Here is a 143,606-nt window from a genome sequence, read left to right on the forward strand (position 1 = left end):
TCTACCAAGACCCCTAGATCCTTTTCACATGTTGTACTGGCAAGCCGGGTCACCACCACCATCACCAAATTTCATTTGATTTAAAAAGGGGAAAGTTCCTTAAAATGAGGAGTAGGTGTAACTTATTTTATCAGGGCAAATGGCCATTATTCAACCAACTATTTGGGTTAAACGGGTTTACTTCCTGATTGGCCAGGCAGCTCTTCTGAGCATGCTCAATGCTCTAAGGCTGCGCCTGCACAGGGTTAGCTGTGGTTTTGACTATCATTGGAAACAACCCAACGGACATGCTCTAAGTAGGAATAGCAGGAGTCACATATGGCTCCACATGTTGAACCCCTGTGTATTATTTTTTGGAACTCCCAATAAATAATCCGTAGTCCTGGTGAAAATCAGTTTGGCTTCTTCAATAAATTCTGAGATCTCTTCTTTGAGCTGTTTTCAGGAGTGACTCTCCCCCACCCCCGTGTGGAATGCTCTCCCGAAGGAGGCATGTCTGGCATAATCTTTACCTGTTTTTTGGTGCCAGGCAGAAACATTTGGCTTCTTAAGGGTGGCACTGTGACCTGTTTCAGTGGGGAGGGATATGAGAAGCTGTATTTTTACCTTAAATTGGATCTTCCAGGTTCTTTTTAATGTACTCCACTTTGGGTCACCCTATGAGAAAAGCACACATGATGGTGATAGTTTAATTAAATTTATTCATTGCTTGTTAGGAGAGAAGAGATCTCCAAGTGACCTGCTAATGCCTGCATTGTGGGAATTTAGACTAGGTGACCCATTGTGTCCCAACTTTACGGTTCTATGATTTCATGATTATTTTAACAGCATATGATTAAGGGGTGGGGGAGCCTATTTCATTTGTTGGACGCATGGCCATGGGTAAGTAGTTTCAGAGCCAATTACAGGCAGAACCCTTCCTCTACAGAGATGAGTTGTGCAAGGGCAAAAGATGAGAGGAAGGGAGCTGACTGGCAGTGCCACCCCTTGGGTCTGTTGTAATTAAGAAGCTGGCAGGTGAGGTGAAGGTTGATTGAGGTTATGGGGCACTGTGCCTCATTCATCCTGAGACATTAGCCCATTCCTGCCCATAGCATTGGATACAGCCCAAGGAAAACAATGAGCAGTCCCCAGCTCCCCATCTACTACACTGACCTTCCTGATGCAAATCGAAAAGATGTTCAGGGGAGGAAAGTTACTGATAAGCAAATCAATGTAGGGAGGGTAGAAAGCCACTTCTGCAGCAGTGAGGCCTTAACCTCTCTTCTTTCTACAAATAGGGTCTGCTGCTTCAGACAGGTATGCAGGAAAACGTGCCATCGTTCAGTGAAGCCACATAAGACAAGGATCCAGTGCGACAGAGTAGTCCACATTGCGTATCTTCCTCCTTGGCACCTCAACCCAGAATGCAGAATCCCAGATTGATCTAAAAATCAGTTCCTTTGGATCCCAACCATCCACATATCTGAGGACCTTGATGCTTATGGATTCGGTTCAGTTCCAGGGTTTTTTTTGGGGGGGGGATGTGGTGGGCAGGTGTTCTTAATTTCATGCACAAGTCCACTCTGCCCCCCATCCCAAAAGGCTCTGGAAGGGGTGGAATTGGAGCCCATTTCAGGGAAAGAACATGCATAGCTATAACCAGATAACATGAACCTACACATTACAATAGTGGTGGAAAGAGGAGCTTAACAGAATCTGTATGACATCAAGCAATCTACACACTCCTTACTGTACAATCCTACATAGGAAACTATCCTTAATATAACTGCAAATAATGAAACATTCTTTGTTTTAATTTCTGTTGTGTAACCAATGATCAAAATATTGATTGATTGATTACAAGAATGATGGAAAAGGCTGTTAATAACTTTGATGTTTTCATTTCTTTTCGGCCTTGGCACTCTTTGCTATAATCACATATAACACAAGTGTAATGCAATTTCTAATGAATAAGCAATCTAAAGTATAATTTCTAAAGTATAAGCAAAGTAATTTAATTTCTAAAGTATAAGCAATCTATTGTGGCAAGAGGAGAAAATCTTTTTAAAAACTTCGATTGATGTTTTGTTTTCACATAATTAATAAAGAGGGCATTGCACGGCACTTCACTCCTTTGTATATTTTTTCTTAAATGTGTCATTTCTGTCCTTGAATTGTGATCATGCCTCCTGCTCGCCTGGCAGAGAGATGTGTGATTGCGGAAAATGTCAGAGGTTTGCAGCAGAGTTCATTCAGTGTGTAATTTAAGGGTTAACTCTGTTATGAGTAAAGTCAGCAAACCGAGATGGTGGTGGTGGAGGCATTTCATTCCTTAGGCCAGCCTATCCAGACATTTTAAATGCTTTTTAAAAATTCTTTTCAACTGGTTTCTAATGAATACAAACACACACACACACACACACACACACACACACACACACACACCCTTAGAGGTTTTACTGCAATCAAGAGCTATTGAAATTTTGTTGAATAAAAAAGGAAACAAACCAGGTATGATCTTCATAGAGGTAGCACATGGTCTGCTTGGCTGCTTAGTACAAAGGGAATTTTTCCACTGTATGTTTGCTTGCGTGTCTCGTTCCCCAGTGCAAGTGCTGGCTTAAGAATGACCACAATCTCTATGTCTCTTTCTCCTCAAATTAAACACGGCTTTTGTTCTGTTTGCTCAGTAAATTAGGAAATGTTATTTTCCATTGGCAGAGTTTTAATTAATGATGTGCCAAAACCCACCATCTGATTTCTAGAACCTGTTTCTTCCCCTGAGAAAGAGGCATCAATTCTCCCGCACACAAGAAATTCTTTAGAATTAATTCATAAGGACTTCATTTTTATGAACAACAGCACACCAGCAGATAAGCAATTTTTTATTACATAGTTGGCAGGTACTGCCTTTCCCTGTACTGACAAGGAAAAAACTTAGCTGAGGATGTGATGAGGGGTTTTGAGGATGAGCAAGAAGTTGGAGAGGCATTAGTTGGCAACACCAGGCGAAAGGATTCCTCTCAGATGACCCGCGAACACCTTTTGCCATATTAACAGATTTGCTCTTTGCTAGGCCATCCAGGCTGGTTTTCATAAGCTAGCCCAGGGATTCCTTGTCTGACACAGTTCTGCAGTTTGTACTTTCATCCATATCCCAGTTCACCAAAATCCTACCATTTATCAGTTTCTAGGGTTTAGGGGGTTCTCCCCAAATATATAGAAATATGTGCCTGAATATGCAGCATCCCCTGAATTGACTTGATGCTTTGCAAGGGTCACCAACCGACCTGAAAAGACCTGACCCAGAAGTATTCTGAGCAGTAAAGTCTAGCTGCTCATTCACCAAGGAATTGGTCCATTCTAGGGAGTCCTCAACCCTGAGGCCCCCTTTCTCCCTGAAAGCAAGGGAGCTATCCTTGTGGGAGTGGGACAAAGCTAGAACACTCCTGGAGGCCTCATCCACCAGCCTCTCTGCCTCCCATTAGTCACCTTGGCCTCAAGGGAAATGATACAGAATAATAGCTAAAGGAGCTGAAAGCCAAGACCAAAAAACCAAATGAAAAGATATATGAACCTTTTCCTCAGTTTTGCCTTTTAGTCTGCTCTCATTTTAACTCGCTCCTACCGTTATTTCTCTCCTTCGAATCCTTTCTTTCCCTTTGTCAAATAAAGCATTTTTCTTTCTTCCCTGCACTGCCCATTACTCTATTTCCTGAATTGTCTGCATAGGTGCCAACTATGCAAGGTTCTGGCTGCCTGGGCACCCACAAATTTTAAATGAAGGGGACACCCCCAACATTCTATTGCATGGTGTGTACATGGTCCACAGGGTGTGCAATTGATGTCAGCACACTGCGGGACGTGCCAACATCACTCACGCACGGACGCATGACACAGTAACGTCACCTTGCCCCAGGCACCCACTGTTGTGGGGGCAAGGCGACGCGCCTGTTTGTCTCCATTTGTGCCTTCAATACTTCACCTTTAATAAACTCCCTTCTCTTTTAGTATTTCTGACTATCTGATCTTGTTCAGAGCACAGTTGAGACAAGCCTAGTTAGCTCAGTTGGCTAGAGCGTGGTGCTGGTAATGCCAAGGTTGCAGGTTCGATCCCCGTATATGAGACAGCTGCATATTCCTGCTTTGCAGTGGGTTGGACGAGATGATCCTCAGGGTTCCTTCCAACTCAACAATTCTGTGATTCTACTCAAGAATACATGGATAGAAATGCACCCTGTGTGTGCTCAGAAGGGCTCTTTTAAAGCCTGCAAAAGACATGGTGCCTCCAATAGGTAGGTGCAGGGGGAGTGATGTCTGGGGACCACAGCCGGAAGGGTACCCAGACTTGGAGATTTCATGTTCTTTCTTTCAGAAGCCCATCTGTGTTCCCACTGGAAATGAAGTTATGAAGCAGAACCCCCACCCCTCTAGTGCATTGTTCTCGTCCTCAATTTGTAACCCTTTGAATAACCACAATCTGCCTTTTGTTTTTTACTAGCAAGAAGTACAGATCTTTCCTGGGGTGCGTTTGTCTGCAATCAGGTGGCTCCCTAGAAATGATCTTCTGCAATAAGTGTGGGTGGGTCTAAGAGGATTCCCTGACCCCAAATAACAAATGCAAAATGTAACAACTGTTCAGTGAGGCTTAGGCAAGAAGAAGAAGAGTTTGAACTTTATATCCCGCCTTTCACTCCCCTTAAGGAGTCTCAAAGCGGCTAACAATGTCCTTTCCCTTCCTCTCCCACAACAAACACTCTGTGAGGTGAGTGAGGCTGAGAGACTTCATAGAAGTGTGACTAGCCCAAGGTCACCCAGCGGCTGCATGTGGAGGAGTGGGGAAGCGAACCCAGTTCACCAGATTACGAGTCCACCGCTTTTAATCACTATACCAGAAGCTAAAGACTGGGCACTCAGTGAGAACTCACAGTATATTTAGATTAATGTAAAAATGTATACATGTCTAGTTTGAACTCTCTTTGTGGCTTTAACAGATGTGTGTGTCTGGGAGAAATTCAACAGGTTAGGCTTTTCTTCTAGGAGATTCCATTCTGGAGAAAAGCTTCACTACCAGGTATCAAACTATCAGTGTGTACATAAAAGGGTATATCTTGGGGCCTGACAATGCACCTAAAAGGGGGACACAACTTTGAATATGACATGAGGCATATGCATTTTTATTTTTTATTTTTTTGCAGAGCTTTTTCCTCTTTTCAGAGTATGTTGGAAGGTGCAGTATGTGGGTGCACCTCTGGATAAACATCTTGTAGGTTCACATTCAAGACACCAAATGACAGGCTTGAAGACCACAATTTATTTGCAATTGCTGAATTTTGACAGGTTCCTTGAGACAACTGGGGTGACTGCCCATGAAATCAGGGTTCAGGGCTAATGGAAGACAGGGGTGGAGTGGAGGTATCAAGCAGTGGAGGTGTGCCTTTGAGATCTTTTGGGGAACCTGCTGAGCATCTGGGTTGATTGCAATCTGCTTCTCAGTTTTCTTCAGCCATAGCCGCCTCTGCATCTGTGAGGAGAAAGTAGAGGGCATGTGATTCATTACTCTGAAAGATCAGCCCTCAGGAAGGCAGGAACTACACAATTAGAGAACTGAGAGAGACTTTGGAAGTCATTGAGTCCAGTCCCTTTCATTACAAGCATCCCCAACTTGTGGCTTTCTAAAGAAAGTAGGGGCATTCTTGCTCTCTCAATCCCAGACACAAATCTGTTGGGATTGGGTCCATTGTCCCCCTGTTTTTACCATCAGGAATTGCCTCCTAACGTTCTACCAAAATCTACTTTCCTGCAACTTAAGCCACAAGACCCACTCTTCTCCTCTGGGGCAGCAAAAGATGATTCTTTGCCATCTTCCAATTGAGAGCCTTCCATGGATGTAAAGAGTGTTCTCCTCTCCTCTCCCCCTTCACTCTTCTATTCTCTAGGCTGAACCAACTATGTGTTGTATCCAATGTTAGTGCCAGTTCAAGTAGGCCCATTGAAATTAAAGAGCATGCCTAACATAGGTCCATTAATTCCAATGGCTCTAATCAGAATATAACTATATGACTATAACCTTTCCTCTGAGGGCATGCTTCTCGGGTCTCTGCTCATCCTTATTGACCTCCCCCCAACTCATCCTGAGTCCTCTATTGATTGCCTTCTCATCTTCCTAGAGCAGCATTCACCCTGTTTAATACTTGAGCAAATGATAGACATTCAGCAAGTCAGTAACTTCCCATGATGGATACTTCTTTGTTAGCAAAGTTACACCTGCTGAATTCTTGTCTGCTTGAATTAAAGGAACAGGAGCACCTGGCATGAACAGAACAGCCAAAACAGAAAGCCATCTTGACCAGGAAGTTGCCATCCTAGGTGTTCTCTCTCACTGCCCAAATCACGTTTGATAAGAACAATTCTGCTGAAGCCCATAGAAAGGGTTGAAGCATGCAGTTGGCCTTAGTTGATGTTTAATGCCTGAAAAACTTTTCCCTGCTCTCCCATGTGCCCTCAAGACAAGATGTTAGCGAACCATGATAAGACCATAAATGGTGCGGATCTCATTTCTCAGTGAAGAAGGACTTTTAAATATTTCATAGGAGGAAAAGGGAAAGCTGCCAAAGCATAGAGAGTATCCAAAAGGTTCATCATCCTTTTCCCCCATCCCCCGGAATCTTCCGGTCCATACCAACCTCTTTTGCTTACATAACTTCCTGTGGGTTTCCAATTTTTGTCGTAACAAATACATTCCATTTTTCCCGCACTAGAAATAGAAAGAGATGGAACTTCACAAATCGCCACTATCTCCCTTTCCTTAGCTTTAAAACCAGGAGAGCCTCTCTACCATTTCCCTGTTTAGGAATTTCTAGAAGGCCAACTGGGTGCCCATTTATGTGTTCCTGAGACTCCACCCTCTTTGAAGTGCTCCTTGTGGGACTCTGGCCTTCCTTTGTTTCGGATTTTATGATCTGCTACACACCAGTCTGCCATGCCTCTCCAGGTACAAGGATGTCCTCACCAAGCATCTGAAAGGATTTCCTTTCCCTTTCATACTTACGTCCCCTCTGTACGCAACCTTGGGCCCTTGGACAGCTCATGAGTGCCAGAACAGACAGCAAGATCACAACTTGGCCAACAGTCAGAGGTGTTGTAGCATCCAAAGGGTACCAGGTTAGGAGCATGGAGCACACTAATAACATTAATCATAATGATAATAATAGAGAATGGAGAATAGCTTCCTGCTTTCAGCACACCTATGTGATGAACACAGATTATTCCCGGAGCTTCAAAAATCCCCACTATCTGCCTTTCTTTAGCTTTTAAACCAGGGGAGCCTCTGTACCCTTTCCCTGCTGAGAAATTTCCAGAAGGCCAACTGGGTGCCCATTCTTGTGTCCCTGAACCTCCACCTTCTTTGAACTGCTCCTTGTGGGACTCTGACCTTCCTTTCTTTAGGATTTTATGATCTGCTACACACCAGTCTGCCATGCCTCTCCAGGTACAAAGATGTCCTCACCAAGCATCTGAAAGGATTTCCTTTCCCTTTCATACTTACGCATTTGGTGTACACCTCTGACGACCGCAGCCTCCAGCCATTGCACAGCTCATGAGTGCCAGAACAGACACCAAGATCACAAGATTCTTCATGATGAATGGAGAGGGAACTGGCTTTGAATCAACTGAAAGGAGAAGCGGGAGGAACTTGCAATTATATTTTTAGTGAACTCCAGAAAACATACAGTAAGCACAAAGCAATAGAGTCCATGAGAGCAATATCTGCAACAACATTTAGAGTCATATTACAATGAGCAGCATGTAGGCTATTTAGGAATGCCCTCCACTGTGCAGCTGGACCCATTGGAAGTTGTAGACAATGTCCATTCTTGTTCACGTAAGATGACCAACATGCTGTGTCAGATTTGTCTTTAGAAACTTACTCCTCAATCCACCAAATTCGGATAAATTAATCTTTCTGAGAATGCCATGTCCCATGTTTTGTCCAGCCTGCCAACCTTTCATCGAAAATCCAGTTGACTTCCATTGGCTGTCTATCTCTAGTAGTGTCATTGCCCCCCCCCAAGAGCTTTCAGGCCAGAGGGGAAACATTAGGGAACCCACCCACCCCTTTTTATTCTTTTATACTTAGAGAGTTTCTCAGTATACTCCTAAACAGGCAGCATCCCCTGAACAGGCCTGATGCTGTGCAACAGTCACCAACTGACCTTAAAATACCTGGGCTGGATTGCCTCTCTTCAGATCTGAGCTCCAGGAAGAGTCAAAGCAACGTCTTATCTGCCGAAGTAACACACTAAGGGGTTGGCAAAAAGGATATCCCTTGTTTCTGGAGAGAATCCCAATCCTAATTGCTGCTGAAAACAGGAAACATTAGGGAACCCACCCTCCTTTTGAATGTTTTTATTAAAGATTGCCTTGGGTTAGTACATACATTGTTTCATAAATTTTTCTTTAGAGACTTTAACGTATAAAGTATAAGGTTGGGGGAGAAGAGCAGGGGGGAGAGATGGGGGGTTAGTGAACTTTCATTCTTTTACATAGTGCATGCACAAGGTTTCGGGTCAGTGCCACGTGGGTAGGTTCTCTTCCTTTTTTCATTTATTAGTTTTTGTTGGCTCTGAGAGGCATTGGGGGGCCTAGGGCATGGTTGATGGCCCCCTTCTTTAAAGAAGAGACAGTGGTACCTTGGTTTAAGAACAGTTTAGTTTATGAATAACTTGGATTGGGAACGCTGCAAACCCAGAGTAGGTGTTTTGGTTTGTGAACTTTTCCTTGATTTAAGAACATGTTCCACATCCTGTTGAGTGTGTTCCATTTGTAAATTGAGTCCCCCGCTGCTATGGGAAAGCATGCCTTGGTTTAAGAACGCTTTGGTTTAAGAACGGACTTCTGGAAAGGATTAAGTTCATAAACCAAGGTACCACTGTACTCACCCTCTTCTGGTGAATTCTCAGACAGGCATGCAGACAGAAATTGACTTGGCACTTCCCAAAGCGAAAGGGACCATCTAAAACTATTCATTCAAGAGTATCAATAAAGGTAAACTTTAAAAAAGCATACATAACATATTTAAATAGAAAGATGTTTAAATAATAGAATGTGTTAACAACTCCTTTAAACACTATTATTTATACATAAAGTTACATGATAAAAACATTTTCAGTATAGAAGAAAGGGCACTAATAAACACATTGAGCATTTGAAAAGTGCCGTAAAACCCAGCACTCCACTCAGGAGATTCTGGCCCAAATTTCTCGTCCCTCAGAGCATTTTTGTCTGCAGTTTCTTTTTTCCAGGCATTTCTGGGGAACAGCCAGGACAGCACTGGGTTGAATCTAACTGCTGCAGGTCAAAAGAAAATGGGATTCTTACCAAGCTAGTGGTCTTTCACTCTTTCTCCAGGGATGGAAAGAAATTCACTTTCAGAGAAGTCAAGAGATGTGTAGAGCAGTGGAACCCACCTTTGGCTGGTTTAAATAGTCAAATGATCAGTATCTTAATCTTAATCAAGATTAAGATGCTCATTGACATTTGGAACTCACACACTCGTTCCGCCAGGGACAAGCCGTTACAGGGCACAGGGAGTTATTTCCCCAAAGCACTTCACATTTCTCATCACCTCGTTGGTTCTCCAATGAGAAGAGATGTTAAGTCATGGATCTCTGTCCTTAAGTACAAGGTGGGGATTAATATTCCCCCACCAATTTATGATAGTTCAAATGCAGCATGAGGCACCCCTGATCTGAAGTGTGAGATTGGTGGGGAAGTGTGAGGATGATGTCAGGAGGTTATCAGCTGGTGGTTGGGACTTCCAAGTCCTGGATTGGGGAGTTTCCCCTGCCCCTTTCCAAAAGCCCTTTGCTTCTCATTGAAGCTCAGCACTTGAGGCTTCCAAAGGGCCACCGATCAGCTGATAGTTGGTGCTCCAGAGACCCCTTTTGCCCTCACCCAGGCACCTTTGCACTTGCCCATACCTGACCTCAGATAGGATGTCAGGTGATTGGGAAGCTTGCCCAGAATTGTCTGATGGGCGAAATGGGGAGGTCTGTTAGGCCTCCTTGAGGCTGAAGGTTCATCATCCTTGCCCTGGCACAATAATGTTTAGAAAAGAAACACATGTCAAAATACCCTGCAAAGTTTAACGTGAAGAAGTGGGAAAGAGGAAGATGTGGGAACACTCTGCAAAAAAATATTAAGAAGGAATGCAGGATGAATGCTCCTTGTCATGTAACATCAACACAACATGCACATCAAATATGCTTAATAAAGGCCAGGTATGCCCAATCTCTGTGTGAACTTTGTTGGAGGAAATTGGGAAGAAGCCTCACTGAATGTTTCACCTGGAGGAGACCTCCCATCAAATTGTGATTGACAGGTACCAAGGAGTCCATGTGGTGGCAAGAAGCTGTTTCCTCCAAGCCCTGCTTGTGGGCTTCCTGTCGGCATCTAAGCGATCCCTTTTGGGAATCAGAGCCTGGACTGGTTGGAGCCATTGACGGATTAAGCAGTGCATTTTATGTCACTCAAGGCAAGTGAAGGGGAGCATGGAGGATAGCATAGATAAGCTGAAATATACATTCCAGTTTATCAATATTCTTCATTAACTGTGTTGCCCAGAACTAGACACCGTGCAAGAGATCAACTTCATCGCCCTCCTCTGCACACATTCCAGCTTATCAGTATTTTTCCTGAACTTCTTGAACTAAACACAGTGATCTAAGTGTGGTCTGAACAAGGAAAAATAGAGCTGTAGCACAAGATACTCTAGGATCAATCAAGCATGTGTGTGTGTGTGTGTGTGTGTGTGTGTGTGTGTGTGTATCCCCAAATAGAAGCAAATAGATAATATCAAGTCAACATAAAACATCTCCCCTCCTCTCATAACAGAACAGGACAGCAGGAGCATTAGCACCATATATACGGAAATCATACATGAATGAAAGGCAAAAATAAATGCACACAGGAATAAATGTCTGATTCAGATATCTGAAGATGCACATCAATGAGCAGCTGTTCAGAACCTTTGATTCTCCAGCTGATCAAAAACTCTGGAAGTATAGCCAGAGATAAGAGTGAGTGAGTCCGAGAGACAGGAAGTCTGACATGTGGGAGTTAACTTTTCTTGGTGAGGAATGCATTGAGGTTTTCTCCATACGAAATAATGGAAATCACTGGGCAGCTTGTTTTATAAACTGTTTCTCAGGAGCAGATTACATTCACATAGTAGGACTTGCATGTACAAGTACAGAAATAGGAGCTGGACCTCAGCCGAAGACCAGGAGAGGATGATGGAAGCCAAATTGTCTTGGTGGTTTCCAATACAGATTCTTATCTATGTGATTCAGAAGTCTCTAAAGTAAAGTCCCACTATATAGCGTTAAAGGATAATGACCTTTCTTCACCCCACAGCAAATAACAGTCTGTGGGTAATCTTTTCTAAGACTGCAATGTTCCTAATGTTCTTATACCATGTTTGCAAGGATAGATTGTCCAAAAGTTCCTATTGTTGTAGTACTGTTTGCCTGACAGCAGCCAGTAAGGATGCTAGAAGTTCCTTTGAATGGAAGCCCTTGTCTGAGTCCAGAAATAAAGGTAGTATTGATTGATCTAACAGATACCTGGTTATCATGTTGCACTGTTATATCAAAGCATCACTGTAAGCCAAAGACAGAATAGTAAATAAGGAGCTGTCCTCTTAAATTAAGATATATAATACATAATTCCCTCCATTGTTTCAAATCCAGGATTGTGATGCAGCACTACAAATCTTCCAATGCAATGGCTGTCTTAGATTTTTAATATCTATAAGAAGACCTAATTCCCTCCATTGTTTCAGCACGTCCAGGAAATGAATATTCCTCTTAAATCCTATGTCAGACAGTGTATCCGTGCCAGAGGCATGATTTTTAGTCTTAGCCACATACCCATTGATGAGGCTGTGGATTTTGTGTAGATAAGGACAGGACTGCAGGGACTTCCGGGACTTCCGGGTTAGCGCCTCCGGCAATGGCTGAATTCCTCTGATCAGGAGGAACTTGCTCCGTGGAGTTTAGGGTCTGGCTGCCATGGCGAAGGCGGAGACCCACTAAAAACCACAGGCGGGAGAAGCCTGTGGACGTGGGATTCGGCTGGCACCTTTTGCGCCTCCCCTACTCGCGGGGAAACCCGGTTTCGGGGATCCGGAGCGACGTGGGGTGAGTGGCGCGGTGCTTTGAATCGACTGCTTTTTTCATGGAGTGAAGCCGCATTGCTGTTGCCAGAGAGCGCTGACTTTTTCCTGTGGACAATTTGATCTTGAAACAACTACCCATGAGTAGAACGGAAAATTGGATTTTTAAACGTCTTAATTTGGCATCGAACGGGGGAGGTTTTAAACAGGAAGTCCGCCTCCCCTTTTTGTAAATAGACTAAAGCAAAGAGGTTGCAAGCTAAAGTCTTGGAAAGTCTTTTGTAAAGAATTAAATTTCCAAATTGCTAAAATTGTTAAACCCCCCTTGGAAGCAGGAGAAGAGGGGGGAAATTTTAGATCGTCTAAGCCTGCAGGAGAGAGAGCGAAGAAAGATAAATTATCACTGTTTTGAACCTGGAAACGAGCTGCCAATAAAAGTGACATTTTGGGAAAGTTCATTGATTGTGAATAAAACCTATGTGGACAGATAGCTAAACAAGAGAAATATATTGTTTCCATTGTTTCCTTCTGCGCTCAAAAAGGAGCAAAGGTAACTGAAAATTGAAACTAATTTTATTGCTGGATCTGCGTTTAAAAGGACTGATACAAATAGAAATTGTTTCCTCTAGAGGGAGTCTTTGAAACTGTTACAGGAGTGGATCTAGGGAATTTCCCAGCTGCAGAGATAAAAGACCGTGAGAATCAGGGATTGACCTTGAACAGGTAAGAATGTCGACAGAAGAAGCCTTAGTGACTGCATTTTGTAAGATAAGTGCTTTATTGGATCAGCTTCATAAGAAGACAGATGTTATGATTATTAAAATTGATAATCTGGAACAAAATGTGACTGACTTGGGACAAAAAGTGAACATCTATACAGAAACTACGACATGGCAAGTTGTGGAGAAGGCGAGGGAGGAAGTGGTTGTTGAACCTCAAGTAATACAAGTGGAGAGAGCCCCAGCCTTACAGAGGCAATTTGATGAATATAAGTTGTTGCCTCCTGTCAGGGGTTCAGGGAGAGAGACGCAGAGTGAGGGGGAAGGATTCCAGACTGACGAGGAAGAGGATGACAATGACCCAAGATTGTCCATGAGTCCGTCCAGTGAATCGGAGGACTCCCAAAAGGGAGCCCCTCTGGTCAAGCCAAGGGGAGCTAGAGGGGGAAGCAGTCAGGAGCAGGGAAAGGAAGGGGGAACCCCCAGTGGGAGTTGGAGAGCGAAACCGGCTGCTCCGCTGGAACGGAGTGAGGGGGGAGGAGTGACCAGTGTGTCAGAAGGAGCAGAACAGGAAGCAGAGAGGGGAAGGAGATCAGGGCAAAACGTCCTGCCGGAAGGGGAGGAAAGTAGTATTGAGGGCAGTGTAACTGTCGAAAGGAAGGTCAGGAGCAACGTAAGCGCGCCAAGTTCAAAATGGGAGGCGCGCGGAAATGAAGAGAGTCCTGGGGAGGAGCCTGGTCCCAAAGCCCGAAGGAGGGGGGAGGAGGCGGCAGAGGATTCAGCCTCTGGAGAGTACCGAAGGGAGAGAACACAGGGGGGCAGAAAGACCCTGCGGAAAAGGAAAGAGAGAAAGAGGTGGACCAGTACAAGCCTCTTAAACTGGTGTCGAGGCGGGAGTGAGTCAGAGGGGACTTCAGCGGTCTAAGGGTAACAGACGTAGGGTCACGGACCTCGGATGTAAAGCTACTAATGTTCTTCAATAAAAGCTTTTGTACATAAGCTGGAGTGGACTTTGGTCTCTTGTGAGCTGGGACCACGGGTGACTCTGACAGCTCCTATGACTGAATTTAGAGAAAGTCAGATTTTGAGGATCGGAGCCTTGCTTGGACTGGAGAAGGAAAGATGGACAAATCCCCTTATACAGGGATGTTCTGGCTTTTGGGATTTGGATTTGGGTCAGGAGGAGATCAGAGTTGTGGGGGCCTCCAGCTTTGGAGGGATTTTGAAACATGTCCTGAAATATCTTTTGGACTTTAATTTTGACTATGGAGAATGGGCTGACCTGTCGAGAAGGAATAAAGACATTGTTAGGTTGGAGCTTCCCCGAGATCTACTCCTCAGCGCCAAAGGAAGGAAATTAAGAACAAGATCAGCAGAAGATAAAGTAAAGCGTATGTATAAATATGAAGAAGATCCACAGAAGGGACATGGAAAAGAGTTAAGAGCCTCGGACAGAAGATCACCAGGTTGATGGACCATATGGAATTGACAGAAAGGACTGGCAGAATCCGAGACCAGGGAGAAGAGATGGTGGAAGAAGATTGGAAAAAAAGTTTAAAAGTTTTTTATAGAAATATTGTAAAATTAATGAGTGTTAGAAAAATGTTGGAATGAAATTACATGGCTTTAGTAGAAATGATATAAGGAGTTACCGTATTTTTCGCCCTATGGGACACACTTTTTCCCCTCCAAAAATGAAGGGGAAATGTGTGTGCGTCCTATGGGGCGAATGCAGGCTTTCGCTGAAGCCTGGAGAGCGAGAGGCGTCGGTGCGCACCGACGTCTCTCGCTCTCCAGGCTCCAGGAAGCTATCCGCAAGCCTTGCACGCCTAGGGGGAGTTCCCCCGGGCGCGCAAGGCTTGCGGGCGGCAGCCGGCAGCACGGAGCATGGGGCGCCCTTCGGGGGACGCCCCATGCTTCGCGATGGTGTCGGCAAGCCTTGCGCACCCCCGGGCACACATGGCTTGCGGGCGGCAGCCGGCAGCATGGAGCACAGGGCGCCCTTCGGAGGACGCCCCATGCTCCGCGCTGGTGTTGGCAAGCCTTGCGCACCTGGGGGATCTCCCCCCAGGAGCACAAGGCTTGCGGGCGGCAGCACGGAGCACGGGGCGCCCTTCGCAAGCCTTGCACACCCGGGGGATTTCCCCCCGGGCACGCAAAGTTTGCGGGCGGCAGCCGGCAACGCGGAGCATGGGGCGCCCTTCGGAGGACGCCCCATGCTTCGTGCAGGTGGCGGCAAGCCTGCGGGCGGCAGCCTGCAGCGCGGAGCACGGGGCGCCCTCCGGAGGACGTCCCGTGCTCCGCGCAGGTGTCCGCAAGCCTTGCGCACCCGGGGGATCTCCCCCCGGGAGCGCAAGGCTTGCGGGCGGCAGCCTGCAGCGCGGAGCACGGGGCGCCCTCCCAAGGACGCCCCATGCTTCGCGCAGGTGTCGGCAAGCCTTGCGCACTGGAGGGCGGGTGGGGCGCCCTGAAGCACAGTGCCCCTCGCGCCAGGCAGACATCGGCCAGCCCCACAAGCTCGGGGGACAGCGGGGAGGCGCAGCACCGCCATCCCACTGTTCCCCGACCTGGTTTTGGGGGGGAAATAAAGGGGGGGGAATTTCCTTTATTTCTCCCCCCAAAATGTAGGTGCGTCCTATGGGACGGAGCGTCCTATGGGACGAAAAATACGGTAAGTACAAATATGTTTTATGGTATTAATGGTAAGATAAGGTTAAAATAAATTAAGATAAGAATGGATTTGCTGAAATAATTAATAATTAGAATACAAAAAAGGGAGGTTTGAGGAGGTTGATGAAACAAGTAAATAAAAGACAAAGAAATGGAAAAATTGGATGTATTTTCAACTGTTTTTGCTTTTATTTTTTGATTTGGATGTATTGTTTTTTGTTTTTGTTTTTGTGTCTTGTAATTGTCAGGGAACTGCCATCGGAGCACGAGGCGGTGCTAGAGCTCCCCAACGGCCACCCCCTCAAGATAAAGGCGCTGGACTCAGGCAGTTCCTGCAACTTTCTTAGCAAGGAATTTGCGTTAGAGCACCAGCTAGGCAGTCCCTTGCAAGTCATGACCATCGATGGGAGGGAACTCCTGGGAGGGGAGGTAACACACCAGACCCCCCCCCCCATGAGAATGAGAATTGCCAGGCACACTGAGATTATTGCCTTTCACATAGCCACCCTGGCGGGACCGCCAATCATACTGGGAATGAGCTGGCTGGCGCTACATGATCTGTTAGTGGGATGGCACCAGCGGATGGTCTCATTCGGGTCAGCTCACTGTTTGGAACACTGCCATGGAGGGGAAACCCCGAGGATGGCAATAGCCAGAGTGGCAGGGATGGCGGTGGGAGAGGAGGGGCAGGTACCACCGCAGTACGCTGACTTGCAAGATGTGTTCAGTGAGAAGGAAGCGGATAGACTGCCCCCGCATAGGCCCTTTGACTGTCAAATCAACCTACTCCCGGGAGCCTAGCTGCCAGTGGGCAAACTGTACGCCATGTCGGACAGGGAGATGAAGGAATTGAGGGAATTTATAGACAAGAACCTAAAAAGAGGTTTCATAAGGGAATCAAGGGCGGTGGGGGCTTGTCCAGTGTTCTTTGTGGACAAGAGGGACACAAATAAGCCCAGGCTTGTAGTGGACTTTCGGGCCATTAATTCGGTGTCGGAACCTGTGACCTTCCCCATGCCCAGGATTGACGACATTTTGATCAGGGTGAGGAAGGGAAAGATTTTCACCAAGCTGGACCTAAGGGGAGCGTACAATCTGATCAGGATGAGAGAGGGAGATGAATGGAAGACCACCATGTTCACCCCTCTGGGGGCTTTCGAGTACCTCGTTATGCCCTTTGGATTACAAGCGGGTTCGGCGTGTTTTCAATCTTTCATGCATCACGTTTTGGGACCCTTGCTGTACAAGAACTGTGTGGCCTTTCTAGATGACGTGCTGATTTATTCGGAGGACGAGGAACAACACGTCAGAGATGTCCGGGAAGTGCTAAAGAGGTTACAGGCACACCAGCTGTGGGTCAAACTGGAGAAGTGCCAGTTCCACACCCGAGAGGTCAAGTTCCTGGGGTACCGGTTGTCAGACAAGGGCCTAGCTATGGATCCAGGCAAGGTACAAGCGGTACTGGAATGGAAGACACCCAAGACCCGGAAGGACGTGCAGAGGTTTCTGGCGTTTGGAAACTTCTATCGGAAGTTCATCAAAAACTTTGCCCACTTAACTGCACCCATCACAGATTGCCTCAGTAGCAAGAAGAAGTTCATCTGGACGGAAGAGGCGCAGCAGTCTTTTGAAAGGCTAAAGAAGGTGTTTGCTTCGGAAGAGCAGCTCTTGCACGTGGATCTGCAGAAGCCAATGAGGCTGGAGACCGATGCATCGGACAGAGCGGTGGGGGCCGTACTGCTTCAGCCGGGGGGGAACCAGTCCGACTGGAGACCGTGTGCCTTTTTCTCCAGGAAGTTGAGCAAGTCGGAGCAGAACTACACGGTGTATGACCGGGAGCTGCTGGCTATCTATGAAGCGTTTCGACGCTGGAGACATTTGCTAATAGGGGCACAGCACAAGATCCAGGTGTGCACGGACCATAAGAACCTGGAATACTGGAGAACGGCAAGAGTACTCAACCAGAGACAGGTGCGGTGGGCTCAGGAGTTTTCCAAGTTCCATTTTGAGATTCGTTACATAGCGGGGGAGGAAAACATCAGAGCAGATGCCCTCTCCCGGAAGCCAGAGTATCTGGAAGGAGAGGGAGCGCCGGAAGAACGACATGTGATACCCGAGGACCGATGGGTGTGTGGGGGAGTGTTGGTAGGGCGACGGGAGCTTGCAGAGGGGACGGCAGACAACGAGTACGCCCAGAACAAGATCAGGGAGCTCAGGGGGGCAGGAGGAAACCCAGGGGGGTTTGAGGAAAAGGATGGGGCACTGTATTACAGGGGGGCGTTGTATATACCAGAGGGGGACTTGAGAAGTAGAGTACTCAAACAATTACACGACAGCACCACGGCGGGCCATTTTGGTCAACACAAAACCATGTTGCTAGTCACCAGGCAGTTCTGGTGGCAAAAGGTGAGGGAAGATGTACGAGAATATATAAGGGGGTGCGACCGCTGCCAGCGAGCCAAAGGGGAGAGGGCGGCACCAGCGGGGTTACTGGAACCATTACCCACACCAGAAAGACCATGGGAGGCAGTGTCCATAGATTTTATGACCGATTTGCCCAAGTCAAGGGGCAAAACGGCCGTCATGGTAGTAGTCGACTTGTTAACTAAGATGTGCCATTTCATCGCTTGCTCACATGAGGTGACGGCGGAGGAAACCGCCAAGCTGTTTGTGGAACACATTTTCAGGCTGCATGGCGCCCCCTTGAGGGTTTTATCAGACAGAGGAAAACAATTCACTTCCAGGTTCTGGAGGAAGCTCATGAGCCTACTACACGTCGAGGTCAATTTCTCGACGGCCCGGCATCCGGAGACCAACGGGCAGGCGGAAAGAGCGAACAGTATACTCCAACAATACCTACGGTGCTACGTCAGCGAGAGGGAGAATGACTGGGTAGAGAAATTAGCTTTGGCAGAATTTGCATACAATAACGCGGAGCATGTGTCCACAGGGATGAGCCCGTTCATGGCCAATTATGGGTGTCACCCCAGGGCTTTCCCAGGGGGAGGGGAGGAGAGATGGAGTGTGCCAGCGGCTGAAAGGTTTGTGGAAGAGATGGAAGCCCTGCACCAACAGCTTAAGATGAACTTGGAGAGGGCTAAGGAAGTGTACAAAAGGCAGGCAGATAGGAGTCGGAGGGAAGGGGAGGCCATAAGGGTTGGGGACCGGGTGTGGTTGTCAACCCAAGGGTTACCGTTCAAGGGAGGTTGCAAGAAATTAAGGCCAAAGCGATTGGGACCCTTCGAGGTAACACAGCAGGTGAACCCGGTGGCCTTTAGGCTCAAATTGCCTGACAACATGAAACTACACCCAGTATTCCATAGGTCATTACTCTCACCATACAGGGAAGGGCGGGAATTTCAGGGGCGAGAGGGAGAGGTTCCCGCACCCCCACAGGTAGAAGAGAGGGAGTGTAGCAGTCACGCAGCGGAGATACTAGATTCAAGGTGGAAGGGAAGACAGGTGGAGTATCTGGTGGTGTGGGAGGAGGAGCCCGAGTCGGAAAATGCATGGGTGCCAGCGGAAGCCATCAAGGATGAGTTTCTCCTGGAAGAGTTTCACCGTAGATTCCCAAGAAAGCCCAGACCTTTAGCGAGGTTCTGGGAGGAGCAATTTGGCACCACAGATGACGAAGAGGATTTTGCGGGGTTTCCGGCCTCTGAGGGAGAGGGAGGAGAAGTATCCGAGGGAATGGAATCAGATTGGGAAGATTCTCCAGTGGGAAGAGATAGTAGGAGGTGGAGAGCAATGTTCGAGTCTTTAGAAGATGGGGAAGGTTCCTTCCGGGGGTTCCCAGAATCACCGGCCAAAGAAAGGGGACATACCGGGGGTGAGGGGGGTCCTGGAGGGGAGGTGGATGTCAGGGAACTGCCATCGGAGCACGAGGCGGTAGCAGGGCTCCCAGATGCAGGGGAGGGAACCAGCAGGGAGAGAGGGAGAACTTCCGCTGAGGAAAGAGAGGAGGAGGAGGGGGCGTCGGAGGGAAGGCTCAGGGACGCTTCCAGCGAGGGCAGCGGAGAGAGCTCAGGACCTCCCATTGGGACGCCCACTCTGCGCAGAAAGTTGTCGCGCAGGGAATCTAGGTGGAGACTCACTGTCAAGGAGCTTTTATGTTGGAAGAAATTCAGGAAACGCTCACTGACGGATTCTGCCAGTGATTAAGACAGCCACAAAGTGAGGGCTGTCCGGTTAGGGAAAGTTTTAAGCCAACTACTCTGCTTGGAGCAGGTTTGCGCTTACGCACAAGCAACCCCTTATCCCTTAACAGTAATGTATTGATTTGTTTTGTTTAATTTTGTTTAATTTTTTCCCCTTTCTTCTTCTTTCTGTAATCTTTAAACTTTTAATAAATATCATTTAAAAAAAAAAGGACAGGACTGCAGGATGTGTTTCAGGGGCTGTGTGTCTATGCATTCAGGCTATGCTATCAGATCCTTCAAGTGTCCCAATTTAATCAGGACATCCTGAATTGACAGAAGCTGCTCTGGCTTCTAATCCCAATCCGGGGTGCCCTGATTTTCCCAAAGACCGCTCTAAGCTGCGCTGCATCTCAAAATGCAGCATGGGCTGGAGCAATCTTCCTGGAGGCTGCTCTAGGCTATGGGAAAGGAAGAGGTCAGCAGCAGGGAGGCGGCGAGTGACGGAGATGGGTGGTGGTGGTGGGGTGCCCTGAATTTTTCTCACAAAATGTTGAATGGTGTATGCTAACAACAACCAAGAAATACATCAATGGGTCCAATATACATTCCTTGGGGGGGCTTTCTCCAATGTGCACATTCATATTTGTGAGATGGGTGATGGAGAAGAAAATGATTGGGGAGCTGTGCATTATGCAATTCTGACATGGATATAGGAAACAGTCAGGATATAGGAAACAAAGGAACAGTCAAGAAAGAGAACAGAAGACCACACAGCCTTGGCAAGGTGCGCCCTGTTCTCCACGTCTGCACAAGATGACTAATTGCCTTCCCCAATGGCACTTGGTCTTAGTCCAGAAAGAGGTTGCATCACCCAATAGAGCTGAAGAAGGGCTATATAAAGAAAGCAGAGAGCACCATCCTGGGCACAGCAGAGACCAAAGGCAACTCTTCCTCGCCTCTATTCTTTTGTGCATCATGAAGTCGTGTCTCATTCTGCTAGCTGCAATGCTGCTGGTTTTGGCACTGAGTGGTTCAGATGGTGAAGATAAACTGGGCCATGTAGTAAGTAATGTTAAATGTTTGTGGGTGTCTGTATGTAGGATGGTATGTGGGTGTAAATTGGCTCCTTGCTGTATAGGGCGAAGATGTGTTCTGTTGTTTGTTCTAAAATGAAACAAATGGGTTGTGAGTAGAAGATGAGAGCCTGGGTTGTTTCCAATGGTGGTCCTACTCAGAGCAGACCCATTGAAATTAATGGGTGTGACTAACAGGCCCAGGGGGGGAAACAACCCAAATTGTGCATGAGTTGAACTTAGTACAACGTTCTGAAGTAAAAAAGGGGAGGGAGGGAGGGAGGAGAAAATGCATTGTGTCTGATGTTGGTCCTACACATTAGAACATATGAAGAACCAATGACTCATCTAACCTAGCATCCTGTTCTTCCCATAAAGCAGGAGCCAGGCACAAGAGCAGTCTCCTGTTCTGCAGTTTCCATCAATTGGGTTAGGGCTGCCATATTCCCAAAAGTGAAAGTTGCCATGCGGAGTTCCCAGAAATTTTAGTCAATTTGGCAAAATCCACCCGGATGTCATTTTGCCAGTCTAATTCCCTGGAAAACTTGGATATGTGGCAGTCCTAATTTGGATGCATTTCAGCCTCTGACTGTGGCCGTAGAGCAGAGTCATCCTGACTAGCAGCCATCAGAGTAGACTCACTACAGTTAATGAGCATGGTTAACTTAGAACCTTTAATTTCCATGGGTTTCCTCTGAGCAGGACTTAGCTAGATTGCAACTCTTTGTCTAATGCTTCAGTTACAAGAGCTGGTTAATTTGTAACTCAGAAATCCTGGCAGGCGGGGGGGGGGGGAAATAAAGGGAGCCAAAGTATCATCTAGTCCTGTCCCCTTCAATGCAGGAATCACAGCTCCCAAATCCCTAGCAGATGGCCATCCAACCTCTTCTTAAAAACCTCCAAGGAAGGTGAGTCCACCACCTTCTGAGGTTGTCCATTCTATTCTCAAACAGCTCTGACTATTAGGAAGCTCTTCCTGGCGTTTAATTGGAATCTCCTTTCTTGCCTTTGGAATCCACCGGTTCGAGTCCCACTCGCTGGAGCAGCAGAAAACAAGACTGCTCCTTCTTCCATGTGACATCCTGTCAAGAGGTCCATCCCACACAATGTCAGAATCAGGACAGCACCCTCCAATTGGCAGGCGTCTCCTCTATTGTCATTTCTGTGCCCGCTACAGATGTTCTACATTTGATAAGCATTCTAAAAACTTTGTCTCTCTTGGATTTTCCATTGCTTTCATGGGTGTGCTATTGCTCTTTTAAAACTGCTTTTATGTTTCATATATATGGTATTATATTGTAAGTCACTTTGGGAAGTGCTTCACTAATAATAGTAGTAAAGGTAAGGTAAAGGGACCCCTGACCATTAATAATAATATAATAATAATTTATTATTTATACCCCGCCCATCTGGCTGGGCTTCCCCAGACACTCTGGGAGGCTTCCAAAAAAATATTAGAATACTATAATACATCAAACATTAAAAGCTTCCCTAAACAATCGTGGATGACTCTGGGGTTGCAGCGCTCATCTCACTTTATTGGCCTAGGGAGCCGGTGTACAGCTTCCGGGTCATGTGGCCAGCATGACTAAGCTGCTTCTGGAAAACCAGATTGGCATACGGAAACATTGTTTACCTTCCCACCGGAGCGGTACCTATTTATCTACAGTGGTACCTCAGGTTACATACGCTTCAGGTTACAGACTCCGCTAACCCAGAAATATTACCTCGGGTTAAGAACTTTGCTTCAGGATGAGAACAGAAATCGTGCGGTGGCAGCAGCGCAGCGGCAGCAGGAGGCCCCATTAGCTAAAGTGGTACCTCAGGTTAAGAACAGTTTCAGGTTAAGAACGGATCTCCAGAATGAATTAAGTTTTTAACCCAAGGTACCACTGTACTTCTCCTAGCAGTTCGAAAGCAATAAACTTCATCTCTTCTTTTGACATTGTGTGCCTCCAAGAGACCTCCATCTCTTCTTTTCACATTGTGTGCCTCCAAGAGACCTGGTCCCAACAAAGTATCGCTCTCCCAAATTATTGTTCCTTTAGCTCCTGTGCTCGCAAACTAGCTAACAGGGGTCGCCCTCAAGTTGGCCTCGCCTGTCTTATTTCAACCAGCTTATCCCTCACTATCTGCGAGGAACTTAAATCTTCCCCTTACTTTCTCACTATAAAGATCCACCTTCCAAAGACCAAAAGCCCATGGTTGATAACTACAGTATACCTGCCCCCAGCAATTAATGATTCCGACCGTAATGAAAGGTGGTCTGAACTTTCGTCTTGGCTCCATGATCTTCAAACAACTAACCCAGGACTTCCTCAAATCCTCTTAGGTGACTTTAATGCAAGAATAGGTCCCAACGACGATGCTATATTATCTCCCGCAGCACTCCTGGACAATCCCCTGCAGCCCCCCTGGGGAAACAGATGCTCTCTTGATTTCATAACAAATGCGTCGGGGAGGCTGATGGCCCAATTGGCCATCGAAAACGATCTCTGCATCGCAAATGGCAACGTTACTCCCTTGTCCTCGCAGCAGTTAACATGCATCTCTTCCCGGGGAGCCAGTGTTGTCGACTACATTCTATTGACGCCGGAGCTATTCTCAATCTCTACAAAAATGGAAGTGGCCGAATATTTTGGTGGTGACCACCTTCCATTGACTCTAATGTTGAACCTAATAGAGCCATTTTCAGTCCCCTCAAACTATAGTTCCACGGCACAAAGCCACCCTGTATACAAAACAAAGAAATGGACAAGCCTCAGCTTCTCTCTTGCCCTGGACATACAAAAATCATTTGATATGCCTGCAGTTCTCTCTGACTCAATTCTGCCCGCTGACCAATACTGGAAATTAATTGATGCTTTTTCAACAACTTACATAACCACCACCTCGCCTACCCACCAACGCTTCTTCTCTGAATCACCTTGGTTTGACAAGGAATGTAAAGCCCTAAGAAGGCAAATTAGGAAAATGGTCAGAATCATCAAATTTTCCAACGACCCCCAAACCCGTGCAGAGCTTTTAGATATTAAAAGGATATACAGAAACAAGATTCATTGCAAGAAACAGCAACACATCCTTGAGGCTTGGTCCACTCTTCGTTCGGCTGTAGAGAGGCATGACTCCTTTTGGCGCTTAGTTAGGCCTTCGGCACCATTCAATTCAGCTACCCTAATTTCCGCTGACGAATGGATTGCCTATTATTCAGCCAGTTTCGCTTCTCCAAATCATCTTACAGATCACCTTCAATCCCCGTTGGACCTCTGTTCCTGTTCTCTTAGTCCCATCTCCTCAGTAAACTTTACCTCAACCCGCATCTTCAACATCATAATGTCCATGCGAAGGAATAAGGCCCCCGGCCCAGACATGGTCCCGTTGGACCTTTTCCTGACTGATCCTCTTTGGTGGAGTGAACAGCTGACTCCTATATTCACCGCTATCTCCTCCGCCCTAGACATCCCCGACTCCTGGAGAGAAGCTACAATAGTTCCGATTTTCAAAGGTGGCCAGCCAAACATCCCTAGGAACTATCGCCCCATCAGTTTACTATCTATTCCGGGGAAAATATTTGCCGCTGTTTTACTGGAAGAACTTTCATGGGTCCACGAGAGGAACATTCTACCGCCAGAACAGATTGGCTTCCGAAAGTCAGCATCAACCATGGACCACTGTCTAACTCTCTATCACCTTGCCAGTAAATACACTGCACCAAGGCAAGGCCACCTGTTTGCCGCTTTCATGGACCTGGAGGCCGCCTTTGATTCCATTCCTAGGCAGAGATTATGGTCCAAACTTGCCCATCTGGGAATTGATCCGCACCTCCTCTCCCATATTATTTCCCTTTATTCAAACACCACAGCTCGCGTCCGAATTGGTCCCAACGGCTCCCTTACCACTCCATTCCCAACGGCCAGGGGCGTCCAACAAGGTTGTCTCTTGGCCCCTTTACTGTTTAATCTTTATCTTCATGATGCCCTTTCCCCTTTGAAGCTAGCAACTAAGTATCCTCCTCACTTAGCTGGCCACCCCGTTGCTTCCCTTTTCTATGCAGATGATGCCGTCATCTTACCCAGAACAGCCGAGGACCTAGCAAATGCAGTTAATGCATTTATCGCCTACTGTAAGGCGGAAGCTCTTAATATTAATTATAAAAAATCGAAAGTCCTCCACTTCACTCGTTCCCGCAAACTCAAGCTGGAGCCGCTTAAGATCACAGGTAGCTACTTAGAAAAGGTAAAAGCCTTTAAATATCTACGCTTAATATTTACTTATAATCTCTCCTGGACCACCCATCTACAATCTGCCTCTCTTGCTGCAACCACGACCTCTAATGCCATTGTCCGATTTTATCACCAGAAGGGCGGCAAACACCTTCCAGCAGCAATTCAAATATTTAATGCCAAAGTTGTCCCTAAATTATTATATGGCTGCGAAGTATGGACTACAGCAATATCAGGTAACTTGGATCGCCCACTTCACATGTTTCTGAGATCTCTTTCCGGCATCCCGAGATGTGTGTCAGGTGCAGCCCTACGACTTGAGTTCGCCCAGCCCTCAATTGAAAAACGAGCATGGAGTCGAGCCATTTCCTATAGCTCCCACCTATTAGCATCAGATGCTCGAATTAGAGGTGGTTTCTCCAATCTGATCCTAAGAGATATTCATAATTCTCCTTGGAAAACTACAATTAACCTCAAATTCCGCTCTCTTCTTAACTTGAACCGCAAAACTGTTTTTAACTTAGAGTGTATTAGCCCGGCGGCCCTTCCTCCAATCAAAAAGAAGCTACAGCAACTCGACTTCTCTAACACAGCTTCCCATGCAAGAGGGCCGTGTTCAGGCTTAGCCCTAGCTATTCCACCCCCTGAAGGGATCCCTCTATACTGCTTCACAATTCCTTCGGAGGCTAAGCGAAGGGCCTTTGCCTGTGCCTGTCTCAACTGTTTTCCTACAGCAGTTTTGTCGGGTCGTTACTCCAGAGTTTCCATCGCAAATAGAACATGCACCTGCAATGAAACGGCTCTGGAGACTATGGAACATGTAATGCTCTTCTGTCCCAACTGGACAGATGAAAGATCTCGGTTTCTAACTCCTCTCGTGAACAAGCTTCATCTCCCAATCCAGCCTTGGATAGTGTCCCTTCTTCTGCAGGATTCTGATTGTTGGATTACTGAGATGACAGCTAACTTCCTGCTTAGTGTGATGAAGAGGAAAGCGGCACCAACTTCTTCTTTAATACCACAGATGTAGCCGATACACCGCACAATTGAACCTGTTTTTGTATTCTCTGTCACTCGATGTTCTAAATCCCCTATTACTTTTGTTATCCCCATTTTTTCAAAGTATTCGCCCAGGACGACATCCACTCTTATCTTCCCACCCCCATTTTATGTTGTTATTTCTATGTATATTATGCTATGGCCATACGGCTAATGCAATAAAATCGATTGTAATTAAAAAAAAAAAAAGGCAAAGTGCAAGTAGATAAATAGGTACCGCTCCGACGGGAAAGTAAACAGCGTTTCCGTGCGCTGCTCTGTTTCACCAAAAGCAACTTAGTCATGCTGGCCACATGACCTGGAAGCTGTACGCCAGCTCCCTCGGCCAATAATGCGAGATGAGCGCCGCAACCCCAGAGTCGGTCACAACTGGACCTAACGGTCAGGGGTCCCTTTACCTAAAAATCTTTTAACTAACAAGTAACATTGTAGAGGGAAGCGGGTGGCGCTTTGGGTTAAACCACAGAGCCTAGGACTTGCCGATCAGAAGGTCTTTGAATCCCCGTGATGGGGTGAGCTCCCATTGCTCAGTTCCTGCTCCTGCCCACCTAGCAGTTTGAAAGCACGTCAAAGTGCAAGTAGATAAATAGGTACCGCTCCAGCGGGAAGGTAAACGGCGTTTCCATGTGCTGCTCTGGTTCACCAGAAGCGGCTTAGTCATGCTGGCCACATGACCCGGAAGCTGTATGCCGGCTCCTCGGCCAATAAAGTGAGATGAGAGTCGCAACCCCAGAGTCAGTCACAACTGGACCTAACGGTCAGGGGTCCCTTTACCTTTACCTAACATTGTAGAATGACATATCTACTATTGTTCTAATAGGCAAAAATAATGTTAAATAGGTCAGTGTAGATCCATCCTTGGATACATTTCTCTTCCTCTCCCTCTCTCTGACCAGGGCAATGACAAAAACGTCTTCAAGCGCAAAGTAGTCTATATGAAAGACAGGATCAAGTCTGCGGCCAAAGCAGAAATCCTAGGAAAAGCTATCAAAAGCAGTTTGTTTCCTTATGACTCCGATGATGATGATGATGATGGTGAGGACCTAGACAACCTTATTATAGAAGTTAGAAGAAGTAATACTAAATGTACTCTCTCCCTCTCTCTCTCTCTCTCTCTCTCTCTCTGTGTGTGTGTGTGTGTGTGCGCGCGCGCGCAATCTTATTTTTATTTTATCAGGGCAAATGGCCACTATCCAGCCAAACTATTTGGGCTAAACAGGTTTACTTCCTCATTGGCCATGCAGCTCTTCTGAGCATGCTCAACGCTCTAAGGCCACACCTGCACACCGTTAGCTATCCTATGGGTATGATTATCAATGAATACAACCCAACGGACAATCTCTGAGTAGGAATAGCAAGAAACATATATCATATATGGTTTCACATGTTTCACCCCCGTGTATTATTTTTTGGAACTCCCAATAAATCATCCATGGTCCTGGTAAAAATCAGTTTGGCTTTTTCTAATATTTTTTTGAGATCTCTTGCTTGGGCTTTTTCTGGGGTGACTCTCCCCCACCCCCATGTGTGGAATGCTCTCCCCAGGGAGGCATGTTTGGCATAATCTTTACCTGTTTTTTTGATGCCAGGCAAAAACATTTGGCTTCTTAAGGGTGGCATTGTGACCTGTTTCAGTGGGGAGGGATCTGGGAAGCTGTATTTTTTGTTTAAATTGGATCTTCCAGATTGTTTTTAATGTACGCCACTTTGGGTCACCCTGCAAGAAAAACAAATACCGCATTTTTCACCCTATAGGACGCACTTTTTCCCCTCCAAAAATGAAGGGGAAATCTGGGTGCGTCCTATGGGGTGAATGCAGGCTTTCGCTGAAGCTTGGAGAGTGAGAGGGGTCGGTGCGCACCGACCCCTCTCACTCTCCAGGCTTCAGGAACACATCCGCAACTTAAGCAACCCTGCGGGAGTTCCCGCAGGGCTGTCTAGGCTGCGGATAGCAGCTTGCTTCCCGGAGCGCCGGGCGCCCGGAAAGCAGAGCGCCCGGCACTTTGGGAACACATACGCAGCCTAGGCAGCCCTGCGGGACGTCCCACAGGGCTCCCCACGCTGCGGATAGCAGCCTGCCGCCCAGCGCGATGGGCGCCCTGAAGCAGAGCGCCCCGCCCGCCGGACAGACATCGGCCAGCCCCACAAGCTCGGGGGACAGCAAGGAGGCGCAGTGCCGACATCCCGCTGTTCCTCGACCTGGTTCGGTTTCCCCGACCTGGTTTTGGGGGGGAAATAAAGGGAATTTTTTTCCCTTTATTCCCCCCCCCCAAAAAAAAACTAGGTGCGTCCTATGGGACAAAAAATACGGTAAGACATGACCATTGTGGTTTAATTAAATTTATTAATTGCTTGTTAGAGGAAAAAAGAGATCTCCAAGTGACTTGCTACATGCCTGCATTGCAGGAACTTAGACTAGATAACCCATTGGATCCCCACTGTACGGTTCTATGATTTCATGAACAGCATGTGGTTAAGGTGTGTGTGTCTGTGTGTGTGGTGCCTATTTCATTTGTTGGACCCATGGCCATGAGTAAGTAGCTCCAGAGCCAATTGTAGGCGGAGCCCTTCCTCTACACAGATGCAAGGGCAAAAGATCGGAGGAAGGGAGAGGACTGGCAGTGCCATCCCTTGGGTCAGTTAAAATTAAGAAGCTGGCAGGTGAGGGTAAGGTTGATTGAGGTTATGGGGCACTGTGCCTCATTCGTCCTAAGGCATTAGCCCATTCCTGTGCATAGCTTTGGGTACAGCCCAAAGCAGTCCCTTCCCCCCATCTACTCCTCTGACCTTCGCAATGCAATTCAATTTTTAAAATACTTCTTTATTATTTTGCACAATACTTAAATTATCATCACATATACCATAAATGAAATCAAATTCTAAATAAAAAGAAAAAGGGAAATGGAAAAGGGGGAAAGGAAAAAAAGGAAAGAAATGGGAAATGGGGAAATGGGAAAAAATGAAAACAAAGCATTTTCATTCCATATTATGTCCATATTTTGGGATTATGTAAATCCCTTGACTTCCTTCCATTCCCTCCCCTGGTTCTTTTGTAATTTTTTATATTATACATGTCTATAATTTTCTTATCATTAATTTTTCTGATTTTGTACAAGCGTTTTCTAAAACCCTACTATTGTATTTATTTTCTTACAATGCTTTAGTAAATATGCAATAAACATTTTTTATAATTGTTGTCTTCTTGATTTCGTAGTCTTCCAGTTAATCTAGCCCCTTCAGCATATTCCATTAATTTACGTTGCCTGTCTTCTTTAGTTGGGGCTTGTTCTTCTTTCCACTGTTGGGCTATCAATGTCCGTGCTGCTGTTCCTGCATACATAAACAAACATTTGTGTTCTTTTGGTATATCCATTCCAATTATATCTATTAAGAAAGCTTCCGGGGGCTTTTACGAAGGTTATTTTTAACATTTTTTTCAACTCATAAATCATTTCCCCCAAACTTATCATAATCTTACATTTACACTACATATGGAAGAATGAACCTTCTATTTCTTTACACTTCCAACACTTATTATCTTTTGTTTTGTACATTTTTGATAATTTAACTGGAGTTGAATACCATATATACATCATTTCACCATACATGCAGTAAATTTTATATCATTTTTCCATAGTCTTTTCCAGTCCTCCATTTGTATATTATGTCCCATGTCTTTTGCCCATTTTATCATTACACATTTGACCTCCTCATCCTTTGTTTCCCATTCCAACAAAATAATCTGCATTTTTATAGTAATTTATATTCACTATCTAGTATTTCTCTGTTGAATCTTGAAATTTTGTATGTAAATCCTTTCTTTTTATCATTTTAAAATATTTAATTTAATTGAAAATACTGTAGCCAGTCTGTTACCTTTTCTTTTAATCATTATATTCTTTTAATTTTAATTTATTGTCCAATTCCGTTAAAAGCTCTCAAAATGTTACCCAATTGGATTTTATATTTACTTTTCTCAATGCTATTGCTTCCAGTGGCAAAAGCCACCATGGTGTTTTTTGTTTTAATAAATCTTTATATTTTTCCCAAACTTTGAAAATCCCCTTTCTCATTATATGATTCTGGAAGCTTCTACGTACCTTGGCCTTCTGACACCACAAGTATGCATGCCAACCAAATCTGTTGTTGTGTCCTTCTAAATCTAATAAGTCTATATTCTTCAATGTTATCCAATCCCGTATCTAGCACAAACAAGAGGCTTTATAGTACAATTTTATATCTGGTAGCGAGACGCCTCCTCTTTCTTTTAGATGTGTTAATAATTTATATTTTATTCTTGGCTTCTTGACCCTCCAGATAAATCTTGTAATATCTCTCTGCCACTCTTTAAAACAGTTTACATTACTTATTACCAGGACTGATTGAAATAGAAATAACATTTTTGCCAACAGTGGCGTAGCGTGGGGGGTGCAGGGGGGGCCGGCCGCACCGGGCGCAACATCTGGGGTTAGGGCAAATCCACGGGTTAGGGGGCGCAAATCCACGGGTTAGGGGGCGCAAATTACTTGCCTTGCCCCGGGTGCTGACAACCCACGCTACGCCACTGTTTGCCAATACATTCATCTTTATTGCTGCTATCCTACCTAATAGGGATAGATTCATAGATTCTAGTTTCTTTTTATTTCTTTCATATTTTTTCATAATTATATTTAAATATATTAATATTTTTTGCTGTTAACCATATTCCCAAATATTTCACTTTTTTATATATATTTATATCTGTCACCAGCTGTAACTTTTTTTTATCTTGTTCTAGCATATTTTTTTACTAGGAGCTTTGGTTTATTTTTATTTAATTTAAAGTCTGTTATCTGTCCAACGTTTTGTATTTTTTCTATTTCCTTTACTAATGAATTGGTTGGGTCTTCCACCGTGATCACTAAATCATCTGCAAATGCCTTTAATTTATATGACTTATTTCCTACCGTTATTCCTCTAATCTCATCATCTACTCTTATATCTCTCACCACTACTTCTAGAATTAAAATAAACAACAGGGGCAGCAAGGGACATCCCTGTCTTGTTCCATTTAGTAATTTTATACTTTTCTGCAATTACATTATTAATTATTAATCTTGCTTGTTGCTCTGAATATATGACTTCTATTCTTTTAAATGTTTCTCCAAAATCCATTTCTTTCAGAACCTTTAACATAAAGGTACAGGAAATATTATCTCTTTTTTTTCCTTATAAATTTTTATTGGTTTTCCATTAATTATACATATATACAGTCTGGATTACATAAGTTACATATAACATAGCTGTTACAAGAATCATATATATAATACACAGTTATTTTAGGCTCCACCGAGCCTCAGACTTCCCTTCACTTCGTTGGTAAGTATCAGATCATTTCTAAAGTTACGTGTTTTATCTCCTTTATATATTTGCCAAACACTGTTAGAGTTGTTCTAACCCTGCCAAAGTCATCGAAGTTCTATACTTATCTCTTATATACGTCAGATATTTGTTCCAATTTTCATGAAACTTCTGGTCATCCTGGTCTCTTAGTCTTCCTGTTATTCTAGCTAGTTCAGCATAATTTATCATCTTGGTCTGCCAGTCATTTATAGTAGGTATTAATTCCATTTTCCAACTTTGGGCTAACATAGTTCTAGTGGCCGTTGTGGCATATAGAAACAGATTTTTATCCTCTTTTTTTGATTTCCTTGCCAACTATTCCTAGCAGGAAAGCTTCAGGCTTTTTGGGAAAAGTATACTTAAAAAAATTTTTAAGTTCGTTTTAAATCAGTTCCCAAAAGCCTTTTACTTTACTGCATGTCCACCACATATGATACCATTCTATCAAAGGTACAGGAAATATTATCAAATGCTTTTTCTGCATCTACAAACATCAATGCCACCTGTTTCTCATTCCTTACTTCCAGGTATTCAATAATATCAATTACATTCTGACATAGGAAGAAAAATGGGGTCTCATCAAGAAATTCAGCTTCTTAGGGAAGACTGGACCTTCAGAAAGAGCACATTTTTGAGGCTCAAACCGGTCGGGAAATAAACAGAGACCAGGCCAGGCTATACGGAAAGCAAATCGGCTATAAGCCTGATCTTTATTTTTAAAAAACAGGACTGTTGGCAACAGTGTTCACACTCACATAACAGGTGACAGAGAGAACCCAGAACAAAAGGTGATTCTTACTATTATACCCTTTAATTTCTATACAGATTTATGGTAATCACAAACAGAAGACGTCAGAAGAGGCACAGTGAGGGGATTAGAACAGGTAAGTGGTGTGTCGGAAGGGGGTAGAAACTTGGTAATGGTGGTGTCATTATTTGTGAATGTTGTAAACAAAAGGCTTGGGCTGGTTCCTGCTTCCCAGCAATACTGTTAATGGTCAGGTTTTTCCTTTATTTACAGGAAAACTGCGGAGCTGTCGGGCTTCTCGATAAGGAAATTGAAGACAGGGTTTGGGAGTTACTTATTTGTACGGGTGTGATGCCCTAGTCTACATTTCTTTATTTGAATAAAAACATCTAGATTTGTGTATTTGTGTGTGTGTTCATTGCAGACTCAGTAGATGGCACTGGATGGTAGTCTGACAGTCTGTAAGCAGCAGGAAGCCAATTTTCCAATTCGGGTACAAAGTTTGATACAAAGTTATAAAAAACATAGTACATAACGATACAAATTTATATAAAAGCATAAAAATCACTAAGCAATAGGGAAATCGATACAGAGATTGAACTATGTTTAACTACACTCAAAGAGATAACATACACAAAAGTAGCAGTTTTAAAGATACAGCTACACAGAGTCACATAGCAGATAGTAAAGGCAATAGGCATAAGGGCATAGTTTGGTCTGTATATAAATTTATTTAGGGGACCCTGCTCTGGTAGTTGATTCTCTTATAACACATTCCTTATATTATCTTTCATTTGTCTTCCTGGTAGAAATCCTGTTTGATCTTGATTAATTATTTCTAATAATATATTTTTCATTCTATTAGCTAATATATTTGCATACAATTTATAATCAGCTCGGAAGAATATATTTGCATACAATTTCCTTCCAGCTCGGAGGAATCTGTCTACATCGGCAGGGAGTATCCGATCAAAGTGGTCCAATACTAGACCCGAGGACAGTCGAGGGGCCTCCAGTTCAGCTGCTGTATCCAAATTGGCAGGGAGGTCATGGCGGAGCAGCAAGACTTTCTCCACAAGAAAGCTTGCAAATGCCTCACAGCTATGGGCCAAATTCATATTTAAATTTGGCAGTTCCTCTAGGGTTGTTAGAGACCTAATTATTCTAAAAAGTTGCGCCGGGCGAGAGCTAGTGGATGCAATGGAAGCTGAGAAGTAAAACTTCTTTGGAGCTTTCACTGCCATCTCATAGGCTTTCATAAGCATCCTATAAGATGTCCTTGAGGCTCCATCATGAGCACATCACCATTCTCGTTCTAGCCATCTGAGGTCCTGCTTCATTTTCCGGAGCTCCTCAGTAAACCAGGGGGCCCGGTTTCGGTGGCGTCGCAGAGGGTGCTTAGGTGCAATCTCATTGATGGCCACCAAGAGCTGGTTATTCCAGTTCTTGACAAGCTCATTTAGTGAGCCACCAGGGGGAGCAGGGTCCCATAAGGCCTGATGAAATCCATCAGGATCCACCAGCCTTTGCAGGCCAGACCAAATAGGCTCGCCACCCAAGCGGGTTGGGGGCGGGAAGTCAATCCTGGCTTTCAGAGCGTAGTGATTAGACCATGGCACTTCCACAAGTGAGGACATGATCACATCTATACCCGCAGCAAAAATCAAATCCAGCGTGTGGCCTGCTTGGTGTGTGGGACCCAAAAGAAACTGGGAGAGCCCTAATGTCACCATGGAAGACACCAGGTCCAGAGCCCGTGAGGAAGGGGTGGCATCAGTATGGATGATGAAGTCCCCCAAAACCAGTAGGTTAGGGAACTCCAAGGCCCAGCCTGTCACCACACCCAACAGGCCTGACAGGGTGGCTGCTGGTGTGCTAGGTGGTTGGTACAGCAGCCAGACAGCCAAGCTCTCCTTGGTGCCCCACACTAGGCCAACACATTCAATGCCGGAGATTGATGGTGATGGAAGAGCCCTGAAAGAGCAATCCTTCCGGATTAACAATGCTACCCATCCCCCCGTCCCCGACCCACAGTCCACGACAGGTGGAGGACGGAGAAACCCAGGGGTGCTATCTCATGCAGTGTGACTACTTTGCCTTCAAGCACCCAGGCCTCCATCACACAAGCCAGGCAACCCCAAGCAAGATAAAAAAAAGTCTCTCATGGTGGCGGTTTTATTGCCTCTAGACCGGGCATTGCACAACACCAGTGATGGAGGTGGATAATCCCTGCTCACCCCGTCCCTCGGGATGGGGCATAGATTCGAAGGGGTTTGAGCATCAACACATCTCAAAATCCTTTGCCTGTAGTATCTACCCCCACCACCATACCTCCCTTGCCCTTCAACAGTAGTGATCCCAAACCCCATGTTGGCCTCCTCTATAAAGGAATGATATCCCCTCACTAACAAGTTGTCCCTGGACCAGGTCTCCTGAATCAGAAGGGTACAATGTTGAGATACAAAATCCGCAGGACAAACATCCCCAATAGGTGCAGCCCATCCCGCCGCACCCCAGGCAAGGAGGGTGGCCCCACAGTGGCCCACTAGCTGTCAATTCCTCCCTCCCTCATGGGATGGCTGAGGGGCTGTTAACTGAAGCTGCAGCAACTGCAGCTAGCAGCTGCCTCTGTAGCAGAGACCTCCGAATTCCAAAAACAGACAGCAGTGGATAAGTTCGCAAAAAAACCAACAACACACAAGCTAGGGGTGCTGAGAGGAGATGAAGGCAGTGCTGAGGGGTTTGTGGAAAAGAGTGGCTCTATGTCCCAGAGGGGAAATTACGAGCCAAGGTCTGAGGTTAGTGCCATGACAACCCCACAACCCCACAGTCTGGCATTTCAGGCTGCATAGGATGCTATACCAGGTGATGAGGCAGTTTTGGTGGCTGAGGGTGAAAGAGGAGACAAAGGAGTATGTACGAGTCTGTTAGTGGGTGAAGAGGCCCAGGGAAGCACCTGCAGGATTTCTCCAACCACTACCGACCCCACATGGACCATGGGAGACAATAGCTATGGATTTCATCACTGATCTACCAGAGTCACAGCGGCAGACAGTGATGTGGCTGGTGGTAGACCTGTTCTCAAAGATGGCACACTTGGTGCCATGCAAGAAGCTGCCAATAGCACAGGAGACAGCACAGCTCTTTGTGGATCATGTGTTCAAACTGCAAGGATTACCCTTGAGGGTAATCTCAGATTGACCAGCTCAGTTTACCTGGCAATTTTGGAAGAAGGTCGTCCAGCTGCTAGAGGCAGAGGTGTGCCTCACCTTGGCAAGGCACCCACAGACAAACAGGGAATCAGAAAGGACGAATGCCATGTTGAAGCAATACTTCAGGTGCTATGTGAATTATCAAAAAGATGACTGGGTGTCCAAGTTACCCGTGGCGGAGTTTGTGTACAACAATGCCCTTCATGCGTCTTGACAGCAAACTCGCTTTTTGCCAGTCACAGGTGCCTTTCCATCACAGGTAGACAGTCTTTCAGTGCAAGCTGTGGAAGAGTTCGTTGAAAAGATGGCAGCTATGCAGAGTTGGTTAAAGGAGCAATTGGACTTGACTAAAGAGTCATACAAGAAAGGGGCAGATAAGCATAGCAACCAGGTAGAGAGATAAAGGTGTGGTTGTCCACAAGAGATTTGCCCCAGAAAGGTAGATGCAGGCAGTTGGATCCTCAGCATGTGGGGCCCTTTGAAGTAATAGAACAGATCAATCTGGTGATGTTCCAGCTTAGGTTACCAGCTTCCATGAAAATACACCCTGTGTTCCACAGAGCACTGTTATCACCAGAACTTTCTGCACACCTTTACCAGAACCCTAGGGAAGCTGTAGTGGTGGAGGGAGAAGAGAAGTTCAAAGTGGTGCAGATTTTGGACTCTTGCTGGAGGAGGAGGAAGCTTACAGTATCTGATAGAGTGGAAGGGTTATGGACCAGGAGCTAGTTCCTGGGAATTTGCAGAGCACATCCATGCTCCAGAACTATAGAGGGAATTTCACCACAGTCACCCCAACAAACCTAGACCCAGAGGGTGGGGTGGGGGGGAGTGTGAGGAGAATCAGAACTTACAGGGTTAAACAGTTCTGTGTGACGTCTCACATTCTGAGGCGTGGTTATGTTCACATACGGGAATCTTTCTTTGTGTGTGTTTTTCCTTTCGTTTTTGGCTGAGAGACGAAAGGATGTCTGCTCTCTCACCGTGCTGATTTATGATGTTTTTCTTCTCATTAAAAGGCTGTTGGAGATTAGCAAGAAGCCTGTATTCAGTCTGATTTATTATCCACACACAAGGCAACACTTTCTGCCGCTACAAAACTCTGCTAAGGACTTTGCTAAGAGAGCTCAAGTTTTTTCTATCGGCACAGGCATCCATTGGCACAGGGGAAGTGTGCTGGGCGCCATCTTATCTCACAGGTTATGAGAGCTAGCCAAGCTTTGGAAGCTGTTGCCACGTCGTGCCTGTGTGTGTGGGAGAAGCCAGCTAGAGCTCCTGCCTAACATTTGAGGCAGCGAAGCTTGCTGGGGAGGATCTCATCTTCAGGACTGGGTGCCAAGAGGAGCTGCTGTTACGTGAGTAGGTTCAGCCCCGGGGGAGAAGATGGCAGATGGCCAGGAGTCCTACTCAGTCCCCTTCGAAAAATTAGATGGGAGAAACTGGAAGGAGTGGTCAAGGAAGCTGAAGGCCTGGCTGGTAGCCAAGGGTCTGTGGGAGGCGATCCAAGGGCCCCCACAGCAAGCTGCAGCCGGAGATGCAGCAGCGGTTGTTGCAGCTGCCCAAGCCTCACAGAGGAAAAACCAGAAAGCCCTAGGAGCTATAGTGCTCAGTTTGGAGGGCTCACAGCTACCTTTGGTGGAAGGTCTTGAGACTGCTCACGAGGCCTACCAGGCACTAGAGAGAGTGCACCACAGGACCACAGCTGGGGCAAAGATCCACACCACCAGAAGCTTGTTTGAGCTGAAGCTGCGTCCTGGTGATAGCATCAGACAGCATGTGACTAAGATGCTCTCTGTTTTCAACAAGCTGAGACTGTTGCAAGTCAACTTTACTGAGGAACTGAAAGTTTATATTTTGCTCAGCTCTTTGGACAAAAGTTATGACAATTTGTGTCTAACTTTGGAATCGATGAATCCAGCAGATCTTACGCTGCAGTATGTGACTGGTCGTTTGTGTGACGACGAGGAACGCCGTCTCAGAGAGGGCCAAGCTGGCTCAGGGTGCCCTGCCAGTAGCAGAGGGGGGGGCATGCCAGAAGACACAGTTCAGGCTTTTTCCACTCGTCGTTGTTTTGTCTGCGCGTCTGTTGACCATCTGTGTCGGTCCTGTCTGAGGAGAGCCAGAGAGGCCAGGCAGGATGTCTCCAAGGTTGCTTCCCATGGCAGTCAGCCAGGTTTCCATGGCAGCCAGTCTAGGAGAGGAGGCCAGCGTGGGAATGCGAAGGGAGGACGTGACAGAGGAAGTGAGAAGGACGGTTCTTCTTATCACCTAGCTGCCTCCATGGCAACGCTGCGAGACAACTCCAGTGAGGGCAGCATGCTGTGTTGGGTCATCGACTCAGGAGCCAGCCATCACCTATGCCATCGCCATCTAGTGGCGAAATGTGGAACTGCAGGGCTGTTTCAACTGGGAAAACAGTCACTCTTGCTGATGGCTCACAGAGACAATTAACCACTGTTGGCAATGTGTTTGTTTCTTTTTTACAGGCAGAGCTGGAGGTCTACATTGTGCCAGGAATGAAGTGTCTTTTATCTGTATCTGCTCTTGTAAAGGAGGGTTATAAGGTTTGCTTTGAAAATGATGTCTGTTCTATTTCCAGGGGTGGGAAACAACTGGTCAATGTTGCATGCCAGAACAACCTCTTTGTTCTGGAGACACCTCTGGAGGGTAAGGGGGACACTGAGACAGCACAGGCGCAGTGTGCTAACGTTCCCACACATGATTCGTGTGCTCACTTGTGGCACAGGAGAATGTTGCACAGCTGTTGGAAATATATCCAGAAGTTGCCCAAATGCACTGAAGGTTGCAAGATGAAAGCATGTGGTAAATTCTTGGATTGTAGGGCATGCAAAAGAGCAAAGATAAAAAGGTGCAGTTATCCCAGATCGGAGAGGGTAACCACAAGGCCTTTTGAGCTTGTGCATACAGACCTTTGTGGACCCATGCCAGTGCCGAGTCTGGTCGGGGCCAGGTATGCGCTCACTCTGACAGATGATTTTTCGAGGAACGGCTGGGTTTTCTTGCTGAAACGGAAAAGCGAGGCGGCGCAACTGATCAAAGACTGGGTTGCGGCAGTGGAACTACAGTTTTCCACCAAGGTGCAGAGTTTTCAGAGTGACCGAGGCAGAGAGTTCACCGGGCCTGCTCTGCAGAGTTTCTTCCGCCAGAAAGGGATAAGTCACAGGTTGACGGTTGCTTTTTCTCCTCAGGAGAATGGTGTAGCGGAGCGCAGGAACAGAACGATAGCTGAGACAGCTGACGCTCTACTGTTTGACTCTGGTTTGCCTCAGAGCTTTTGGGCCAAAGCTTGGAAAGCTGCCAGCTTCACTTTGAACAGGTCCTATAGCTCTGTTGTAGGAGACACACCCTATTTTCTGCTGCACTGGAAGAAGCCCAAGGTGCATTTCTTCCATGTGTTTGGTTGCGAAGCTTGGGTGCTTGTGCCAAAGGCTCAACGCAAGAAAGGTGACCCAAGGTCCAGGAAAATGATCTTTTGTGGGTACAAGCCTGCGACAAAAGGGTGGAGGTTTGCCTATCCAGAAGGCGATCAGTCCAGGATTCTAGTCAGCAGGAGTGCTGAGTTCTGTGAGCAGAGTGGTTGGTCAATGATCCATGCAAATCCTGACATTCTCTCAGAGTGTCTGTCTGATTCTGCTGCGGAGGGAGAGTTAGAAGCCGAACCTGTTGATGAGGACCAGGTCTCTGACCAGGGTCAAGGACAGGGAGGGGCATCTCCACAGGTTGTTAAAAGAGAGCCCAAGAGTGAGCATTTGTCTCCCGTTAGTAAAGTTCAGAAGGCCAGAAGATGCAGTATGTCAGAGGGGGAGTCTTCTGATAACAAGGACACACTTGCTGGCCCCAGTGGGTCAGAGGGAGACCTGAGACAGTGCTCAGACGTTCCACACACACTACAAAGGGGGTACCACCTGAGAGGTTTGAGGTCACCAGCGTGTGGGTTGGTTTAGCGCAGTGCGAACCTGAGAGTTTTGAGGAGGTTCAACAGTTGCCTGAAGCAGAAGCCAGGAAGTGGCAAGAGGCAATGGGAAAGGAGTTGAACTCAATGAGGTCCTTAGGTGTGTTCTCCACCACAAAGCTGCCAGAGGGCAAGCAGGCCGTGAGCTGTCGTTGGGTTTACAGGATTAAGCCCACAGCGTCTGGAGAACCACAGTACAAGGCGAGGCTTGTAGCCAGAGGGTTCACGCAGAGAAGGGGGCTGCATTACACTGAGGTGTATGCTCCTACATCTCAGAGTGAGACTCTGTGCGTGCTTTTAGCAGTAGCTGCTCAAAGAGGGCACCAAGTGCACCACTTTGATGTGGATGTGGCTTATTTGAACTCGGATCTGAAGGAGGATCTGTACATGCTACCTCCTCCAGGGTTTGAGGGCAATGAGCCAGGTGTTGTGTGGCAACTACACAAGTCAATTTATGGTTGAAACAGTCAGCCAGAAATTGGAACATGTGCCTGAATGAAGCTCTGGAAAGTTTGGGTTTCCGGAAGAGTCTTGCAGACAGTTGCCTGTACCTGAAGGGTTCAGGAGAGACACAGGAAGCGATTCTGGTGTTTGTAGATGATATTCTGTACGTGGCACAGACAGGTAGACAGGTGCAAAGTTTTGCCAAAGAGCTTGGTAAGAAGTTTAAGCCCAAAAACCTTGGTCCCGTTCAGGTTTATCTAGGCGTTAGGATAGACAGGTCTGAGAACGGGAGTTTCTTGCTCAGTCAGAAAGGCAAGATTGAGCAGTTGCTTGAGAAGTTCCGGATGTCTGACTGTGCAGGGGTCAGAACGCCCATGGAGACCAACTTGGTGAAGGACAGTCAGCTTGGGGAGCGTTCTGAGTTCCAAAACCCTGAGGTGTTTCAGTCAGCGCTAGGGAGTCTGTTGTATCTCTCTCAGTGGAGCAGACCAGACATAGCGTTTGCTGTGAATCTGCTCAGCAGGGAGGCTACAAAGCCCAGTGTGAATGCCTGGCAAGGCATCAAGAGAGTGTTGAGGTATTTGCAGGATACCAAAGAGTTTTGCCTCACGTTGTCAGCTGAAGGTGACGCACGGCTTACGTGCTGGAGTGACAGCGATTGGGCTTCTCTTGGAGACAGGAAGTCTGTGTCTGGGCTGGTGGTAAAGTTTGGGGAATCCCTGGTTGGGTGGAAGTCCCAGAAGCAAAGTCTTATTGCACTTTCTTCCACTGAGGCTGAGTTCAGTGCATTGTCAGATTTGTGCAGGGAGTTGGACTTCTACCAGTGCTTGATCCAAGAGATTTGTGGGGATTGTTGCTTGCCCATAACTGTTTGGGGAGTCAATCAATCTTGTCTTAGGTTGGCAGAATGTGGACAGTTCAAGTCCAGAACCATGCATTTGGACATACGTTTCCAGAATGTATGTCAGAGTGTCCAGGCAGGTTGGATATGGCTCAAGTATTGTTCGAGCCAGGAAAACCTATCTGATGGGTTTACTAAACCCTTGACCTTCCAGTGACATGGGGAGTTCTGTGAAGGGTTGTGTTTAGGGTGAGTTGTACTCACAGTTTCCCTCAGGATGCGAGACAAGATGGGGTGTGAGGAGAATCAGAACTTACAGGGTTAAACATCTGTGTGACGTCTCACAGAACTGTTTAACCATGTAAGTTCTGATTCTCCTCACAGGGAGAAGAGGAGGAGGAGCCAACAGTGTGGTGCGGCAGCTAAAAAAGCCAATGCAATTCTGGGCTGCATCAATAGGAGTATAGCATCTAGATCAAGGGAAGTAATAGTGCCACTGTATTCTGCTCTGGTCAGACCTCACCTGGAGTACAGTGTCCAGTTCTGGGCACCACAGTTCAAGAAGGACACTGACAAACTGGAACGTGTCCAGAGGAGGGCAACCAAAATGGTCAAAGGCCTGGAAACGATGCCTTATGAAGAACGGCTAAGGGAGCTGGGCATGTTTAGCCTGGAGAAGAGGAGGTTAAGGGGTGATATGATAGCCATGTTCAAATATATAAAAGGATGTCACATAGAGGAGGGAGAAAGGTTGTTTTCTGCTGCTCCAGAGAAGCGGACACGGAGCAATGGTTCCAAACTACAAGAAAGAAGATTCCACCTAAACATTAGGAAGAACTTCCTGACAGTAAGAGCTGTTCGACAGTGGAATTTGCTGCCAAGGAGTGTGGTGGAGTCTCCTTCTTTGGAGGTCTTTAAGCAGAGGCTTGACAACCATATGTCAGGAGTGCTCTGATGGTGTTTCCTGCTTGGCAGGGGGTTGGACTCGATGGCCCTTGTGGTCTCTTCCAACTCTATGATTCTATGATTCTATGAGAGTTATGTAGGGGGTGGTTGTGTCAGGAACATGGCTCAGCCGAGCACAGGGTAACAGGCAGAGTTGAGCCAAGTGAGAGAGAGACCTTTCTGCAGACAAAAGTTGGCTGTTAGAGATGGGAATGGAGAACTCGACCCCCTCTTCATGACGAAGTCACTGACACAGATAGCTCTTAAGCAGAGGGAAAGTTAGGAGGCAGTCAGAGTGTTACTAGGCAACCAGAAGAGAGGCAGAGGACAGAGACTGTGTCTTGTGGAAGTGGGGAGGGGGAAGTCCAACCTCTCACTCCTTGTTCTCGGAAACTGGACAAGGACAAAGTGCAATGGAAAGTCAAGAGGAGAAGGGTTGGAATCTGCTGTCCTTCCTTCTGTGAGAGGGGCGGAGATTCAGACTGACCAACTCCTTTAATGAGAGGAGGCTAGAAGCCATGCTCAGGATGTGTTTTTGTACATAAAAGTACCATAAAACTGCCGGAGTGTCATTAATTTTTATCGATGGTTGTTTGCCTGCCTGAGATCAGTACACCTGTGATTCTCCAGCTGATCAAAAACTATGGAAGTATAGCCAGAGATATGAGTGAGCTTTTTCTTGGTATGAACTTTCATGTGCATGCATGAAGAAGTGTACATGCACACAAAAGCTCATACCAAGAACAAACTTAGTTGGTCACTAAGCTGCTACAGGACATTTTGTTTATTTGTTTATTTGTTTATTTTTATTTTATATATATTACACATACCCATTGAACTTGATGAGGCTGTGGATTTTATGTAGATAAGCGCAGGACTGCAGGATGTGTTTCAGGGGCTCTGTGTCTATTATTGCTGTACTACTGTTTGCCTGACAGCTGCCAGTAAAAATGCCAGAAGTTCCTTAGAATGGAAGCTCTTGTCTGAGCCCTGAAATAAAGGTAGTATTGATTAATCTAATAGATACCTAATTATCATGTTGCATTGTTATATCAAAGCATTATTGTAAGCCAAAGACAGAATAGCAAATAAGGAGCTGTCCTCTTAAATTAAGATATATAATACATAATTCCCCCCATTGTTTCAAATCCAGGATTGTGATGCAGCACAACAAATCTTCCAATGGCAATGGCATTGAAGACCTAATTGCCTCCATTGTTTCAGCATGTCCAGGAAACAAATATGCCTCTTAAATCCTATGTCAGACAGTGTATCCATGGCAGAGGTAAAACTTCATTTGCAGTCTTATCCACATACACATTGAACTCAATGAGAGTGTGGATTTTGTGTAGTTAAGCACAGGACTGCAGGATGTGTTTCAGGGGCTGTGTGTCTAGGCATTCAGGCTATGCTATCAGATCCTCCAAGTGTCCCAATTTAATCAGGACTTATTGAATTGGCAGAAGCTGCTCCAGCTTCTGATCCCAATCCAGGATGTCCTGATTTTCCCAGAGGCCACTCTGAGCTGTGTTGCATTTCAAAATGCAGCATGGGCTGGAGCAATCTTCCTGGAGGCTGCTCTAGGCTATGGGAAAGGAAGAGGTCAACAGCAAGTAAGGGGCAAGCGATGGAGATGGGGTGCAGTGGGGCGGTGACCTGAATTTTTGTCACAAAATGTTGGAGGGTGTGCGCTAACAACAACCAAGAAATACGTCAATGGGTCCAATATACATTCCTTTGGGGGGCTTTCTCCAATTTGCACATTCATATTTGTGAGATGGACGATTGAGAAGAAAATGATTGGGGAGCTGTGCATTATGCAATCCTGACATGGATATAGGAAACAGTCAGGATATAGGAAACAAAGGAACAGTCAAGAAAGAGAACAGAAGACTACACAGCCTTGGCAAGGTGCGCCCTGTTCTCCACGTCAGCACAAGATGACTAATTGCCTTCCCTAATGGCACTTGGTCTTAGTCCAGAAAAAGGTAGCATCACCCAATAGAGCTGAAGAAGGGCTATATAAAAAAGCAGAGAGCACCATCCTGGCCACAGCAGAGACCAAAGGCAACTCTTCCTCGCCTCTATTCTTTTTGGCCAACTCAAGGAGGACACTCCAATTCTGACGCACCATGAAGTCGTGTCTCATCCTGCTAGCTGCAATGCTGTTGGTTTCAACGCTTAGCGGTTCTGATGGTGAAGACAAACCGGGCCGCGTAGTAAGTAATGTTAAATGTTTGTGGGTGTCTCTATGTGGGATGGTATGTGGGTGTGAATTGGCTCCTTGCTGTATATGGCGAAGATGTGTTCTGTTGCTTGTTCTAAAACTAAACAAATGGGTTGTGAGTAGAAGATGAGAGCCTGGGTTGTTTCCAATGGTGGTCCTCCTCAGAGCAGACCCATTGTAATTAATGGGTTTGACTAACAGGCCCAGGGGGGGAACAACCCAAATTGTGCATGAGTTGAACTTTGTACAAAGTTCCGAAGCAAAAAGGGGGACGGAGAGTGGGGGGGGGATGCATTGTGTCTGATGTTGGTCCTACACATAAGAACATATGAAGAACCAATGACCTAGCATCTGTTCTAGCACCCTGTTCTTCCCATAAAGCAGGAGCCAAACACAAGAGCAGTCTCCTCTCCTGCAGTTTCCATCAATTGGGTTAGGGCTGCCATATTCCCAAAAGTGAAAGTTGCCATGTGGGTTTTCCCAGACATTTTGCCAATTTGGTGAAAACCCGCCCAGATGTCATTTTGCCAGTCCAATTCCTGGGAAAACACAGTCATATGGCAGTCCTAACTTGGATGCATTTCTGTCTCTGACTGTGGAAGCAGAGCAGAGTCATCCTAAATAGTACCCATCAGAGTAGACCCACTGCAATTAATGAGCATGGTTAACATGCTCGTTCTTCCATGTGACATCCTGTCAAGAGGTCCATCCCACACAATGTCAGAATCAGGCCAGCACCCTCCAATTGGCAGGTGTCTTCTCTATTGTCATTTCTGTGCCCACTACAGATGTTCTACTTTGACAAACCTTCTAAAAGCTTTGTCTCTCTTGGATTTTCCATTGCTTTCATGGGTGTGATATTGTTCTTTTAAAAATGCTTTTATGTTTAATATATAGATATGGTATTAGACTGTAAGTTACTTTGGGAAGTGCTTCGTTAATAATAGTAGTAGCAACAATGAAAAACAACAACCCACTTTTTCCCAGATTTCTCCTTCTCCTGATCTTCCCAATCCAATGCTAGAGAGGATTGAGGAAATCAATATGGGAAAGGTCCAAGAGGCACCTATTCCAGGTGATAAACCTAACCTGCCTCCTTCTTCCTACAGATCAGGGCTACTTGCAAAACATTGACCCAGCAGATCCCAGTTGGGCACAATCCCCCCCCAACTCCTGCTGGGACCCTAGTCATCCTCCTTGAAGCAAACATGGAGCATGGGGTGTTTCATGATGTCAACTGTCAATCAACTGACAGGAGGTTATCAGTATGATGGTTGGAGCATCAAAGCCCTGCCTATGCATGCTTTTCCACTCCCTGCAAGGAAGGAGGCTTCATCACCATTTGAAGGAGTCCATTCCACTGTTAAACAGCTCTAACCATCACAACAACGTACTACCTAATGTTGAGTTAGAATCTGCTTCCTTGTAACTTGAAGCCATCAGTTCTGGACCTACCCTCCAGAGCTGGAGAGAACAAGCTTACACCATCCTCCATGTGACAGCCATTTAGTTTAGCTATCTGGCTAGCATATCTCCTGTCATTCTCTTATCCAGGCTAAACATACCCAACTTCCTCAACAGTTCCTCATAAGGCCTGGTTTCAAGACCCTTGATTATCTTGGTCACCTTTCCTCTGCACACATTCCAGCTCATCAATATTCTTCTTAAACTGTGGCACCCATAACATGACACAATACTTCAGCTGACCAAGGCGGAATAAAATGGCACCACTACTTCCCTTAAACTGCACACTATACTTTGATTGATGCAGCCTAGGATATCATTAGCTTCTTCTTCTTCTTCTTCTTCTTCTTCTTCTTCTTCTTCTTTTTTTTTTTTTTTTTTTTTTTGCTGTTGTGTCACACTCTTGGCTCATGTTTAGCTTGTTGTCTACCAAGACCCCTAGATCCTTTTCACATGTAGTATTGGCAAGCCAGGTCACCACCACCATCACCAAAATTCTTCTGATTTAAAAAGGGGAAAGTTCCCTAAAATGAGGAGGTTGTGGAAAAGGAGACAGAAAGGCAAAGTCAAGAGGGTGAAATAACTCCAAAATGCTTGGGAGTTGTTTAAAGATACAATATTTGAAGCTCAACTTGAGTTTATACCGCAAACCCGGGCAGGTACAATGAGGGCCAAGAGCAAACAGGCTTAAGAAGCAACGTGGAAGAAGCTATTAGAGGCAAGGAAGCTTCCTTCAAAAAACTGAAGTCTTGTCCAAAGGAAGAGATCACGAAGGAATACAAACTCGGGCAAGTTGAAAGATTTGTTACCAATAAAAGAAAGTATTTCACCATGCAGCACATAGTAAGAGACAATGACGGCCACCAACCTAGATTGCTATAAAAGAGGTTTAGATAAATTTATGGAGGAGGAGAGGGCTATTGATGGCTACTAGACATTGTGGCTATGCTCTACCACCACAGTTGGAGGCAGCAATACTGGTTACTGGAAAGCACAGTAGGGGATTAGGCTCTTGTGCTCAAATCCTGCTCTTTGGTTTTGAGAACAGGATGTTGGACTAGGTGGGATTCTGGCCTGATGGTGCAGAGTTCTTCTTATGTTCTTAATAATGCATGATTCAATTTCAGCAGTGGGATCAGGAATGGTCAAATTCAGGAAGGGTGAGCCCCAGAGCAGAATGAACCAGAAGAACAGTCAAGGAAGGAGAATGAAGGAATTCCACTCAGCAGTGGCAAAGAGCTTAGTGTTCTCCATGCCATCATGAAGCAGCTAGTTGCTCTTCCAAACTTCACTTTGCTTTTGTCCAGAAATAGATAGTATAACCAAACAGAGCTCAAAAAGGGGTATATAAAGAAAGCAAAGAGCACCATCTCAGGCAGAGCTGAGACAAGGGCAACTCTTCCTAGGGAAGGAACTCTGCCTCTATTCCTTTCTGCTGACCAAAGGGAGACACCCTGATTCTGAGCCATCATGAAATGGTCTATCCTGCTAGCTGTAATGATCCTGGTTTGTGCTACAAGAATGTTGGCTAACGAGGAGAGCCTCATTGAGGACCAGGCTGGCGTCCTAGATGATGTGAGTAGAATTAACACTGAAAGCAGTGGGTGGGAGAAGGTCTTGACACTTGGAAGCTACCACCAGGTCTTGAGTAGTGGTGCTTGCTGTGGAGGCTGGTCCAAGAGGGCAGCCAGGGCTTAGCCCTACCAAGAGAAATGCCCAGCATTTATTTATTTTTAAGTGCATTCAGACTCCAACCCCCCTCAAAAGGTATGCGAGGGGCAGAAAACAAAAGACATGGAGGGAGGGAAAAAGAAAGGGAAGGGGGAATAATTAAAATGTGACACCAGAGAAGGGAGCAGAGCAACCAGTGACCAGCAGTAGGTGGGTGAAATCGTGTTTTGGAAATATAGAGCTGCTGAGTATCATTTACATATAATGGAAATAAACCAAGGCCAAAAATGTTTTAACTAACAGGTAACGTTGTGGAATGACATATCTAAGATTGTTCTACTAGGGCAGGGGTCTGCAACCTTTAAGACAAAAAGAGCCACTTGGACCCGTTTCCGAAGAGAAAAAAAACTGGGAGCTGCAAAACCATTGCAACATTTAAAACAAATATATCTCCGGAGCCGCAATCTGACAGCGGGCAGGACGGTGACGTCCTGATGGTGCGTGACTAACGCACGCACCGCCCCCATGCGACGTCACAGCCAGTACAGCGCCCGCCACCGTGGGGAGTGTCGGGGCGCACAATGCGCCTCCTCCCCTCGCTAGTATCCGTCCCGGAGCCGCGGCAAAGGTGTAAAAGAGCCACATGCGGCTCTGGAGCCACAGGTTGCTGACCCCTGTACTAGGGGAAAATAATGTTAAATAGGTCACTGTAGATCCATCCTTGGATACTTTTCTGTTCCTCTTCCTCTCTCTGGCCAATCAGCTCTCAGCAACACTCAGCAGTATCATTCCAAAAGGATTGCTATTGTCATGAATCTCTAGACAGAAAAAAATTTCAATGTTTATTTTACCAGGGCAATGTCAAGTACGTCTTCAAGCGCAAGGCGGTCCCTTTCAAAACCAAGATCAAGAGGTCGATGACGGGCGCATTCATGGGAGCTGCTCTTATTGGCACTCTGATGCCTGATATACCCGACGAGGCCATTCAGGGTGAGGACCTAGACAACCTTACTGGAGAAGTTAGAAGAAGTAACACTCTCTCTCTCTGTTTGTGTGTCTGTGTGATCTTATTTTTATTTTATCAGGGCAAAAAATGGCCATTATCCAGCCAAACTATTTGGGTTAAACGGGTTTACTTCCTCATTGGCCAGGCAGCTCTTCTGAGCATGCTCAACGCTCTAAGGCCACACCTGCACACTGTTAGCTATCCTATGGGTATGACTATCAGTGACTACAACCCAACAGACAATCTCTGAGTAGGAATAGCAAGAGACACATATGGCTTCACATGTTTCACCCCCGTGTATTATTTTTTGGAACTCCCAATAAATCATCCATGGTCCTGGTGAAAATCAGTTTGGCTTTTTCTAATATTTTTTTGAGATCTCTTGCTTGGGCTTTTTCCGGGGTGACTCTCCCCCACCCCCCTATGTGGAATGCTCTCCCGCAGGGAGGCATGTCTGACATAATCTTTATCTGTTTTTTGGTGCCAGGCAAAGACGTTTGGCTTCTAAAGGGTGGCGCTGTGACCTGTTTCAGTGGGGAAGGATCTCGGAAGCTGTATTTTTAGATTACATTGGATCTTCCAGATTGCTTTTAATGTACGGCACTATGGGTCACCCTGTGAGAAAAGCAAATAACACATGGCGGCGATGTTTAAATTTATTCATTGCTTGTTAGAGATCTCCAAGTGACTTGCTACATGCCTGCAATGCAGGAGCTTAGACTAGGTGACCCATTGTGTCCCAACTGTATGTTTCCATATGATTCCATGAACATTGTAACAGCATATGATTGGGGGGTGCCCATTTCATTCGTTGGACCCATGGCCATGGGTAGGTAGCTCCAGAGCCCATTACAGGCAGGACCCTTCCTCTACACAGATGAGTTCTGCAAGGGCAAAAGATCAGAGGAAGGGAGCTGACTGGCAGTGCCCCCCTTGGGTCTGTTGTAATTAAGAAGCTGGTGGGTGAGGTGAAGGTTGATTGAGGTTATGGAGTCCTGTGCCTCATTCGTCCTGAGACATTAGCCCATTCCTGCCCATAGCATTGGATACAGCCCAAGGAAAACAATGAGCAGTTCCCCTCCCCCATCTACTACACTGACCTTCCCTAAAAGTGGTTTAGGGCAAGGAGGCCACTGACAGGCAAGTCAATGTAGGGAGGGCTTGAAAGCCACTACTACAGCAATGAGGCCTTAATCTCTTTTCTTTCTACAAATAGCGTATTTTGACTTTTGATTACGAACCGTACCTCAGTCGTCCACCTGATGCCAAAGTTCAGTGAAGCCACATAAGACAACGAGCCTGTGCAGCAAAGTAGTCCTCACTGCGGATGTTCCTCCTCAGCACCACAAACCCAGAATGCAGAATCCCAGATTGAGCGAGAGATGTTCCTTTAGACCCCAACCTACCGATATATCTGAGGAGCATGATACTTATAGATTTGGTTCAGCTCCAGGTTTTTTTGAGGGAGAGGTGGGCAGTAGTTCTTCATTTCACACTCAAATCCACATAGAAAACTGCAAATAATGAAGCATTGTTTTAATTTCTGTTGTGCAACCAATGATCAAAGTATTGATTAATTACCACAACAGTGGGAAAGGTTTTTAATAACTTTGATTTTTTCATTTCTTTTCCTCCTTGGCACTCTTTGCTATAACTGCATATAACACAAGTGTAATGCAAGTAATAAAACATGCTTTGTTTTAATTTCTAAAGTATAAGCAATCCATTGTGGCAAGAGAAGAAAAGCTTTAAATAACTTCAATTGTTGTTTTATTTTCATATAATTAATAAAGAGGGCATTGCATGGCATATCACTCCTTTGTCTATTTTTCCTTTAGTGTGTCATTTCTGTAAATTTTAATGCCCCCAGGAGAGGAGAGGGGATTATTTACAGAGGGGAAAAGTTGATAATGCTTAAATCACAATTAAACTAAAAGGTGAAACAGGACAATTTGAAACTTGTATTCCTGGGGGTGAGCAGAGCCTCACCAGGTCCCCTCTGAAACCCAGAGACAGACTTTGGATTCTGAAGGGACCACAGCCATGGAAATTTGCTACCCACCTCATAAAGAAATAAATATGTAACATCAGCAAAACAAATAAAAAGCATGATAAATCAGGTCACTAAGTTTCCCTGAACCTTTTGAAGCACTTTTAATAAAACACAACTTATTTCAGTTCTCCTCCAGGATTTTTACTCACAATTTAGCCAGATGTGCAAGGATATCACAATCTAATGATCCCTGGCATGCAAACATCTGATAAGCAGTAATGAGTCTCCGTCAGCTTTTTGTACATTTAATTGCAAGAAAGACACATCCAGAGCAAGGCTTCCCACCTCCTCTCAGCAAAGGAGTTGCTCAGCCTAAATCAGAATCCCACCCGCAACAGGAAGGATGCCAGAACCCTGCTTTTCTCCTCCTTCCCTTCCACAGTTCTCTGAGCCTCACCCATCTCCCTGTGCCAGGACTGATTGGTTGGCCTATCTCTTCCCCAGAAAACACAGACTCCGGCTTATTTGATGGTTGCCTGGCAACGCTTTGGCCGGCTTCCAACTCTTCCACTCCTTGTGAAGTAAAGGCTTCTTCCCTGGGAAGGAGGGGTCCCGAGCTGTCCTGTCTGGAATCTAACAGTTCTCCATCATATGCCAAGTCAACCTCTTGTTCACTCAGCTCAAATTCTGGGTCTGAACCTTCTACTGCACCCTGGAGGGCCAAGTTCCTGACACACAAGATACTCTAGGATTGATCTAGCAAATGTTTTAAAATAGAATATATATCATCATCAACAACAACAACAACCTTTATTACGGTCCAGAGACCCAACAAATCGTTATAAAGCAATACACAATTCATACAGCCTACCTCCAGGTTAAACAAGCATTTTGTTCAGAATATAGGGATCATTGGTTCTTGCAACCACCAATAAAAACTTTGCCACTGCTAATGTTCTGGTGTTTGTCCAGTCTTCCAATAGGAACCTGACACAGTGAGCCTCTGATTTTCCTGGGAAAGGTACCAGAAAGGGTAATATCAGTTCAGCCTGGCTTGCTCATATTTTGCACAGTACAACAAAATATGTTTTATGGAATCAATGTCTTGAGCACACGAGCAAAGTTTGTCCTGGTAGGGAACTCCTCTCAACCTGCCATCCAACACTGCAGAAGAAAAGATGTTTAGTTTGCACAGCTGTACATTTAGTTTATACAGTTTACACAGCTGTATATGAAGCAAACAGAGAATATCAAGTCTGCATAAAACATTTCTCCTCCCCTCATAACAGAACAGGAGCATTAGCACCATATATACGGTTGTTGTTGTTTAGTTGTCTAGTTGTGTCCGACTCTTCGTGACCCCATGGACCAGAGCATGCCAGGCACTTCTGTCTTCCACTGCCTCCTGCAGTTTAGTCAAACTCATGCTGGTAGCCTTGAGAACACTATCCAACCATCTCGTCCTCTGTCGTCCCCTTCTCCTTGTGCCCTCCATCTTTCCCAACATCAGGGTCTTTTCCAGGGAGTCTTCTCTTCTCATGAGGTGGCCAAAGTATTGGAGCCTCAGCTTCACGATCTGTCCTTCCAGTGAGCATTCAGGGCTGATTTCCTTCAGAATGGATAGGTTTGATCTTCTTGCAGTCCAAGAGTCTCCTCCAACACCATAATTCAAAAGCATCAATTCTTTGGCGATCAGCCTTCTTTATCGTCCAGCTCTCACTTCCATACATTACTACTAGGAAAACCATAGCTTTTACTATACAGACCTTTGTTGGCAAGGTGATGTCTCTACTTTTTAAGATTCTGTCTATGTTTGTCATTGCTATATATACGGTAATCATACATAATTGAAAAACACCTTAAAAAATATGCACAGGTCCTGCTATGTGAACGTTCAATACACAAACCATCTGGGATAGCTCAGTCCGTGGAACATGAGACTCTTAATCCCAGGATCATGGATTCGAGCCTCACCTTAGGCAAAAAAATTCCTGCATTTCAGGTGGTTGGACTAGAAGACTGACATGGTTCCTTCCAACTCTACAATTCTATAATTCTAGCAACCTTAAGTCACCCATACACAAAGGGTTTCTACCCTAATGTCACAATAGAAATGTCTGATTCAAATATCCGAACATACCCATCAGAGAGCAGCTGTTCAGCACCTGTTGTCAGGGATGTGGATCAACCCAGCTCAGGGGAACAGGCAGACTCAGAAATTGAGTCAAGTGAGGGAGAGACTGACTCTGCAGACAAAAGCTGGCTGGATGTGTTTTTGTAAATAAAAGTACCATAAAACTGCCGGAGAGTCATTAATTCTAATCAAGGCTTGCTTTCCTGCCTGAGATCATTACAGCTTGGTCAGTCTCCAACTCCTCACATCAAAGGATGGGAAAGGAGGCAAAGATGTCTGAGGAGCAACACGCTGGAACCTGGAACACACAGAGACGCAACTAGTGAGCTACAGGTACTATTTCAACAAAATTCAGTACTAAAGACTCAAATTAACCAGTTAGTAGAGTTGTTAAATCAACAATGGCTAGAACTGTTGGAAGAAAAAGATAGAAGAACCACCAGATCACCTATTGGGGCCCCCTCCAAGTTTTCAGGGGGGAACTCTGAATACCTAGTGTTCAAAACCAGTTTGAAATGGTTTCTGGAGCTGAGAGAGAGAGAGAATTCCAGGGTGAAAGTGGAAAGGTGTTTTTCATGGTCAGTTTGCTGGAAGGGGAGGCCAAGCAATGGGTGACTCCTCTCCTTGTTGATGGACATCAGGGCTTGTCAGATCTGGACTCATTCTTGAAACTAATGGATGCTATTTTCCAGAACCCACAGTGGGACGCCACCACATCCCAACCATTACTGAGTCTAAAGCAAGGGTGTAAAACCATGATGCACTACACCATGGAATTTAATACGTTATCTCAACAATTGGAATGGGGGAGAGAAGGCACCCAAGACGTTATATCGAGCTAGGCTGAACGGGGACCTAATCTAAAAGCTAGCCAGGATGCCCCCCCCCTTCTTCCTTGGAAGGTCTGATACAGACATCTCTACAATTGGATCAATGAGCGATTGAAAGCAAGGCGGAGAGGAGCAGGCTGGGCAAGCAGTCATTCAAGATGGCCGACATTCCTTTAAAAGCAAATAAAAAACATTAAGTACAAATTAGAAAACATACATATTTACAACAAAAGAAAATACAAAAGAAAAACTACCGTATTTTTCGCCCTATAGGACACACTTTTCCCCCTCCAAAAATGAAGGGGAAATGCGTGTGCGTCCTATGGGGCGAATGCAGGCTTTCGCTGAAGCCTGGAGAGCGAGAGGGGTCGGTGTGCACCGACCCCTCTCGCTTTCCAGGCTTCAGGAGAGCTGCAGCGCCAGTCCCACAAGGTCGGGGGACAGCGGGGAGGCGGAACGTTGCCATACCGCTGTCTCCCGATGTGGTTTGGAGGCTGACGGCGGGGAGACGAGTGCTTCTCCCGGCCGCCAGCCCCGCAAGCTCCGGGGACAGTGGGGAGGCGCAGCGCGTCCTCCCGCTGTCCCCGGACCTGATCTGCAGGCGGGCGGCAGGGAGAAGAGCGCTTCTCCCCGCTGCCGGCCCCACAAGCGCCTGGGGGGGGAAATAATTTTTTTCCTTTATTTCCCCCCCCCCAAAAAAAACATGGTGCGTCCTATGGGCCGGTGCGTCCTATGGGGCGAAAAATACGGTAAATACATATAACGAAAAAATTAATAATAATTAGAGAATACCTCGTCTCTTTTCATATTACAGTTATTTATACCTCTATAAAATGCTATTCACAATAAAGGAGTGAAATGAAAGGTAAGATATCAGAAAAAAGAAGAACAAAAAAAAATATAAAGAAGAAAATGATCATAAGTGGAAATTTTTAAAAGTAGATAAGTATTCACTATACATAGCCGTTTCCCATCTATATTTATATTTCATTGTATAATTTCATCTTATCCCCCAACCATCCCCCAAAGTTTCCCCAACCATTCTCTTTTTGTTGGGATGCTGTCCTCTTTGAGGGCCGACATTCCTGACATCCCTGTGCAAAGGTTTGGCAGTATGCCCAGAGAGGACCTGGGGGAGGAACTCATGCAGCTCGGCTCAGTGGGAGGCAGGCTCCAGATAGCTCCAGCTGAGAGAGAGTGGAGGAGAAGAGAGAGGCTGTGCTTCATCTGTGGCAAAGCAAATCACATAGTGAGGCAGTGCTCTAGCAGAGTGGTGTTGGGTGCACTTTCAGGAACAAGCGTGGGGGAGAAGCCTGACCCTAAGGAGAAGCAGGTGGGAAAGGAAAGTTCCCAGTCCCTCTAGGAGGCCCAGGACTGGGAGTAAAGGTAGCCAAAGGGTCTCAACTGGGTCCAGTGATTCTGCCCCACCAGGCACCCGCCACTTAAACGGACTTTGCAAGGGGGGTAGGGAAAAGAGTGCGTGAAAATCCAAAGCCTGGGAGCACAGGAAGAAAGCCTCTTAAAGTGGCAGGCAGCTCTTTAGAACGCCAGGGGTGTGAGTGTGAAAAGCTACTTAAATACGCCCGGGATGTTGCAAGAAGGCGCCCTCTAATTCACTCTAAGAAGGACGTTGCTCTCTAAGCTCACCAAGTGCTGCCCAATCCCTGCTCGATACAGAGGCAATTAGAAAGCAACGATGAGGGGTAGAGCACCAAAGGGGGGGGTCAGATACCGGCAGCTCAGAAGCCCCTGTTTCCACCCAAGGGAAGGCTGTGAATGAGGACGCGAAGAGCATTCACAGCCCCACTGAAACAGTGCAAAGCCGCGATGCTGAATAAATAAACTATGTCACTCAAGTCCTCCTGCTCCCCAGCAGAAAACCACGAACCTTGACAATGTCCTGCAAACACCCACCACACACTGCTTCACTCGCGCGCACACACACAGCCCACCAACTCCCACGGTACAAGAGTAAACTTTTGCAATCAGCGCAGCAATGCACGATCTTGCCGTCTTTATTGCCCTTGAGGGAGCAGCGCCCAGAGATCCTGATGCAAGGGCTGGAGCCACGTGGAGGGAGGCGAGGAGCAGGTGATTAAGCAGCAGCAGGAGCTGAAACGACTGAGAGATGCGTGGCATGAGGCTGAAAGGGAAGCCTCGGATTTGCGCCAAGGCTTAAATCAGCCCCAGGCACGCCCCCAAGCGACCTGATTGGCTGCCTGGCAATGTGGCATGGCTGGGGTCTCCACCAGCATGACACGGGATGCTGTCCCACCCCCACGCTGTGAAGGGAGTCTAGGCAGCCTGTCCACAACCTAGCCCCAACCAGAAGTGGAGCAGATTTCCTGGACTCACATTGCTTGCCGTGCTACTGTTCCCAGACGAGAGTAGGATGCAGTTTAGAGCCCTCATAGATTCAGGGGCTTCTACCGACTTTATAGATCAGGACTTTGTAGAGGAATATGGTCTACAAACACAGAGACTGGCACCACCCCTCAAGTGCAAACCATAGATGGGAGGCCTCTGGTGTCAGGGACAGTCTCTTTTTTAAATATATATATATATTAACAAACCAATCAAATCACATTAGTTCCAAATTACAAAACCAAATTTAAAATTTTTGTTGGGGGTACCCATGCTTCGAGCTCAGAAAGGGTCCAATCCTCTCATATTTCTGCTGCTTTGATGTTCACAGTTCTGTCCATTCATCTCTTTGTTGTTTTCCTTTACAAATCATCTTTCAATTTTCTTGTTGTTATCGTATTTTTTTCCTTTCTTTATAACCTCTGAAAGTCTCCACAAGCGAGTTGAAACGAACATTGTTGTAATCCTGTGTGGATTTTCACATTAATCCAAAAGTCGTATTCACAAGGCAGGTGCCATTACAGCATTTCCATAAAATACAGTCTCAGCGTCCGCTCATTAACTTTCTTGGACGTGTTGCTCCGACAGCAATCTTTTTCAGGGGAGTTCTGCCAGATCAAACGCAGAGTCAAATATGATAACAAAGCCGTGGCTTCCTCCCCCTCTTGACCGTCAATCCTGCAACAGAGCCTGTCTTGTCCTGGCGATTCTCTTTTAGAACTGCGTCATCCCAAAAGCCTTCCATTTCCTTTCTAGATCTTCCACAAAGCAAAGCCTTTAGTTAATGAATTTATTTCCACATAGTTCATTATTCTGTCTCACTTGTTATCGGTCATTGCAACGGTTCTTCTTAGGGAGGGGGGGTTGTTAGGTAATCACATAGAGAAAAAAAGAAAAGTCCCCCCGCTTCCGCCCTGTTCCGACATACCGACATCTTTGATGTTGATATAATTTCTTGTTCAGTCCAACCCGTCACTCAGCTTCACAGAGGTTGTTTCAGTTAGCAATCAGTACTCCTTTTATTCACTCGAAACATGTGCATTTGCTGTTCTCTAATTATTTATCTTGAGCTCCTGCAACCAGGTCGCGCGATCAGAAGTAGCGTCCGGGAGAGCGAAACAAACACACAAGGGCTTTACATTTAGTGCCCTCACCCCCTCCTTCTTTCAAACTCGGGGGTGATTTATGTGCATCTGCAGACGAGGCAGTGTTTTCCCATTCCCCCTGGGAAAACTCCGGAGGCTAATTACTCCCATATTAGCCTCTTAATTACCTCGTGTGTGCCGGAGAGATGGTACTGTCGGCCATCTTCCAATGCACCCCTAGCAGCCCCCCTGGTGTCAGGGACAGTCTCACATGCAGTTTTGGTTTTGGAAGTGCCTGGCCACAGGGAACAAGCCACACTTCACATCACGAAATTAGCCACCTACCATCTTGTGTTGGGAATGACGTGGTTATCCAAACATGATCCAGTGATGACCTGGGGGCAGCGATCCATAAAAATTGCTTCAGCTTATTGCCACCTGCATTGTTTATGTATTGAGGGCCCAGTAGTGGCGGCTGCAAGGGGGCGGAGGCATTGGGACCCCTAAGGGCAGTTGCCTCCCCAGTACAAGCTCTACCAGGATGTTCTCTCTGAGAAGGACACAGATTGGTTGTCCCCCACCCCCAGGCCTTATGACTATAAAATAGACCTCCTGCCAGGGGCTCAGATGCGCACAAGTCAACTCTATTCTATCTCTGAGACAGAGCTGGTTGCTTTGAAGGAGTTTCTAGAGAGGAATCTGGCATGGACCTTCATCAGGCCATCCAAGGTGCCTGGAGGCTCCCCTGTGCTCTTTGTGAAGAAAAGGGGGACCTCTGAACTTAGACTTTGTGTTGATTACAGAAAGATAAACAGCATAATGGAGCCAAACTGCTACCCCTTACCATGCATTGGGGATTTGCTGGAGAGTCTGAGGTCTGTGGAGATTTTCACAAAGCGGGATTTAAGGGGAGCTTACAACTTGATACGTGTGAGAGAGGCAGATGAGCGGAAGACAACATTTTGCATCAGGTATGGCAGCTTTGAATACTTGGTCTTGCCTTTTTGGTTGGAGTCAGGGACAGTGACTTTCCAAGCATTCATCAACCACGTTTTAGGTGGGTTGGTGGACCAGTTTGTGATCAGTTACTTGGATGACTTGCTGATCTACTCTGAGAGCATGGAGCATCAAATGCGGCAAGTGATGGAGGTGCAACAGATGCTGAGAGAGCTCTATGTGAAGTTGGGGACATGCCAATTCCATGTCACAGAAGTAGAGTTCCCAGGGTGCCGCATAACGCCAGAGGAAAAGCATGTGGATCCAGCCACAGTGCAGAGTGTGGTGTCATGGCAGGACCCCCAAACTAAGAAGTACTTGAAGAGGTTTTGGGGGTTCATGAACTACTACCGCAAGTTTATGTCAGGCTACTCCAGGCTCACAGCTCCTCTCACAGATGGCTTGAGAAGGAAAAAGCCTTCCTCTGGACAGTAGAGGTCCAGCAGGCATTCAAACAAGGAGCTGCTTGCTATCAGAGACTCGTTTGAAGTGTGGAGACATTTTCGACAGGGTGCACAACACCAAATAGAAGTATGCACTGATCACCGAAATCTAGAGTATTGGGAAACAGTGAGATGCCTCAATCAAAGGCAGATTTGGTGGGCAAAGTTCTTTGCCAGATTTGACTTTAGAGTACAGTATGTGGCCGGCAGTCAGAATCAGAGGGTGGATGCCATTTCCAGGAAGCTGGAGTATCAGGAATAACAGTCAGCATATCCTGAAGCTGCAGCAACTGCAGTTAGCAGCTGTCTCTGTAGCATAGACCCCTGAATTCCAGCAGAGAATGAATGCATTGGGATTTTCTCCATATGTAATAATGGAAATCGCTGGGGAGTGTCAGGCTGGAGCCAGCAAGCGAACAACAGCAGCTGCCAGACTTGGACAGCAGCCCAGGGGACAAAGGGAGGTTTGTTAAGTGAAGATCAGAGGAGTGAAGAGGGAGGAATTCACAGCTCAGAGAAACACAGGACTTAGCAGACAATAGCTTGTCTGAGTCAGTTTGCAAACCTCTCAGCGTGCAAGAATGCAGAAGAGGAGGGCTACAAGAAAAGGGGAAATTGGTTTGTTTGTTTTTAAATGATATTTTATTAAGTTTTAACAATAAATAAGTTATAAGACAATACATAAAAAAACACAAGAAAAACACAAAAGTACAAAAGTACAAAAATACAAACATTTAACATAGGGGGGGGGAGAAAAAACAAAAATCCCTCTTTTTTAATTTCTCATCTTTGGTTAACTTATTTTCCTGACTTCCTCACGCCTCCCTTTTTTGTATTCCATTTAAAAATTGGTTCAGCAAATTCATATCCTGTTAGTTTATCCTTAATTATTTTCCCTCACATATTATAGCTTCAAGTTTTCATCTAATATCAATCCATTCTTACATATACTTATTTTACCTTATTATTAGAACCCCTTCATTTCATTTCATTTCATTTCAATGTCATCAACATTCAAAAATTTTACAATGTTTCTGTAAGTAGATTTTAAATTTCCTCCAATCTTCTTCCATCAACTCTTCTCCCTGGTCTCGGATTCTGCCAGTCATTTCTGCCATTTCCATGTAGTCCATTACTTGCATCTGCCATTCTTCCAGGGTGGGTAGGTGTCAGGGAACTGCCATCGGAGCCCAGGGGGGTGGCAAGGCTCCTGGACGCTGGGGAGGGAACCAGCAGGGAAAGAGGGAGAGCCTCCGCTGAGGAAGGAGAGGAGGGGGGGCGTCGTAGGGAAGGCTCAGGGACGCTTCCAGCGAGACCAGTGGAGAGAGCTCAGGACCTCCCCTTGGGACGCCCACTCTGCGCAGAAAGCTGTCGCACAGGGAATCCAGGCGGAGACTCTCTGTCAAGGAGCTTTTATGTTGGAAGAAATTCAGGAAACGCCCACTGACGGATTCTGCCAGTGATTAAGACAGCCACGAAGTAAGGGCTGTCCGGACAGGGAAAGTTTTAGCCAACTACTCAGCTTGGAGTGGTTTGGCACTTACGCACAAGCAACCCCTTATCCCATTACAGCAATCCGTCAGTCCTCGACGTTGTTTGTGCGGAGGGGGCATCATGAGCAAAACAGGAGGAGTCGGCGGAGCAGAGGGAGCCAGGGAAGGACCAACTCTGGAGGAGAGAAACAGAGATTTGGAACAACAGCTGGCTCTACTAGCGGCGCGGCTCGATGAAAGGCGGGCTCAGGATGCACAGGGGAAACCCACCCCCATTGCAAGGAAGGTACCGGGACAGGTGCATAAGTTCGGGGGCGATCCGGGGGACTACCAGGCATTTAAGACAGAGGTGCAGTACGCACTGGACCTGCAGTATGATGACTTTGTGGACGAGGGGGCGAGAGTAGCCTTCGTGATCGGACACCTGGAGGCTGGGGCCAGAGAGTGGGTTAGACCACTGATGGCATCTGATAATGTTGCCTTAAAAGACTTGAGGAAGTTTGTTTCAGCCATGGATTTGATGTTTTCCAGCCAAATTGAGCAGAGCGTTGTACGCAGGCAGTTGATGGCGTGCAAACAAGGGAACCAATCAGTCAGAGAGTACTGGTCACGATTTGCCATGCTCATACACCGACTGGGGTGGGATCTGACTTCGGAACCGATTCAGATGTTATTTGAGGAAGGCCTAGCCCCCGCAGTGAAGGACGAACTTTCCCGCGCGCCCCGCCCGCAGTCGATGGATCAGCTGACCAAAGCTGTGCTTGTGATTGGAGCGCGGCAGGAAGCACGGGCTCTAGAGAAGCGGGAAGGCAGAGGAGAGCATTGGAATGACTTCCGCATTCCTGAAATACCAGAGCAACCTTCCCCGCCAGTGGAGCCAATGGAGATCGGAGGCTCTAGCGAAGTTCGAAAGAAGGAGGGGAAAACAGCCAAGAAGTGTTTTCTCTGCCAACAGCCAGGACATTTTGCCAGGGTCTGCCCTCAAAGAAAGGCATGGCAAGGAATGGTGGGGGCGGCTGGGAGTGAGGAGGAGGGGCTTAAGGACCAGGGAAAAGCCAACGCTTGGCTGCCGACGACAGGGCACAGCAGCCAGGCAAACAACCAGTAAATGTGCCCAAGCCAGAGCCCCCCCGAGCAGCCATCGCCATAGAAGTGGTGCTGGAGCTCCCCAACGGCCACCCACTCAAGATAAAGGCTCTGTTGGACTCAGGCAGTTCTTGCAATTTTCTTAGCAAGGAATTTGCGTTAGAGCACCAGCTGCAGACTCTGCCTCTAGGCAGTCCCTTGCAAGTCACGACCATCGATGGGAGGGAGCTCCTGGGAGGAGAGGTGACACACCAGACGCCTCCCATGAGAATGAGGGTTGCCAGGCACACTGAAATCATTGCCTTTCACGTAGCCACCCTGGCGGGGCCACCAATCATACTGGGAATGAGCTGGCTGGCGCTACATGATCCGTTAGTGGGATGGCACCAGCAGACGGTCTCATTCGGGTCAGCCCACTGCTTGGAACACTGCCACGGGGGGGGGGGAACCCCGAGGATGGCAATAGCCAGAGTGGCAGGGATGGCGGTGGGGGGAAAGGGGCAGGTACCAGCGCAGTACGCTGACTTGCAAGATGTCTTCAGTGAGAAAGAAGCGGATAGACTGCCCCCTCATAGGCCCTTTGACTGACCCGGTATTCCATAGGTCATTACTCTCACCATACAGGGAAGGGCGGGAATTTCAGGGACGAGAGGGAGAGGTTCCTGCGCCCCCACAGGTAGAAGAGAGGGAGCGCAGCAGTCACGTAGCGGAGATACTAGATTCAAAGTGGAAGGGAAGACAGGTGGAGTATCTGGTGGCTTGGGAGGGGGAGCCTGAGTTGGAAAATGCATGGGTGCCAGCGGAAACCATCAAGGATGAGTTTCTCCTGGAAGAGTTTCACCGCAGGTTCCCAAGGAGGCCCAGACCTTTAGCGAGGTTCTGGGAGGAGCAATTTGGCACCACAGATGACGAAGAGGATTTTGCGGGGTTTCCGGCCTCTGAGCAGGAGGGAAGAGAAGTATCTGAGGGGATGGAATCGGATTGGGAAGATTCTCCAGTGGGAAGAGATAGTAGTAGGTGGAGAGCAGTGTTTGAGTCATCAGAAGATTGGGAAGGTTCCTTCCGGGGGTTCCCAGCATCACCGGCCAAAGAGAGGGAACGGACCGGGGGTGAGGGGGGTCTTGGAGGGGAGGTGGATGTCAGGGAACTGCCATCGGAGCCCAGGGGGGTGGCAAGGCTCCCGGACGCTGGGGAGGGAACCAGCAGGGAAAGAGGGAGAGCTTCCGCTGAGGAAGGAGAGGAGGAGGGGGTGTCGGAGGGAAGGCTTAGGGACGCTTCCAGCGAGACCAGTGGAGAGAGCTCAGGACCTCCCCTTGGGACGCCCACTCTGCGCAGAAAGCTGTCGCGCAGGGAATCCAGGCGGAGACTCTCTGTCAAGGAGCTTTTATGTTGGAAGAAATTCAGGAAACGCCCACTGACGGATTCTGCCAGTGAAGTAAGGGCTGTCCGGTCAGGGAAAGTTTTAGCCAACTACTCAGCTTGGAGCGGTTTGGCGCTTACGCACAAGCAACCCCTTATCCCATTACAGTAGGTCTTGTGTCTTCCAATGCTTTGCGATGAGTATTCTTGCTGCTTCTGTAGCGTACATAAAGAAAGTTCTATCCTTCTTTGGCACCAGTTGGTCGACTATGCCCAGGAGAAAGGCCTCTGGTTTCTTCAGGAAAGTATATTTAAATACCTTTTTCATTTCATTATAGATCATCTCCCAGAAAGCCTTAATCCTTGGGCACGTCCACCAAAGGTGAAAGAATGTACCTTCAGTTTCTTTACATTTCCAGCATTTATTATCAGGCAAATGGTAGATTTTTGCAAGCTTGACTGGTGTCATGTACCACCTGTACATCATTTTCATAATATTCTCTCTTGGGGCATTATATGCCATAAATTTCATACCTGTGGTCCACAACCTTTCCCAGTCAGCAAACAAAATGTTATGTCCAATATCTTGTGCCCATTTTATCATAGCAGATTTTACCGTTTCATTCTCAGTATTCCATTTCAATAGCAAGTTATACATTCTTGATAGTGTCTTAGCTTTGGGTCCTAACAGTTCTGTTTCTAGTTTTGACTTTTCCACCTGGAAGCCAATTTTTTTGTCCAAATTATAGGCCTCCCTTATTTGAAAATAATGAAGCCAGTCTCGCACCTTATCTTTAAGTTTCTCATAACTCTGCAGTTTCAATTTCTCACCCTCCTGTTCCAGAATTTCCCAATATTTTGGCCAATTGGCCTCCATATTAAGTTTTTTCAAAGCCTTCGCTTCCATAGGTGATAGCCACCTTGGGGTTTTGTTTTCAAGTAAGTCTTTGTATTTTATCCAGACGTTAAACAGTGCTTTTCTGACAATATGGTTTTTAAATGCCTTATGTGCTTTAACCTTGCCAAAGAAAAGGGGAAATTGACATCACAGAAGCAACGGAAGAGATTCGTTTTCAAGCATTGTTTCTGGAGGAAGAGGAACCAATGCTGAGGATTTAATTGAGTCATCATCAGGGTAGCCATAAGTCACGCCGGCAGAGAGCTCCGGACGAGTGGCATGCTTTTTCCGGAATAAAACCAACTTTTAATTGACTGTACGTGTACACGTCTTGCTGCCACTACAGGCAGCTTGACTTATGAACCATTTCTCAGGAGCAGATTCCGTTCGCATAGTAGGACTTGCATATGCAAGTAAAGAAATAGAAGCTGGACCTTTGCAGAAGACCAGGAGAGGATGATGGAAGCCAAATTGTCTTCGTGGTTTCTAACAGAGATTCTTATCTAGGTGATTCAGAAGTCTTTTCCAAGACTGCAATGTTCCTAATGTTCTTATACTGTGCTTGCAAGAATAGATTGTTCAAGAGTTCCCATTGCTGAACTACTGTTGGCTTGACAGCTGCCAGTAAAAATGCCAGAGGTTCCTTAGAATGGAAGCCCTTGTCTGAGCCCTGAAATAAAGGTAGCATTGATTGATCTAATAGATACCTAATTATCATGTTGCACTGTTATATCAAAGCATCATTGTAAGCCAAAGGCAGAATAGCAAATAAGGAGCTGTCCTCTTAAATTAAGATATATAATACATAAGTTCATCCATTGTTTCAAATCCAGGATTGTGATGCAGCACAACAAATCTTCCAACGGCAATGGCTGTCTTAAATTTTTACCATATATAAGAAGACCTAATTGCCTCCATTGTTTCAATATGTCCAGGGAACAAATATGCCTCTTAAATCCTATGTCAGACAGCGTGTCCTTGCCAGAGGTAAAACTTAATTTGCAGTCTTATCCACATACTCATTGAACTCGATGTGAGTGTGGATTTTGTGTAGCTAAGCACAGGACTGCAGGATGTGTTTCAGGGGCTGTGTGTCTAGGCATTCAGGCTATGCTACCAGATCCTTCAAGGGTCCCAATTTAATCAGGACTTCTTGAATTGGCAGAAGCTGCTCCAGCTTCTGATCCCAATCCAGGATGCCCTGATTTTCCCACAGGCCACTCTAAGCTGTGCTGCATCTCAAAATGTGTCACGGGCTGGAGCGATCTGGGAAAGGAAGAGGTCAGCAGCATGTAAGGGGCAAGCGACGGAGATGGGGGGTGGATGGTGCCCCAAATTTTTTCACGAAATGTTGGAGGGTGTGCACTAACAGCAACCAAGAAATAAGTCAATGGATCCAATATACATTCCTTTGGGGTCCTTTTTCTAATGCGCACATTGTGCGCACATTCATATTTGTGAGATGGATGATGGAGAAGAAAATGACTGGGGAGCTGTGCATTAGGCAATTCTGACATGGATATAAGAAATGGTGAACTTCAGGAAGCATAGGGCACAGAATGGAATGAAGCAGAGAAACAGTCAAGAAAGAGAACAGAAGACCACACAGCCTTGGCAAGGTGCACCCTGTTCTCCACGTCTGCACAAGATGACTAATTGCCTTCCCCAATGGCACTTGGTCTTAGTCCAGAAAGAGGTTGCATCACCCAATAGAGCTGAAGAAGGGCTATATAAAAAAGCAGAGAGCACCACCCTGGCCACAGCAGAGACCAAAGGCAACTCTTCCTCGCCTCTATTCTTTTTGGCCAACTCAAGGAGGACACTCCAATTCTGACGCACCATGAAGTCGTGTCTCATCCTGCTAGCTGCAATGCTGCTGGTTTCAACGCTTAGCGGTTCAGATGGTGAAGATAAACTGGGCCGCGTAGTAAGTAATGTTAAATGTTTGTGGGTGTCTCTATGTGGGATGGTATGTGGGTGTGAATTGGCTCCTTGCTGTATATGGCGAAGATGTGTTCTGTTGCTTGTTCTAAAACTAAACAAATAGGGTGTGAGTAGAAGATGAGAGCCTGGGTTGTTTCCAATGGTGGTCCTCCTCAGAGCAGACCCATTGAAATGAATGGGCACAACTAACAGGCCCAGGGGGGAAACACCCCCAATTGAGCATGAGTTGAACTTTGTACAAAGTTCCGAAGCAAAACGGGGGACGGAGAGTGGGGGGGGGGAATGCATTGTGTCTGATGTTGGTCCTACACATAAGAACATATGAAGAGCCAATGACCCATCTGGTCTAGCATCCTGTTCTTCCCATAATGCAGGAGCCAAGCACAAGAGCAGTCTCCTCTCCTGCAGTTTCCATCAATTGGGTTAGGGCTGCCATATTCCCAAAAGTGACAGTTGCCATATGGGTTTTCCCAGACATTTTGCCAATTTGACGGAAACCCACCCGGATGTCATTTTGACAGTCCGATTCCTGGGAAAACACAGTCATATGGCAGTCCTCACTTGGATGCATTTCTGTCTCTGACGGTGGAAGCAGAGCAGAGTCATCCTGACTAGTACCCATCAGAGTAGACCCACTGCGGTTAACATGCTCGTTCTTCCATATGCTCGTTCTTCCATATGCTCGTTCAAGAGGTCCATCCTACACAATGTCAGAATCAGGCCAGCACCCTCCAATTGGCAGGTGTCTTCTCTATTGTCTTTTCTGTGCCTACTACAGATGTTCCACTTTCGACAAACCTTCTAAAAACTTTATCTCTCTTGGATTTTTCATTGCTTTCATGGGTGTGCTATTGCTCTTTTAAAACTGCTGTTATATTTCGTAATTGTGTCTGTGTGTTTCGTAGTTGTTTGTGTGCTTTTAAAATGATTTTATATATGGATTCATTTTTCAAAAACAGTTTTAGTGTATGTATCTGTTATATACAGTATATGGTCTTATACTTCAAGCCACTTTGGGATGCCTCATGGGAACAGAGTGGTCAATAATAATAGTAGCAACAATGAAGAAACAACAACCCACCTTTTCCCAGATTTCTCCTCCTGTGTTAATCTTCCCAATCCAATGCTAAAGAAGGTTGAGGGGATGACACATCAATATGGGAAGGGTCCGAGAAGCAGCTGCTCCAAATGCTAAGTCTTACCTGCCTCTTTTTTCCTACAGGTCAGGAATAACTTGAAAAACATTGATGCAGACAATCCCAATTTATTCAAGAATAATATAAAACCAATACGCTTCGTGCCAAAAGAGCGAAGAGCGTTGCCAGTGAAATAAAGAAGTCCTCATGTCTGGACGGGTGTGGACATTCCTCCTTGGCCTCTCGACCTCTCAACCCAAATCTCAGACTCCCAAATTGGAGGTGGACCAGAGATCAACCTCCCCTTCACTGGATTGCCCACTGTCTAAACCACGGTTGCGGCACTCTATACCTCTCTCCTTCTCTCTTGGGATTCTTATTGGCCTTGCTCTTCCCCCGCAGTTTCATTGCTTTTGCCTGACTAAAAGTTTTCCTTGAACTGTGATCATGCCTCTTGCTCGCCCAGTGTGTGGAAACTGTCAGAAATGTAGCAGCAGAGATCATTCAGTGTGTTATTTAAGGGTTAATTCTGTTATGAGTAAAGTCAGCTAACCAAAAAGGTGTGGTGGAGGTATTGCATTCCTTAGGCCAGCCTATCTAGACAAATAGATACTGATGTGTTTGATTCTCTTTTAATGTTAATCTTAATTGTTTTAAAATATTTCTAATTCTTTTAAACTGCTTTTTAATGATTATATAAATTTGTAACCCCCTTAAAGGTTTTACTACAATCAAGAGGGATATACATTTTGTTAAACTAAAAATGGAAACAAACCAGATATGATCTCCATGGAGGTAGCACATGGTCTGCTTGGCTGCATAGTTCTAAAGGAGGTTTTCCACTGTATGTTTGGTTGTGTGTCTCGCTGCCCTGTGCAAGTCCTGTCTTAAATTATATGCTGCTTTTGTTCTGTTTGCTCAATAAATTAGGAAATGTTATTTCCTGTTTGCAGAGTTTTAATTAATGGTGTGCCAAAACCCACCATCTGATTTCTAGAACCTGTTTCTTCCCCTGAGAAAGAGACCTCAGTTTTCCTGCACATGAGAAATTCTTTAGAATTAATTCATAAAGACTTCATTTTTATGAACAACAGCACACCAGGGATGGAAAGATGTTCACTTTTAGAGAAGCCACAAGATGCCTTCATAAGAAAACCCCACCTGGGTTTGTTTTAATAGCCAATAGATTGGTATCTGTCCTGAGGGTGGCAGGTAGTGCTGTGGTCTAAATCACTGAGCCTCTTCGGCTTGTTAAACAGAAATTTGGCTGTTTGAATCTGTGTGACAGGGTGAACACCTGTTGCTCTGTCCCAACTTCTGCGAACCTAGCAGTTTGAAAGCATACCAGCAAGAGTAGATAAATAGGTACAGCTGTGGCAGGAAGGTAAATGGCATTTCTGTGTGTTCTGACACTCGTCATGGTGTCCCGTTGCACCAGAAGCTGGTTAGTCATGCTGGCCACAAGTGGTGTGTCTGCCCACCTGTCAATCAACTTATATCAGGAGGTCATCAACTGATGGTTGGAGTGTCAAAGCCCTGCATTGGAGCTCTTTTACAGCCCCTTTCAAAGATCCCTTCATTGTGTGGGAATTTTGTGGATAGTAGGAGAGTATATATTGATTAAATATTATCCTTCCCAACTCACACTAGTGTCTCTCATATGTGTGTGAGTGTATAGATAGGTAAAGGTAAAGGAGACCTCTGACCATTAGGTCCAGTCGTGGCCGACTCTGGGGTTGCAGCCGTCATCTCGCTTTATTGGCCAAGGGAGCCGGCATACAGCTTCCAGGTCATGTGGCCAGCATGACTAAGCTGCTTCTGGCGAACCAGAGCAGCACACGGAAACACTGTTTACCTTCCCGCCGGAGCAGTACTTATTTATCTACTTGCACTTTGATGTGCTTTTGAGGCATCTAATCATAGCCTGCATTTTTATCAAGGCTTATATTTTGATCAGGGCCTGTATTTTAAAAATGAGCTTAAAGATTTTCAAATGTTTTATGCCAGGCAGAAGACCAGCTGCCTAAGTACTTTGGCAAGATGTTTATCCTCCTGGACAAGGGGGCCCCCTGATTTATAGCAGAAAACAATTCTCAAAGTTGTAAAAAGGGAATTACAGGCTGAGAGCAAAGGTTACACTGACCCTACATATTACAGAATATAAAAAAGCTGAGAAAAAAACATAATTAAGAGTTGGTAAATAGTAAAATAAAACCATGTGCCTCCCATTAAACTTGAGCCATATTTTCCTAAGGTTAAAGGGCAAGAAGGGCCAAAGGTGATCTGGTAATTAAGGTGCCTTGTAGAGGTTAATGGCTACTTGTTTGCCATTTATAAATAGAAGAAAGTATAACTCTTTATCTCCCATAAAAGGGCAAAAGGAAATGAGTGTATCTTTTATGATTGGTTCTAGCAAACAGCCAATAGGAATTTCAACCAGGCTGAATGGACAAAGGAAGAGAAAGGGGGCTGGATTGAGAAAATATAAGTGCTGGCCATAACGGCAGGAGGCCAGGCCAGAGCTTGGTAACCATATACCACTGTGCCTCTCATTTATTTGTCTGACAAATAAATTATTATTTTAATTTCTCTATTGCTGCGTTGAATATTTCATTCCAGCTAAGCGTTAACCACAAGCAGGGTGCTACACTTTCGAAATGCTAGGTTGGCAGGAGCTGGGACTGAACAACGGGAGCTCACCCCATCGCGGGGCTTTGAACCGCCAACCTTCTGATTGGCAAGTCCTAGGCTCTGTGGTTTAACCCACAGTGCCACCTGCATCCCAGAGGTATAGATAGTTAGATAGATAGATAGATAGATAGATAGATAGATAGATAGATAGATAGATACAGAGATAAATTGATTGATAGATAGACAGGCAGACAGATAAATAGATATGAGAGAGAGTTTATTCCCGCTTTACACAGCAAGAGTCTAGTTGCATATTTGTTTCAATCTCTTTAGTTAAAGAATCCTATCTGGCAGTTTATTCCTGGTAAGACCCCTTTGATTCCCTCGTAAAAGAATAAAGACACAAGAGTCTTCCGTATAAGTATTAAAAGTTTACTCACATTCAATTCTCAGATCCCTGAAAGCAAGCTTTAGCTTGTAGTGAGAGATACAGTGTGGCTTACATCCTTGTTAGGATGGGCCCATGGGCTGCTGGCAGAGAGCCAGCAGTGCAATACAAGAGAAGAAATGGCATAAAAAATGAGCAGCATCAAAAGAAGCTGACTACATGACTGGACCATTTGTGGGGTCTGCAAGGGTCATGTCCACCTACCTGGTCACATGCAGAGGAGGATACTTGGGACCAGGTGTAACAGGAAGTTCAACTGACTGGAGTAGCATCCCCTGCTTGTGTCCACTCTAGGCAAACAGGAAATGTAGTATTTGTCTGCTCCAATGGATTACATCCCACCCATTGCATGTGGAAGCTCAGCACTACCTGACACACCTAGCACCTAATGGGCTACATGTGATTAATGTGTCCCTTGTCTGCACTGGGCACTCCTCCCACTCAATTCCATGTTCATCTCCCTGATCACTCTGCAAGGAGCACAATCGCCCCAGCTCCTGCAGGATTTTATACCGTGTTGTCCTCCTTGAAGCAGACATGGAGGATGGGGCATTCCATGATGCCACCTGTCAATCAACTGACAGGAGGTTTTCAGCATGATGGTTGGAGCGTCAAAGCCCTGCCTTTGCATGCTTTTCCAGCCCCTCCAAGGAAGGAGGCTTCATCACCGCTTGAAGGAGTCCATTCCACTGTCAAACAATGTACTTCCTAATGTTGAGTCTGTGGAGTTTGGAATTTACAGGGTTAAAACTCCTTGGTGTCCTGTATCTGGGAGGGGCCTGAAGCAGGGCCTTAGGTCACAGGCTTTGTCTGTCTTTGTCTGTGAGAATTGCTTTCACTTTTGACTGAGAGACACCACGAAGCAGCTGTGTGTGCTTTTGACACGGGAAAGATGCCGGAAAGCTCCGATGGAATGAGACTGATTTATGGCTTGCAAATAAACGCTTTTAGAGATAGCAACGAACTGTCTCTGGACTTGATTTATCCCTCTATCTCACACGGACGGCAGGACCGCTGCAACTCTGTTTTCCTGCCCAGGTCAGCCTCAAGCAGAGCCAGCAGGGAAGCGCTGACTGAACGGCAGGATTTAATGGCCAAAGAGTCAGAATCTGATTCCTTGTAACATGTTGCCATCGGTTCTGGACCTACCCTCCAGAGCTGGAGAGAACAAACTTGCACCATCCTTCATGTGACAGCCATTTAGATATTTAAAGATGGCTAGCATATCTCCTATCATTCTCTCTCTTATCAAGGCTAAACATACCCAACTCCCTCAACAGTTCCTCATAAGGCCTGGTTTCCAGACCCTTGATTATCTTGGACATCCTCCTCTGCACACATTCCAGCTCATCAATATTCTTCTTAAACTGTGGCACCCATAACAAGACACAATACGTCAGGTGTGGTCTGACCGAGGCAAAATAAAATGGTACTATTACTTCCCTTCAACTGCACACTATACTTCTGTTGATGCAGCCTAAAATAGCATTAGCTTTTTTTGCCGTTACATCACACTCTTGGCTCATGTTTAGCTTGTTGTCTACCAAGACCCCTAGATCCTTTTCACATGTAGTACTGGCAAACAAAGTCCTGCCCCCACCAAATTTTACGTATGTGCAGCTGCTTATTTCTACCTACAGTAAGTGCAGAACCTTGTATTTGTTTATATTGAAACTCATTTTGTTAGTTTTGGCCCAGTTCTTCAAACTATTACAGAATCCCAATTCTGTCATCTGTGGCGTTAGTTACCACTCCCAGGTTGGTGTCACCTGCAAATTTGATTAGGATCCTCTCAATTCCTTCCTGAAAGTTATTTCTAAGGAATTTGAACAAGGTGCCTAGGACAGAATCCTGCAGCACCCCACTTATCCCCCTTTCCCAGGATAACAAGGAAGCATTAGTGAGCCCTCTTTGGGTTTAGTCAGTCAATTAGCTCACCAGGAAGATCCTTAGGCAGCCACCTGGGTTTCATTAGATGCCTTCCACTTTCTTTCCTTGTTGGAATGGTTTGCATGGGTGCCAACTATGCGGGGTCCTGAGTGCCTGAGCACCCACAAATTTTAAATGAAGGGGACATCCCTCAAGGTTCTATTACATGGTGCATACATGGCCCACAGGATGTGTGATTGACATCAGCATACTGTGGGACATGTCGACAACATGCGTGCACACACGCATGCCATTGTAATGTCAGAATGTTGCGGGCACCCACAGTTGTAAAGCGACGCGCCTGATTGTGTCTACTTGTGCCTTCAATAGTTCACCTTTAAGAAACTCCCATCCATCATGGGGTATTTCTGACTATTTGATCTCATCCAGAACACAGCTGAGACAAGCCTAGTTAGCTCAGTTGTCTAGAGCGTGGTGCTGGTAATGCCAAGGTTGCAGGTTTGATTCCCGTTATATGGGAAAGCTGTTTTGCAGGGGCTTGAACTAGCTGATCCTCAGGGTTCCTTCCAGCTCAACAATTATGTGATTCTACTCAAGAATACATGGATAGAAATGCACCATGCGTGCGCCCAGAAGGGCTCTTTTAAAGCATGCAAAAGACATGGTGCCTCCAAGAGGCAGGTGCAGGGGGACTGATGTCCAGGGCCCACAGCCAGAAGGGAACCCAGACCTGGAGCTTTCATGTTCTTTCTTTCAGAAGCCCATCTGTGTTCCCGCTGGAAACGAAGTTATGAAGCAGAACCCCCACCCCTCTAGTGCATTGATCTTGTCCTGAAGTTGTAACCCTTTGAATAACCACAATTTGCCCTTAGGTTTTTTACTAGCAAGAAGTACACGTCTTTCCTGGGGTGGGTTTCTCTGCAATCAGATACTCCCTGGAAGTGATCTGCTGCAATAAGTGTGAGTGGGTTTAAGAGGATTCCCTGACCCCAAATAACAAATGCAAAATGTAACAACGGTTCAATGAGGCTTAGGCAAGTCCCCTGCTGTTCAGAAGCTAAAGAGTGGGCACTCAGTGAAAACTCACAGTATATTTAGATTAATGTAAAACTGTATACATGTGATTTTAACAGATTTGTGTGTCTGGGAGAAATTCAGCAGGTTACCCTTTTCTCCTAGGAGGTTCAGTTCTGGAGAAAAGCTTCACTACTATGTATCAAACTATCAACGTGGGCACGTGTATATTTTCGGGCCTAACAATTTACCTAAAAAGGGGACACCACTTTGAATATGACATGAAGCATATGTAATTGTTTTGCAGAGCTGTTTCTTCTTTTCAGAGTAGGTTGGAGGGCCCAGTATGTGGGGGCACCTCAGGACAAATATCTTATAGGTTCACATTCAAGACACCAAACAGGCTTGAAGCCCACAATTTATTTGCAATTGCTGAATTTTGACAGGTTCCTTGAGGCAACTGGGGTGACTGCCCATGAAATCAGGGTTCAGGGCTAATGGAAGACGGGAATGGAGTGGAGGTGTCAAGCAGTGAAGGTGTGCCTTTGAGATCTTTTGGTGAACCTGCTGAGCATCTGGGTTGATTGCAATCTGCTTCTCAGTTTTCTTCAGCCATAGCCTCCTCTGCGAGTAGAAAGTAGAGGGCATGTGATTAATTACTCTGAAAGATCAGCCCTAAGGAAGGCAGGAACCACACAATTAGAGAACTGAGAGGGACTTTGGAAGTCAGTTAGTCCAGTCCCTTTCATTACAAGCATCCCCAACATGTGATTTCTCAAAAAAAGGGGTGCAGAGTTGCTCTCTCACTCCCAAAAACAACACAAATTTCACCATCAGAAATAGCCTCCTCAAGTTCTACCAAAATTTGCCCTCTTATAACTTAAGCTGTAAGATCCACTCCTCTCCTCTGGGGCAGCAAAGCATGATTCTTTACCATCTTCCAACTGACAGCCCTCCATGGATATAAAGAGTGCTCTCCTCTCCCTTTCACTCTTCCTTTCTCAAGGCTAAACTGTGTTGTTTACCTGTATACAATGTTAGTGCCAGTTCAAGTAGGCCCATTGAAATGAAAGAAAATGGCTTACATTAATTCCAGTGGCTCTATTCGGAATATAAATCAGTTGGATATGACTATAACCTTTCCTCCAAGGGCATGCTTCTTGGGTCTCTTCTCATCCTTATTGCCCTCCCACAACCTCCTCTCGAGGCCTCTATTGATGGCCTTCTCATCTTCCTAGAGCAGTATTCACCTTGTTGAATATCTGAGCAAAAGACAGACATTCAGCAGGTCGGAAACTTCCCATCATGGATACTTCTTTGTTAGCAAAGTTACACCTGCTGAATTCTTGTCCACTAAAATTAAAGGAATAGGAGGACTTGGCATGGACAGAACAGCCAAAACAGAAAGCCATCATGACCAGGAAGCTGCCAGCCTAGGTGTCCCTCTCACTGCCCAAATCATACTCGAAAGGACAATTCTGCTGAAGCCCATGGAATGGATTGATGTGTGTGGTTGGCCTTAGTTTATGTGTAATGCCTGAAAAACTTTTCTCTGCTCTACCATGTGCCCTCAAGACAAGATGTTAGCGAACTATGATCAAGACCATAAATGGTGCGGATCTCATTTCTCAGTGAAGAAGGACTTTTAAATAATTGATTGGAGGAGAAAGGAAAGCTGCCAAAGCACAGAGACTATCTAAAAAGCTCATCATCCTTTTGCTCCATCCCCCAGAATCTTCCAGTCCAAACCAACCTCCTCTGCTCAGATGCTCTTCATTGTCTTCCACGCTACGGGAGTGAACACAAGAACATTCTGACGGCCTACAAGTAAAGAGAGATGTAGCTTAAGATCTGAGTATGAATCTCCATGTCATGAATGAACCAGCTCCCAGGGAAGATTTACAGTCAGCTAGAGAAAGCAGGCAGGAAGAGATAGAGTTAATTGCAATCTGGGGATTATAGTGTGCCAGCGAAGTACAAAATACAGAGACTAGAAATGAAAGCAGTTCAGAGGGAGGAAATGACGACGGAAGAGCATTGTCAGAGAAGGGGAGGGAGCTGACCCCCTGTTCCCCAAGATTTCGGCAGCTGTAGGAAACACCCATCCACCCACCCTTAGAAGGGAGATATTTGGTTTAGAGATGGACAGCTGTGATTACTGCTCGGATGCAATCTGGTGTTTTTTTGCAATTAATCTTCTTTTTAATTAACTACGCTCATTGTTATCAAGACTCCTTGACACGCCAGTACATATTTAAAATGATTGAACAGCTATTCAGCTTCCTCCACCGCAACAACCATGCCTCTGATTCCTGGTATGTTTGTTTGGATATCAGCAAAAAAAACTATCCTTAAAAATTATCCAGGGGAATTCATGACACTTAGTAAACAAGAATGCACTGTATCCCATCTTCGCTGTCCTCAGAGTAGTCTGGATTTGCATCAATGGACATGACTAAATAGATTCCATGAATCTAAGCCCACTATTTATTTATTTATTTATTTATTTATTTATTGAGTGTCCTTTGAGGTGGACGTAGGCTTACAGTGAAATTGACATCCATCAAATTAGTAGGTTTGCAGGTGGATTAGCCACAATCTTTCATTGAGTGGTTGATTGTGCAATGACACCAGCCTTCCTGAACGCACAAAGTGCCCTCCAGATGTTTCACACTACAGCTCCAGCCAACTTGGCCAACAGTCAGAGGTGTTGTAGCATCCATAGAATCTGAAGGGTACCAGGTTAGGGAGCATGGAGCACACTAATAACAGTAACCATAATGATAATAATAGAGAATGGAGAATAGCTTCCTGCTTTGAGCACACCTACATCATAAACAAGGAATGTTCCTGGGACTTCACAAATCCCCACTATCTCCCTTTCCTTAGCTTTAAAACCAGGAGAGCCTCTCTACCCTTTTCCCTGCTGAGGAATTTCCAGAAGGCCAACTGGATGCCCATTTCTGTGTTCCTGAGACTCCACCCTCTTTGAAGTGCTCCTTGTGGGACTCTGGCCTTCCTTTGTTTCAGATTTTATGATCTGCTACACACCAGTCTGCCATGCCTCTCCAGATACAAGGATGTCCTCATCAAGCATCTGAAACAATTTCCTTTCCCTTTCATACTTACATACTCTTTGTACATCTCTGTACGCAACCTTGGGCCCTTGGACAGCTCATGAGTGCCAGAACAGACAGCAAGATCACAAGATGCTTCATGATGGATGGAGAGGGCACTGGCTTTGAATCAACTGACAGGAGAAGCGGGAGGAACTTACAATTATATATTTACTGAACTCCAGAAAACACAGCAAGCGCAGAGCAATGGAGGCCACAAGAGCAATATCTACAACAATGTGGTACTACAAAGGAAAATATCACAAAACATCTGAGGGATGCCCTCTACTGTGCAGCCTGACTCATTGCATGTTGTAGTCCATGTCCATTCTTGTTCACGTAAGATGGCCAACAGGCTGTATCAGATTTGTCTTTAGAAACTTACTCCTCAATCCACCCTATTCCGGTAAACTAATACAGTGGTACCTCGGGTTAGATATGCTTCAGGTTACAGATGCTTCAGGTTACAGACTCCGCTAACCCAGAAATAGAACCTCAGGTTAAGATCTTTGCTTCAGGATGAGAACAGAAATCGTGCTCCGGTGGCGCGGCAACAGCGGGAGGCCCCATTAACTAAAGTGGTCTTCAGGTTAAGAACAGTTTCATGTTAAGAATGGACCTCCAAAACGAATTATTATTTTTTTCCTCCAAAAAAATTATTAGTTTTCTCTTATAACAAATAGACAAAAACAAAAAAGAAAAAATACATTTGACACAACATAAAAACTTAACAACAATAAAAACACACAAAATAAGAGAATTTTTTCTTCTTATTATTCCCTGGTGTATTTACATTGCTAAAAGACTTCCTCAACACCCTCCAATCTGGAATTCATCATATTACATATTTAGCAGTTCCCAATTTCATATTTATAACATCAGTATCTTCTTTCATTACTAACTTCTTAACCTTACTTCCAATTGTAATCGATAATAATCTTTGTTATCAATCTTTTTCTATCCCTTAGCCTAATCTGTTACTTCTAAGGATTTCTTAATTATCTTATGTTACAATATCTCACTAAATATTCTTTAAATTTCTTTCAATCTTTCTTCTTGTGTTTCCTCCTCTTTCTGGTCGCAGATTCTTCCACTCAGGTCAGCCAGCTCCGAAAAGTCCATCATCTTCATCTGCCATTCTTCTATCGTCGGTATTTCTTGCAATTTCCAATTTTTGGCTAATAAAAGCCTTGCTGTTGTAGTGGCATACAAAAACAGTCTAACATCCTTCTTGGGCAATTCCGGTCCTGTTATTCCAAGTAGAAAGGCTTCTGGCTTCTTAATAAATGTATTTTTCAACATGTAAAAAAAAAATCATTTTAAATCTTTTCCCAGAAGTCTTTCACCTTGGAACACATCCACCACATATTTAAAAAGTGCCTTCTTTCTCTTTACATTTGAAACGTAAGTTATCATTAGTGTGGGAGATTTTTGCTAGTTTCACCAGGGTTAAGTACCATCTATACATCATTTTCATAATATTTTCTTTTAATACAGTACATGCCGTGAACTTAACCCCTTTCTTCCATAACCTCTCCCAATATTCCATCATTCTATTGTGACCCACATATCTTGCCCAATCAATCATAACAGATTTAAATTGTTCATCCTTTGTATGCCATTCAAACAATAAATTATACATTTTAGAGATGGGCAATCGCGTTAAGAGCCTCCTGATGGGATTGTTCCACATCAGAAACACTCACTGATTCCAATTCTAAAAGTCTTGTTTCGTGTTCCGAGACCTGTTTTTTCACTTCTTGTTGATTTTTTCCTAGTTCATCACAACCTTTTTGAAGTTCCTTCAACGTCTGCTTATTTTCAGTAACCTCTGATTTTATTTCAGTTAGTAAAGTCATCACAGTTTCTTCAAAATTTGGAACCTCTTCTAGTTTTACTCTCTGGTTTATTCAACTTGTCAGCCCCATGCATGGCTATTTATAATTCAAGGTCAAGTTACTCAGTCTCAGTCACGGGATTTTGGACACAAACACTAGCTGGCAGCCCAGACCGCCCCTGAACACAGTGGCGTAGCGTGGGTTGTCAGCACCCGGGGCAAGGCAAGTAATTTGCGCCCCCTAACCCGTGGATTTTAGTAGGGGGCAGAGAGCTGCGAGTGCAAGCGTGCGCCCCCCCAGATGTTGCGCCCGGTGCGGCCGGCCCCCCCTGCACCCCCCACGCTACGCCACTGCCTGAACACCAAACCCAGTCTTATTCTTTAAGCCTTGGCTACTAATTTCTAAATTGGAAACCCTTAATGTTGTTGAGACAGTTATATTCAAAGCGTTGAGGGTAAAACAACCTTATGAATAGTTTAAACAAGTTCAGACAGCAGCAAAAACTTTGTATTACCCAGAGCGGAAAATGAAAGTAATTGTATCCTCTCCCTTTGTATCATAAAAATGGAGTCTGGCAGTTCCGCGCTGGGAGGTCCACTTCCAAAAAGCAAGAGTTTTTTCTGATCTTTTAACAGTTTCTAGCAGGGTAACAAAACAGTTAAATTTCCCCCCTTTCTCCCTGCTGGGTTGGAGATATTTCCTTAGAAGGTAAAAAGCCTCTTTGAAGTTACGTCTTCGGTAAACAAGCACTGCTTTCACTTTTTCTCCAGCAGAAAGGGATCGACCTCCGTAATTTAAATCCCTTTCATTCCAAATTTTAGTCAAATTATTATCCTTTTTACTCACGATTGTCCAAATTAAAGTTTACTTGGAGAAATTGGCTGCTCACGATCGCCGGACTCAGGAGCTTCACGCAGTGAGGGAAGCGTGTTGATTCCACAGAGCCCGCGTCTCAAACCCAGCTCACTTTCGGGGCTCTTACAGAGCTTACCGGGAAGCGAGGGAGTCGCTATGGGTACCCACCGGAACACCAGGTCCTCAGAACGCTCGATCTGAGGTTTTTAACGGGGTGCTGCAACGCTCTTGCAGTCACCCCCAGTCTCAATGCGCAGAGCTTTTTTGCCTGAAAGAGCTCCTGTCTGCCATGAAAGGGAGACCAACCCAGAAGTCAGAACAAATTAAGTTCTTAACCCGAGGTACCACTGTATTTTGAGAAAGTTACATCCCATGTTTTTTCCAGCCAGCCAACCTTTCATAGAAAATCCAGCTGACTTCCAGTGGCTCTCTATCTCTATCTAGAGCCATCAGGACAGAGGGACTGCGCTAAGGGTCACCAGGAAATTGAATCATTCAAAGTGCTAGTGCTGGATCAGGTGGAGGGGGTTTCCTAAACTGGCAGCATCCCCTGACTTGACCTGATGCTGTGCAAGGGTCCCCAACTAACCTTAAAAGACCTGGCCTGGGTTGCCCTTCTGCTTACCTAAACTCCAGGGAGCGTGAAAGTAACGTCTTGTCTGCAGAACAAGACACACCAAGGGGTTGGCAAAGATGAGATCCCATGTTGCTAGAGAGAATCTCAATTCCAATTGCTGCTGAAAACAGGAACCATAAGGAAACCTCACACCCCCTTTTGGAATGTTTTTATTAAATACTGACCCTCTTCTGGTGAATTTTCAGACAGGCATGTAGACAGAAATTGACTTGTTGCTTCCCTAAGCAAAAGGAACCATCTAAAACTATTCATTAAAGAGTATCAATAAATAGCAGCATACATAAATAGAAGCATACCTAACATATTTAAATAGAAAGATGTTTAAATAATAGATTGTTAATCACTCCTTTAAACACAGCTATACATAACGTTGCATGATAAAATCATTTTCAGTATAGAAGGAAGGTCACTAATAAACACATTGGGCATGTGAAAAGTGCCGTAAAATCCAGCACTCCACTCAGGAGATTCTGGCCCAAATTTCCTCATTTCTCAGAGCATTTCCATCTACAGTTTCTTTTTTCCAGGTATTTCTGGGGAACAGCCAGGACAGCACTGGGTTGGATCTAACTGCTGCAGGCAAAGAGAAAATGTGGTCCTTACCAGGCTAGTGGTCCTTCACTCTTTCTCAAGGGATGGAAAGAAGTTTGCTTTCAGAGAAGTCCAGAGATGTCTTGAGCAGAAGAACCCACCTTTGGCTGGTTTAAATAGCCAAATGATTAGTATTTTAATCTTAATCAAGATTAAGATGCTCATTGATGTTTGGAACTCACAAACTCGTTCTGCCAGGGACAAGCCGTTACAGAGCACAGGGAGTTACTTCCCCCCAAACACTTCACAGTTCTCATCACCTCGTTGGTTCTCCAATGAGAAGAGACGTTAAGTCATGCAACTCAGTCCTTAAGTACAAGGTGGGGGTTAATATTCTCCCACCAATTTATGATAGTTGAAATGCAGCATGAAGCACCCCTAATCTGAAGTGGGAGATTAGTGGGGAATGAGTTCATTGGATAATTCCCATGCATCTGTATATCTGTTTTCGCCTCCCATGATTTAAATTGAAGTCAAAAATTGTTCCTTGCAATCCTAAAGGGCAGGAGTGGATCACATGGGGTTAAGTTATTTGGGTGGGGTGATTATGATGGAATGCTAGGGGGCAGTGAGACAATAGATCCAATTCCCTAAGGATGGATGTATGGGGATGAGAGGGCGAGTCTAATGCATGCCACCTCTGCTCCATTATTCCTTTAACCCAGAACCCAGGTTTCATGGACACCCCAAACAATACCCGCCATTGCCTCAGAGGACCTGCCAGAACCCTGAAGTTGAAAATAAATCATGGCCTTCAAACCTGCCATTTGGTGTATTGAATGTAAACCTACAATATGTCTGTCCAGAAGTGTGTTACAGAAAGTGTTTGCAGCTTCATTGGGCCAGGAATGGTTTTGTTCCCTGCCTTGTGGTGCTTGAATGAGCTGGACATTGTCTCCACTTTGCTGCACACAGGGAAATCCTGCAGAATTGATAACACATTGTCTTCTTCCTTGTCACCAAACAGAGGAGCAGAGGCTGTATTGATAGATGCCACATGGACTGCAGGTGGGGGAGGATCTTGGGGTGAAGGATGACTCCAGCCCTGGATGCTATCCATTGCCCCTCTGCCTGCCTTAAGTGCCCATGAAGAGAGCTGCTCAACAGCTCCTGGCCACTACATGGACTCTCCTTGGTGCCTGCCAATCACAGGTTGAGGGGGGTTTCCTCCAGGTGATGCATTCAACTGAGGCTTCCTCCCAATTTCCTTCCACATAGTTGACACAGAGGATCACACAGAGGGCCAGAGGATATCTGGCATTTATTAAGCATCCCTACAGGGGATGCTGTGTGGACAGTGCATGACAATTAGCATTCATCCAACATTCCTTCCTGATTATATGCAGGGTATTTCTACAACTTCCATTTCATTATTTGTCCATGTCACACTTTGCAGGGCATTTTCACATTGCAGTTCTAGACCCTAAAAGTGCATTTCTTTTCCAAAAGTTGTGTGTGAGAGAGGGCAAGGGAACATACATTCCAACTTATCAATATTTTTCTTTAACTGTGTTGCCCAGAACTAGACACCATACTGGAGATCATCTTGGTCACCCTCCTCTGAGTACATTCCAGTTTATCAATACGTTTCTGGAACTTCATGAGCTAGACACAGTACTCTTAGTGTGGTCTGATCAAGGAAACATAGAGCAGTACTATTACTTCCCTTGCTCGGGACACTATACTTTTGCAGATGCACACTAGGATGTCATTCACTTTTTCTACTGCAGCATCACATTGTTGACTCATGTTAAGCTTGTTGTTTACTAAGACCCTGAGATCCTTTTCACCTGCACTACTTGACAAGTCAGGTGCCCCCCACATCTCATGTTTGTGCAGCTGGTTATTCCTCCCTAAGTGTGCCAACAGGTTTTTCTGGCTCTCAGTTGGGTTGGGCCCTGGAACCCACTCCCAAATCAGAACACAGATTTTACTCAAACTTGCTTGTCCTTCATGTCATATGGAGCAGGTCAAGGGAGGTGAACCACATGGTCCCAATTCGGCCCATTCAGCATCCCCTCTGGGCTAGTCAGGCCATTCTGAGCAACGATCGGTATCTGTACTTTAAATCAAGATTAAGATGCTCATTGACGTTTGGAACTCACACAATCGTTCTGCCAGGGACAAGACGTTACAGGCTACAGGGAGTTACTTCCCAATGCACTTAACATTTCTCATCACCTCATTGGTTCTCCAATGTCAAGAGACGTTAGTCATGCAATTCAGTCCTTAAGTACAAGGTGGGGGGTTGATATCCCCCCACCAATTTGTTATATTTCAAATGCACCATGAGGCACCCCGATCAGAAGTGGAAGATTAGTGGGGAATTGTGAAGATGATGTTGGGAGGTTACACACTAGTTTTGGGGGCTTCCAAGTCCTGCATTGGGGAGTTTCCCCTGCCCCTTTCCAAAAACCATTTGCTTCACGCTGGAGTTCAGCACTTGGGGCTTCCAAAGGGACACAGAACAGCTGATAGTTGGTGCTCCAGAGACCCCTTTTGCCCCCGCCCAGCCACCTTTACGCCTGTCCATACCTGACCTTTGATAAGATGTGAGGTGATTGGGAAGCCTGCCCAGAATTGTCTGATGGGCAAAATGGGGTGGGCCTCCTTGGGGCTGAAGGTTCACCATCCTTGCCCTGGCACAATAATGTTTAGAAAAGAAACACATGTTTTGCAGCATGAAAATAAATGTCAAAGTATCCTGCAAAGTTTAGCCTGAAGAAGTGTGGAATAGGAAGATGCAGGAACACACTGCAAAAAAAATATTCTTTTTAAAAAACAACAACTGATTTTTATTAAATTTTCCACGTTTATCATGTTCACATTTTGTTACATAATTCTTTAACTTAATACATTACTCTACAAGAGCGTAGACCTCCTTCCCTCCCTCTTCTGACTTCAACACATCTTTCTATATTTTTCACATTTCTATAATCACTTGTTTACCTTCTGTCTTATTATTATAATATTTCACCTTGTTATCTGTAAAGCAGTTCCTTATATTTGCATTACAAAACATTTCAGTTCAAGCCTACAAACATTTTCAGATGTTTACAATTTTCTTTCATGTAAATTATAAATTTGTTCCAGTCCTTTTAAAACAGTTTGTCACACTGATTCTGGATCTTCCCCATCAACTTGGCCATCTCTACGTACTCCACCATCTTGACCTGCCAGTCTTCCAATGTTGGGAGTTCCTGCTGCTTCCATTTCTGAGCCAGAAGTATCCTTGCAGCCTTTGTGGCATACATAAACATATTTACATCTCTTTTATGTATTTCCTCTCCAATTAAACCTAATAAAATGCCTCTGGCTTTTTCTTAAAGTTATATTTTAAAACCTTTTCCAGTTTGTTATATTGACGAGAACCAGCTCGCCATCCGTAAATAATCAGTCTCACGCCAAGATGGGTTGAAGAAGTCTGGCCGCAGCTCTCTTAGAAGCTGCTGCTGCCCCAACCTTTATTGAGAGTCCCAGAAAAGATACAAATTCAAGGAGAGAGCTTTGCCTCAGTCAGCAGATAAAAGACAATACAATACATTAGTCTCATGTTCTCACACCAGACCACGCAGTTGATCATGCTATGCTACGTGGACCAATCATTGGATGGCATGAGCTCTCCACGCGTTGATCATGCTCCAAGCAATGCTTTTAGCTATGAAATCATCCTTGCGATAATAAACTTTTGCCCATGCTCTTATGGACAAATGACCATATTACCACATTATATATTGTGTCCCAAAAGGCTTTCACTTTAGAACAGGTCCACCACATATGGAGGAAATTCCCCTCCTTCTCCTTACACTTCCAACAACTTTTATCTTGATTTCTATACATTTTAGTGAGTTTGGCAGGTATAATGTACCATCGATACACCATCTTAAATATATTTTCTTTGAGTGACACACATGCTGTAAATTTAATGGTTTTAGTCCACAGTTTTTCCCACCTTTCAAAATCAATATTGTGCCCCAAATCCTGGGCCCACCTAATCATAACACTTTTTACCTCTTCACTTCCTTCCACACCTCTTCATAATTATATTTAATGAGGTTTATATTCTTGGATGTGAACCAGACTCCTAAATATTTTACCTTTTTTTCTATTGTCATTCCTGTCTTTTGTTGTAATTCACCTATTTCTTTACTGTCCAAATTTTTGGTTAATATTTTTGTATTAGTTTTGTTCAGCTTAAAACCTGCTAATTGCAGATACTCTTCTATCTTTTTCAAAGCTTCTACTACACTGGACATCGGTTTTTCTAGTGTCAAAACAACATCATCGGCAAAGGCCTTAAGCTTATATTCTTTTGATCCAACACCAATCCCCTTTATTTCTTTTGTTGCTTCTATTTTCTTCAACAGGACATCCAATATTGTTATAAATAACAATGGTGATAATGGACACCCCGTTTGGTTCCCTTTGTTATCTCAATTTTATCTGTAAGGTTATTATTAATTATCAGTTTAGCATATTGTTCCGAATAAATAGCCCAAATACCATTTAAGATTTTTTTTAAAAAAAAGATATTTATTAAAATTTTCAAAAAATAAATAAATCCAAAAAAGATTAAAAAAAGAATTAAAAACACTCAACGTTTACAATCCTTATTTTCAATAACCTATTTCTGCGACTTCCCCTCGCCTCCCCTTCTTGTATTCCATTTCCAAATGTTAGTTCAACAAGTTCTTATCCCCAATTTTCAACCTTAATTCATTATTATATTTAATTCATTTTGTATATCAAATTTTAACTTATATACATCAGTCTTTATACTTAAAACCTTTTTCTAAGGTCGACCCAAATTCCCTTCCACGAATTCCCCATTTTTATACTAATAACAAAACAAAAATAAAAAGAATAAGAATAAATTTATACACCCTTTGGATTCCCAAACCCCACCCTCCCTTTCCCGGTTTCGATCCCCAAACCAATGTCCATCAGTCCATCTGCTATCAGCCTGGAGATCTCACATCCGAGGCTCTTAAATCTCTCTCAATTCCTCTCTGCCGGTTTTTTTGATAGTCCTTTGTATTAAACACCAAATCTCGGAGGAGCTCTGTCCCAATAATGTCCATATTTCTTCCAGCCAGACCTCCATATTTAAAAGTGGAGCTCAGATCTTGTTTCTTAATCCTTTTAAGTCCAAATGTCCCAAAAGCTCCAGCTTCAACCTTGGTCAAATTTATAATCCATAGATCTTCAGATCTCCACAAAAGGAGATCTTTCCATTCCTCATTCTTCAATTCAAACCAAATTTTTGTCATCCAGTCCTTATTTTCCTTTGTATCCATCTTGACAGGCCTCTGGCTCTCCTTTGCCATCTGCAGCATTACAGCCCCTCCTTCCTGCTCCTCCTGATCAGCATATGTCTCTTTCTCCTCTTCCTCAAATTTCTCAGATTTCTTTTCTTGTTCAGCTGGCTGGACTTTTTGAGTCAAGTCCTTATCCAACTCAGTAAGTTTATTTACTGTTGACTTCAATGTTGTGACACTTGTAGCCAAAACATCACTTTGCTCTTGCAACTTTCCCAAGAGAAAAAAAGCCTTGTCCAGTTCAGCCTGTATTTTTCCACCTGTAGCCATTCTTGTAATGTCCCTGAACCCCCTCTAGAGGGATTCTGGTTATTTAGTATTCCTTCCACTTCCAGCCCAAAAGTCAAATTAACTTGTTTCAGTTCTTCTTTGTTTCCAACATTTTATAACTATATTGTAACACATATAACCAGCAAAGACAACAGAAACAAAGTTCTCTAATTTTTTCCAACTTTGACAGCTAGTTTGACAGCTGTCAAAATCTTCTATGTCTCCTCAACAGGCTCTCTCTCGCTGATCACTCCCGGGTCCCGGGGGGGTGGCACTTCAGCTCTCAAAATTAACTCTTATCCTCCAGCAAGATTACTTATACTGTCGAATCGTGCAATTAATAGCTTTATCCAATAAAAAGGAGATGTTCTCTCAACCTTAGTTATCTGGTCCTTGCTTCAAATTGTTTACAAGGCGGGGAGATGGACTTCCTCTTTGCACCTTCCCCGATCGTGCCAAATTCAAGACAGATTTTTCTTTTATAAATCCGATTTCCGTATTACTCACGGGCTTTTACTTTTGGTCCAAATGTTCAAAGGAAGAAGGCAGCGCTCTCCGACCATGGCATGCGGCTTCACTCAGTAGGAGTAGCAGTCAACTCTAAGCACCACGCCTCTCCCCGTCCCCCATTCCGAAGCCTTTAAAAAGGCTCCTTCTCGGGTCGGGGAGGGCGCAAATGGTGCCCGCCAAGTCACCAGGTCCACAGGCTTCAGCGCCTGTGGTTTCTGAGGGTCCCCGCGTCACCACCGCTGCAGGACCCGTCTCCTATTGAGCCGATTCCCTCCGGGGCTCGGATGGAATCCGCCATTAGACGATGGCGCTAACCCGGAAGTCACCACATCACTGGTGATGTGACTTGAAGCAGGGTGGTGATGTGGGGATAGGACTGGGTAGGAGCAGATCTGAAGCAAATTCTGTATCCCTCTAACACCACAGCTACACCACAGAACTTTACATCTGCGCCACAGACTCTCCTTAACATTGATTGCCTACTTCAGGTACCCATGAAAGAGTTCTAGAACAGGCAACATGAAACTTACGTTGTAAACAGGGCAGAATGGGTGTGGGCATCAGGTGGGTTGGAAACTTTTTCAATCCCAACTACCATTGAACCCAACATGTTTTGACTACCTCCCATTTTGACTTTCGGCACTGTCACTGGAACTTAACCCCACCATAAGTGGAGAGTCACCTGTACCTACAAATGAGGCATGTCATCTGCTGAGAAGGTCTCATTCCAAACAGCAATGCAATTTAACAGACGAACCATAACACAGGTAGAATCAATAGCCAGGACAACCTTGGCAAGATGTGGTGATATGGGGCATCTGTTACAGAAAGTGTTTGCAGCTTCACTGGGCCAGGAATGGTTTTGTTCCCTGCCTTGTGGTGCTTGAATGAGCTGGACATTGTCTCCACTTTGCTGCACACAGGGAAATCCTGCAGAATTGATAACACATTGTCTTCTTCCTTGTCACCAAACAGAGGAGCAGAGGCTGTATTGATAGATGCCACATGGACTGCAGGTGGGGGAGGACCTTGGGGTGAAGGAAGACTCCAGCCCTGGATCCTATCCGTTGCCCCTCTGCCTGCCTTAAGTGCCCATGAAGAGAGCTGCTCAACAGCTCCTGGCCACTACATGGACTCTCCTTGGTGCCTGCCAATCACAGGTTGAGGGGGGTCTCCTCCAGGTGATGCATTCAGCTGAGGCTTCCTCCCAATTTCATTCCACAAAGCTCACACAGAGGATCACACAGAGGGTCAGAGGATATCTGGCATTTATTAAGCATCCCTACAGGGGATGCTGTGTGGACAGTGCATGACAATTAGCATTCATCCCACATTCCCTCCTGGTTTTTTTACAGGGTATCCCTACACCTTCCATTTCATTATTTGTCCCTGTCACACTTTGCAGGGCATTTTCACATTGCAGTTCTAGCCCCTAAAAGTGCATTTCTTTTCCAAAAGTTGTGTGTGAGAGAGGGCAAGGGAACATACATTCCAACTTATCAATATTTTTCTTTAACTGTGTTGCCCAGAACTAGACACCATACTGGAGATCATATTGGTCACCCTCCTCTGAGTACATTCCAGTTTATCAATACGTTTCTGGAACTTCATGAGCTAGACACTTTACTCTTAGTGTGGTCTGATCAAGGAAACATAGAGCAGTACTATTACTTCCCTTGCTCGGGACACTATACTTTTGCAGATGCACACTAGGATGTCATTCACTTTTTCTACTGCAGCATCACATTGTTGACTCATGTTAAGCTTGTTGTTTACTAAGACTCTGAGATCCTTTTCACTACTTGATAAATCAGGCGACCCCACATCTCATGTTTTTGCAGCTGGTTATTCCTCCCTAAGTGTACAACTTTGCATTTGTCCCTATTTAAATTCATTTAAATAGAGCGAACAACAACATGCATTTGTACCTTCAATAGTTTATCTTTAAGAAATTCCTGTCCAGCTTGAACTCCCTTCTCTTCAAGTATTTCCAGTGCTTTTTTCCCCCTGCGGGGACACAGGGGTCCGCATACCCCTAAACATTTTGTGAATCTAAGTTTCTAACGTCAATAACACCAGTGCTACTCTAATGTCTTTAAGTTTCTGCAATGCTCCTTCAAATGTGCTATAAAATTCCTCCATTCTTTTTTGAATTTATTGTCCTCTTGGTGTCTGATCTTCCCAGTCATTTTCACCATTTCAGCCTAGTCCATTGATTTCATTATCCATTCTTCTTTCGATGGGGTCATTTCTACCTTCCAGCTCTGGGCATATAACATTCTTGCCGCTGTCGTTGCATACATAAATAGGACCTGTATCTTCTTTGGAATTTCTTCTCCTATTATACCTAATAAAAAAGCTTCTGGTTTTTTAATAAAAGTTATTTTAAACATTTTCTTTAGCTCATTATATATCATTTCCCAATAAGCTTTTGCCGATTTACAGGTCCACCACATAGGTAAAAATGTACCCTCATTATCTTTACATTTCCAATACTTATTCAACATTTTTCGGTACATTTTTGCAAGTTTGACTGGAATTAAATACCATCTATGCATCACTTTCATATAATTTTCCTTTCACGCACAGCAAGCTGTAAACTTTAAATCAACCTTCCATAACTTTTGCCATGCCTCAAATTGTATATTATGCCCCACATCCTTTGCCCAATGTATCATTACTGTTGGAGCCAGCCAGTCAAGTGGTTTAGCATAGCATAGAAAGAAGACACAATGAGGCAGCGAGTATTTTCATAATACTGGAGTGCAGCTCCTTTCAGCCTTTCTCCTCCGGCAACTTTTTATTATCTCCTTTGTTCTCCCAGCCGCATGGCCGTTTTCCAAAGTCTCCTGTTACCTCATCCGGTCAAGGCTTGACACTCCCCTCTCCGTATAAGGTAATCATTGCCCAGAGGAATGTCAAGGGGTCCCTGCAGTTTTTACAAGCCTCTGCCTTGGCTTTATGACTCCCACATGCCCTCTTTCTTTATTTTTTTAATCAGAGTCATAAATGTCCGTTCCAATATGATTATATCGAGTGCGATAAGCGACTCTTGTGAAACCAGAAGCGGGCCGCGGACTGGAGAACCATGCAGTACATATAGAGATTAAAGAAGGAACACATTTGTCAGAGTCACCCGTGGTCCCAGCTCACAAGAGACCAAAGTCCACTCCAGCTTATGTACAAAAGCTTTAATTGAAGAACATTATTAGCTTTACATCCGAGCTCCGTGCTTCAGCTTAGACCGCTGAAGTACCCTCTGAGTCGGTCCCCCCTCTACACCAGTTTAAGAGGCTTGTACTGGTCCACCTCTTTCTCTCTTTCCTTTTCCGCAGGGTCTTTCTGCCCCCCTGTGTTCTCTCCCTTCGGGACTCTCCAGAGGCTGAGTCCTCTGCCGCCTCCTCCCCCCTCCTTCGGGCTTTGGGACCAGGCTCCTCCCCAGGACTCTCTTCATTTCCGCGCGCCTCCCATTTTGAACTTGGCGCGCGTACGTTGCTCCTGACCTTGCCTTCGACAGTTACACTGCCCTCGATACTACTTTCCTCCCCTTCCGGCAGGACGTTTTGCCCTGATCTCCTTCCCCTCTCTGCTTCCTGTTCTGCTCCTTCTGACACACTGGTCACTCCTCCCCCCTCACTCCGTTCCAGCGGAGCAGCCGGTCTCGCTCTCCAACTCCCACTGGGGGTTCCCCCTTCGTTTCCCTGCTCCTGACTCCTTCCCCCTCTAGCTTCCCTTGGCTTGACCAGAGGGGCTCCCTTTTGGGAGTCCTCCGATTCACTGGACGGACTCATGGACAATCTTGGGTCATTGTCATCCTCTTCCTCGTCACTCTGGAATCCTTCCCCCTCACTCTCTGTCTCCTCCCTCATCTGCGCCTCTCTCCCTGAACCCCTGACATCCATCCCCCCCTCGAAGCCCCCCCTTCCCCCCTCCCGGCCCTCGGAGGCAGGTCGTGGGAGCCGCAGCTCCTCGGAGGTAGATGCAGGATACAGTTCGTTTGCTTCAATGTCCTCTGCTAGCAGCTCGGTGTATGTGTGTTCGAATGCGGGTTCTTCACCCAAGGTGTTCTCGGCTCCCTCTTCCATTGCTACTTCGTCTGGTGTTGCCTGCCAAGGCCCCGTCAGCCATTTCTTGCGCCAGTCGTCCTCTGGTTGCTCGTCCCACCAGTAAGAGGGTTCTGTGTCTACCCCCGAACACAATCCCCTGGGTGGGCTTGAGTCTGGCGTTCTCTCCTCGGCGGAAGAAAAGCCCCTGAAAGTACTGTCTGAAAGTGTGGGCGTAAAGAGCCAGTCATCAAAATACTCGGCTGGCATGGGTCTATGCGGGAAAAGTGCATGGAACTCGTCTTTCAGAAGAGGTTCGTCTAAAGCGTAGTCCGGCACCCAAATATTGGCACTGGCCGGGGTACCCTCTCTGGCTAGAAGGTATTCTACTCCCTCTACCCCCCATCTCGAGTCCAGGATCTCAGTGACCTCGTTGAGCGGTTCGGCCCTGGGCGCCCCCTCCATCTCGGGTGACTGAGTGCGTGCGTGCGGTACTGTTGCAGACTCCTGAAACCTGTGCGGGGTCTTGTAGGGAGTGAGCACCGACCTATGAAAGACCGGGTGCACTCTGGAACCTTCGGGGAGGGCCAGTCGAAAAGCTACAGGGTTGATCCTAGCCTCCACCTGGTATGGCCCTAGCTGCCTGTGTCCCAGCTTCTTCTTAGCCAACGACCTGGCTGGCATCGCTTGGGCCGCTAACCATACCCAGTCCCCCACCTGGATGTCCTCTCCCACTCTCCTGTTTTTGTCTGCCTGCACCTTATATGCTTGTTTGGCTAGCTCCAAATGTCTCCGCAGCTCCTCGTGCACCTCTTGCAGTTCTGCTGCGAACTGGTCGGCTTCTTGCGTCACCCCCTCTCCCGGTGTTACGAACCCCGGGAAGGTTCTGGGATGACGACCATTGTTCGCGAAGAACGGCGTCACCCCCGTCGACGCGTGCTTCGTGTTGTTGTAGGCAAACTCCGCCATCGGCAGGTAGTCCACCCACGCCGCCGGGCGCTGATTGGCGTAACATCTCAGGTACTGCTGCATGATCGCGTTGACTCTCTCTGCTTGGCCGTTGGTCTGCGGATGCCTTGCCGACGTTAGGTTGATCTTGACATGCAGGATACCTAGAAGCTTCCGCCAAAAAGTAGAAACAAATTGGCGCCCCCTGTCGGACAGGATGGATTGTGGCAGCCCATGCACCTTGAACACGTGATCGATGAAGAGTTTGGCGGTCTGTTCCGCCGTCGCCACCTTCGCGCAAGGAATGAAGTGCGCCATCTTGGTGAACAGGTCCACCACCACCAGCACCGCCGTCTTGCCTCTGGAGCTGGGCAGGTCAGTGACGAAGTCCAGCGCCACCCTCTCCCACGGTTGCTGTGGCGTTGTGCTGGACCCGGGGGAAAGGTACCTTGAGCGTAGTCTGAGTCCACACGAAGAGGGGCGAGGTCCGAGGCGGAGAGCCGGGCGGGGAACAGGAACGCTGGAACAGGAGGCCGAGCAGGGTACAGGAACACCGGATGGTCAGGAACAGGAGGCCAAGCAGGGATCAAGAACACAGGAAGGTCCAAAGCCAACAACGACGTTGCTCCCGCAACCTGGGACCGGGCTGACTGGGCTTTTATCCTCTTCTAAGGCCAGGGGCGGTCCCGGCCCCCAGGAGCCCCGCCTCCTCTGGCCTTAAGGCGAGCACTCCTCCTGGGAGCAACCAGTTCCCTTCGCCTCTCTGCCCTAAGCCTCTGCAGATCAGGAGAGGCCGAAGGGTTACTGGGCCCTGGAGGAGGCTCACCTGTAGCCACTGAGTCCTCAAGCCCCTCTGGGGCCTGAAGGGTTTCACCTGGGGCCAGCTCCTGGTGCTCTGCCACAGGTGCAGGCTCTTCAGCATCTAGGCCTTGCCCCAGTTCAGCCGGCCCTGGAGGCGGGGACTCCTGTGCAGGCTGGGATTCCTCTGGTTCATCCTCTGAATCGGAATCCCAGGCCATCACACCATCCCCCCTCCCAGGCCCCCCCCCTCAACCGAGGGTCCGGACCCGGCTTGCCGGGGTACGTCGCATGGAACTCTCGGAGGCAGGCAGGTGCGTGGACGTTGGCCGCTGGTTCCCAGGAACGGTCCTCCGGTCCGTACCCCTTCCAGTCAATGAGATACTGCAGCTTTCCCCTGCGGTATCGGGAGTCCAGGATGCGTTCCACCTCGTACTCAGGCTCTCCCTGAACCAACACTGGCTGCGGTCGGGGACGGTTCGGGTGGAACTCGTCGGGTGGGGCCACTGGACTCAGAAGGGACCTGTGGAAGACCAGGTGAACCTTCAGGGTTGCGGGTAACCGGAGACGGAATGCCACAGGAGAGACTTGGTCCACGATAGGGAACGGGCCGGTGAATCGGGCGTCCAACTTCCGCGAAGGTCGAGAAGGGTGGAGGTGGCGAGTGGAGAGCCAAACCAGGTCACCGACGCGAAGTTCCGGCCCCACCTGGCGGTGGCGGTCGGCCTGGGCTTTGTACGCTTCCTTGGCCTGGTGCAGTTGCTCCACCAAAAGCTGTTGCTGGGACTGGAGCTCTTGAAGCCACTCCGTCACCGCCGGGACCGCGGATGCCAGCAGCACATCTGGAAACAGCCGTGGATGATAACCGTAACTGGCCTGGAACGGGGTCTGCTGGGTGGACGCATTCACCGCGTTGTTGTAGGCGAACTCCGCCAATGCCAGGTGGTCGACCCAGTCATCCTGCTGGTAGCTGCAGTAACACCGGAGGTACTGCTCCAGCACCGCGTTCGCCCGTTCCGTCTGGCCATCGGTCTGTGGGTGGTAGGCTGACGAGAGGCAGACCTCTGTCCCGAGGGTCTGGTGTAATGCTCGCCAGAACCGGGATGTGAACTGAACGCCCCGGTCGGACACCACGCGCTCAGGTAGGCCATGCAGGCGGAAGACATGCTGAAGGTACAGCTGAGCGGTTTCCTTGGCTGTGGGTACAGATGGGCAGGGGGCGCAGTGCACCATCTTGGTGAAATGGTCGGAGAAAACTAGGAGGCAGGTACAACCACGAGACGGGGGTAAGTCCACTACAAAATCCAACGAAACCGTGTGCCAAGGGCGCGGTGGAACTGGCAATGGCTGAAGTAGGCCGGGGGGTCGCCCGGTAGGGCCCTTGGCGCGCCGGCAGACATCACAACCAGCAACGTATCGAGCCACGTCAGCCTTCAGGCGGGGCCACCAAAACTCACGACTGACCAGATGGGTGGTCCGATACCGTCCAAAGTGCCCCGCTGCTGGGGCATCATGGGCCATCCGGAGAACCTCCAGCCGCAGTGGCCCTGGCGGGATGTACAGACGACCGTGGTGCAGCAGAAGGCCCTGATGCAGGACCAGCCCCGGATACTGTGGGCTGGACCCTTCAGCCAGCTCTTGGAGTCGTTCCTGGGCCCAAGCGTCGACCCGCTGCTGTTTCCGCACCCGAGCCTGCAGTGGCTCCGCCTCCTGGGTGGCCAGGAATGCAGCTGGAGGTAGGATCGTGGTGGGTTCTGCTTGCTGTACCGTGTCTGAGTTGTCTTCAGGTTTCCGGGACAGGGCATCCGCCTTCTGGTTCTGAGAGCTAGGGATGTAGCGGATCCGGAACTGGAACCGGGAAAAGAACAACGCCCACCGGATCTGTCTTTGGTTCAGCTTGCGGGTGGTCTGGAGGTACTCCAGGTTCCGGTGGTCGGTTCTCACCTCCACCGGATGTCGTGCCCCCTCAAGATGGTGGCGCCAGACCTCAAAGGCCACCTTGATGGCCAGTAGTTCCCGCTCCCACACAGTATAGTTACGCTCCGCTGGTAGGAGCTGGCGGGAATAGAAGGCACAGGGTAAGAGTGGCGCTTCAGGTCCATTCTGTTGAGACAAGACGGCACCGAGAGCCGTACTGGAGGCGTCGGTCTCCGCCACAAAGGGTCGAGAGGGGTCAGGATGTTGTAAGATTGGCGCCCTCTGGAAACAGGCCTTCAACCCCTGAAACGCCTCCTCTGCCTCCTTGTCCCAGGAAAACGGCGTCTTTGGGCGCAGTAGCCGGGTCAACGGGGTGGTGCGATGAGCATAATCTGTGATGAAGGTCCGGTAGTAGTTGGCGAACCCCAGGAAACGCTGTAGGTCCTTGCGGTTCCGGGGTGCCGCCCATTCTCGAACCGCTGCCACCTTCCCAGGGTCCATCTGCACCCCATCTGGAGAGAGCCGGTGTCCAAGGAAGTCCACAGTCCGCTGATGGAACTCGCACTTGCTGAGCTTTGCGTACAAACGGTGCTCACGCAAGCGCTGCAGCACGGTCCGGACATGTCCCTCATGGCGAGCCGGGTCACGGGAGTAAACCAGTATGTCATCCAAGTACACCACCACGTACTTGTCTAACAAGTCCTGGAACACGTGGTTGATGTAGCGTTGGAACACAGCAGGCGCGTTGCACAAACCGAAAGGCATAACCAAGTATTCGAACTGCCCGTACCGGGTCCCAAATGCTGTCTTCCACTCATCCCCGGCTCGGATCCGAATCAAGTTGTAGGCCCCCCGGAGGTCCAGCTTGGTGAACACCTGTGCCCCTTGCACCCGCTCCAGCAACTCCGAGATAAGGGGCAAGGGGTACCGGTCTTGGATGGTAATTTTGTTCAGGGCTCGGTAATCATGGCAAGGGCGAAGTTCCCCACATTTCTTCTTAACAAAGAGCACTGGTGCCGCGGTAGGCGAGGTGGAAGGCCTAATGAACCCACGCTCCAGGTTCTTGCGCAAGAAGTCCTGCAAAGCCTCGCGCTCTGGCTCTGTTAGAGAATATAAGCGACTCACTGGTAAGGGCGCTCCGGGCTGGAGGTCTATGCCGCAGTCAAAAGGCCGATGCGGCGGCAGCTGGTCTGCCCCCCGTTCCTCGAACACGTCCTGGTAGTCCTGGTACACGGCTGGGAGCGTGGGTGCTGCCTCCTCCGTGGGCGCGGCCGCCAGCGTCTCGGATTGAGCATGGGAACATGGGTCTGGGAAGTGCACAGTCCGTTTGACCCAGTCAATCTGAACGTTGTGAGCTTCCAGCCAGTCCATCCCGAGCACGAGGGGGAACCGGGGCATAGAGGCAATGTCCAAAGTTCGCAACTCCCGGTGCTGCTGGAGACACAGGACCAGGGGCTGGGTCTCCTGAGTAACGGCTCCTGAACGTAGAAGCCGTCCGTCAATTGCTTCCACCTGGACCGGTTCTGGCTTGTTCCGAAGTGGCACCTGATGATGGGCAGCAAAAGCAGCGTCCATATAAGAACGGGTTGCTCCTGAATCCACCAAAGCATGGGTAAGAATCCAGGGCCCACCTGGAGGGTATAAACGTACCGGAACCATAAGATGTTGCAAGTCCATTGGTGCGGGCCCATTCTGCGCTGTTTGGGACCCCCGGTAGCTAGGGCCATCAGCTACTGGGGGTTGGCGGTTTCCCTGCGGCTGGCGTTTCTCAGGGCAGGACCGAGCGTAGTGTCCACTTCCGCCACAGTAGAGACATAGATTCCCCTCCCGACGCCGCACCTTCTCTGCGGGGGAAAGGCGTGGCCGCACTGCCCCGAGCTGCATAGGCTCCTCCGATAACTCAGTGGTGACCGTGGGGCTGCCGGAAGAAACTGGTGCCGAGAACTGGAGGTGTCGTCGGCCCCGGGCCTGGCGACGATCCTCCAGCCGGTCGTCTATCTGTAGACTCCGTTGAATGAGAGTGTCTAGCGTGGTGGGGCGTTCCATTGTGGCCAGCTGGTCCAGTATCTCGTCCGAAAGCCCTTCGAGATACTGGTCCCGCAATGCCGAGTCGTTCCAGGTCAAGTCCTGTGCCAACAGCCGAAACTCCGTGGTATATGCGGCCACCGTGGACTCGCCCTGTTTCAACTGCCGAATCGCCCGGTTGGCTTGACTCCCTTTCTGGGGGTTGCCGAACGCGGCCTCCAAAAGATTGCAAAACCCCGTATAGTCTGCCAGCAAGGGGGAGTCTTGCCTGAGTAGCGGCAACGCCCACTTGGCCGCCTGGTCCTTTAACAAACTAATCAAAAAGTGCACCTTGGTGCGGTCGTCAGGGAAGTTCCGGGCTCGTCCCTGAATATACAGCTTGGCTTGGGCGAGGAACATGGGAAAGCTGGCCGGGGCTCCATCAAATTTCTCGGGCAAAGCCACTGGGTACTTGCCAGGAGCCGGGGCGTCGGCCCCAGGAGCCGGTAGGGCTTCCAAGCGCTGCTGAAGTGCCGTAACCGCGTCGCTGAGCTGCTGCACGGTGTGAGTCAAGGCCTGGTTCTTCTGGGCCAAAGCCACCAGCGCAGCCACCTGGTCAGCCATGGCCTCTGGCTCTTCCCGAACGCACCCCAACGAAGGGGGAGTGCGGGTGTGGCGGGAGCAAACTGTGCTGGACCCGGGGGAAAGGTACCTTGAGCGTAGTCTGAGTCCACACGAAGAGGGGCGAGGTCCGAGGCGGAGAGCCGGGCGGGGAACAGGAACGCTGGAACAGGAGGCCGAGCAGGGTACAGGAACACCGGATGGTCAGGAACAGGAGGCCAAGCAGGGATCAAGAACACAGGAAGGTCCAAAGCCAACAACGATGTTGCTCCCGCAACCTGGGACCGGGCTGACTGGGCTTTTATCCTCTTCTAAGGCCAGGGGCGGTCCCGGCCCCCAGGAGCCCCGCCTCCTCTGGCCTTAAGGCGAGCACTCCTCCTGGGAGCAACCAGTTCCCTTCGCCTCTCTGCCCTAAGCCTCTGCAGATCAGGAGAGGCCGAAGGGTTACTGGGCCCTGGAGGAGGCTCACCTGTAGCCACTGAGTCCTCAAGCCCCTCTGGGGCCTGAAGGGTTTCACCTGGGGCCAGCTCCTGGTGCTCTGCCACAGGTGCAGGCTCTTCAGCATCTAGGCCTTGCCCCAGTTCAGCCGGCCCTGGAGGCGGGGACTCCTGTGCAGGCTGGGATTCCTCTGGTTCATCCTCTGAATCGGAATCCCAGGCCATCACAGGCGTCTCCAGCGGTTCCAGTAACCCCGCTGGCTTCTGGTGTACTGGCTTGGACCTCTGACAAGTGTCACACCTGGCGACGTAATCCGCTATCTCTCCCCGCATCTGGGGCCACCAAAAGTCCCTGGCCACCAGTTCTATTGTCTTCTCCTTGCCGAAGTGGCCCGCACTGGGGGCGTCGTGCAACTGCTGCAGAACCCTCGCGCGGAGCTCTTCGCCCGGTACGTAGAGGGCACCTTTGTGAGTCAACAGCCCGTCGCGTAATTGGAACTCATCGTCTCTCTGCGAACCCCTGCGCAGCGCCTCCATCTTGGATTGTGCAAATCGATCTACTTGCAACGCACGTCGCACCGCGTCCAGGTCGACTGCAATGGTAGCGCACGTCCACGCCTGCGGTGCGAAAATGTGCTTGGCTGCCACTGGCGCTGCTTCCTCGAGATGTTGCGGTTTCCTGGAGAGCGCGTCGGCTATAACGTTGGAATCTCCCGGGATGTATTCTATCCTGAAGTCGAAATCCGCGAAGAATTCCGCCCAGCGCATGTGTCTTTGGCTCTGGAGCTTCGCCGTGCGCCAATACTCTAAGTTCTTGTGATCTGTGCGGACCTGCACTGTGTGCTTGGCACCTATGAGGAAGTGTCGCCACGCTTTGAAGGCAGCGTGGATGGCCAACAGCTCTCTGTCCCATATGGTGTAGTTTTGCTCCACCTTGCTGAGCTTTCGGGAGTAAAAGGCACAGGGTCTCCAATTTCCTTGGGAATCTTCTTGCAGGAGTACGGCTCCCACCGCTCTGTCTGAGGCGTCGGTCTCCACTCGCATGGGTCTGCCCGGATTCACGTGCATCAGCTGCTCCTCGGAAGCGAAGAGGCTTTTAAGCTTCCTAAAAGAGCGCTCTACCTGTTCCGTCCAAGCGAACTTCTTCTTCTTGGAACTGAGGGTGTCCGTGATTGCTGCCGTCTCCTTTGCAAAACCCCTGATGAATTTGCGGTAGAAATTGGCGAACCCGACAAATCTCTGGACCTCCTTCCGATTGCGTGGGCTCTTCCAGTCTAACACGGCGCGGACCTTGACGCTGTCCATGGCCAGCCCCTTGTCAGACAGCTTGTAGCCGAGGAAATCCACCTCCGTCACATCAAACTGGCATTTCTCCAACTTGGCGTAGAGCCTGTGTTCTCGCAATCTCTGCAGGACCTCCTTCACGTCCCTTTCATGAGCCTCCTGCGATTCCGAAAAGATCAGGATGTCGTCGAGGAAACACACACACTTCTTGTAGAGGAGCCCCGCCAGCACGTGGTGCATAAAGGCTTGGAAGACGTGAGATCCATTTTGGAGACCAAACGGCATAACTCTGTATTCATACGTGCCCAGAGGCGTGAACATGGCCGTCTTCCACTCATCGCCCTCCCGGATACGGATGAGGTTATACGCTCCACGCAGATCCAACTTGGTGAAGATTTTCCCCTTCCGCACGGTCGCTAGGAGGTCATCAATCTTGGGCATGGGGAAGGCCTTGGGCTTGGTCATGGAATTTACGGCCCTGTAATCCACAATGAATCTTTTCTGGGGCGTGTCCTTCTTCTTTACAAAAAACACAGGACTGCCCCCCACTGCTTTGGACTCCCGGATGAATCCACGCTTCAAATTATGCTCTATGAACTCCCTGAGTTCTTGCATCTCATCCTCAGACATGGAATACAGCTTCGCAGTCGGCAGCTGCGCGCCCGGCAACAGGTCGATCGCGCAATCGTAAGGTCTGTGGGGCGGCAGCTGGTCAGCTTCCTTCTCGCAGAAAACCTCCAGGAAACTCTCGTACTTGCGAGGAACTGCCTGCGCCATGCCAAGTTGCAGCTGCTGCTCCGCCCCCTCCTCCTGGCTGGACTGGATACAATGTTGAGCACAGTACGATGAGCAAAAGGTGATCTGCCGTTGGTACCACGCTATCGCAGGACTGTGTCTCTCCAGCCAACTCATGCCTAGTACTATAGGCGTGTCCGACAGGCGGGTGACATTGAAGCTGATGACTTCTCTATGATGTCCAATTCGCATCTCCATGGGAGGCGTCTGTTGCACAACTTGTCCTCCCAGCAATTTCCTGCCATCAACCGTGACTACGTTTAGAGGCGTTGTCGCGGGCAGAAGCGCTATGCGATGCTGCTTGACGAAATGCACCCCCACAAAGTCCGCGTTGCTCCCAGAATCGATCGTGATGGGGACTTCCAAGGTGTTTCCGTTCGGCAACTGGAGTGTTGCAGTGAGCTGCACCGTTGGCTTGGGTGGTAAAGGGTCTGTACGTTGCAAAGGCACTGGGGACTGCTCTACAGATTCGCCTGGCTGAGCCCCAGCAGCTCTGCTTCCAGCCAGGCACTGTCGTTTCCCTGAGGCTGCTCTTCTTGCATCACTTCTGCTGCCACTGTTGCTAAGGCTGCAGTGTGCTTCTGGGGCCTCTGGGGGCACTCTTTCGCCATGTGCTGTGCACTGTCACAGATGTAACATTTCCTGTTCCCTCTAGGAGGCTTCGCCTTTACTGCCCCGGATGCTGGGACTCTGGCTGTTGCTTGAGCCTTAGCACCACCAATTTCCATCGGTTCCTCCCCCTGCCGCGCCAGAGGCGAGGGATGTGCCTGGCTGAAGTCTCTGGGGAGAAAAGGAGGCGTCCTTGCCGGTGCACGCGCCTGGCGTCCCTCCTCATTGTGCCAAGGACGTTCTTCGTGCCGTACCCCTATTGCAAGAGCCCTCTGCACGACGTCCTCCAGGGTCTGAGGTCTGTCTCCCCTGGCAAGTTCATCTTTTATGGGGCCGCTGAGACCCTCCCAGAACAAATCTCTCACTGGATTGCAGTCCTTCTCCCAGCCTAAGACAGTCAGTAAGGCGAAAAATCGTGAATGATACTGACGCACAGTGGCTCTGCCTTGCCGCAACCCGTGCATTTCCCTGCGTGCAAGATCAAGATCCACGGTTGACTGGAAACAAGCGTCCATCGCTTTAATAAATTCATCAGAATCGCGGCGGGCAGGGCCGTCTTCGCGCCACAAATTGCGCAACCAAGCTCTTGCCTCCCCATGCAAATGAGACACAATAAACCCCACTTTCTCCTCTTCATCTTTAAAGTCATTACGAAGCAAATGCAGTGCATACAAGACGTCTGCTCTGAAACTTGGGTAGTGCTTTAGGTTCCCATCGAAGTGGGTGACTAGACTGCCCCCCCGCCTTCCAAGTCCAATTCCCTCTGATCTGGACCCTGGGAACCCTTCCTTGCTTGCACGCTCCCACCTTATTTGCAGGTCCTGGCAGCGCTTCTCCGCTTCATCACTCTTCTTCTGAGATGCAATGACTGCAGCGGTGAGTTCTGTAACTGCGTTGCGCAGCGTTGCTAGTTGCTCCTCCGCACTCATGGCCGCTACCGTTCGTGAGCTTTGCAAAAAAAAATTTTGCGTTCTGAGAGAGGGTACTTACTGTCAGAGTCACCCGTGGTCCCAGCTCACAAGAGACCAAAGTCCACTCCAGCTTATGTACAAAAGCTTTAATTGAAGAACATTATTAGCTTTACATCCGAGCTCCGTGACCCTACGTCTGTTACGCTTAGACCGCTGAAGTACCCTCTGAGTCGGTCCCCCCTCTACACCAGTTTAAGAGGCTTGTACTGGTCCACCTCTTTCTCTCTTTCCTTTTCCGCAGGGTCTTTCTGCCCCCCTGTGTTCTCTCCCTTCGGGACTCTCCAGAGGCTGAGTCCTCTGCCGCCTCCTCCCCCCTCCTTCGGGCTTTGGGACCAGGCTCCTCCCCAGGACTCTCTTCATTTCCGCGCGCCTCCCATTTTGAACTTGGCGCGCGTACGTTGCTCCTGACCTTGCCTTCGACAGTTACACTGCCCTCGATACTACTTTCCTCCCCTTCCGGCAGGACGTTTTGCCCTGATCTCCTTCCCCTCTCTGCTTCCTGTTCTGCTCCTTCTGACACACTGGTCACTCCTCCCCCCTCACTCCGTTCCAGCGGAGCAGCCGGTCTCGCTCTCCAACTCCCACTGGGGGTTCCCCCTTCGTTTCCCTGCTCCTGACTCCTTCCCCCTCTAGCTTCCCTTGGCTTGACCAGAGGGGCTCCCTTTTGGGAGTCCTCCGATTCACTGGACGGACTCATGGACAATCTTGGGTCATTGTCATCCTCTTCCTCGTCACTCTGGAATCCTTCCCCCTCACTCTCTGTCTCCTCCCTCATCTGCGCCTCTCTCCCTGAACCCCTGACAACATTGAATACAGCAACACAAAATAATGCAAATAACTACTATAATGATCACTAAAATTAATAAATGTTGAAGCCAACTTCCATCCGGAAGCCAAGAATATAAACATGCCCATGGATCAACGGAAGGAGGGGGGCAAACGGATTGCGGGCTACCATAGTTTCCATATGGTCGATTGTCGCAGATATGCTGACATTATTATCAGGAATAAACATACAACAATGAGAATGAACAAGTGCACAAACTCCTCCTTTTGAGGCTAAAATCACATCTAAAGTATAACGATTCTGTAAAACCACTTCTCTCATTGCGGACACCTCCTGGTTGAGTTCCTTCAAAGCTTTTATGGTATCATTGAATAATCCCTCAGTCCAATTTGCTAGCTGATGGAGATCCCTATAGTTCATTGCTGCACCCACTGAGGGCAGCAAGGCCCGAGAGATCTGGGTACCGATATATTGATTTATGGGTGAATTAACCTCCTGACGATTTCGTAGTCTAAGAGAAGATGGTAACTTATCAACCTTATACAACAACGGAACCACGATACCTAAGGTACATGTGCCTGTGAGGTTTCGAGGAATGGCTTTGTATGCTTTTTCGCCACAAAGCAACCATAACTCTCTTTGGAGTAAATAGCTGATATTACTACTCTGTTGGGACCAATTAAAGGCTTCAGTAAATAAGGAACTGATATGAAATTGTTTATCTGCGGCATTTGCTAAGCCAGGGATAGAAGAATTCAGACTCCAATTGGCATGGTAGGTTTCTTTCCTAGTTTTTAACCATGCACTCGTGTCACTCCTACAGCACTGAGATTGGTCACTGTATGTTCCTGTAAGAGAACAAGAGCTATTAAACATGAATTTCAATGTATATTGACAGTTTGGATATATGCCCCATGATTCTTTCCCCTCTGATCAAATTTGCAGATGACACCAAAGTGGGAGGGGTGGCTAACACCCCAGAGGACAGGATTACACTTCAAAACGACCTTGACAGATTAGAGAACTGGGCCAAAACAAACAAGATGAATTTTAACAGGGAGAAATGTAAAGTATTGCACTTGGGCAAAAAAAATGAGAGGCACAAATACAAGATGGGTGACACCTGGCTTGAGAGCAGTACATGTGAAAAGGATCTAGGAGTCTTGGTTGACCACAAACTTGACATGAGCCAACTGTGTGACGCGGCAGCTAAAAAAGCCAATGCAATTCTGGGCTGCATCAATAGGAGTATAGCATCTAGATCAAGGGAAGTAATAGTGCCACTGTATTCTGCACTGGTCAGACCTCACCTGGAGTACTGTGTCCAGTTCTGGGCACCACAGTTCAACAAGGACACTGACAAACTGGAACGTGTCCAGAGGAGGGCAACCAAAATGGTCAAAGGCCTGGAAACGATGCCTTATGAGGAACAGCTAAGGGAGCTGGGCATGTTTAGCCTGGAGAAGAGGAGGTTAAGGGGTGATATGATAGCCATGTTCAAATATATAAAAGGATGTCACATAGAGGAGGGAGAAAGGTTGTTTTCTGCTGCTCCAGAGAAGCGGACACGGAGCAATGGATCCAAACTACAAGAAAGAAGATTCCACCTAAACATTAGGGGGAACTTCCTGACAGTAAGAGCTGTTCGACAGTGGAATTTGCTGCCAAGGAGTGTGGTGGAGTCTCCTTCTTTGGAGGTCTTTAAGCAGAGGCTTGACAACCATATGTCAGGAGTGCTCTGATGGTGTTTCCTGCTTGGCAGGGGGTTGGACTCGATGGCCCTTGTGGTCTCTTCCAACTCTATGATTCTATGATTCTATGTAGGCTACTGAGGGAGGCCCTCCACTCTGCGGCCTGACTCATTGGAGGTTGTAGTCCATGTGCATTCTTGTTCATGTAAAGAGTAGAAGGCAAATTTGCTGTAGCAGATTTGCCTTTAGAAACTATGTCACCATTCCACACAATTCCAGCAAGCTAATCTTTCTGAGAATGCCACGTCCCTTGTTTTGTCTAGACAGCCATACTTTCATAGAAAATCCAGCTGACCTCCAGTGGCTCTCTATCTCTAGCAGTGCCATTGCCCCCCAAAGAGCCTTCAGGCCAGAGGGACTGAGCTGAGGGTCGCCAGGAGATCAAATCATTCAAAGTGCTAGTGCTGGATCAGGTAGCAGTGCAAATGTCTCCAACCAACCTTAAAAGACCTGGCCTGAATTGCTCCTCAACCTACCTAAACTCTAGGAAGAGTCAAAGTGACATCTTATCTGCAGAACAAAACACACTAAGGGGTTGCCAAAGATGAGATCCCTTGAAGCTGGAGACAATCCCAACTCCAATTGCTGCTGAAAACAGGAACCATAACGCAGAGCTGGGAAGCAGTTGGCCTTATCTTAGGCACATATAACGTTAATCAGTCATTTTACCCAAATTATGTATAATTATGTATTATGCATAATTTGGGTAGAATGACTGGTTAACGTTATATGTGAGACATGATATAATCATTTTCTTGTGTTAGTACATACACCAGTTCTGTTTTCAGATCATAAAGTCTGCAAAACTATATATCCTTTGGTCTGACTTTATATTCTTTGTGAGACTTTAATGTGTACAGTATAAGTTTTGGGGAGAACAGTGGGGGGGGGGAGATGAGGGGGTAGTGAACTTTTACATAGTGTATGACCAAGGTTTTGGGTCAGCACCATGTGGATATGTTCTCTCTCTGTTATGTACTGAAGTTCTCACCCTGGGCCAGCAGGGGGATACTGTAGATCTGTAGATGTAAATAAGGGATCGAAAGTTACGTTCATTTGGCAGGTTGGTAGTTCCCTGCATCTTCTGCTTTTCCCCTTGTGAAGATGGGGACAACATTTGCCTGCCTCCAATCTGGTTGATGGCCCCCTTCTCTAAAGAAAATACTGACCCTCTTCTGGTGATTTCTCAGACAGGCATGCAGACAGAAACTGACTTGGTGCTTCCTAAGCAAAAGGGACCATCTAAAACTATTCATTAAAGAGCATCAATAAAAGGTAACTTTAAAAAGAAGCATACATAACATATTTAAATAGAAAGATGTTTAAGTAATATGCTGTTAATCACTAATTTAAACACAATTATACATAAAGTTGCATGATAAAATCATTTTCAGAATAAAAGAAAGGGCACTAATAAACACATCAGGCATTTGAAAAGTGCCATAAAACCCAGCACTCCACTCAGGAGATATTTGCCCACATTTCCTCATCCCTCAGAGCATTTCCATCTGCAGTTTCTTTTTTCCAGGTATTTCTGGGGAACAGCCAGGACAGCACTGGGTTGAATCTACCGTAACTGCTGAGGGAAAGAGAAAATAGGATTCTTATCAAGCTAGTGGTCTTTCACTCTTTCTCCAGGGATGGAAGGAAGTTTGCTTTCAGAGAAGTCAAGAGATGTGTTGAGCTGAAGAACCCACCTTTGGTTGTTTTAAATACCCAGATTATCATTATCTTGATCTTAATCAAGATTAAGATGCTCATTGATGTTTGAAACTCACACACTCGTTCCGCCAGGGACAAGCTGTTACAGGGCACAGGGAGTTACTTCCCCAAAGCACTTCACATTTCCCATCACCTCATTGGTTCTCCAATGACAAGAGACGTTAGTCATGCAACCATGTCCTTAAGTACAGTGGTACCTCAGGTTAAGAACTTAATTTGTTCTGGAGGTCCGTTCTTAACCTGAAACTGTTCTTAACCTGAGGTACCACTTTAGCTAATGGGGCTTCCTGCAGCCGCCGTGCTATTTCTGTTCTCATCCTGAAGCAAAGTTCAAAGTTCTTTCTGGGTTAGCGGACTCTGTAACTTGAAGCATCTGTAAGCTGAAGTGTCTGTAACCGGAGGTACCACGGTACAAGCTGGGGGTTAATATTCCCCCACCAATTTGTGATATTTCAAATGCACCATGAGGCACCCCGATCAGAAGTGGGAGATTGGTGGGGAATTGTGAAGATGATGTTGGGAGGTTACAAGCTGGTCTGGGGGGCTTCCAAGTCCTGCATTGGGGAGTTTCCCCTGCCCCTTTCAAAAGCCCTTTGCTTCACGCTGAAGCTCAGCACCTGGGGCTTCCAAAGGGACACGGATCAGCTGATAGTTGGTGCTCCAGAGACCCCTTTTGCCCCCGCCCAGCCACCTTTGCATCTGTCCATACCTGACCTTAGATGTCAGGTGAATGGGAAGTTTGCCCAGAATGGGTGAAATGGGGTGGGCCTCCTTGGGGCTGAAGGTTCCTCATCTTTGTCATGGCACAATAATGTTTGGAAAAGAAACACATGTTTTGCAGCTTGAAACGAAATGTCAAAATACCCTGCAATGTTTAGCCTGAAGAAGTGCAGAATAAAAAGATGCCGGAACACTCTGCAAAAAAAATATTCAGAAGGAATGCAGGATGAATGCTCCTTGTCGTGTAACATCAACACAACATGCACACCAAGGATGGTTAATAAAGGCCAGATATGCCCAATCTCTGTGTAGAGAATGCTATAACAAGAGGCAACCCAGATCTGAAGAGGGAGATTAGTCAGGATTTGCACGTATGATTTTTTTTCCCATTTATTTCCATTGCTTTTATGGGTCTACTCTGTAGTGGCTCCCCAAGGTTTGCCTGGCACCTTCATTATAGATTTTTAGGCAAAAAGCTCCCTCTTCAAACAGGCCTTCAGTGGATTAAAAATCTACAGCCTTTTAAATGTATCTGTGGGAAGGTGAGTTTATTGTTTTGCTATTTTGATTTACTTATTTACTGGTTTTTAATCCTGCCTGAGATCTTACAACAAAGGGTGGTATATAAATCTAATCAAACAACAACAACATTACTGGTTTCTGCAGCCACAGCAGGCACCGTGATTCTCCAGTGGCTTAGCTTTACTCTTGAACAGATGCCAACAAGTGATGTGAATGTGTTGTTTGGCCTTTGGGGTGTAGAACCAACAATTAGAAGGCCTTTAGACCAGCAAGTCATAGGACGCTCCCTAACATGTCTTCCTGGTCGAGTGAGCACCAATCTTTCGCAGTTGCTTGACTAGGGAACCCAGCCAAAGGTAGATTTCTTTGTTTGAGAAGTCTGCCAGCTTCTGCCAAAGCAGTCGTGTTTCATCCCTAGAAGAAACAGCACTTGCTTGGTAAGAAATCCTTCCTTCCTTCCATCCTTCTGCTGGCTCAACTAGTGCTGTGCTGAGAATTCCTCCTGCCTTCCACCCATCCCTATCCCAAACAGTCTCCTTTTGTTCATTCTGCAAGCCCTTTTATAATGCTGTGATGTTTTTATTGATTTTATTATCTGTATTTTAACAGATTTTGTTTTAATTCTATTGCAGTTTAATTGCTTGTTAATGAAAATCCTTCATATGTCTTAGCTCTCCATATTTTACTTGTGTTTTGCATTTTTATCTGTAAGCCACCTTGGGGGTGGGGTGGGATATAAATCACCACTATGATCATATTAAGACTCCCCCCGCCTCTCCCTCTTAGCTTCCTTTCAGCTGATCTGAAGCAGGATCCATTTCCATCCACCATGAAGCATCTGATGATCTTGTTATTTGTTCTGGCTGTCATCTGCAGTGTAAGGACTCAGGTAACCCCAGAGCCGGTGACTTTGAAAAAGAAGAAGCCAGTAAGTATGAAATAAAAAAACCATCCTTTCAGACCATTGGTTGGAGCATCCACCTTCCTTGAGAGGCACAATACTTTTTTTTCAAATATAATTTTATTTTTCATTTTCAGTTTTTACAAATATTTTGACAAGAAAAGCAGAACCTTTGTAGAATTTACCTTCTCCTCGATTTCTCTCCTCTCTTTTCTGAGTTTATTTATTTCATATCTTTTTATTACTGCATATCCAATTCATATATAGTTACAGATTCTCCCTTAACCACCAATATTTTAATTTGTTTAGAATGTGTCTTCAAACAGGCAATAAATTTACCCCATTCTATTTTAAGAAGTCTCTCTTCTTGATTTCTTATTCTTCTAATGAGTTTTGCCATTTCTGCATATTTCCTTAATTTTAATTGCCAATCTTCCTTGAGAGGCACAATATTCTGGTGTGTAACTGGTTAAGCAAAACTCCAAACACTGGACACTAAAGTGTTCTGAGGAGCTGTCTAAAGAGCTGTCTGTGTTTCACCTGAAGAATAAATTATGAAGAGGAGCAGCAGTAGCTGTTGGGTGGGGGGTCAGTCTAGATGATGCCCATGGGTCCCTTCTGGGCATGTGATTCTGTACACAGTGAAGCTTAGAATCTAGAAGAAGAAGCTGAAGCAGTCAAACCATCTTGAAATATGTGACTCACAGGCATTAAGTGGTATATCTCCCTACTTAAAGGGTTGTCCTTTTGGTACTTACCGAAGATCAGCTGCTGAGGGAGAAGATATGAGTGGCATTTCAAAGGCTGAGAATGACAAGGACCTCAAATTCTGATGGGAGCATGGAGCAGGTTGGTTTGGACTGGTAGATTGTGTGGGATGGGGTACAAGGATAATTAGTGCATTGAATAATCTCCATGCATCCGTAAATCTGCCTTTGCCTCCCATGATTAAAATTGAGGCCAAAAAATGTTCCTTGCAATCCTAAAGGGCAAGAGTGGATCTCATGGGGTTAAGTTATTGGGGGGGGGTGATTTTGACGGAATGCTAGGGAGCAATTTGTGGTGGTAAAAGCAGTGACACAATAGATCCAGTTCCCTAAGGATGGATGTTTGGGGAGGAGAGGGCGAGTCTGCACATAGTCTGGTTGACCAGCTGTGAATGAGGGTATCATGCTACAGATTTCTGCCATGGGAAGGCATTAGACTAAAAGTCCCACCCAGATCTCAAATTATGTGATTGCTGCCTGCTTGGTAGAGAAAGTTTCAACTGATCTCTGAGAGGTATGCCTCCCCTCCCCTCTTCTTTCTCCTCACAGGTGTAAAGGCAACTCTGGTCTTGGAAAACTAAAAAGGAGACTGGAATCAACCCATATGCTAAGCAGGTTCATCAAAATATGTCAATGGCCTAATGCATGCCACCTCTGCTTCCTTATTCCTTTAACCCAGAACCCAGATTTCATGGGCACCCCAAACAACACCCCATTGCCTCAAAGAACCTGCCAGAACCATGAAATGGCAAATAAATCATGACCTGCCGTTTGGTGTATTGAATTTAAACCTACAATATGTCTGTCCAGGAGTGCCAACAGGTTTTTCTGGTCCCACAGACTCTCCTTAACATTGATTGCCTACTTCAGGTCCCCACGAAAGAGTTCTAGAACAGGCAACTTGAAACTTACGTTGCAAAATGGGCAGAATGGGTGTGGGCATCAGGTGGGTTGGAAACTTTTGCAATCCCAACTACCATTGAACCCAACATGTTTTGACTACCTCCCATTTTGACTTTCAGCACTGTCACTGGAACTTAACTTAAGTTGAGAGTCACCTGTACCTACAAATGAGACACGTCATCTGCTAAGGAGGTCTCATTCCAAACAGCAATGCAATTTAACAGACGGACCATAACACAGGTAGAATCAATAGCCAGGACAAGCTTGGCAAGATGGGGATGATATGGGGCGTCTGTTACAGCAAGTTTTTGCAGCTTCAATGGTTTTGTTCCCTGCCTTGTGGTGCTTGAATGAGCTGGACATTGTCTCCACTTTGCTGCACACAGGGAAATCCAGCAGAATTGAGAACTCATTGTCTTCTTCCTTGTCACCAAACAGAGGAGCAGAGGCTGTATTGATAGATGCCACATGGACTGCAGGTGGGGGAGGACCTTGGGGTGAAGGAAGACTCCAGCCCTGGATCCTATCTATTGCCCCTCTGTCCATGAAGAGAGCTGCTCAACAGCTCCAGGCCACTACATGGACTCTCCTTGGTGCCTGCCAATCACAGGTTGATGGGGGTCTCCTCCAGGTGATGCATTTAATTGAAGCTTCCTCCCAATTTCCTTCCACAAAGCTCCGAACTTAAATGTCAAAAATCCCTGGTAGAGGACAAGGATCTTGAGATTACGTTAAGGGTAGCTAAATTCTGTGCTATTGCCAGAAAACTTAGGAAATAAGCTGTGCTATCATAATAAGGTTTTAAATGATAATTTTAGGTTTTATGTTAGTGACTAAGTTTTAATTTATATATTTTTTAACCGTTGCTATATCTGTATTGTCCCTGTTATACCTAATTGCAAATTCAAAGGTATCCCTATCGTGTTTTATGACTTCCTTGATATCGTATGTGGGGCTGGAACTGGTCTGTGACCGAAATAATAAAATTCATTCATTCATTCCATAATAATAATAATAATAATAATAATAATAATAATAATAATAATAATTTATTTATACCCTGCCCATCTGGCTGAGTTTCCCCAGCCACTCTGGGCGGCTCCCAATCAAGTATTAAAAACAATACAGCATTAAATATTAAAAACTTCCCTGAACAGGGCTGCCTTCAGGTCACACAGAGGTCAGAGGATATCTGGCATTTATTAAGCATCCCTATTGGGGATGCTGTGTGGACAGTGCATGACAATTAGCATTCACCCCACATTCCTTCCTGATTTTTTTGCAAGGTATTTCTACACCTTCCATTTCATTATTTGTCCATGCCACACTTTACAGGGCATTTTCACGTTGCAGTTCTATCCACAAAAAGTGCATTTCTTTTCTAAAAATTGTGTGTTTGTGTGAGTGTGTGAGTGTGTGTGCCAGGGCAAGGGCAAGGGTGGCGACCCTCCAGCCCCAATAAAGCCCACTCAGACTCCCCATTTGGTCGGTGACACCATTCTGGGCTAGCCACACCTTTTAGCAAATGCAAAGGTGGCTGGGAGGGGCCAAAGAGAGTGTCTAAAGCACTGGCAATCAGCTGATCGGTGGCCCTATGGAAGCCACAACTGTTGAGCTTCAACATGCAGAAAACCAGGAAGTGTCTCTTGATGTTCAGCTGAGCTCTCCCCTCCTCTAGCTTCATTCCATAAGATCTAGCCCTGCTGTCTCTAGACAGAGCAGAAGAGAACAAACCTCCCCCTTCTTCTCTTTGTTGGGTCCTTGTGTTTTTGAAGCATGCAATCACCGCTCCCTCTTCATCTTTTCTTCTCCAGGGGGAAACGTGCCCAGTTGCTCCAGGTTTTCTAAACCACTAACCGTGTCATTATTTCCATACCTCTGACCGTCTCAAATAACACTTCAAGCTGACAAACACAACAACAGCAGCAGCAGCAGCAACAGCAACAGCAACAACAACTCTATAGTATCTTTATTAACCTCTGAGTCCCTCTGGATTTCCCCTTCAGATAAGGAAAAACACCACCTAAATTGTAGAATAACATGCAACTATAGCAAAGAGGGGACCCAGTTCCTTAGCATAATGAGCATGGATTATTATTAATATTAATATTATTCCATATGAAAATGAAACACAAAAGTAATATTGATTAAAGTATAAATATAAATTAACCTGCCTCCCTCCATCAACTATATTTCAGGATTCAGAATACATTTCTTTAAAGCACAATAAATTCTACAAGTAGGATTAATAATCTTCTATTTAACATTACATTCAATCTCCTGTAATTTATAAGACTAACTTTTCCTTGACAGCATTCATTGTTTTCTATAACATATAATCAAAACAAATGTCCCCATTAATTAGATCCACCAAATGTTATCTTAATTCGTCTAACTCTTTTGGGTCCTCTTTTTTCTCCTTAAAATACCAAAGTACTGTATGTTATATACATAGTTGGAACTGCTTTACCAGATTCCTGGCTATTTATAAAATCAATACACAAATGCCAGTCCACCCCAAACTTGTCTCTTGTTCTTATTACTATGACGTCTATAATTTTAGCTCATTGCCTACTCTTCATTCTGAGGTCCCAGGGCATGTTGCAACAATTGAAAATGCAGTTGTAAAACTTACAGTTACAAATAGACTTGGTCCTGAATGTGGTATAATCAGCCTCATATAACCCACAACCTTAACTCTAATTAGTGCATGAAGGGGTTAAGACCATAGAGTAAGCAATCTGTTAGGTCACTCCCCATCACAATGGGAGGAAGTGTTATCAAACCCTTTGTTCCCCCATTCCACCAGGTGAACTCTACCAGTAAGGATGTCTAACCTGGCTGCTCTAAGCTTAGACCACATAGCTTAAGCAAGCCATCTTTGTGTTTCTATACAAATACAAATAATTTGGAAACTCTCACCACTTTGGAACATAAATCTTACTGCCTGTGTTTTCTTGCTGCAGTATGGAAAAACATGTGAATCTGACTTTTGAAGAGTTTGCAAGTAAACAATTTTTAACTTTGTAAGGAACTTGGTAGGGGGTATTTTAAAGGTCTAACAGTTTATATTTTCATGCTTGACTTTGCTGCATATTTTGTGATTTTAAATCTCTGCTGGGATTCTCTCACCAAAGACCTGGATCTAGGCATCCAAGGAATGCTCCCTTTTATTATTTTAACCAGAATATTTTTAAAAAGACAAAAACAAAACAACAACAACATTGAAAATGTACATCACAGGTGTCAAAGACCAAGGTAAAGAGGTACGGCTTCACTGCAAACTGTATAATGAGCTTGCCCTCTGTGGGGAGGGAGTTCCACATCTTAGGGGCTGCCACAGAGACGGCCCTTTCCCAGGCCACCACCCCACGAACCTCTGAGGGTGGTGGAACTACCGATACCAAGAGGGCCCCACTGCACCTGAGAGTTTCTGTAGGAAAGGAGGCAGTATTTCAGTTGTGTGGGGCCTGAGCACCTTGAATTGAGCCTGGAAATGAACCACCAAACCAATGCAGCTGTTTTCAGATGGGAGTTATATGTGATTTAAACAGAACTCCAGCCTGTAATCTGGACACTGCATTTGGGTGTCCAGTTTCTGTGTTGGAGGTGGGTTAAGTTCCTTCACTCCACACCTGCTGTGACCCTAATAATTATTGGGGACACCCTCAACCCAGCCTCTGGCTAATGCTCCCGTCCTTATTATTTTTAAACCTGTATGTCAAATGCGAAAAAATGCATTGAACTTGCTCATCTCGTCAACAAGAGCTTTCTTCCTCTCTTCTGTGGGGGGGAGTGAAGCAGCTCTCTCCAAGGTGCTGAAACTCTGTAATTTCAAAGACTGCTATCGCATTGCCTTTGGGGCGTCTTAACTGTGGGAGTCTCTTATCTTGACACTGCTGTGGAATGGAACAGGAGGCAATATGCGACAAAACAGCACAAATCAGACTCTAGACCAGGACTGGCTAGATTGACATCTGGTACAAAATCACAACACATCACAAAATCAGCATCACGTTAAGCAGAAAGTTTTACCTCCAGTCTACTCAGTGCTTCAACATTGTTTCACTGTGTGTTTTAAAGGATGGATGTTTGCATTTTCACATTTGTTCAACGAATTGTTAGAACTCATAAATGGCTCAGAAGCCTGCTTTGACATCAACTGATAAATACATTCATAATTTTATTGATTTATTTCATCTACCAAAATCTATATACTGCTTGGTTGTAAAAAAAATAAACAAGCCTCTAGGCAATTTGCAACAATATGAAATAAAACATTAAAGTTATTGATTAAAACAGGTATTAATAATATCTAAAAGTTTATTAAAATGGACAGTGGCTAAAAACAATAACAAAGCAGCAACAAAGTCAACAATAACCCACCATGTATCCTTTACATGTCTGGATAGGCTTGCCTTAAAACAATGTTTTAGGTGCTGAATAAAACACTGTGAAGGAACCTGCCAGGTATCAAAAGGCAGGGAGTTCCAAAGTGCAAGTGCTAAAAGATTGGTTTCTTACAACTGAGGAAAAAATATTATGTGCCACCTGTAACAGTAATAATTTTGGGTTTTGTCCAACTAAGTCTAACGCTGTGGCCCATTTAAATTAATGGACATAAGTTAGCCACGGTCCATAGACTTCAGTGTGCTTACTCTGAGTAAGATCAAAATTGAATACAGCCCCTTGTTAGGAATGATTCCCAAAGTCTTCATTCCTTACGGGTAGCATTTTTTAATATGCACTGAGCAATCCAATTCCCCCCCCCCCCGCGTTGTCTTTTCAAAGGCTTACAGAGCTTAGCTGGGAGGCAAATTTGCAGTTGGTCACCCAGAGTTCCCCTTTGCCGACTCAAACAATAAGCTTGAAGGTAAGCCTTGCAGTTAATTAAATATGCTAATTAACCAGCAGCCCTTCATCGCGTCCGTTATTACGGGGAGAGGCGGGGTTCTCCAGAATCGCACAGCATAGCTATGTAGTTGTGAACGAGCGAACCTCTTGGTGTGTTGATGTCTCGGGAAGTGGCATGCGAGAAGGATCCCCCATAGCACACAGGGCGTGGCAGAGCTCCACACGACACATTCAGCCAAGCCAGAGGAAGGACTGAATGCTATGGCAGTGAGAGCCCATCTCCATGCTTTAGCTCAAGGCTATAAAAGACAGCAAATATACATAGGGTGATATATACTTCCCTTAAAAGAATCGAACCTGTAGAAAAATGATTTGTATCCTTTTCATATAGCAGGCCCAATATTGTCTTTTATTATTATTATTTATTTATTTATTTATTTATTTATTTATTTATACCCCGCCCATTTGGCTGGGCTTCCCCAGCCACTCTGGGCAGCTTCCAACAAAATATTAAAATATTGTAATACATCAAACATTAAAAGCTTCCCTAAACAGGGCTGCCTTCAGATGTCTTCTAAAAGTTTGGTAGTTGTTGTTCTCTTTGACATCTGGTGGGAGGGCGTTTCACAGGGCGGGTGCCACTACCGAGAAGGCCCTCTGCCTGGTTCCCTGTAACTTGGCTTCTCGCAGCGAGGGAACTGCCAGAAGGCCCTCGGCGCTGGACCTCAGTGTCCGGGCAGAACGATGGAGGTGGAGATGCTCCATCATCATCATCATCATCATCATCATCATCATCATCATCATATTTATTTGGTTTTTCAAATTAAAATTTTACAGAGATATATCAAACATAAATCATAAAAAAACAAGATTCCAAGGAATCTCCTGGGCTTCCATCTACCCCTTTGTGGGTCCTGTTCTTTATCATTTCCTTCTGCATTTTTATGATAGTCCAAAATCTTTTCCATCTCCATTGTATCCAGAATTCACGCTTAAACTACAAGTGATATTCCAATCCTACTAATGGTTTTAACTCTTTACAATGGTCTTTAAGATAAGTTATAAATTTTCCCCATTCCCTATTAAAATTTTGGTCTTCTTGATTTCTGATTCTTCCCATCATTTTAGCCATTTCAGTATAGTCCATCAGCTTCATCTGCCATTCTTCTCTGGTGGGGACTTGGTCTTCTTTCCATCTCTGGGCCAATAACATTCATGATCACATACATAAATAGTCTTTTCTGCTCCCTTGGGATTCGTCACCAGGCCCAGTATTGTCTACACTGACTGGCAGCAGCTCGCCCATGTTTCTTTCACAGCACTACCTGGCTGCACACTTTTAGCCTACCACAGGGATAAGGCACCAGCAGTCTCCAGCCAGCGCCATATAGGTGACAGTGACTGGTAGCAGCAATCCAGGGAATCAGACTGGGGTGCTGAAATGCTGAGAATTGAACAGGAGACGTTCTGTATGCAAGGCAGGTGGTCTACCACTGAGCTCTGGCTCTTCCTTGAAGAGCCTTATACTGAATCAGTGAGTCTGCTGGCAGTAGGAGTACAATATGGGCATGTCTTTAAGTTAACATCTTACATTAAAAACCTGACAGTACCAAACTATCAAAGGCTTTTCACCAAAGCCAGACTAAACGTCTTTCCTTCTGCAGTGTTGGATGGCAGGTTGAGAGGAGTTCCCTACCAGGACAGACTTTGCTCGTGTGCTCAAGACATCGATTCCATAAAACATATTTTGTTGCACTGTGCAAAATATGAGCAAGCCAGGGCTGAACTGATACTACCCTTGCTGGCACCTTTCCCAGGAAAATCAGAGGCTCACTATGTCAGGTTCCTATTGGAAGACCGGACAAATGCTAGAACATTAGCAGTGGCAAAGTTTTTATCGGTGGTTGCAAGAACCAATGACCCCTATATTCTGAGCAAAATGCTTGTTTAACCTAGGCTGTATGAATTGTGTACTGCTTTGTAACAATTTGTTGGGTCTTTGGACCGTAATAAAGATTGTTGTTGTTGTTGAATCAGACCATTGGTCCATCTAGGTCAGTTTTGTCTACCCTGGTTGGTGGCAGCTATCCAGGATTTCTGATCCTTATCCCAGCCTTACCTGGCAAAGGCAGAGATTGAACCTAGGGCATTTTACAAGCAAAGCAGTGGTTTTGCCACTGGGCACAGTCCTTTCTCTGAATAAAGAAGGCTGCCTCCCCCTACCTACCTGAGACCACCATTGGGTTTGCTGGAAATGCAGGTTGCCATGAAGGCTGCAGAGTGCATACCACCAGCGAGGCGGTTTATAGAAGGAAAGGCAGGACATTTTGAAAGTAAGGCAAGTGCAACAAAAACTTTGCACCCGCCCATAATAATTCCGCCAACAATTTCTTTCCCCTTTGATGGTTTCGGATGCAACATATTTTAACAGCAGTTGCTGGGCAGAGGTAGGGTTGCCACATTTCAAAAAGTAAAAACCAGGGCATTCCTGGTTTTAGACAAACCCCAAAGTTGTTGAGCAAAAAAAAAAAAAAAAGTGCTTTAATATATATATATATATTAAGTTTCCCACAATTATAACATAGAAGGAAAAAAACACGCAAAAGAAAACATTGTTGTTGTTTAGTCGTTTAGTCGTGTCCAACTCTCCATGACCCCATGGACCAGAGCACGCCAGGCACTCCTGTCTTCCACTGCCTCCCGCAGTTTGGTCAAACTCATGCTGGTAGCTTCAAGAACACTGTCCAGCCATCACGTCCTCTGTCGTCCCCTTCTCCTTGTGCCCTCCATCTTTCCCAGCATCAGGGTCTTTTCCAGGGAGTCTTCTCTTCTCATGAGGTGGCCAAAGTATTGGAACCTCAGCTTCAGGATCTGTCCTTCCAGTGAGTACTCAGGGCTGATTTCCTTAAGAATGGATAGGTGTGATCTTCATGCAGTCCATGGGACTCTCAAGAGTCTCCTCCAGCACCATAATTCAAAAGCATCCATTCTTCGGCAATCAGCCTTCTTTATGGTCCAGCTCTCACTTCCATACATCACTACTGGGAAAACCATAGCTTTAACTATACGGACCTTTGTTGGCAAGATGATGTCTCTGCTTTTTAAGCAGAGAAAACATACTATGATACTAAAACAAGAAAAACAAACCAAAAAAAAAATGTAAACACATATTACTTGTACAACCCAATTTAACTTTCATTGTTAACTGACTTCCTCAGATCCCTCTTATCTGAATCTCATTGTATCCCCTTATAACAGCTCTCCATTACCAGTTTTGTTTTCTTTTTTTTTACTTGCCTAAGATCAAGGACAAAGTGTCGCCTTTCAGAAATTACGTCTTTGAAATCCCTATGCAGAGGGTTGCAGAAGAAGGAGAATGCCAAGAGAAGCCTTTGGCACAGCACTGTACTCCATCAATCTTCATCTCCTGTACCTGTCATCCAGTAGCCACTTGCCTCCATGGGCTCTCGGTGATAAGCAGAAGGCTCTTGCCACCAGCTCTTCTGAAAGACCACCTCCATCAGGCTCCTCTTGCTGCTCAGCTGGTTTCCATCTCAGCTGTTCATTACAAGAACTGCTATTATACTTTAAGAACTGGTGCTTGCGTTTGATTTTTTTTCTTCCTCCCTCTGCCCTCCCTGTCTCTCTTTCCTTTCATGCTGTGCCCTTTAGATAGTAAGACTGCAGAGAATTGTTTCGCTCAGTTGCAGGTAGGCTGGTCTGGGAGTCTTTTTGGCTGAAGACTCCAATTTAAGTGCTCTAAACAAATACCTTGTTAAGTGAAGGATCCTTCAGAAGTACAACTGGCTCCCCCTTCAGACTTCGCTGGTTGGGACACAGCCAGATGAGCAGGCACAATGTCAGGAGTGGTGCCCCACTCACTGCAAGCAGATTAAGGTTTTGCACATGGAATAACTCTCAGAAGGCACTGCAATATTGTGTGTGTGTGTGTGTGTGTGTGTGTATCAGGGAAAAGAAACTCAATTTAACATCCTACTGGGACATCTTAGGTAACTTCCTCTCATTTCCAGGCCTCCAGTTATTGAGTATTTAATATTTACATTGCAATCACGAAGAGGACAATATTCTTTAAAACCTCTATTTATATGCAAGTGCAATTAGCTTTCATACACTCTTTTTTAATAAAAATAATAAGAATAACTTCAGCAGCCCTGCCTTGGATACCCTTTGCTTCATTTCACATACTTAATATTCACAACAGGAAGCACAGTAGTAGTTTTAAAAATTTAAAAACAACAACAGGTGCCATTGTGGTGCAGATGAAGAGGGGAGCAGAGGCCAGTGGGGTGTTTGTGGATGCAAAAAAACAAACCTAGGCATTGCTCTCAAAAGATTTCCAGCCGAAGGGGGAGATTGGCAGATTACAGAGCCTCTGTTGCACATTAAAGAGAGATGGTTTGAATTGTGTATGGGCTTAAAGCAGTCTTCCCCAACCAACCTCCCTTCCTGGCCATTGCTACAGTATCTTGAGGGCCCCAGGGTTCTCCAGCCTTGCTCAGTCCAGATCAGCCTTCATTGCCTGCCAGATCTTTTGGACTACTGCATCTATCCGCCCAAGCCAGCACAAGCATCCGGAGGGTGCCTGGATGCCTAAGGCTGATGCAAAAGAATGAAATATGTAAGGTTTCATTGGTAGCTCAATAAAGAAGAGGCTACCTGCTGGATAAGGCCAGTTGCCCATCTAGTCCAACATCCTATTCTCACCGTGGCCAACCAGATACCTGTAGGAAGCTCACAAGCAGGACCTGGGTGCAACAAGAACTCTCCCTGCCTGTAGCTCCCAGCAACTGAAATTCAGAAGCAAATTGCCTTCAACAGTAGAGGTAAAGGTAAAGGTAAAGGGACCCCTGACCATTAGGTCCAGTCGTGGCCGACTCTGGGGTTGCAGCACTCATCTCACTTTATTGGCTGAGGGAGCCGGCGTACAGCTTCCAGGTCATGTGGCCAGCATGACTAAGCCGCTTCTGGTGAACCAGAGCAGTGCACAGAAACGCAGTTTACCTTCCCGCCAGAGCAGTACCTATTTATCTACTTGCACTTTGATGTGCTTTCGAACTGCTAGGTTGGCAGGAGCAGGGACTGAGCAACGGGAGCTCACCCCGTTGGGGGGATTCGAACCGCCGACCTTCTAATCGGCAAGCCCTACGCTCTGTGGTTTAACCCACAGTGCCACCCGCATCCCTAACAGTAGAGGTAGAACACAGCTATTGCAGCTAGTAGCCATCAATAGCCCTCCTCTCCTCCATGAATTTGTCTCATCCTCTTTCAAAACATCCAAGTTAGAGGCCATCACTACATCTTGTGGGAGTGAACGTCATCATTCAACAAAGCTTTTTTAATTACTCCTGGATTAAAACCCAGAAGCAGGCTTTCAAAGGACACAGCACAACAAAAGAAAACAACAGCAATCAACCTAACAGAGAAGAGTGGAAGGAAGTTTGCAATGTCTGGGGCAACATACCGCAGTGGCAGTCAGGGGTATAAATATACTGAGCTAAGAGTGTATCTGCTGATGAGAAGAGTGCTAACCTTCAAAGGGGGGAGTGGTTCTGAACACAAGAGCCACACTGCATTCTCCAAAAGCACTTGGGAACACATGGCAGTTTAGACATGGATCTGCACAGAAGGGTATCTCTGTCCCAAGAGGAAAAGCACATGTGTTCTGTTGCAGTTAGATATCACAATCAGGCAGCCCACTGGAGAATGTTATTATCAGATCCTGGGGTGAAGAAGAGGTCCCTGGCTAGACAGGCAGCAACACCAATGGGGCAGCAAGCAAAGCAGTATCCAGGGCCCATCCAAGATCAAAGTCCAAGTAAGCAGAGTCCAGGTTAGTGTCAAAGTCAGAGCAGTCCATGGTTGGGTTGTGCACAGAAGTGATACAGAGACTTTGTTCCAACAACTCTTCTATTTCTGCCCTGGGGTTTTTGATGTGGAGCTACTAAAGCCACACCCCAACTCCTGTCAACTCCCTTCTCTCCAGAGGTCTCCTTAAGAGGAAGGCCCTACTCCCAATGAGTCCTTGCCTGTAGTTGGGCATTCCTCTGGCTAGGCTGAGTTCCCATCCACCCTTCCCTTGGGCTTGGGACCAATTCTGCTTCGATGAATGAATGAAACCTTATTTGCGTCAGCCATAGGCCATAGCAACAAAAGAACATTGCAATATACACAGAACAGAAATAAAAAGTTGATTATAAATAAAAAGTTGATAAACACAGTTTAGGGTCCTGAATCAGCAGTCAAATGGTGGGTTATTCTGATTGCCCCAGCTAAAAACCTTGCAACCTTTGCTGCCACCTGCTCATCTTGATCTGCCAAGAGAAAGGACACTGTGGCAGTAGTTGGGCGACCCAGAATGGACAATAAAAGAGGGGTGATAATCTCATTCCTCAAGTCTTTATAAAGAGTGCAAGCCAGAAGGGCACGCGCCACCAATTCGGTACTGCCATCTCCACAGGGACATAAGCGTTTTTCATGTGGAATCTGTTGGAATCATCCCTCAAGAATAATACATTCAGTCTTGTGAGAGTAAAAGCGCGTCTATATTTTGGAATTGCTAGGTTATGCAGATAGGATGCCAGAGAATCAAAATGGGAAGGTGGATTTATGGCATGTCTTTCTCCGATGTCATTACAGATAAGGAGTGAGCGGTACATAGCAAATAAGCAAAGGGGAATTGGCTGCTGAGCTGCACCCACTATTGTGAGGCCTGGGGAGGTGATGATGATGATGCCTCTCCAGCTGCTCTTATTGGCTGTGGATACCCTGTGATGTCACATAAGCACATGGCAGCTCAGTGGATATACAAAAGCGGCCCAAGGGGAAAGCCCAAGGCAAAGCTTAAAAAGGACACAGTGGACAACAGTTGTGTTATTCAGTACTTGGTGATCTCCTTCCACATGGAGGTGAAGTGTCAAATGGAAGGAGGCATCATCCATCAATGAGATGCCATGGAGCAACGAGAAGGCAAGTGTACCTGCTGAGCAGGACCGCGGCTTGAAAGCAGCAGATATCCATGGTTGGAAGCTGGTGATGAACCTGGCAGAAGCTGTGATTAGCATGTGGAAGCCCAGGATGCTGCAGGGCTGAAGGAGGCTGAAGTTTGTGCACGTAAGCTGGTTGAAATTCACCTTCAGAAGGCCACTGACAAAAGCTGTGTGGATATTTGTGGGCTAATTTTGCTGAGCTTTTAGATGTGCGTTGTTTTATGTTGCTTTGATACTGCTTCAATGTCTGAGGCTGAACTCACCCTGGGTGCAGTTGGCCCCTACTTAGCCTCGTTGCAGGATCCCAGCTTCTCACTTGCAGATGGAGCCTGAACCAAGGTAAGGCCAGAGCCTCCTGGACCCCCACTCCCCAGCTGAGACCTGGCAGGAAGCAACAGCTAGTTCTGCAGGTGGTTGCACAAGGAAGGCTATGATCCATCGCAGGCTTACCTGGGAGCAACCCTCAATGAGCACAAGGGGATTTACTTCGGACCAGTCTTGCTCTGTACTAACCTGTATGTGTAACCTAGATGGGCTATTGGTCTGATCCAGCAGCCAGACTTACTATGTTCTTACATAGAAATGAAGGTAGGACTTTCTCATAATACTGTGGAGGAACCATCCAAAGAAGCTGAATGTTGGAAGGTTCAGGGCAGGGAAAAGTAAGTATTTCTTCACATGATGCATAGCTAAACTCTGGAACTCCCTCCCACAAGATGCAATGGAGACCACCAGCTTGAATGGCTTTAAAAGAGTGTTGGGCAAATTAATGGAAGGTGAGACTATCAGCTAACCATGATGGCTATGTTCTGCTATCCCTCTAAGAGGCAGTATGCCTCTGCATGCCAGTGTCTGGGAATCACAGGTGGGCAGAGATCTCTCATGCTCAGGTCCTGCTTGCAAGCTTCCTACTACGGCATCTGGTTGGCTCCTGAGAGATCAGGATGCTGGACCAGAGAGGCTTTTGACCTGCTGCAGGTTCTTCTCATGAGTTTGATTGCTTCTTGCAACTCAGCAAGATATGCATACCCTCAAAGCACGCCGGTTTTCCAGGGACCATCGCGGACTTACAAAAGCCATCCCAGCTTCGTATTTGATCCCAGAATGTCCCTATTTCTCCCCCCAGTGATGCCTCTGCTGAACTTGGGAGGAGGTGGTGACGACTGTGAGGGAGCACCCTGTTACCTCTCCATGGCCACTGCTGCCAGCCTCCTCCTTTGGGCAGCTTGTAGCAGCTGCTGGAGAGGTGAAGAGGATGAGGCTGAGGCCACTGAGGCCCAGCCCCATGTGAGGGCCAGCTCTGAGGAGCAGACAGAGGGCAGGGCCGTTCTGGGGAGGGAAGAAAGGGGGAGTGGAGCAGAGTGCAATGAGTCTTGATTTTTATTTATTTTAAAAAATGTTTTGTGCATCCGCGTCTGATCTTGCCCTTTTCTAAAATTTATTTGTCAGTGTGTGTTTTCCTTTTTGTAAACCTACTGAAGAATACAATGAAATGAGGGTAAGGGATTTTTCTCAGGATGGTGGAGGGCGTGTGTGCTGTGTCCCGTTAGTGTAGTAGCGGTGGCTCTTGCCCTTCTTCTGATAGAAAATGCTGTGGGGGGGTGGACAAAGAAGTGGGGGTTGAGGGGGGTCAGTTGGGGGTGAGCGAAAAATGTCCCTATTTTCATCTGAGCAGCGTTGGAGGGCATGGCTATGCGACCTCTTTCCAATTTCCGATGTATTTTAGGAGAGGCTAAGTAAAATAAAATGATTGCACGTCTCCCTCTGTTGTTGTTTTCCCTTCTTTCAATTCAAAATGTGCCCCTGGACTTGTCTTTCCTCCGGATCACTAGTCTTCACCCACGGAGAGGCTCATGCTGACTATCCACCCAAGTGCCATTGGCTTGCCGGGTGGATTTGACTGCCTGCGTCACTCAGGCACAGCTCAGGGAGGACTTTATAAAAAGCAGGTGCCTCATCCTGCTCTTGAGGACAAGACTGGACTAGGGAACAGCTCTGTCCCTCTCAGCCTTAGAACCAAGGAGCTTCCGGGGGAACCTCTGCCATGCAGCTGGTGGCCAGGCTGATCGCTGTTCTGCTGCTGGTGTGGAGCATGAGAGCATCTGCCTTGCCCGGGGAGGATACGTTTTCTGTACAGAGCAGCAGGGTGAGTTGAAAAGGGACAGCTTTCCTTCAAAATTCTAGGGTTTTGTGCAGGAGGCTTTTAAGGTTTCTGGTGCTTTAAAAGATGGGCAAATCCGCCTGGTGGAGGAGAGGAGACTGTGCACAAGAGGGAGGCTTTTTGGAGAGGATGGAAAGGGAATGGGAGTACGAACAGATGTAAATAATGGGGAGATCTGAGGAATAAAGAAAGTGAGCAAAAGGGGAGTAAGTCAAATACCGGAGGTTTTTTTCCCCAAGGTTGTTGTCTTTTTTTCTTGAGTAAATAATACCAAACTCAAACTAAGGACTAGCATCGGAATGCAGAGAGAACGAAATATTTTGCAGCGCAACCCCAGAGTCCTGCCTGGCTCAGTTAGCAGGACTTATTCCCAGGTAAGTGGAGGCTGGATTGCAGGCTAAGGGAAGGAAGGAGAGGAGAAGAAACAGAAAGAAGGCGAGGGAAGGAGAGTGGGTCCATCAAAGCAAGAGAGAGGAGAGAAGGGCTTTTAGTTAAATGCATGCCTCTTGTTTAGAAAGGATGTCAGCAGTGGCAAAACAGTCCTCTGGGGGTGGTGCTGCAGCTGAGTGGTAGAGCATCTTCTTCGTATGCCAGAGTTCCCAGGTGCAATCTCTGGCATCTCCAGGAAGGGCTGGGAATATCCCCTGCCTGAAACCCTGGATAACTTCTGCCAGTCAGTGTAGACAATACTGAGCTAGACAGACCAAAGGTCTGATTCAAGATAAGGCAGTGTTCTTCTAATGACTACCGTTTGTTTTCTCATTTTCCTGATCGAAATCGAACAGGTGTGGTTCCCCCAAAAAAATTTTTTAGAGAGGTGGGGACTACACCTGTTACATTTCTCCCTGTGGTTAAATGCACCACTGGGAAGTATGTGGGCAGGAGGGGGTACGCAGTACAGTCCTAAACATGTCAACTTGAATGTCCTATTGAAATCAATAGAGCTTGCTCTCAGGTGTTTGAGATTGCAACCATAATTTACAAAGGCACAAAGGGCTAAAATAAAAATTGACTCACGTATACTAAGGGTAATTAGTGATATTAGCTTACTGTTGTGTGCCAGGGAATGAGCTAAGCTATCACTATTTCCAATTTTAAATGCCTTTTTTCGCTGTCACGCTGCGCAAATTAGCCCTGTCTCTTATGAACTAGCATCTTTATTTGATCAGGGAGATTAAACTACTAGGCAGTGAAGCCTGCATTCCATTTCCCTTCCACCACACATGCATTCTTTGCTAAGCATGAAGTCTATGAATCCTTAACAGCAGGGTGAAATGCAGAAACCCCGTCTATGTAGCTTCCTGGGGGCATTGCCTGTGTCGAATCCCTGTCTGCTGTGCTGTTCTGAAATTTTATTTATGTTTATAAAAAAACCATTTGCATGTTTCTTCTCAGTCCAAAAAAGCAGCCCCCCACCAAAGTGGCTCAACTGAGGGAGGTGGGTGGATATATTCTATAGGATAAAACCAGGAACAGGATAAAACAAGCAAAGCATGAATATCAGGCACAAACTTCAAAGGAAGCTAAAAGTGAGGGAGGGAGGAAGTCTTGAGGAAGGGCTGTAGCTCAGTGGTTAGAGCAGAACTTTTCAAACTAGAGCATCTGCTTTACATGAAGAAGGGCCCCAGCACTGATCCCTGACATCACCAGGTAGGACTGGCCCCATGCCTGAAATTGCTTGAGAGCTGCTGCCAGTCAGTGCAGACAATACTGAGCTAGGCAGGCCAAGGATCTCGCTTGGTATAAGGCGGCACCCTATGTTTCTGTGTCTTCAGGGAAGGGCCACAGCTCATGCTTTGCATGCAGAAGGTCCTAGGTTAAACCTGTGGCATCTCCAGGTATACCGTCTGCCTGGAGAGATGCTGCCAGTCAGTGCAGGCAGTACTGAGCTAGATGGACCAACAACCTGATGCAGTATTGCAAAAGGCTGCAGTTCAATGGCAGAGCACCTGCCTTGCATTAAGAAGGTTTCAGATTCTACCCTGGCACCTCCAGTTAAAAAATATCAGGTAGAAGGAGAAATGAGAATCCGGTTGATGCCAATTATGATAATATATTTCAATCCCACCTTCCTTCCAAGTAGCCATACCTGGTTCGTCTCCCCACCCCATTTCATCCTCACAACAAGGTGGGTTAGGCTGAGAGAAGACAGGTAACCTAGTGAGCTTCATGGGCAAGTGGAGATTCGAACCCAGGTCGCCCAGGTCCTAGTCCAGCACTCAAACCACTACACCACACTGGTTCTCAGCCTTTGTATGACCTGGCTGACCTTTCTGAGAGCTGGGTGCTAGACTGGGATGGATCTTTGGTCTGATCCAGCAGCCAGACGCTTCTTATGTTCTCCATGTATTTTATTTCCCACAGTGACTCTCTGTTTTTAAAACCCCTTTACACTCTCCAGCAAGGGGGGAGGGACTCACTTTCCTGCTTTCTCTTTGCCCTCTGCCCTACTGCTTGCTTTGTGATTGCAGGAGCAAACCAAAGCCCGAAAAGGTCTGATCCTGAAAATGCTGGCAGATCTACTGGACGGGGCGGACGTGAGCCGTGATGCGACGGCTTCCTCCGACGCGGAAGACGTGCTGGAAAGCAACCTGGAGGAAGAGCCCTCTGTGTTGGGGAGGTTACCCCAGCTCACCCAGAGGGATCGCAAAGCCCCCTGTAAAAACTTCTTCTGGAAAACATTCACTGCCTGCTAACACCACCAGCACCAAGCACTCATTCCCCAGCCTTCCCTTTGTATTTGCTCGTGGATCGGGGGGGGGGGGGCTCCGACTCTTCTCTCACTGTGTAGCGTTGCCAACTTGGTGGCAGGGGTGGGTGGGGATTAATAGGCCTGGCCTGCTCCCGTCTCTTTAACAGAAGTTTGATCTGCAGCTCTTCCTCCTCCCCCCTAGTCCCTCTTTCCTTTTGTGCTATGTATTTAAAACTGTAAGCCTGAGGGCAGGGATTGTCTTGTTTCAATTAGTTCTATGAAAGCTGTTCTTGGAAGACTTCTTGGCTGGACAATGGGGTACAAACGCTCTAAAAAAATTAAATAAATTGTGTCCAACATTAACTCCACTCAGAGTAGATCTGATTTGCACTTTCCAAAACAATGTGTGACCCGAAACACAGTCGTCTTTCAAAATTCGCACTTCCCTGAATTTTGGAAATGCAGTTCTCCAGCCAAGAATTCTTGCAAATATGTTATATCGGGGCAAAGTGTGCATTTAAAAAATGTATTGTGTTACTGAAAAAAGCATATAAAAACACTATAAAAATATTAGGGGCAATTCCTTTGCAAAATGCTTATATCAGGCAAAACCATGTACAAAAAAATGTGTATATCAGAAGAAATTTGCACCCAAATGCTGTTGAATGTTCACGGAAACTTGTAGTGTGCTCACCATAAACCAAAGTGGCAAATGGAACACAAGAAAAATGAGAAACAGTGAGAAACTGAAATTGACAATTTCACCCATTCCTCAGGCTAAAATTATTATTTGGTTGTAATTATGGTAACCATGCAACCCATGGACTGTAGGCCCCTAGCCATAGAAACGTAAGGGAAAGTAATGCATTTGCAGAAATTGTTTCCCTCCACTGAACGAAGAAAGAAACCTTTCTGGCTGCTGATGTCCCATCAGAGCTGCCAACTTTGTTACCAAACTATGCTCCTCTGCCTTTAACCATTGTTTGATGTGCAGGCATTGGTATATAGCACTGCTTATCTCCATGCTGCAAAAAGCTTTCACCCACTGCTTTCTGCAAATCAACAGGTGCTGTTAAAGGCATAGGAGCATTCCAGATTATTTCCCCCCATGAGTTGGCAACATTATCTTCTACACAGCTCCTCAATTCCCACATCTGGGATAAATCACTGGACTAGGAGTATTCAGGATTTGTGGGCTGCAGTCAACTTTTACTTAGAGTAGACCCACTGAAATGTAAAAGCATGACTAAAGCCACATTCACATATTTGAAGCACTATGCTACCACTTTAAGCAGTCATGGCTTCCCGCAAAGAATTCCGGGAGCTGTAGTTTGTTAAGGGTACTGAAAGTTGTTAGGAGACCCCTATTCCCCTTTCGGATATACAATTCCTAGAGTGGTTTAACAATCATGAGGGAACTCTGCAAACTGCAGCTCTGGGAGGGGAAGAGGGGTCTCCTAACAAACCTCAATTCCCTTAACAAACTACAGCTCCCAAGATTCTTTCGGGGAAGCCAATGACTGTTTAAAGTGGTATGATACTGTTATGATATGAAGGTGGCCTAATTTAGGTCCATGCATTTCAGTAAGTGTACACCAAACAAAACTTAAAGACGTCCCACTGTGTTTAATAGAAATCCACAGGTGAGTGTGTGTACTTTTGTGACAGAGACCGAAATGGATTTATTTTAGCTGGCATGGAACAGACTGAGGGTTGTTGCTGGGGGCCTTTTAACACAGAGCAGAAAAGAACCGACCACATGTCAGTCTCTGCAGATCAAACAGGGCTGTTGAAAGGGACATGGAAACAAGGGAGCAGTTGAGACAATGGCTCTGCCCCCACATTGTGCATCATCTCTGGCCTCACTAAATTACTGTACAAAAAAAAAACCCTCAACCAGCCATTGTTTTAAAAAGCATCTGTCCATCTGGTGGGGTTTCTTTTGCTCTCTCACTTTTTTTTAAGAAATAAAAAATCTTCATCCAATGTTTCAAACTTTTGGTTTCATGATGGTTCCATCCACAAATAAAGCATGACCTATGGGCGCCTTGGGAATACGACCTGATATCTGTTTTTTCTTATTTTTCCTTACTACCGCGGCACGTCCTTCGAAAGCCTGCTTTCCGGTTTGGATTCCAGACAGATAAAAAATGCACAGAGTAAAATGATAACATTTGCTCCCGTGAGAGGGAGCAATGGCCACCACTTTGGATGGCTTTAAAAGATATGACAAATTCATGGAGGAGGGAAAGGCTATGCTCTACTGCCCAAGGCAGTTGGCCTCCATTTGTCTCACCAGACAATGGAGTACACTTCTGCATTAGCAGCACCAAAGTGACCTTCCTGGGGTGCAAGCCTGGGCAGTGTGTATGAAGGTCCTGGGCTGCCCAGACAACAAGACCCCCTCTCAGCCTCAATGATGTAGTCCAAAGGAAAGCAGAGCAGCACATTTGGCACCAGCTTGGCTGCAGGACTTGCTGGGAGGAGTCATCTTAGGGACTCCACTCCAGATTTGTGAAGGTTTATGCGTTAGTCTTTTCTTCTCCCAAAGATATCCCTCAAGGCAGCAGAAGTTTAGGATCAGAGTTTTCCTTCTCACATTAGGGATTTCTTCCCAGGTTGATGAGCCCCATCTGCCCCCCACTTCCCTTTACACCATGTGCAGAAACCACCTACTTGACTATTGGACCCACTATTGGTGTGATGGCCAGGGATTCGGACTTGGAGGCTGAACCTGAGGAATCCCAGCCTGCACAGGGTTCCCTGCCTCCAAAACCAGCTGAGCCGGGGCTGGGGCATGAGCCTGAAGGGTCCTCACCTGTGCTGGATCCTCAGGTGCAGGCACCAGCTGAGTCTGCTCTGGCTCCTGAGGTGATGGAGGACCCATTGCCTGCAGGTGCTCCACTCTCAGCCCCATCAGGGGAAGCTGAGGTTGCCTCTGGGTCCGATAAACCTCCAGCCTCTCCTGGGCTGCAGAGGCTTAGGGCAGAGAGGCGGAGGGAACTAAGTTCCCTCAGGAGAAGTGCTCGCCTCCAGGCCAGGGGAAGCAAGTCACCTGAGGATTGTGGCTGCCCTATGCCTCAGGGCAGATAAAAGCCAGCCAGCCCCAGTCCCAAGTTGCAGAAGCAACATTGTTGGTCACCAGTTTCTGCCTTAACCCTGCCCTGCACCCAGCCTCAGCTTTTACGGACTGCTTCCATATTGCTCCTTCAACCTCAGACTGGACTAGGGCCTCGTCTCTCAATCTGCCCATGGGACCAGCACAATTGGCCTTGTCTGCTCAATTCTCCAGAGACTGGATTTACATGCAAGGGAAGTCCCTAACTCATTGAGTGTTTGAGACCCATCAGATACCCCTCACCTGGTTTAGCTGGTCATTCAAAGCCGTTCCCAGGGTGTGGCCACTGCCACATGCTGACAGCTTCTTGGAGCCATAGGTGAGCGAGAGCTGAGTGCAGGGTGAGAACCTAAAGGGGACAAACTACCCCAGAAGGAGCACAATATGTCCCCCACCAGAGGTACTATCCCTCCCCTAACATCCCATACTGCCCGTAGCCTCTGAATACCAGTCATAGGGAGCTGTTGCACTTATGTGCTGCTTTCAGTCCACTGTGAAAATAGACTGCTGGAACCGGCAGCCAAGCTCTTCTTATGTTCTTAAGTTGGCTGGCTTTTCCAAGCCTCTCCAGACAGAAGGCTAAAAGAGATTGTTCATCCTCCCCCATGCTTGGGAGAAGGGCCTTCCCAGGTAACTACCAGAAATAAATGGACCCTCCTTAGCCATAGGCAGCCCACCTCCAAATTCCAGTTGTTCGGAATCACAAGTATAGTGTTATTGTGACAAAGGTTCATCTTTTCCAACATCTGGGTTGCAGCTGCAAAGAGCTGCAAAAATACATAGTGTGGGGACTTTCAAAGCATATCCCGAGGACTAGGAAGAGGGAGGGATGGAAGAACACATTTTCATCCGTTTCATTACAGCAATGGCTGGGTTAGTTTCTGGCCCTCCTGATGTTGCAAAACCCACCATTCCTGACCATGCTGGCTGGGGTTAATGGGAACTGTAAAGGGTGTGCTTATTTCTCAAGCATTTCAGCTCCAATTATCACTGACTGTAATTTCTGTATCCCATTGCCATTCAGCTCCCACCTGAGTTTGCAATCCTTGTGAACGATACTGATGCCAACAAAGGAAACACACTGAATGTTAATTCACCACGGACAATGAACCAGCAGCTACAGACAAAGGACATTACACACACACAAACACCAGCAGCAGCAACAGCAGCATCCCCACCACTTTTGCCTTGTCCCTCTCATGTTTGCCTAAAAACCTACACAGAAACCAGTGCCAGGATGGAAACGCTCTCCAGCAGCCTCCTCCCGAGAGGCAGAAGAACCGCACAGCCAGAATCTCCAGCAGTCAATGAGGCATCAAAAAAGCAGCCTGACAACCAGCAAAGTGCCAGTGAGAAATGTGCCCTTTGCAAAGGAAGACAGGTGGTGTGTGTGAGGGGAGATGGTCACATTAGTAGGAGTTGCTCATCACCCTAGGGGTGAAGTCAGGAGCCTTGCAGCCAACGCAGATGACACTGAAGGTGACGGAAGGCTTGTACTGATCCACGCCTCCCTCTGCCCAGCACTGGGCCATAGGGCTTTTGCATAGTCAGTTTCATGTGAAGAGAAAATGCCGGAGTTGTTGTTTTTTAATGTGCACTTCCAAGTTACTTTCATTTTCTTTCTTTTTTTATATAAATTTTTATTGAGTTTTACAATTTAACAATCAACCAAACAACATGTGGCAATTATCTTATAAAGGAGAAGAAAACTCCTCCCCGTGGCTTCCCTCAGCTTCCCCTTCTGATTCTTTAAATATTTACTACTTCTGCTTGTTATCTTACCTTTATGAACTTACACCTAAATGCTCTATATTCTAATTATCTTCATCCCAAATGTTCTTTCATAATTACATCTTGCACTCAGTTACATTCCATATTATTATTTCTTGACCTTTGAACTTATTTTCTTGTTTGTAGGTGTTTAGTCAAACCCTGCTGGTGAGTCCATTTCTTTGCAGTATTTCCATAAGTACAATATGAAAGGTTCCCAGTCTTTTTTAAAGTCTTCATTGTCATTGTCTCTGATTCTAGTTGCTTTCATTTTCAAAGCGAATTTCTCCAAATAATCGAACAGTTATAGCTCCCGTTTGAGCATCACATTGGGCAAAAGATTCATGCATTACAGGGGGTTGGACTAGATGACCCTCATGGTCCCTTCCCACTCTGCAATTCTATTAGTCTAAGAAAACTCAGCTAGTATCAGGTTAAATGTTTTTAGAAGCATTTAAATAGGTAAGGGGACTAAACACAGAAATATAGGAAGCTGCCTTATCCTGAGTCAGACCATTGGCTCCATCTAACTTAATACTGTCAATATTGACTGGCAGCAGCTCGCCTGAGTTTCAGACAAAGGAGTCTCTCCTAGCCCTACCTAGAGATGCTGATTATTGAACCCGGGACTTTTTCCATGCAAAGCAGATGCTCTGCCACTGAGCTGTGACCCTTCCCCAAGAAAAGACTTCCTCTCTGCCTATCACTGTATCCATTTACAAATTCCAGTCATAGTCCCAGGTGAGCAAACGAATCACCAAAATGATAGGGGAGGGGGCCAAGAATCTGATCTCGAACCTGCGCTTCAGCACAAGGCCTGCAAGAAGGCAGGCTGCCTGACCCACCCACCACTGGGAGCTGGCAGAGTGGAAAAAGCTGCCTGATCCCTCTTGCAGAGCAGAAAATCCAAGCCAACACCGAGCCGGGGATCAGCTGGCAAGGATGTGGGTTGGTGAAATCCAGGAAGGACTGAGCTGGGGAAGGCTGTGTAGCGTCCCCATGAATGCAGCTTGAATCGCAGGCGAGAGATCCAAAGGGAAGTGCACAACAAAGACATAAACTTCTGCAGCTTGCGAACACAGCAGGATGGAGGGAGGATGGAAGGGCGCCCCTTCGCATTATTTTCCCCCAGTATGGCTGGAGAGTCGAATCTGAATAGCAAAAGGCTTTCTAGATGACACAGGAGTCTTCGTTTTGCAGGAGCAGGAGAAAGCAAGAGACTTGGGTTATTACTGAAGTCATCCTGCTGATCTGAAAGGCTGCACGCAGAGCGAGCTCCAGGCACGTTATAAGACCAGAAGAGAAGCCCTGCTGGATCAGCTTGGAGGCCCTCCTGGTCCAGCATCCTGGTCTCAAAGTGGCCAATCATGGGATGGGCACTAACAGGAAGCCCAGAAGCAGAGTGCAACTGCTGTGCCCCTGCCTGCTGTTTGATGCTCCTTAAAAGTCATAAGAACCTAAGAAGAGGCTGTTGGATCAGGTCAAGGGAACATTGGAGTCCAGCTTCCTGTACCCAGTGGCCCACTGAATACCTCCTGAAAGCCCAGAGGCAGATCATGAAGGCAAGAGCCCCTCTCCCACAGATACCCATAAGAAGAGCCCAGTTGGCCCATCTAATCCAGTATCCTGTTCTCAGAGCAGCCAGCCAAATGCCCCCAAAGGAAGCCCTCAAGCAAGACCTGAGTGGAGGGTCGCAGATACCCCCATCCTTACCCCAGAGAGACTCATTCCAGAGGGTAACCATATTAGGTCTTCCGTAGTGAACACACACACCTTTTTGCCTCTCAAGGAGCAAAAAACTTATTCCTCCCTATGTATGCATGTTTGCTCCTTTGGATAGTGGAAAGAGGGTGCCATTTTCTACCATGGAAGGGACAAATGGTGATTTTGGAAAAAAGAGAAGAAGCAGCAGCTAGACCATCATTCTTGTTGACATCGGATTAATCTCTCCCCGCTTCTCATCTGGGCTCTACTTAACAGCACCGTAATGACCAGAAATTGCCTCTGACAAATCAGTGGTGAAGTTTGCCTAGTCGCAGCTGCCATGCCGATGGACGAGTCATTATTCTTTCAATTTAGCCCCCTGATGCGTCTTAGCATGCCTTTCGGGCTCCTCGTATGGCGCTCCTTAGCCTGGCTTGCAGGGCAACTGCCCAAGGCTGATCCCCTCCACCCACACCCTGGAGAACGGCCTAATGAGAATGAATGGAAAGCCCTTTCACAGCAAATGGGACGCAGGTGGCTCAAAATGGCTTTTTCTCTTGGCCACTTTAGAACCGGGAGAGGGGGGAGGGGGAGGGAGGCAAAACTATTCACACCATATATTGGAAGCACTCAGATACCACTTTAACCAGTAATGGCCTCCCGTCCGCCCCCTGAATTCTGGGAGCTGCAGTTTGTAAAGGTGCTGAGAGTTGTTCAGAGGCCCCCTATTCCCCCACCGTACCCTCCAACATTTCTCTGCTGAAAACAGGGACGGCCTAAGGAAAAGCAGGACATTCTGGGATCAAATCTGAAACTGGGATGGCTTCTGCAAATCTGGGGCTGTCCTAGGTAAAATAGGGATGCTTGGAGGGTCTGCCACCCCAGAGTTACAATTCCCATAGTGGTTTAACAATTAACTCTTCTTCAAGGGGAACTCTGGGGACTGTAGCTCCATGAAGGCCTCCTAAGAAAAGCACACACCCTCACCTATGGATTTCTATTAATATGACTAGGTCATCAACAATGAAGTTTTACTCAGCAGAGTCACTGAAATAAAAGGAACTAAGTGAGGATACATTCAGCCCATACATTTAAGGCACTATACCATGTTAAACAGCCATGGTTCCCTGCTCCCTCAAAACAACAAAACAAAACAAAACAAAACAAAACAAAACAAAACAAAACAAAACAAAACAAAACAAAACAAAACAAAACAAAACAAAACAAAACAGTACTCTGGGAGCTGTGGTTTATCACAGGTGCTGAGAGTTGAGGAGACTCCTATTCCCCTTACAGCATTACAATTCCCTGGGAAAAAGGGATTGACTATTAAGCTACTCTAGGAATTGAAGCTGGGGGGGGGGGTAAGGATAAGGGGATAACTCTCAGCAACTGTAACAAACTACAGCTCCCAGAATGCTTTTGGGGGAAGCCATGGCTGTTCAAAGCAGCATCATAGTGCTTTAAAAGCGTGGGGTGAATGTGTCCTGAATTCCTCAAGCGTCCCTAGATTGCTCAGCTCCCCCAAATCCTTTTGGCAGTCCAGCAAGCAGCACCTAACACATGCCTGATCCTAAGACTCCTTTTCAGCAGCAACAGGATCAACAGTCATTTTGCGACACAGAATCCCCATTAGCTACGAAGTTGAAGCCCATCTTTTTCCTTCTGCCTGTGACACTTCATTTTCATCACATATATATTTTCCCCGGGAAAACTTCTGCCTCGAAGGTGCGAAATTGCAATTATACACTTCAGAAGTTGTTTTGAGGAGCAGCAAAGTGTGTGTGTTGGGCGGGGTGGGGGGAACGATGGCTCTCAGATCTTTCAGATTCCATTACGGTCCTTCTGTGAAAACACATCGACTCCCATTACAGGGATGCCACTCACCCACAGAACCTCCATTTCAAGGCTGAGAAAAGTGATTAAGAAAAGTTGAAAGAAACAGCCTCTCTCTCAGCCAGTCTGGATCTCCTTGACCTGCCAAACGAAGGTGGTAAGTGGTAGGGTAGTGGAACTTTCAGAAGCGCAGAGTCCCTTGATGATGATTTTATTATTTATATGCCGCCCATCTGACTGGATTGCCACAGCCACACACCCTCGCAGGTGAAGCCAGAACCAGTCCTACCACTAGGCAGTGAGATGATTGCCTCAGGCGGCATATGCTGGGAGATGGTGGTGCTCCTCAACTCTTCCTCCTGAGCTCATTAACCATACCTTTCTGTTGGAAAAGAGAGCTGTGCCTTGCATCTAGCCCTGCACATTCATGGATCTTGCATCTTGCCCTCCACCTCCACCTTGCTGATCTCCCTCAGGGGCAGTGCAGTGCCATGCTGCTAGTATTGAAGTACGATACAGAACTATAGCCACAGGTGGGGGTGTCATTCTTTCCTTTGCCTCAGGCAGCAAAATGTATTGGGCTGGTCTTGACTGCACCCTTTCATAACTGCACCCCCTTCTAAGATTATACAACCTTCTGAAATTATACAATATTCTTAGAATTCTACAATAACTAGGGATGCATTGCAACAATCAAAAAAATCGCCATGTGTTGCCTTTCAGCTACAGCTTTTATTTTTCTGTGCACATGGGCAAATGATTCCGAGTGCCCCAATATCTTCTTCTGTTGTGAATTAACTTGTGTTTTCCATGAAATTCCATTGTGCATAGCAGAACTCACACATCATTTTCTTGAAACTGAAGGATCCTGTGTTTTCCTTAATTGCTTAGCGTTGGAGCAAAGCTTTGTTCTAACTCCTCCTCAGTGTTTTCTCTGCGCATCTATTCCCCTCCCAGAGCTACAATTCCTAGAGTTCCCTGTGAAGAAGGTTCGATTCTTAAATCACTCTGGGGGACTGTAGCTCTGGCAGGGGAATAGGGGCCTCCTAACAACCCTCAGAACCCTTAGCAGACTACAACTCCCAGAAATAACAGGTGGAACAATGGAATGTATCTAATGCTAGCCTTGCTAAAGCAGAAGAAGAAGAGGAGTTTGGTTTTGATATCCCGCTTTATCACTACCCAAAGGAGTCTCAAAGCAGCTAACATTCTCCTTTCCCTTCCTCCCCCACAACAAACACTCTGTGAGGTGAGTGGGGCTGCGAGACTTCAGAGAAGTGTGACTAGCCCAAGGTCACCCAGCAGCTGCATGTGGAGGAGCCGAGACGCGAACCCGGTTCCCCAGATTACGAATCTACCGCTCTTAACCACTACACCACACTGGCTCTCCAAGCAGGCCCATCCAAGCTAATAGACATGGCTAATTTAGTTCAATTAATCTCAGTAGGTCTACTCAGAGAAGGACTTAGTTGGATACAACCAAGTGGGGGCAGGCGGAAGGGAGGGAGGGAGGGAGGTATATGAAATCAGGCACAAGTGTTGGTCTGGATCCCACCCCCTTTGAAATTTTGCACTACATAGCCTGGCTTCTCGGGTGGTGATCTATAGAGTTTGTGCATGAAGTATTTATGTGACCATCAGACACTTGGCACTCCAAGGCACCTCTTCCACATGCTTCAATGTTACGACTTGCCATCAAAAGCATCCATCTGTTTAAAGCCTGGATGCCAAGTCTGGTGTGGGAGCCAAGTCAACAGATCAAATGCAAGTGTGATGTTTGCTCCTCCGCTCCGCTTTATGATGATTTAACGATTGGGATGAAAGCTTGCAGGGCTGGATTCTGACTTACAGTAGCAGATCATAAGAGTACAAGGCTTAATTTGAGTCCCCATGAACTCAGAACCAAAAGGAGAGAAAGGACAGGCTCAGTTTCCAGAGTCTGTCATGCTCTGCTATCTTGGTTGCGCCTAGAAAGGGCAGAGACTTCAGTAAAGAAATATAGAGGATTTAAAATGCATTGGGAGGGAGGGGTTAGAAACAGAATCAATAGCAAACCCCTACATCAATAACAACTCAACAGTTTGGAAAATCTGGAGTAAAAATAATAATAAGTGATACGTTTCTGCAGTTTGTGCATTGGGAAGAAGCTGGTTGTCCATATCACTCAATGTACTTGTATACAGGACTTAACTCTAAAGCTAAAAAGCTGTTAGAAACCTCGTTAAGGAATAATACAATTACCAGGTTTCAATTACATCAAGTCAAACATTTTATAACAATACCCAGTATCATAAGCCAAGCCACTAGACGTCCTCTCAACTTGCGAGACATTTATTGCTCAGACCACAAAGAATGGAAAGTGTATAGTTTCAGCAATCTATAACATTTTGTTGGGTGAAAGTATAAGCATTCACAATGGATTTTAAGTCATCTGGGGACAGGACTTACAACTGAACACTGATGAAACTTTATAGAGGTGTAGAAGCAAAAAGGCGCCGTTTAAATCTGTCTCTGCCAGTTGAGAGAGAATGCTTTAAAAACAGTGTTCTTCTGGGACCTCATTCCCCACACTCTGAGCAGAATAAACAATATGCTTTTTCCCTGGCATTGGAAAGAGGTGTGGGGAGCAAGGTGGGGAGTGAGGTACCTTTTTCCATATGTGGTAGCCATACAATGGCATTCTTCCATTCCGGAATGCTGTATGTGAAGAAATCAACAAAATCGCTCGTCAGTCACGGCAGCTATATCCACAACTAGTTTTGCTTGTAATCTAAATCAGCAATACACAAAGACTTGGTAATCTGTCTGTTAACTGCTGTAAGACTTTTTATGGCCCCAAATGGGAAAGTCCTTGAACTGAACACACTATTCCCGGTCTCCTAACTTTGGAAATGTCATTATCTACATTGGACCTTCCATATTAATTTCCTCTACCACCACCACCCCTCACTTTGTGTGCGGTTTGCATGTATGAGCAGAGACCAACTGTGAGCGATGATGGAATGCAAAAGAGACAAAGTTCCGCATTGCAAGTTTCCTACACTAGAGTGGTATAGTGCTTGCAATGTTGGGAGACTGTGGTTCTAAGTCCCCTACTCAGCCATGAAGCTCAATGGGTGACCTTAGCTCAGCCTGTCTCTCAACCTAAACTTACAGGGTTGTTGTGAAGATAAATAGGAAGAGGAAAAACATGTATGCCTTTTTGAGCTCCTTGGAGGAAAGGTGGAATATAAATGCAATCAATCAATCAATCAATCAATCAATAAAACAAAGCTGATACCAAGAAGTGTGGACATCAGCACTATCACATAAACCAAAAGCAATAATAAAATGAACAGAGTCAAGCATATTTCAGAAGACTTGTTATTGCTTTATTACTTGTGCAAATAGGGAAGAAAATAGTTGGCAGCCACTGGCAGCTCATGGACAACTTTGGCTGGGAGATCAGGGGCGGTTCCTGTAAAAACACAAAGAGATGCACATGAATTTCTAAACTGAACTTGTGACCCAACAAGGTCATGCCAATGTTACATTGTAAGTCCCTCCCTCATAATGTGTTGTTGTTGCTGTAAATGTTACAATTCAGATAAAAACATCCTCCTCCCCCCCCCAAAAAAAGTTAACTATGTTCTGTAGTTAATGTAGACCCATTGAAATTAATGGGCATCACTATTAATTTCAATGTGTCTATCTGAGTAAAACTTGGATACAACCCAGTATCTGCCCAAAAACCCACAAGTGAAAACTGCATCCTTTTACAAAAATCTTGTATATGGGCTCTATTAGCTCCCCCCCCCCCCCCCGATCACTAGTTGCCTTTTAAAAGTAATGTAATGCTACAAACAGCAAAAGCAAATAAATGAATCATAACCCAATATAGCAAGACACGCAAAATAAAATTTAAAATGTGCTTAGAAATGTACACTTTGGTGAAAAAAAAAACATTTGAAACACTTTCTTTTTTAAGGAAATGTCTTTATTGCTTCAACAACAGAACAGAATAACTTAAAATGGCCACATATCTCAATGCAAATGTTTCAAATTCTCAGATGATTGTACTGTCGAGGGCCAATGGGAGTTGTAGTTCAGAACATCTGGAGGGCACTGGGTTGCGAAAGGTTGCTTTAGGCATGAAAATTATCTGGAAACTTATTCCTCTGTATGCTTGGAACGGAATCTTCTGCTTATCATCGGCATCATTATTAGCGATCAGCTCTCAAATATTTTCCCTCTGGTGAAAAATATCAACTTGCTTCTCCGAGCTGAAGGACAGAGGAGGCTGGCACAAATCTGCAGGTGACAGGCAGTGTTTGCTGCCTCACAAAACAGACACCTCGGATAACAAGGGCTGACTGTGATAAGCTGGAAGTGTAATTACAGGATATCTCGGTGCAATTCATCTCTGGAGCAAGGCGGTAGCTGTCACTGTAAGTCAGAATCTCTCTCCATCGGACCTTCTGAGCATGTGGGCGTAGAGAGGAAACAGGCGATAATGCGCAGGAGATTATGTTCAAGTAATTAGAAACGTGGCCTCTGTAAATAAGAAGGGGTGTGGGCGCAGTGGCAGAGCACCTGCTTTGCATGCAGAAGGTCCCAGGTTCAATCCAGAGCATATCCAAGTAGGAGTAGGGAAGTCTCCTGCCTTAAACCCTGGAGAACCATTGTTACAAGCCAGGAAAGGCAATACTGAGCTAGACAGATCTACTCAATGCATGGCGTCTCAGGGGAAGGATCATAGGTGTCCTGCAGATCACATTTTGCACACAAAAGGTCTGTGGTTCAATCACCAGCATCTCCATGTAATGTCCACTGGAGAGCCACTGGCAGTCATTGCAGGCAATGCTGACCTAAATGGATCAATAGTCTGACTTGGTATAAGACAGATTCCAGTGTTTATTGGATGTATCCACAGCTCACTGGAAGAGCATCTCCACTGCAGGCAGAAGGCCCCAGATTCAATCTCCAGCATCTCCAAACTAGGCGGGTAAAGAAGCCTGCCTGAAACCTTGGGCAGCTGCTTTCAGTTAGTTTATATCAGCTTTGCCTAACCTGGTGCTCTTGAGGTTGGACTACAACTCCCATCATCCTTGACTATTGGCCACAGTGGCTGGGGATGATGGGAATTGTAGTACATCAACATCTGGAATGTACCAAGCTGGAGAGGACTGCCACAGGGATGTGGAGCCTCTGACATGCAAGAGAAATAGACTAACATATCCATCCCTACTCCATATAAGGCAGAACTAATATTTTCACTTTACTTTTTCTTTTGTAGGTATGTACGCATATAAACATGTAATTATGCTTAATTCCCAGCTAGATTTGTGATCAATGGTGAATAAAGTAGTTAGTCAGTACATTGCATTACATGTAAAAAGGAACTGTTAATATTTACACTGTCTACTCAATTTTCAAAACTCAGATCATAGCTATATGTTGCCAGTATCACTGCATAATTCCTTTATTAATTCTATCTTAATACCAACTGATAGCACCAAATACTACCACGTACACTACAAGCATAATGTAGTAAAGTGTCATATAGGCCAAGATTATAAATGCAATCTTTGGATGCAACAACCCATTAATACTGCTTTTAGTTAGCTTGAAGAAATGATGGCAGTTAATATCTATTCCATATCTGATTGTCAAAAAGTTTATAAATCAGATCCAATCACCCTTAAAGTATTGGGAAGGGGGCTCCCTGCCACCTTGCAACTGAATGCGCTTTGTATCTTTTGCCATGAATTGGGGAAACCTTTTTTTCAGGCTGAGGGCCACATTCTGTTCTGGGCAATGCTCTGGGGGGGCCACATGTCAGCAGTGGGTGGGGCTACAGACAAAAGGAGGTGGAGCAACAAATGTAAACATTACCTTCATACAACAGGCTAATCTCTATACACACATGCACACAAATCCCCCTCCAAGCAATCAGGAGGCATTATCAAAGTTCAGGGACACATTTCCACCCACGGAGGGTGTGAAGCTGAGGCAGTGAGGAGCATGGCCTGAGGTTAATTTTCAGGCAGGTTTGCCCTGTGTAGGAGAAATTAGCCATGGTTTGCATCCAATATTGGGTCATACGCAGAGCAGACCATTTGAAAATAATGGGCATGGCTTAGTTCCGTTCATTTCAAAGGATCTGCTCTGAACCGGTGCGGTGTAGTGCTTAGGGTGCTGGACTAGGACCTGGGAGTCCAGGGTTCAAATCCTCACTCGGCCCAAAAGCTCACTGGGGTGTCCTTGGCCCGGTCACTCCTTCTCAGCCTAACCTACCTCACAGGGCTGTTGAGGGGATTACTTGAGGAGGGGGGGAACCACATACACCACACTTGGGCTCTGTGGAGAAAAAGAAGATACAAATGTGATAACTAACTAACTAACTAACTAACTAACTCACTCACTGCTGGATATAATCCCTTTCTTCCTTTTTCTCAACTGAGGGACTGAAAGTACTGTGTTTAAAATAGCTAAACATGCAAAGTCTGCCTTCCGGTTGTGAATAGCACAGCTGAGGCTACACAATCAGCTTCTCCTCCCCTATTACCCATTAAAACAGAAAAGTCATGGTGGTTGAAAAGATCAGGGCTTAATTCCCAGGCTTTGTGAAGGGAGTCAACTTCTTAAGTGTGAGAGCACACATAATCTGATGTCAGGTATATATTTTTTTGTTTTCCTTTTCCTGTACTTGGTTGCAGAACTTTGGCTATATTTCTCCCTGTGTTTACCCATCTTGCACAAGAATGGGGAAGACCCGGCTGGCGAAACAGAGCTGCTATTGCCTCATATGCCTCTGCTTTGTCCTCTCCCAGCCAACCACCAGAACAAATCACGCGCTTCTCTACATCTCTCCCCACCTTTTTACCCTTCTGACTCTGCTTTCCACTACACGGCTCAGCTCAACTTTTTCTCTGAAAAGCTTTTAAACTCGGCACTTGCCCTTCAACTGTGTCCCACCTGAACTTTTCATTTTCTAAGATAGAGAGACAGAGAAAGCAAATTGAGGAGTGCACATGCTTACTTCCAACTATCAGTCGTGTTTCATGGAAGCTACTGACCAGTCTGATGGGAAAGGAAGAGATAAAGGTTGGAGTTCAAGAGAAAGATAAATAACTGCTGAACAAACAGAAGGGTGGTTTGGTGTGTGTTTTCCCCAAAAAACAGTGCAAACATACAAGAGACAGCTGTTGATCCCAGAACACAAAAGGACATAAAGAGGGGCATTGCAAGAATGAGGTAAGTTCTATCCAAGATGTCTTTCTGAAAGGGATCTAGAACACCACTACTCGATGTAATTTTTACAGCAAAGTAGAATTGATCCTTGTAGGATCGCTGCAAAATTATGAGACAATCAGGACTTTGCAGTCTGCTCTGTGGCAAATTGAAGTATGGGTTGCATAGATTAAATTCACTCAGATTTCTTGGGCAAACCCTTAATCTGAGAATCCTGCAGAGCAGTGGTCTGTTTCTTGAAGGTAAGGGATGGTCTGTATCTCTGCTGTAAGAAGCACACTAAAAGAAGATCCAATTTTGCAGCTCAGCATGCAGTTTGCAAAACGGAACTGGTAGTTCAAATCTCTCTTTTTGTTATCATTATAAACATAGCTCATCAGAACCCACTGACCAGATGTTTACTTAAGAAATAACTGACATACTCCTTTTTTGTGAAGTATAAGCCTATTAATAGCTACCACTGGTCATGATAATTATGGTGTATGCATCTGAACACCAGATCCCAACAGTTGGGAGACAGTTGCTGTTGTGCTTAGGCCCTGCTTTGGGGGCTGATCCAGCAGTTAGGTTCTTTTAATATTCTTATTGCTCACCAAGTTGGGCCCTTCTGCTATTTCTTTTTTTTAAATCATAGTCAGAAAACAACAGAACAATGTTTCAACTGACAGAAGGGCAATATTTGGCAAAAACAATAGGTTTGATGGTAGTTGTAGTCCAACATGTTGGCTGCTCCTGGTGTAAACAGTTTTCCAAAGAAAATGCACGTGCATATTAGGAATGAGGAGCAAATCCATTTGGTTCACGTTTTAATTTTCCTATAGATTTCACAGATCTGTAAGTCGGGGCACTGCATTTTGAGCAGCCACCATGGGCGAGAGCTTAGTTCGGTTTCCATTTAAAGCAGCGCTGGTGCCCACCCCACTGCTAAAAGGCTGCCCGGGGGGGGGGCAGGGAGGGTGAGTGGGGGGTTGTTGCTGCCATTGCAAGAAAATACTGCATGGTCGTGTGCCCATGAAGGGACCCTGCAGCAGCACTATGCCTGGGAGCCTCTGAAGTCCGTTGCCAACTCTGCCTAAGTCCTGGGTGCAATTGTACGGTGTTAATAGGTCAGCCTACTTGGATGTGCATCTTAGGTTGAGTCAGCTTGACCTCACCACTCTTTCTTCATTGTCTCCCCTGCAGACTTTGCCTCTTCCTCTTCACCTTTTCCCATGGGGTGCTCAGTGACCTCGTCCAACTGGAGAAAATGTATGGAAGGATTGCATCCCCCGACTTCCCAAACATATACCCCAATGGCAAGGAGAGGACATGGAACATTACTGTGCCCCCTGGCTATGGTATCCGCCTCTACTTTACCCACTTCAATCTAGAGCTTTCCTACCAGTGCGAATATGACTATGTGAAGGTATGTGACGTCATGTGAGCATGCTTTTAACAGGTAGTGTCAGGATTACTGCCCAGGAAGCTCATTCAATTCAGACCCAAGCAAGCAACCAAAGTGATAGCCTTCACGCCTGGTTAATTTCCAAAGGACTCTTGCTTTCTCTGATCTCTTTGAGTTCTTGCAAGTTCATCCCCCTCTTTGTGTGCAGAAGGTCCCAGGTTCAATCCTAAGCAACATGTCCAGGCAGAATATACCTTGCCGTCTGTCAGTGTAGATTATACTGTGCTGTATGGTCCAATAATCTAACTCAACTTCTTCATGCAGCACGTATTTAAACTGTGGAACTCGCTCCCACAGGAAGCAGTAATGACCAACCTGTATGGCTTTAAAAGAGGATTGGACAAATTCATGGAGGTGGTCATCAATGGCTACTAGCTGTGCTGTTTATGCTCTGCCTCCATGGTCAGTGGGAGCAATGCTTCTGAATACAAGCTGCTGGAAACTACAGGAGAGTGCTCTCATGCTCAGGTCCTCCTTGGTTTCCCACAGGCATCTGGTTGGCTACTGAGAACAGGATGCTGAACTAGATGGGCCATTGGTCTGATCCAGTAGGCTCTTCTTATGTTCTTATAGTATAAGGCAGCTTCCCATTTTCCTGGGATAACCACTGGCAGGTCCACTTAAGGGCAGGCAAAAAGGCGTTATCATTGCATTTATATATAGATATGTATCTCATTCATCTCCCTGCTTTCCAGTTGCGTTCAGGAGGGAAAGTCTTGTCCACCCTGTGTGGACATCAGAGCACAGACACTGAGGAAGTCCCAGGGGACAGGACGTACCACTCCATCAACAACAACCTAGCTGTGACTTTCCGATCAGACTATTCCAATGAGAAAGAATTCACTGGCTTTGAGGCCTTTTATGCTGCTGAAGGTGAGAGGTTGGAGGTGATGTTCCTCTTCCATGCAAGCAAGGCAGAACGGGCATGTCAGTGGCAAGTGGTCGTCATAGCAGAGTGGTAGAGCACATGCACTGCATTTAGGAGGTCCCATGTTCAGTCCTCAGCACCTTCAGGAAGAACTAAAATTTTCTTCTTGAAACCCTGGAGTTTCACTGGCATCTTTAGGTAGGGCTGGAAGAGACACTCGTATGAAATCTCAGAGAGCTGCTGTGCATCAGCGTAGAAAATATTGAGCTAGACGGACCAATGGCATGACTCAGTATTCAGTACTCAGAACCAGCTTTGGGTGTTCGTATGTTTTTCTTTGCCCAGAAGAGGCCTGATTCTGCCATTACCCTATTTCCAAACAGACCTGAGACACTTTTCTCATGTGGTCTAAGACAAAAAGATACATGCACCATGTTTTCCTAGGGCTAATGCAGATCTAAACGTGCAAAAAATGTCCCAACTACGTTTTACAGAGTAGACCCATTGAAATTAAAGGCCATTAGCCATGTCAGCCCTTAGTAGGGCTAGCATTAGGTGCAGCCCTCGGTTTTTCCACCTGCGGCACCATCTCAGCCCCTGCGTCACATATGTGTCCACACCCGCTCCCATAAACCCCTCGCCAAAATGGTTGCAACTTGCTTTGGGAGAGCTACATCCAAGCTCCTGTTTCTCCTCCCTTTCCTCCAGACATTGATGAGTGTGAACAGCTCCCTGACAGCGAGCCACTTTGCGATCATCGTTGCCACAATTACCTGGGCGGCTACTACTGCAGCTGTAAAATTGGCTACCGTCTACACAAAGACAAAAGGACCTGTACAGGTGCGTCTCTTGGAAGCTGGTGAGAGCTGCTTAGGTAAAGGTAAAGGGACCCCTGACCATTAGGTCCAGTCGTGACCGACTCTGGGGTTGCGGCACTCATCTCACTTTATTGACCAAGGGAGCCGGCGTACAGCTTCCTGGTCATGTGGCCAGCATCACTAAGCCACTTCTGGAGAACCAGAGCAGCTCATGGAAACGCCGTTTACCTTCCCGCTGGAGCAGTACCTATTTATCTACTTGCACTTTGATATGCTTTTGAACTGCTAGGTTGGCAGGAGCAGGGACCGAGTAATGGGAGCTCACCCCATCACGGGGATTCGAACTGCCGACCTTCTGATCGGCAAGTCCTAGGCTCTGTGGTTTAACCCACAGCGCCACTCGCGTCCCAAGAGAGCTGCTTACAAGTGGGTTTTTAAAACAAACCTGTTTCCTTGACCAGCTTAAGTTAGATCTGTGGTTTATTTAGGTATTTGCTGATTGTTTGCATGTTTTGTTTAAAATTAAGGTGAGGAACTTTAGACCTGGGGGCTAAATATGGGCCTCTTGGCTGTTCTGTCTGGCCCTTCAGACTCTCCCTACACCTCTCACTGGCCCTGCCTTGCACAGCAAGTATATTTGCCTGGCTGTGATGTATTGTTGGATTCTGATAATGCCTCTTGCTTGACTGGATGGGCAGAGACTGGGGTGTGTGAATATGTGTATAAGCTGGCCTACTGTATTAAAGTCAAACATACAGTTGTTGCT

General features: G+C 46.3%; 3 protein-coding genes and 4 long non-coding RNA genes across 19 annotated transcripts in view; 4 read left to right on the forward strand and 3 right to left on the reverse strand.

Annotated features, from left to right (window-relative positions):
- Window positions 1–5,281: 5,281 nt before the first annotated feature.
- LOC309347037 lies at window positions 5,282–77,811 on the reverse strand. Of its 2 annotated transcripts, none has more exons than XR_014158773.1 (4): window positions 77,501–77,811; window positions 74,830–74,950; window positions 73,454–73,521; window positions 5,282–5,506 (listed from the first exon to the last, which is right to left on the reverse strand). It is a non-coding gene; the product is annotated as an uncharacterized lncRNA (long non-coding RNA). The 2 variants fall into 2 exon arrangements; XR_014158774.1 differs by having other exon boundaries at window positions 77,169–77,811.
- On the reverse strand, window positions 26,959–50,902 carry LOC309347082. Its single transcript, XR_014158831.1, has 3 exons — window positions 50,407–50,902; window positions 49,184–49,470; window positions 26,959–27,086 (listed from the first exon to the last, which is right to left on the reverse strand). It is a non-coding gene; the product is annotated as an uncharacterized lncRNA (long non-coding RNA).
- LOC309347083 lies at window positions 63,521–66,656 on the forward strand. Its single transcript, XR_014158832.1, has 2 exons — window positions 63,521–64,564; window positions 65,804–66,656. It is a non-coding gene; the product is annotated as an uncharacterized lncRNA (long non-coding RNA).
- Window positions 77,812–104,901: 27,090 nt separating the features above from the next.
- On the forward strand, window positions 104,902–107,176 carry LOC309347074. The gene is made up of 4 exons (XR_014158820.1): window positions 104,902–105,201; window positions 105,551–105,692; window positions 106,403–106,514; window positions 106,982–107,176. It is a non-coding gene; the product is annotated as an uncharacterized lncRNA (long non-coding RNA).
- A 13,704-nt stretch (window positions 107,177–120,880) lies between these two features.
- Window positions 120,881–126,106, forward strand: CORT (cortistatin). The gene is made up of 2 exons (XM_081872171.1): window positions 120,881–121,342; window positions 123,829–126,106. Exons 1-2 carry the CDS (start codon window positions 121,241–121,243, stop codon window positions 124,051–124,053), a joined length of 327 nt encoding a protein of 108 aa, XP_081728297.1. The 5' UTR covers window positions 120,881–121,240; the 3' UTR covers window positions 124,054–126,106.
- An 8,686-nt stretch (window positions 126,107–134,792) lies between these two features.
- TARDBP (TAR DNA binding protein) overlaps window positions 134,793–143,606 on the reverse strand; it is a 38,765-nt gene continuing 29,951 nt past the window's right edge. For 4 of the 12 annotated variants that reach the window (XR_014158751.1, XR_014158752.1, XM_081871183.1 and 1 more), the window contains 2 exons: window positions 135,856–135,934; window positions 134,793–135,174 (listed from right to left, as the gene is read on the reverse strand). Coding sequence is in view for 5 of the 12 variants with exons in the window: in XM_081871183.1 (XP_081727309.1) it covers window positions 135,036–135,174; window positions 135,856–135,934 (218 nt within the window). In the remaining 7 variants the exon portion in view is untranslated. Of the gene's footprint in view, window positions 135,175–135,826; window positions 135,935–138,753; window positions 139,451–139,498; window positions 139,540–143,606 lie in introns of those variants that run through there. The other 8 variants (XR_014158750.1, XR_014158753.1, XM_081871177.1 and 5 more) reach the window with 6 other exon arrangements.
- Window positions 139,504–143,606, forward strand: part of MASP2 (MBL associated serine protease 2) — a 21,615-nt gene continuing 17,512 nt past the window's right edge. The window contains exons 1-4 of the mRNA XM_081870988.1: window positions 139,504–139,713; window positions 140,893–141,115; window positions 141,850–142,027; window positions 142,731–142,862. Of these exons, the coding sequence (XP_081727114.1) occupies window positions 139,709–139,713; window positions 140,893–141,115; window positions 141,850–142,027; window positions 142,731–142,862 (538 nt within the window). The 5' untranslated portion in view covers window positions 139,504–139,708. The remainder of the gene's footprint in view (window positions 139,714–140,892; window positions 141,116–141,849; window positions 142,028–142,730; window positions 142,863–143,606) is intronic.

This window comes from Podarcis erhardii (genome assembly GCF_964252035.2).
Source record: "Podarcis erhardii genome assembly, chromosome: 7".
NCBI lineage: Eukaryota > Metazoa > Chordata > Lepidosauria > Squamata > Lacertidae > Podarcis > Podarcis erhardii.

Bases quoted from the DNA above. Each gene is read 5' to 3' on its own strand.
- CORT (XM_081872171.1), top strand. From the start codon at position 121,241: ATGCAGCTGGTGGCCAGGCTGATCGCTGTTCTGCTGCTGGTGTGGAGC. The intron at 121,343-123,828 runs GTGAGTTGAAAA...TTGTGATTGCAG, and splicing joins TTTCTGTACAGAGCAGCAGG to GAGCAAACCAAAGCCCGAAA.